The 121,896-nt window shown below is 36.0% G+C and overlaps 2 protein-coding genes across 5 annotated transcripts; both read right to left on the bottom strand.

The window, feature by feature from the left end:
* Positions 1-2,910: 2,910 nt before the first annotated feature.
* On the bottom strand, positions 2,911-68,913 carry EXOC1 (exocyst complex component 1). Of its 4 annotated transcripts, XM_081303352.1 has the most exons (20): positions 68,772-68,913; positions 65,839-65,972; positions 61,668-61,798; positions 58,683-58,842; positions 55,610-55,630; positions 53,865-54,052; positions 51,912-52,139; positions 51,578-51,710; positions 50,878-50,987; positions 49,945-49,998; positions 44,464-44,613; positions 25,476-25,581; positions 19,773-19,936; positions 18,856-18,963; positions 16,495-16,571; positions 15,691-15,919; positions 11,882-12,065; positions 9,291-9,490; positions 6,150-6,344; positions 2,911-3,586 (listed from the first exon to the last, which is right to left on the bottom strand). In XM_081303352.1, exons 2-20 carry the CDS (start codon positions 65,960-65,962, stop codon positions 3,434-3,436), a joined length of 2,715 nt encoding a protein of 904 aa, XP_081159478.1. In that variant the 5' UTR covers positions 65,963-65,972; positions 68,772-68,913; the 3' UTR covers positions 2,911-3,433. The 4 variants fall into 4 exon arrangements, with proteins under 4 accessions (XP_081159478.1, XP_081159480.1, XP_081159479.1 ...); XM_081303354.1 differs by lacking the exon at positions 49,945-49,998; XM_081303353.1 differs by lacking the exon at positions 55,610-55,630.
* Positions 68,914-84,793: 15,880 nt separating this feature from the next.
* On the bottom strand, positions 84,794-102,495 carry EXOC1L (exocyst complex component 1 like; the record flags this gene model as incomplete). Its single annotated transcript, XM_081304678.1, has 3 exons — positions 84,794-85,060; positions 90,324-90,454; positions 102,375-102,495. The coding sequence occupies 3 exons, from the start codon at positions 102,493-102,495 to the stop codon at positions 84,794-84,796; spliced, it is 519 nt and encodes a 172-aa protein (XP_081160804.1).
* Between the last annotated feature and the right edge of the window lie 19,401 nt (positions 102,496-121,896).

The following is a 121,896-nucleotide window of genomic DNA, read 5'->3' as shown; positions in this document are numbered from 1 at the left end:
AAGATACTAATGAAGTAAAACAGACAAATCGATTATGGTAAGTGCCATGAAGGGAAATAATAGTCTCTTATGAGAGAATTACAGGGCAATGTGTAATTTAAAGGCAGCCAGGAAAAGCTAACTGTTTAAAATTAAATGGAGGCAGGTATAAAATTCAGATTAGGGGCTAGGGTTGTAGCTCAGAAGTTGAGCACTTGTCTCATATGTGAGAGGTACTGGGTTCAATCCTCAGCACCATATTAAAAAATAAATAAAAGATATTATGGTGTCAAAAAAAATTCAGATTAGAACATTGCCCTTCAGTTTCCTGATTTCTTTTTCACTACTCTGTGCTCTAGACAATTAGGGAAAATGTTTAACTTCCAGAAAGACCCATCTTTTTAAAAAATATATATATATATATATATATATTTAGTTATCTATGGACCTTTATTCATTTATTTATATGTGGTGCTGAGAATCTAACCCAGTGCCTCATGAATGCTAGGCAAGTGCTCTACCACTAAGCCACGACTCCAATCCAAGGAAGACCCATCTTGCATAAGATTCAGATGGACAAGTGAAATCCACTGAGATGCTGGTCTCTGAGAATCTGCTTTCTCAAGATGGTAGAGAAGCAATATGCTTATGGATTGTTGTTACTTTATATCTAGCTTGTTACTCTCTTGGTTGCTTCTTAGTACCTCCTTTCTCTTTTCATATATTCCTCTCATGTTCGATCTGCCCAGTTGCCTTTTGACCCCTCCTTCCACCCTCTCTTGAAATTAGGAATTACTACTAAATGTACTCAGAAGTATATTCACTCAGGAATTTGGATAAGTGAGCATTACATCACAGTAACGCCAAAAATAACATCCTGAAACACTGTTCAAACTGCAAGCATAAATGTCAGCCATCTCCCAAGACAGAAACAACAGATAATCCCGACTTGTTTAGAGTTGTGAACAAGGTACCTTTACATCTTCAAGCTTTGGGACTCAAACTGTGGGCCACAGACTAACAGCATTGAAATTATTTGGGAGTTTGTTAGAAATGCAGAATCTTGGGCCTCAAAGAACCTACTGAACTAGAATCTGTATTTCATCCAGGTCCCCAGTTGTCTCACAAGTACATTAAAGTTCGAGAAGCACTGGCTTCTCAAAGGAGGATCCCCAAGGAGAGAGTGAACAGAAGTGATCAACTTCTTCAATAGCACTGATATTCAATATATATTACATATCTTAATTTCCTGTGTATTTTATTTTCTCAGTACTTTTTTGTTTACTAATATTCTCTCATGATTTTTATTAGTTTGTTTAAAAGTTACATGTCTTTTCTAGAAAATAATGATATAGATCTTTAAGGTCTAGAAAACTGTTGCTGAGGGGAGCAAGGCACTCCTTTTTCTTTAAAGAAAAGCTAAGTCACCTGGGTTAAAAGTTAGCTTTGTCTGCTACTAGCATTTGGTCCTTCGATGTGATATATGCTTATATATGTATTATTCCTGCTGTTAGGAGAGAAAGGCAAAAGTCCAGCACTCTGAGAACGAGTTTGGTGTGTAGACTATTAGTTTTGTTCATTGACCTTGATCAAATTACCAGATCTTCCTTGGTTTCAGACTGTCATCCATAAATATCCAAGTTTAATATTATATTCCAGTAAAAATGTATGCACATACACACATATGTGATTTTAAAAAATTAAATGTTGAACTGGTATAAGACAGTATATATGTAAGGTATAAAGTATCAGGATACAATGAAATCTATATAGGTAGTAGAAGAACCTATATAGAAGAACCTTACCATGCTCCTTTTTAATCCTCTATGTTCCTGTTAGATACCATTCACTTTCTTGTTCCTCCAATCACTTCACAATTTGCAATCACTTCATTTTCTTTAGTTTTACATTTGCAATTCTAAATCATGTATTGCTTACTTTTGCAGGTCTTTGAGCTTTTGTATTAAGAGTCATACTGAATGTGACTTGCTTTTCTCTTCTGACATTATTTTCCTACTATTTATCTACTTCTTTATCTCTGAACCAATACAATGCTGCTTTAGCTATGATTCTTGATAAGGAAACTCCTGCCTGTCAAGCAGTGTCTTGGCTATTAGCCTTTTTTTGTTCCTCCACATGTATTTTAAAATCAGCTTGTCAAGTCTTACCAAAACAAAACCAAATAAACAGTTGTGATTTTGACTAGAATTGCACTAAATAATTAAATTTGGGAATAACTGTCATTTCTACCTTATTCTTATCTGGAAACATGGCAATTTTATAATTTTCTCCATAAAGGTCTTATGCCTCTTGAATTATTCACCTCAGGCTTCGATAGTTCATACTGTTGAATGTGTACCTTAAAGAATTTAGTCTCTTAGTTTTGGAGGCTGGAATTCTGGCAGCACAACTGGGTCCTGGTGAGATCCCTCTTCCTGGCTTGTAAGAGATGCCTTCTCCCTGTGTCCCCTCATGGAAGGGAGAAATCTGGAGTTTTTCCTTTAAGGGTACCAGTTTTATAGTCAGGTCTCCACCCTTATGACCTCATTTAATCTTGCCTCCTTAAAAACTGTATCTCCAATGTAGTCTCATGGGGGATCAGGGATTCAGCATAATGAATTTTGGGGGGACACAATTCACTCCATAATACATCTTTTGTTAGATTTAGTCTTAAATTCTAATTATCCTTGGTGCTATTTTATGAGGTGGTATTTTTTATTATTGTCTTGTTAATCTTCTTATTACACTTTTGAAGTGTTTTGTGGTGTATGTATGTGTGTGTGTGTGTGTGTGTGTGTGTGTGTATATATATATATACACACACACACGCAAGTAATTTTTATATACTGATTTTGCAAAAATTTGCTTTTACATAAAAGACAGCATATACAACCCCTAAGAATAATGTCACCAATTATTAACTCTGTTGAAAATCTCTTTATTTCAGATTTATTACTACACAAGAGTTACATAATCCTTAAAACTTCAGTGTGCAACAGACCATCTGTTATTTACTCCATTATGTCCATTTACACATTAGTTAGTGGGAAAAAAGTCTGTTCGATATTTTAATAATTACATGATTTGTAACCAAAAGAAAAAGTAGCAAGTGCCAAAGAACTCCCAATGTATGACATGTAGGATAATCACTCTGAAACACAAGAAACTAGGCAATAAAGGAAAATTTCCTGCTCAGATGTTATAAAATGCTAATGGCATTTTATGATGAGATAAAGGCTTTAAGTTAGTATACAACTTACTGGGCAGATAAAATTGCCATATTATTTATACTTTTGCATTTAAATTTTTGTAGTATAGTACTATCCATTTCTTTGATATTTAATTTTACACCAATTTTTAAGTCTGGGTTCTCAAATCAGTGGCTTGATTTTTTAAATAGTTTCTGATATACCACAAGTGCTTTACTCATTTATCTTTTCTTCTTTCAAAAGGTTTAGTGGGACTGTGCAATGCTGGAGCAATAATCCAGAATGTCCTGAATAGTGAATTCCATTGTAACACCAGATCCAGGATAACATCGCGCTATCAAACCTTCAAAGTGCTTGTACTGGCGTATAAATTCATCTTGCATGGAGTGCCACACCACCTATTATTAAAAAGAAAACAAGGGTTGGGGTTGTAGCTCAGTGGTAGGATGTTTGCCTAGCATGTGTGACGCACTGGGTTTGATTCTCAGCATTACATATAAATAAACAAAATAGACATCCATTGACAATGAAAAAAATTTAAAAAACCCCAAAAGTCATTAAATTATGAATGGAAATAATTCATAATCAAGTCTGTAGAAATAATTTCGAGACACTGTCTAAGAATTTGGCATAGTATAGTGGTTAAGAACATGCATTCTGGAGCAAGAATCCTAAGACCTTCTGTCTACAAGATCTGTGGCCTCAAGTATGTGATTATCACTGCTCTATGCCTCAAGTTCATCTGTAAACCAGGGTATTAATAATAATACCTTCTCATCCTAAGATTCCTGTGAGAGTTAAATGAATAAACACGTGTATAGCACTTACAAGAGCATCAGACACAAACACACTCATCATGTTTTAGCTATTATACCAACACAGATATGGCTATGCACAATTATGTAGAGAACTGACTATAGATTAAATGCGATGCAACAATTAATGTTTAAATTCCATTTCAGATCAAGTTTAAATTTTTCTTTATCTAAAAGTGATGATGCAAAACACAGCTTGATGCTGGGGAAGACACCAGGGTGAGAGAGATCACTATCTACAATCGAATAACTATAACCCAGCAGTGGAGACTAATATGTGGACCACTATTAAACAGAATTTGCCACACACTGACATAGTGGCTTACATTTATTGAAGCTCACTCTGCATCAGCACAGTGCAAAGTGCTTTGTATATGTATTATCCTATTTAAGTCTCAAGAGGACCTGGTGAGGGTGGGTACTGTGACCATCATCTCCATTTCACAGATAAGGAAATATATTCTTCCAGGATTTTTTTTCCTTGTGAACCTCATAAATCCCAATTTTCTATCAATTTAAGACTAAGCACTATTCCCTAACTGTTATTACCCTTTTCATCTTTAAGATCATGTTATTTCTTCCAGCTAGAATGCCATCCTCCCTACTTGTTAAAATTCCTCCTCTCTTATACTTTCAGATGTCAACAAAAATGTAATATCCCTAAATAGGCCTTCTATGATGTTAAAATCAGAATTACTCTCACTCATCTCTGGGCCTTTCAGCATAGTTTATAAGGAACAATGGCTTAAGTTAAGGTTTAAATCTCTTTATCATCTATTAGCTATGAGGTCTTTGTCATGTTATTCCATATCTCTAAGCTTTGATTTTTCTTATTTGTAAAATGGCAATGACAATAACAGTAGTGTCCACGTGAACGAGGCATCATTTATACTTTTCAAATAAGGAAGAGATTAAGCAACTTGCCCCAAATCATACAGCTTCATCTGGATCCAGATTATGAACCCATTTCTGATCCTAATCTCTACAAGCCCACTGTACTATATTCCACACTAAGATCTAAACAAACAAAAACAAATCGAATCAAATAAAAGAGAAGCAACTTAATGCCTTATCACAATAAAACATGGATATAAAATAAGCAGAAATGACTATAATTACAGAAATATTATTGCTTTCTTCTTCACAATTTATTAAACTGATTTGCATATTATGAAACTTTCTTCTTGTACTAAAAGTGGAAAACAGGAAGAATTTATAGAGGAATATTTTAGAGAAAAGCAATATATATTCAAGCCAGGATGGTCAAAAGAATGAAGTAGCTGAGCACAGTGGCACATGCCTGTAGTCCCAGTGACTTGGGAAACTGAGGCAGGTCAGCCAGGACATCTTGGCGGGACCATCAGAAACTTAGCAAGACTCCATCTCCAATTCCCCAGAAAACTTGGAATGGAACTATTATTTGACCCACCTCCTCCACTCCTCAGCATATACCCGAAGGACTTAAAATCAGTGTACTACAGTGATGTGGTCACATCAGTGTTTATAAGCAGATCAACTTCACAATAGTTAACCTATGAAACCAATCTAGGTGCTCTTCAACAGATGACTGGTTAAAGAAAATATGGCATATATAATACACAATGGAATATTACTCAGACTTAAAGAAGAATGAAAATTATGATATTTACAAGTAAATGGATGGAGCTGGAGAATATGATGTTTAAGTAAAATATGCCAATCCCAAGAAACCAAAGACCAAATGTTCTCTCTGATATGTGGATGCTAACACAAAGCAAGGGGCGGGGAAGGGAATTATAGAAGTTCACTGGATTAAACAAAAGGAAAGAAGGGAAGAGAGGAGGGATGGGATTAGGAAAGACAGAGACTGAATCAGACATAACTTTCCTATGTTCATATATGAATATGTGACCAGTGTAACTCCACATCACACAAGAATAGGAAGTCATACTCCATGTATGTATAATATGTAAAAACATACTCTACTGTCACATATATCTAAAAAGAATAAAAAATTAAACAACAACAACAAAAAGACTATCTCCAAATAAAAAAATAAGGATTGAGGATGTAGCTCAGTAGAAAGATCCTCTGGGTTCAATCCCCAAACCAAAAACCAAACAAGTAAGCAAACAATAAACCCCAAACCAAAAACCCTGAAGCATACCTGAAGTAAGTTTTCCTCTTCACATAAATGTTTATCAACTTTCTTATAGAGGTTATCTAGGCCTTTTTTCACTTCCTTTCCAGGATATTCTTTAATAACTTTACGAAGTTCTTGTTTGTTAAATGCAAGTTGGTAGCTCACTTCCTCCTCTCTTATACCTTGTGCTACTCGAGCCTCAACACCTTCAAAGAAATGCTTTAAGGAGATGAAAATAAATAATAGTTAAGAATGACTATTGTTATCATTACAATTAAACAAAAATCAGACAATAGCTGGGTGTGGTGATGCATGCCTGTAATTCCAGCTACTCAGGAGGCTGATGAAGGAGGATGGCAAGTGTAAGGCCAGCCTCTGCAACTTAGCAAGGCCCTGTCTCAAAAATAAAAGTAGGGCTGGGTAATAGCTCAGTAATAGCACTAGCCTAGCATGTAGAAGACCCTGGGTTTAATCCCCAGCACTGAAACAAAACTAAACAACAACAAAAAAAAAACCCCAAAATGGTATTATGATACAATACATATCCATTGTATAAAAACCAGACAACATGTGTGAAAGTATAAATAACAATCACCTATTATAACCCTTAGAGACAATCATTATTAACATTTTAGATTTCTTTCTAATCTTTTGATGTAAGTACACAATTGAAATTACAACTCCATACCTTCCTTGCATTTTCCACTGAATATTGTGAGTTTTTTTGGTGCTGGGGACTGAACCTAGAGCCTCACACATGCTACACACATACTTTACCACTGAACTACACACCTTGATTTCTCTTAAGTACAAATTGTAATGGTTACATAATAATCCATCTAATAACTGAATCACTATTCAGTTAATGGATATTTTCCTTTTTTGGGAGTTGACAAAATCTAGTCATATCTTTAAAAATATCTCTTATAAATATAATTGTCATAAATATCTTTTGTATATAGTACTTACCCACAATACTAATTATTTTCTAGTAAAAATTTCAATAACTGAAATTACCCAGTGGAGTAGTATGACCATTTTGAAGAGCTTTGTTGTGTACGAATTGCTTTCTAGGAAAGTTCAACCAATTTACATTTCTGTCAACAGTATATAAGACAGCTATCTTGAATTATTATAAAACCATGGTTGCCAGACTACAAAAAGATTGTCATTTTATTCCATAATTTTTTGGCTAAATGAAATTAATTGCTCTCAAACATTTAGTAGTGATTCAGGAGCTGTTCCTAGTTACATACTGGAGTCTTGGTACTTTACTGATTTTAAAAAGATCTTTATTTAAATATATTGATTACAGTATGATTACAAATATTCTTCTCAGGTTGTCTTTAAGTATGTTTAGATTTTTAAAACATTTTCTTTAGTTGTTGATTAACCTTTATTTACTTACGTATACGTGGTGCTTAGAATTGAACCCAGTGCCTCACACATGCTAGGCAAGCACTCTACCAACTGAGCCACAACTTCAGCCCTATATTTGAATTTTTAATATGAAATTTTGCTGTCGGATATGCCTGTATTTAAGCACTTTACAATATGATTTAATACTGATAAAGACAATACCCTGTCATTACTATTTTTTCCCCCTTTGGGTACTAGGGATTGAACCCAAAGGTGCTTTATCACTGAGCCACATCTCCAGCCCTTTTTATTTTTTTATTTTGAGAATGGGCCTCGCTAAGTTGCTTATGGCCTCACTTAATTGCTGAGATTACTGGTGTGTACCACCATTTCTGGCAATAAATGGATTTCAATATATTTATTTTTTGAATCTTGCCCCTTAATCAGAGACTAGTATTTTCAACATATCATACATATACTGGCAACGATAATCCCTACACTCCATTCTTTAACTCTTATGTAGGTTTCTGGTCTTACTGGACTAGATAGAACTATGTTAAATAGTAAAGGCTTTTGGTGATGTTTCCACTTTAGATTTAATTTAAAAGAAAATGCCTATAATGCATTAAGCATCATGTAGTTTTTAGGTGCGAGATGGATGTGTGTGTGTGTGTGTGTGTGTGTGTGTGTGTGTGTGATCATGGTTGAACCCAGAGGGTGCTTAATCACTGAACCACATCCCCAGCCCTTTTAAAAAAATTTGTATTTTGAGACTGGGTCTCACCAGGTTGCTTACAGTTGCACTAAACTACTGAGGCTATCTTCTAACCTATGATTTTCTTGCCTCAGCTTCCAGAGCCTCTGGGATTATAGGCATATGCCACAGTGCCTGGCTGAGATGGATCTTTTGTCTGATTAATGGAGTACCTGCTGGGCATGGTGGCACATGCCTGTAATCCCAGCAGTTTGGGAGGCTGAGGCAGGAGGATTACAAGTTCAAACTCAGCCTCAGTAACTTAGTGAAGCCCTCAGCAACTCAGTGAGACTCTCTAAATAAAAATGGGCAATGGGCTGGGGATGTGGCTCAGTGATTAAGCGCCCTTGGGTTCAATCCCTGGTTACAAAAAGAAAACAAAAAGGAGCTGTCTGATTCAGTTTTATAAGGAATTGGCTTTCTATATTTGATTAAATGTCTTTTAAATATTTCTTTGAATTATTTGCAACAGATATGTATTTGGTTTTAGTTTCAAATGAAAAAATTATAAAAGATGATTGATCACAATGTGGGCAAAGTTAGTTAGAAGGGTTCATTTAAGCTTCTGCTATGTTAAAAAAGTACCCTAAAATCATCATCTCCTTTTATTATTAGATCTGCTCTGTTAGGAAAGAAAGAAAAGCAAAGGTAATGTAAAAAACAAATCTTGGTTTCCTTTTATCTTGGCACAGACTGGTCATTATGAGGCAAGAATGGAAAGAGCCTGGTATAACAGAAAGCCCAGCCTGGGTTCACTCCCACCCCAGCTTTGCTTTTACATACTATTTTGATGGCAGGCAAGTTTATTTACTTTCAGTTTCTTCTTCTATAAAATGAGGGAATACTACCTTAGTTCAATCAATTTTCATAAAAAGAAATAATGTGCATAGAATATCTAGCAATGTCTCCAGACTGTCATCTTTGATAACTGAGTCTTCCTCCTATGTCAGTAGACCAGCAACTTTAAGATAAATAAATGCATGTTATTCACATGTAAACAGATGCACACAGGTACAAAACCAAGAAAAAATTCCGAATAAAAATATATTTACATTTAGTTTTTCAAGAGGCTGTCCTAAAGAGTAGATAACATAAGACTGAAGGTGATCTGTGTATTTCTGTTTGGCTTCTTTTTTTTCAGCTTCTAGACAGGAGATTTTCAAACGAGAAAGAGTTGCAAAAATATGGTGAAAGTTTTCCATCATAACCACATCCCTGGGGGTCTTCTGACTTTCATTTGCTACTTTCTCCACTAAAATCAAAGCAGAAAAAAATATAAATAAAATCTCTGATATGACTATAACCATATTTAGTTATCAGCATAGTGGTGATTCTTTTTTTTTTTTTTCTCTTGTATGTTTAAGAATCAAGCACATTTCTGGACTAAATAATTTTTTTTTTGTCTTGGAGAGTCTTTACAGACACCTGAACACAGTAAGTCATCCTAAAATAGAACCATGTATAAATGGAAATTTAGTATGAGTTTTTTTTTTTCCCACCCCTCTGCAATAAAGGGTACTGAACCCAGGGATGCTCTACCATTGAACTTCATCCCCGGCCGTCTTTACGTTTATTTTGAGACAGGGTCTTGCTAAATTGCAGCATCTGGCTTTAAACATGCAATCCTCCTGCCTCAGCCTCCTGGGCGGCTGGGATTACAGGCATGTGCTACCATGCCCAACATAAAGGTGACTTTTTAAATCAGTGGGGAAATAAACTATTCAAAATGTTTCAGGACAAGGTTTTTTTTTTTTTTTTTTTTTTGTTTTGTTTTGTTTTGTTTTGTTTTTGTACTGTGGATTGAACCCAGAAGTGCTTGACTACTAAGCCACACCCTGAAACCTTTTTTTTATTTTGAGATAGGGTCTTGCTAAGTTGCTGAGGCTGGTTTTGAACTTGTGATCCTTCTGCCTTAGTCTCCCGAGTTGCTGGGATTACAGGCATGTACCACCATGCCTGGCTAAACTGGTCCTTTTGAGTACACTAAATTAAATCCCTATTTCACATCTTTCACTAAACTCCAAGTTGATTAATTACTTAAAATGTAAAATAAATGAAAGGCAATTGAATTAGTGAAATAGTTTATAGCTTATTCAGCTGGCAAAAAAAGTTGATAATACACAGTAATATCTAGCACTGATACAGCATATATAGTAATGGAAACTTTCACCAACTGCTCATAGCCCTAAACAGGTACGAGTTCACCATATCATGGTAATTTGGCAAAAGTCTTGAGATATATACAACCTCTTTGGCCCAGAAATTCTATTTATTTACAATTTACCCTAAGGAAATTTTTCAACAAGTATACAAAGATAAATAAACTAGAGAAAAAGTAAAACATATTAATAGAAGATTTTTAAAATAAATAATGAAATATGGAAGACTATCTAGTCATTAAAATGATTATAGTCATACATATTAATTGACAAGCATGCACAATAGGATTATAGGGTTCAGCAGCTTCCAAAATAGTATGTGTAAGGCATGATAAAAAATTTTGCATTAAAGCACACATGCAGGAACACCCCCACCCCCCACACAATATATATGTGCATATATACTGAGAAGAAGAGTGACACTGAACATTTTGGAAGAATAAAAATTAAGTGTCATTGCGGCTGGGGTTGTAGCTCAGTGGTAGAACACCCACCTAGCCTGTGTGAGGAACTAGGCTCGATTCTCAGCACCACATATAAATAAATAAAATAAAGGTCCATTGACAAATAAAAAGTATTAAAAAAATTAAATGTTATCTCTGAACAATGAGACTACAAATGATTCTTGCTTCCTTCTTGATTTTAAAAAATCTGTTTTCCAATTTTTTGAGGGGATATTTAATAAGTACATTTTATTTTAGAATAAACAGTACAAAGCTAATTTGAATTTTAAAAGAAAAAAAAATCAACCAATCATTAAATCTATCTTTTCTCAAATGTTTCTATTCAAAATGTTATAAGCAACTGATGAAATGATTCCACTTCTTGTGAATTTCTTAGATTTTAAAATTCTTTTTTTAAATTTATTTTTTAGTTATTGGCGGAAACAACATCTTTGTTTGTATGTGGTGCTGAGGATCAAACACGGGCCGCACGCATGCCAGACAAGCGCACTACCGCTTGAGCCACATCCCCAGCCCCTTAAAATTCTTGAGTATAAGTAATCAGTACATTATTTCAAATTAAATGACATGTCTATTCTGTTTCTAATTTGACTGTGGGATTTGACTAGGAAGACAGTGAGTTATATATAGTATTATGGCACTAATCTCCCTGTGCAACAAAAATTGAGGCCTAAGGAACTGAATTGATTTGTTCACATTACATAGACATCACTGCTCATCATCTTTAGAGACTCTTGTTAAAATGCAAATATAATCTTGGAGATCATTTTTTGTGTTTAAAAATGATTTTCAATTTTGTATAGTGATAAGTCCCTATAAACTCTAAAATGTAAGTGGTTTCTGAATATAAATAGGTTTTATGTACTGCTTCCTTTTCGGATTTAAGAAACCTTTAACTTCAGAAAACTTAAAATAAGACTATGGAATATGGAAAAGGAAGGTCATTTGTGTCTCCAATGTTTGAATTACCAGAAATAATGAAAACAATAGTCACAAAAATTCTTTAGAACAAAAGCTTACCATTAACAAACACTCCTCTGATGAGTTTGGTATAAGCTTTATCCAGATCTCCACGACGTTCTGCATTTTTAAAGATTGATTCTGCGAGTCCAGCAAATTCTTCAAATTCAGCAACAAATGGAAGAATTCCTACCTTACTCTTCTTTGAGATCTTTACTTCTTCCATTTGCCTTATTTGATTACTCTAAAGTTAGGCAGAAAGGAGGGGAGAGAAATAGCCAAGGAACTTAGAAACTAAATATAATTATAATCAAATGCATATAAGATGAAGGCAGGGACATTAGTACCCTAGAATATTTGGAATGCTTATTTATAGCTTGAACTGTTAAAGATGAATCACAACAAGGGTAACCAAGAAATACTAATTGTATGGATTTTAAAAAACACTTTTCTAATATGTCTTATTTAAGAAAATAAGATTGAATAAGGAAAAATCAAACAAGACACATTGGAGAATTGTGAACTTCAGGACTGTTAAATAAAAACAATAAATATGCAATTCTATCATTTATGAATTTATGGGCGATTGCCCATTCTGTGTTAGAGCAGATCAGATACCAGAGGACACGTAAGATCTCTCTGGGTTAGTAGAACTGATGGCCATGTGGCCAAGTTTGAGAACAATAGCCATTTCTAATTTTCATCAATCTAAAATTTCTGTTTGGATAGAAAATTTTCTCTTTGGGAGTATAGTAATGCAGAGGGAGGACAGGTATTTCTATTATAGGTTTGTATTATAAAGTTGCCCATCTATTAATGACTTAATTCTAAGTTTAGCAAAGTGCTTGTGCTTGACAGTGATCAAGTGTAAAATGGGGATGTTTTATATAGACAGAATCCAGACACCAGCGTTGAAAAAGACCTGTTGCTTCAATTGTGGAATTATGTAATTCTTAGGGGATCTAGATCTACTCACAGTCAAATTATTTCAATTTCTTCCTATTGTTTAATGTGTCACAAATTTGGAAGTATAATTTGAACATATGAAATGGACACATAATTATTTCAGGTATTAATATAAGAAGGCCCTGTGAGTACTGTCAACTATTTCATATTATCTTTACTAATGTTACCCTTCAGTAACGCTGATATCCATGAGGTGTAAATTTGGATGCAGCGGAGAAGGCAGTGGTAAGACTGCAGGTGCTTGAACCACAATGTCTGGGTTCGAATAGCAGCTCTGTGACTTTTTAACTGTTGACTTCAGGTAAGTCACTTCACCTGCCTAACCACCTGCCTGATGGGAGAGTGGTGGTGGTATGAGATGGTGTGTGCAAAATGCTTAGATCTGAGCCTGGTACATAGTAAACACTAATTATGAATGCTAGTCTATTGTTCTTACTAAGCTTCATATAGGTATTTCTCTGTGTAGCATTTAAAATATATAGGACATATAGTTTGAAGACACTTGAACATTAATAGGAAAAGTGTTTGTGTGTGTAAACTCAGGCCACTGTATATACTAAACATGACCTCACACATGCTAGGCGAGTGCTCTACCTCCGAGCCACAACTCCAGCCTGCAGGGAATGTTTTAAATCCTCTCTGGATTTGTGTCAAGCACAGAGTAGAAAAAGTGCATTCATTTAAGAAAAGGGTTATCAATGAGGAAATTCTAACAAAAGTCACCCAAATTTCTCTCAAGGTGGTTACCCAATCATACTGCCATCATCAGAACGACATGCAGGTTATTCACTGTTTAAGACTACAACTTTAATGATAGCCATGGTATATTATTTGTTCAACTTTTGTCCATGGTAATTTAACTAAGTCAAATAATTCTTAAAGGTTTAAGAGAACAAGTCTGCATCACCATAGTGTGAAGAATCCTGAAAAGCAAGTGAAAGACGGTTAAGACAAGTTCTGGATCACAGAATTCAGCTTGGTAGAACTTGATGTATAAGTGACTCTAAATTTCGCTCTAGTACAGGCAAGGATAGCTTTCTTGTCCTGTTCTTTGAAGAATACTTGATACTTTTTGCTTGGGCACCTGATGGAACTGTAGAACTCAGGTGCTGTTCCACATTCTGTAGTCATTTGACATTTATGCTTTTTCCTCAACACACACAGATCCTGTTTATTACCTTTTCAAATTCTGCATGCCCTAGGTTTTTCTCTTGTTTTAAATGCCAAAATATACAATACATATAACCTTGTTGGGAACATACAGTCTGCCAGACACTATAAGATGTGATTTAAAATAGACAAAGAGATGAATGATAGGCAGCAGGTAGGTCCTTTAGACATATGAAATTTAGGAGATAATGTGAATCTATACTTTTCTCTAGGTTACACCATTTTTCTAGTACCTGTCTTGAGAGTAACAGGACCATTCTTTAATAAGCCATTCTTAATTACACAAGCTATGCGGGATTAGGCTCTTATTTTATGCCAGGTGTGTTAAGCACTTCATTTGAACCACTGTGTTCATCTATCTATTGCCACATCCTAAGTTCTACTGGGTCAAGCAAGAGGTACTCCATGAACTTACGTTTTACTGATAAAAACAACTAAGCCTTTACATTCTGTAAACATGCAGTGTCCTTATGATTTAGCATTACAACTGCATCTGCATCACATGGAACTCATTATCTTAGCCTTTGGTAGCTCTTCCTTTTCCTTTTAGCTGTCAGCCTATAGTCAGACTTAGGCTGACAGCTAAATGGTCAACTTTCATAGTATTTCCAATACCAAGTGAAATCATGTTGGTAGGATTAACAAGTTTATTAAAGAGATAGTCAAGTTTCTATAATATATTGCTTTTATAGTTTCAGAAACTCTGTAAATATTATTTTACAGAGTATATAATAAAATATGTATAAAAATGTATATACTTTTTTATACTTTTACATAAAGTATAAAAAATGAGCCAGGTATGGTGGCATACACCTGTAATCTCATCTACTTGAGAGGCTAAAGCAGGAGGATCACAAGTTTGAGGTCAGCCTGGGCAACTTAGCAGACTCTAGTCTCAAAATAAAATGTTAAAAAAGACTAGAGATGTGGCTCAGTAATGGAGTGCTTGTCTACCATGTAGGAGGCCCTGAGTTCAATTCCTAGTAACCTCCCAAAATAAAAAATACATAAACAACATGGGTTTTTAATTGTCCTTAATATTTTTTTTTAACCTCTCATTATCGCATGGATATTCAAGAGTTAGCTATAACTGAGAGGTTACAGAGTAGAAATACTCAAATGATACATATCCACTTTTAAAAAGTAAATGCATTAATAAGATTAAACCCTTTTTAAAGGATATAATCCAGCTCAATTCAGACCTACAAACTTATGAAAACCTAACAGACAATAAAAAAAGTTGCTAATGATTTTTTTACCCTACTAGAATAAGAAAAATAATGATTACTGGATATTATTATAATAATTCATTCTTAAAATAAAGCAATACAATTATTAAAATTATTAAACTACTAAAATAAAGAAAACTATCAATTAAAATAATCAAAAATTAGCTTTCTCATAAGAATATAAAAAAAAATTGTAACAATAAGCCCACATGACAGTTTGACTTGTTCCATGAAGTCAATGGTCACTGAGATGTCAGTAATCAGTGGCTCTTTTACACAGCTGCTACCACTGTGCCACCTACTCTGGAACTTGCCAAGATTCACAGCACAGCACAGATGGCATAGTGCCATCCCACTAACTGTTCATATAGGTTGACACCAATACCCATTTTTAAGGCTTTGGGGGATGCAAACATTAGAACTCCAAGAGAAAGCTGGAGACCCCTTGATCTAAGTACCTAGTTTTAAGAAATGATTAAAATTATTGTTATAAAAAAAACTTACAATGCATTTGTCAAAGTTTCTTTTGACAGTCACTAAAACATTTCCCAATGTAGTACTTAGAAAAGAAGCAGGATCCACATTTTGTGCAGTCCATACATGGTGACTCATTTTGACTAGCATGTAAAGGGAGTTAAAACTATCAATTTTGTCTCCTAATGCAATTAGGTTGTTTAGTTCTGGCTCAATGCAGCGAAATATTTTAATCATCATTTGTCGAATCATATCTTTCCTGTTTAGAAAATATAAAGAATATAAAAGTTATTATAAGCTTCAGGTGAATTAATTCACAATATAAAAATAACTAAAATTTAGTATTTCAATGAAAAATGTCCAAATTGATGAACTTACTACTGTACAATTTCTAATATAAAAATATTTTAATGAAGGTAAGTTCTTATCGTTCCAATAAGCTTTATGTCATCTGTAAAGATGGATTCTGAAATGTGTTTCATGAATACTAAGAAATTCATTACAATTCAAAGGCTGCCTCCTATAAGCAAATGTCAGAATTGGATGAATCTTCTGTGATTACTAGGAAGAAGAGTTGAAGGGCCACACAACACCAATTTTAATCCAGTAAAATGGACATTCTTATCAGTGCTGTCAGGTTACTGAAAAACACCTGCACTCCTCAATGAACAGCACTTCTCTATATTTCAATTTGAAGTTTGTTTTTTTTGGTGCTGAGGATTAAACCCAGGGCCCTGCATATGCTAGGAAAACAACTAACTGAGCTATATCCCCAGCCCACTAAAAGTTAATTTTTTTTTCCAAAATAAATAAGAGACATTAACAAATACATACTCAGATGACACAGCCAACTGTGTGCTAGAATTATGTTGTCGTGATAACATTCCTCCATCCAGATCCTCTGCTTCAGTCTGTAAAAATTATTTAGGTACTTTACATAATAAAAGACCAACAATTTGACTAGTTTATATAGCAAAAGCCTGCTCAGTCTTAAAATGTCTAGGAGAGAATACACTATGAAAAGTAATGATTTTTTATTGGTAGTATAATGATTTTTTAATGATAGTATTCCTAATGAAGTTATATAATTTAGTGTGCTATTTAAGGATATTCATGAAATGCATTGTTATTAGAATTTTACCTGAGAATTACTTTGGGGTGAGAAGGTGCATTTATCTGTGTGCACATGGTGGGGGGAGGGAGAGTGCTAGAGGCTAGGAATATTAGGAATGGCAAGGCAGCTCAACAAAAAAATGGAAAATGTCCAAAAGCAATTTTTAAAAGAAAATTGAAACAATTAAGGAAACCTCACCAATCACTGTAACAAAACTTGAACATTTAAAAATATATCAGGGGACTGGGGTTGTGGTTCAGTGGTAGAGTGCTCACCAAGCATGCATGAGGCATTGGGTTTGATTCTCAACACGATATAAAAATAAAATAAATATATTGTGTCCACCTTAAAAAAAAAAACTGGAAAAATACTGGCTGGGGTTTTGTGGCTCAGTGGTAGAGCACTTGCCTAGCATGTGTGAGGCACTGGATTTGATTCTCAGCACCGCATATAAATAAATGAATAAAAAAAATTTGTTCCCAGGATGTAGACTCTCTATTTACCTCTTTTATTGTTTCCCTTGCTGAGAAAAAACTTTTTAGTTTAAGTAAGTCCCATTTGTTTATTCTTGTTATTAACTCTTGGGCTATGGGAGTCCTATTAAGGAATTTGGAGCCCGACCCCACTATATGTAGATCGGAGCCAACTTTTTCTTCTATCAGACGCAGCGTCTCTGATTTGATATCTAGCTCCCTGATCCATTTTGAGTTAACTTTTGTGGATGGAGAGAGAAAGGGATTCAATTTCATTTGTTGCATATGGATTTCCAATTTTCAATAGATGAATGGATAAAAAAAATGTGGCATCTATACACAATGGAGTATTATGCAGCACTAAGAAATGACAAAATCATAGAATTTGCAGGGAAATGGATGGCATTAGAGCAGATAATGCTAAGTGAAGCTAGCCAAGCCCTAAAAAACAAATGCCAAATGTCTTCTTTGATATAAAGAGAGCAACTAAGAACAGAACAGGAAGGAAGAGCATGAGGAAAAGACTAACAGTAAACAAAGATGAATGGGGGGAGAGAAAGGGAGAGAGAAGGGAAAGCATATGGAAATGGTAGGAGACCTTCAATGATACACAAAATTATAAGAGGTTATGAGGGGCAAGGGGGAGGGGGGGAAAAAGGGGAGAGAATTGAACAACAGCAGAGGAGGCAGAGAGGGAAGATGGGAGGGGAGGGGAGAGGAAGGGAAATAGTAGGGGATAGGAAAGGTAGCAGAATACAACAGTCACTAATATGCCATTATGTAATAATGTGAGTATGTAACAGTTGTGATTCTGCAATCTGTATTTGGGGTAAAAATGGGAGTTCAAAACCCAATTGAGTCTAATGTATGAAAGATGATATATCATGAGCTCTGTAATGTTTTGAACAATCAATAAAAAATAAATAAATAAATAAATGAAGAAAATAAAGGTCCATCAGTGTCTAAAACAAAACAAAACAAAAAGATATCAAAAATTCTTATAAACCAACAAATAAGCAAACTTATCACCAGTACCATCATTACCAACAATGAAATCCCAACCATTTCTAGCAACAAATGAAAATCAGTCATAAAATGAATTTTTTGTCTAAGGAAAACATTTTTAAGATGACCTTAATTTAAAAAATCACTCTATTTGTACTGTGTTTTTAAGTTCTTCAAATTTTCTATGCTAGAAAATTACTTATGCCACCCCAACGCATGCTGAACAGGCATCACTATATCCACTTTATAGTAAAACTAGGGATTAAATGATTGGCTTAAGGTGTGTAGTTAGTAAATATTATATACATACACATACACATTTTTTTCTTGGTAATTATTTGAAATGTTAAAATTATTTTTTAATAATATTCTTTAGAAAGTAAACACAAACATTAGAGAATGTTTAGATGTAAGACATTCTGGACTATCAGGTGCCCAAACTATCACTGCTTTGATTATTTTATGACATGACAAAATGTTTAAAGATCACTATATCACACATTCTTTCCTTTTCTGTTTGGATAATGAAACTCTGACCACATGTTATTTAGTTTAATTATGTTACAGACTATAAATACCAGTCAAAATAGATGTACATCATACCATAGTTCCAGGCATACTTGGATGTTGCTGCAGTTTGAAAAATTTACTTATGAAGTCCTGTTCTGCCAGACACAGGGGTTCTAGTTCACTTAGTACCTGTTCAAAGATCTAAAGAAAACCAAAATGATCCTATAGTGAAAAAGCTGTATGAAGTACTTAAAATAACATCCCCAATTAATTCCCTCTGTTATAAGGACCTGGATTATACTGCATTGCCTTTGGGCTTCTGTTGGGTTTACAGAACCCCATAGACACCCCCTTCCAAAAATGGTAGGACAAACACAATATAACCCAGGTAACACAGGCCCACAGAACATACTTAAAAAAACTCAAAAGGGTTTTTCTCTTCAAATCTAGGAAGTGGAACACAGAAATAAACTTTTAAAACTTATTTGATTAATGCAGAACCCAGTTAAGCAGTTATTTTCCCTTTGTGGTTATTTGAATAACTTAGAGATGAGAGCACTTTATGACTGAATTATTTTTTTTGGTACTGGAGATTGAACCCCGGGATGCTTTACCATGGAGTTATACTCCTAGTCCTTTTTATTCTTTATCTTGAGATAAGGTCTTGCTAAATTGCTGAGGCTGGCCTTGAACTTGTGACTCTATGTCTCAGCCTTTTGAGTTGCTGGAATTATAGTCATGTACTATAGTGCCCGGCACTTTATGATTTATGAAAATGAATTTTAAAGAAACTTTTATGTTATTCAATTGATAATGCACATTTTAGCTGCCATTTGACTAGTATTTTTTTTTTTCCCAGATTCAATTTGGAATTGGAAAGAAAGACATGGCTAATGTCTTAAAGAAACCCCAAAGAACCTAAATCTTTGAAAACACTTAAAGCAACCGTAAACTGCTGTTAGAAAAGAAAAAGTAATGCTAATGGTTAAGAAGTACTTGTTTTATTTTACCTTATCAAATTTGGTTCTGTCAGCAACATCAAGATCAGATGCAGACATATTTCCCATATCCAACAGGGAAGATGACTGGGATCTGCGATTCCCTGAACTCTGAACACTGAGTTTATTTAGACTAGAAGTAGATCCAGTTAATTTCCCAGAACTTCCATGAAGACCTAAGAAATAATAAAACTTTGAAAGTTGTGATCTTTACAAATAAAAGATCTGGAGTATAAATTAGGGCTACCTCCTACTGTCTTGGTCTTTTAGGACTCACATTACTTAGTGCACAAGGGGCAGGATGTACAGTGTCCTTGTTGTTTAGTAACATTTGTGTCCCATTCCAGTGCATATTGCAAAGAGAAGCAAAACTACACAGATCCATAGAATAGGACTGAAAGGACCAGTATGCTAACTTGATTTTGTTTTATTTCTGCAGAAAACTGCCTGAATCATTCATGTCCACCTTAAATCTGTATATTAGGTCGATCTATATGTAACTGCCAATACTTAATCATTTTGCCCTATAAAAAAAGAGTCAATTACATATAATTCAACTTAATATATTCCAGGACCTAGAAACTCTGCTTTTTCCAGTAAATGAACTACTTAACTCCAGTTCTTTAAAAACTAGAAAAAATAAAGAAAAGCAAAACATACCGAGAATTTACTATACTTAAAACATAAATTAAACGTAATGCATGTATCACTAATCATACTTATTATGAGATATCTGTGTTTATGTTGAATTTAGGTATCTATCATAGCCATGAAGAGAAGTAAGAACATACGGCTGGACAATCTCACAACACCAAGGAATTAAAGGATTCAAAATTTATAAGAAAATGTGATATTTTGACTCAGAATTAAATACAAACAATACATATAATATTTAAAAACATTTTTCTTCAATACCTCTCAGTTAATTTGTACTACTTGCTAATGGTCAGAAGGGACAAATGGAGATCTAATAAACGCAGTTAAGACAAACTTTGGCTTCATTATGCAAATCTGACCATATCTGTAAATTTTTTAAAAATAGAGTTTCTAAATACAGCCTGAAAATAGAAGTTTGATGGTTAAGCCTTTTCATAAATTTCTGACACTAAGTTTTACTACTTGCCATATAATTTCCTATATTACATATTTCTTAGATATAGCCATACCACTACCATCATGTTGGTTTTCTTTCTCCAATACCTGGCAGTTCAAAGCAATTGATATTTCTGGTATTAACTTTTTTAAGACAAATAACTAGTTACTAGACATTAAACAAACATGCATTGAGAATACCTTCTAATACACTAAGCATACTCACTCTCTGTTTCCTGTTTGACAGCACTTTCTTTTCGAGGCAGTGTAGCTGTGATGGATTAGGTTGCAAGCATCAAAGACAAAGACAAGTTAATAAACTGCAATTTGCACAAACCATGCACAAGAGGAAGTTAAAGCTCTAGTTTAAAAGACACATGCAAAGAACCATGAGCATCAAGTAACAAGAAGTGGAAACACATGTTTAGTTGGTCAGCTACTGTTTGAGAAATTATGAGAGAATAAACTTTACTAGTTTTTAATGTACTGTTTTTTATATTCAGAAAAAAAATCTATATTTCTCAACACCCCCACATACTTTTAAATGATTTTTGTTTTAATGCTAGGAAGCTGGTATACTTAAATTTAAAAGGTAATTTGCAAGTTCTGGTTTCTTGAGAAAATGAAGTTCAAGTAATAATTTAATACAGTGGAGATTTATTAGAACGAAGTTGTATATTTAGATATTAACAATCTTTGTTCCTTGAAAGTTCCTGAAAGAAATCTCTACTGTGCTAAATAATTTTGTACTATATCTTATGAAAATTATGTAAGGGATTTAAGACCATTTTAAAATTAAAAACAAATATCGAGCTTAATTACTAATTGTCTTGTGAAAAAGCACATATTTAATACTAACAATCAGGAGATGCGGAAGGGGAAGTTTGAAGGAACAGATTTAATATAAGATTTTGAACTCTTTTAGGGTCATCTGGCATTTCTTTTATTCTAAAACTTTGCTTTATATAATATTTATATATCACTTTTAGAGCTCATCTTGTGAACGATGCTAAACTCAAATTAGAAGTTAATGTGGGGCTGGGGTTGTGGTTCAGTGGAAGAGTGGTCGTCTAGCATGTGTGAGGCACTGGGTTCGATCCTCAGTACCATATGGATATAAAATGAAGATATTGTATCCACCTAAAAAACTAAAAAATAAATACTTAAAAAAAAGTTAATGTGAAAGACAAAAAAAAGAACCATAGAATGAAACAGGAAGCTAAAGAATATAAACATAATTTAAAATTACCTTAAGAACAGAGAACAATGTGCCAGTTGACACCATCCCTGAACACTTCAAGGCAAAAGACCAAGTATAAGCTTTTAGCTTACTAAACCTGTGATACAGATATCTTCCCAGCCATGGCTACCTGAAGCTCAAAGGAATATGAAACAAAAATCCTGCACATTAAAGTGGCAAAGAGGAATTGCAGTAGAGATAATAGCTAGCCAATCTGAACAGTACTTTCTACTGGTCTTTGGTTACCATTATGCTATGTTCACTAGTTTCAGGACAGAGCCTAATATTTACATAATTTTCTTTTTTTAGTAGCCAATAGTGAATACAGAGTTACTAGTAGTGCCCATTAATTATAATTTGGGGTTCATAAAATTAATCAATGTTATTTATCAGCAATAAGGAGTACTACTCAAGTAAAAATTTTAATGTCTTTAAATAATCCCTAGGAGAATATAAACTTAATAAAGATAGGGTCTTTGCTTGTTGCATTCTCAGTACCTATTGTATAATAAGTAATAGGTATTATTATATGTGATTAATGACTAATTATTGAATTACAATTCTAGCCAGCTGTGATTGAGCGTTGTATTCAAGAAGGGTTTTAGCATTAACAAGATTTCTTAGTGGAAAAACAATGATATAATGATTTTGGCACATAATTTTTAAGAATTTATAATATTAAATAGGAGGGAGAATAATAACAAATGAATATATTAAGTAGCTGTCATGTAGAAAAAAATGATGGTGATTTAAAAAATAATTACTAAATTTCCTTTGCCTGCTATTTTATTGAAGTACATTTGTAGGCTATAAAGAAAAAAAAAGTACCAAAATATTCATCCTAGGGTAAAAATTCTTTGCCTCTGAGGATATCAAAGTAAACTTACTAATCAAGCTTATTAATGATCTATATAAAGACCTTATCACATACTTTCCTGGCATCTTTAATATATTTTGAATTATTTGAATTAAGTAGATATTAAAGACTTAAGAGTTGCTTAAAAAGAGAAGGATGTTCCCTTGGCTCTCTATAACTATACTGACTATGCAACTTCCTTTTGTTACATTCTATCTCACTATTCATATCAGAGTTACTAGTAGTGCCCATTTCCTTTTGTTACATTCTTATCAGCAAGTAAAAAGCAATAGAAATTTAAATTTCATTTATAATTACTTAACTTTAATTCACTGAAAAGTTATCTTTCCAAATTTTCAGGTTTCTATTTTAGTTTATAATTACTATTTAAAGTTCATTTAAACATCATTTGGATCATTGAAAAAAAATCTTTAAAAAAACTACATTTTGTCTTATTTGGCATTTAGGTCATTTGTATTTAATTTGAAATTTACTTTTTTTTTAAAATGAATGTTTCCAACTAATAAATTAGATCTTCAGAGATGAACCAAACTGTTTTTATCTTCTGAATTATTTAGTTTTCCTTCTTGCTCTTTTTTAAGTTTTCCTTCTTTTATAGCTAAGATCAAAATAACTGCTACTGTAGTTTTCTAGGCATCACAAAATTACTCTCCTATTCATTACTTTTTAATAGATACATAGGAAAAATATGATTCTGACACTTCTAAAAACTATGGAACTGCCTTCTAAATGTGCATTATGTGAATTTATTTATTTATCTATTTATCTATCTATCCATCTATTTATTTATTCTGTGATGCTGGAGATTGAACCCAGGGCCTTGTGCATGCAAGGCAAGCACTCTACCAACTGAGCTATATCCCTAGCCCTAAAAATGTTTTTAATGAGATAATATAAGAACTTCTCAAGGAGTAAGAAAGAAAAAGTTTAGGTTTCAGGTTAATACATTGATAACACTAAGATACTATTATACTTGATTTAAGTTTATTTTTATTATTTCATTTATTTTAATGTGGCTCTGACTTGTTTTCATATACAGAAGTTATCTCGACATAAAATGGTTCACTAACAAGTGATGACAAATATACTTAATGAAACATTAAACATGTAACTGCATTAATAATATGCTCTTTACTAAAAAAATAGCATAACATATCCACAGTGAAACATTAACAAGAATACACCACTGTTCAAGAACAATTAACCTTTAGGATGAGTTAGCATTTCTGTTTCCAAAAGCCTAATGTCCCAAGATTCTTATCAGTATCTTTACTAAAGTTTATTATATTTACTGACAAACAATTTCTAATGTCTGGTCAGTATAACTAATATATTCATGTATTATTATTATTATTAATTTTTTTTGGTAGCAGGTATTGAACCCAGTGGCTCTTAACCACTGAGCCATATACCCAGCCCTTTTTATATTTTATTTAGAGACAGGGTCTCCCTAAGTTGCTTAGGGCCTTGCTAAGTTGCTGGGATTGACTTTGAACTCACATTCCTCCTCCCTTCGACTTACAAGCCACTGAGATTACAGGAGTGGGCCACCATGCCCGGTTGGCGTTGTATTTTTTAAATAACAGTGAATACAAAAGAATTACCACTAAAGACAGTCTTCTCTGTCCCTAAAGAATAGAAACATGTGCTATCAATTTTCGATCAAGTTTACTAGTTACTGAGTTGCTTAGGGCATAGGCTACTTTCAACAAGCAAATGCTAAACTCATTATTCTAAAGGAGAGCTATGCAGACACAGTGAGGAGGAATACACAATGTAGCCCTTTAAGGCCAGGTTTGGACTTGAATAGGCACAGAATTTCATCCAAATGGAACTCCAGAGATGGATACATGCAAGAGCACAACTTGGCCTCAGCACGTCAGGGTCCTTAACTTGATACTTTCACTGGCTATTCACAAATTACGGCTTTTGTCCATTTAAAATATTTAGAAGCAACAAAAAAATAAATATCGCTTTAGGAAAATAAGGCATAATCAGAGGGAAATTTGGGGCATTTTTATAGTCCCTTGACCAGGGAAAAAAAATTCTTAAACTTTCTCTTTAACTCAAAATAGCCAATGAGAAGTAAGAAGCCAGGAATCACTTTCATTTCTCTGAAAAGAGCAATGACTTAAGAGATCAATGACCTGCACCGTTAGAAAGATCTTCTAGGCAATCAGAAACTGAACTTTCAACATCAGTCTCATAGTCTAATACTTTCTCTACCACACTGTGCTTCATCTTCTCATCAACTGCTTTCCCTATGAATATATATTTTTATATATAGCATAAACACAATTGCTGTCACAAAACCCACAAATTATAGTTTTAATTAGTAAAAAAGTATATATGCTTTTATGAAACATTTATAAATCAAATGTATTAGATCTCCTCTTTCATTAATTCTATTGTATCTTCTTCCATCTTGTTGAAAACATCTTAGAATTACGTCATAAATAAAACCATTTATAATAGGAAGATAACGAACCAACATGCCTAAGCTTACCAAACTTCTTGCTTTCTTTAGTTGTGCCAGTCATCTTGATCTTTGCAACTTCAAAGAAATCTTTGATTTCTCTTTCATACAGTCGGGATAAATAATCCATGTAATTCTTAAAACAAATGTAACATGTACTTCTTATTAATAAAACATATATAACAATTTCTACTTTTCAATCTCCACCCAATCCCTCAAGTTTCTTATAAATTTTTTTTTGTCAAAAACCTTGATGCATTTAATAGTATGTTAAAAAGTAGGCTACTTTCTTTTACACCTTTTTTTTTTTTTTTTTTTTTTTTAACTAGAGACTGAACCCAGGGGTGTTGTACCATTGAGCTATATTCCCAGTACTTTTTATTTTGAGATAGGGTCTCATTACATGGCTGAGGGCCTTACTAAAGTTGCTGAGGTTGGCCTTGAACTTGTGATCCTAAACTGAGGCTCCCAAGTCACTAGGATTACAGGTTTACACCATTGTACCTGGCACCGTTGCACACTTGAAATATTGTTACAATCATACCTGGCAGAATATTTGAATCAGGGAAATCATGTTTCTGCTGTCTTATGTTGTGATGATAGCACAGTACTTTACTTTGTTAGTCTAATACAGGACACTGAAGTGGTTTTGATGTTTTGCTATGACTGTGTTACAATCCATCTCTAATGAATTGTTTCCTTGGGGCAATTTCCTAAGGTCCCTAGGGTCCAAAGAATATGATTTTTCCTCCACATTGCCATGTTGTTTGACTGATAACACAGTGCCCCTGGCAATGGGGAACATTTAGTTTCACTGAGCCCTTGTTGAGCTTGGGTGTTATGGCATATATAAATTATTTTCAGTAAGAATTTAGAACAACTCATTTTCATAATTAATGTGTTTTCTTGAAATGGATTTGGTTAACTGTTCCTTACATGAAAACATCCATTATTTAGCATGCAAACTAATTTCTTTATCATCTCTGCTTATTGTCACATAAAAATACTTATGCCCTCAGGAAGGACTCTTCAACAGTAGGAGGCCAGACATTTTTCCAAATCCCAAGTTTAATGCCATTATATCATAGAGTTTGACTAAATTTAAACAAATAAAGAGAAAAATTGTTCCTAGCAATTTTTAAAAATTTATCAAGGAATCTAAGCTTCAACTTCCTTTATTTTCTCAAATTAATATATCATTCTTTAGAACAGGTTTATGTTCCTGCTTTAAAGATCAGGTATAACTTTCCAGAATTTACAAACTATGTAAACATTTGGATATTTTACTCAGAATTCACTTTATTTATTTATCTATTTATTTAGTTATTAAAGTTGTAGATGGACAGAATGCCTTTATTTTGTTATTTTCATGTGGTGCTGAGGATCGAACCCAGTGCCTCACACATGCTAGGCAAGTACTCCGCCACTAAGCCATAACAGCAGCCCCATGGCTATGATTCTTTATACATGAAGAATCTGGACTTGACTTTTCCTATCCTTCCAAAAAGGGGGAGTTGTGTACACCAAACAAGTGGAAATAGCTATCAGGATTTAATTAGGTATCATTTCTTAGAAAAGAAACACTTATTTGTCTGTTTCCTTCTTTCTTTTCTTCTTTTCTTCCTTCTTCCTTTTAAACAAAATTTCTGTTTTTGATAATATTTCAGCAACCCAACTGGATTATGAAGAAAAAAACCCATAATCTTCCCAAAGCTCAAACCACAGGGTTAAGTAAGATTCCTGGGAAAGAAGTCAATTTCACTTAAAAAGCTCATTAATATTGTCACTCAAAAATATCCTCAGATCAGAGAATAATTCCATAAATCATCACTAGGTAGGCTCTAGTCCTGTTTGTTTACTTTAAATTACATTCATGAATACTGCATTATATATAAAGATAGGACAATAATACTCACTGAGAACACAATTAGGCAAAAAGCTTATTGATTATTTTACTTATTTGAACATTCACTAGGGGACAAAGCACTTGTTGGCACAAAACTCTTAAGGAGATATAATTTGTGTTTAATTATTCAAAATATTAATCCTCCTAAAACTTCAAAAGGCAAAGAATTCCAGTACTGTAAATATTTTCCTTAAGATATGTCCAAATCAGAATTCTGTTGAATGAAAACAGAACAAAACAAAATATAACACAACAGTAAAGTTGTATAATACTTAACAGGCTATTTTTTTTGCTCTTTTTAAATTTGTTCTAATTATACACAACAGCAGAATGTATTTCAACTCACTGTACACAAATGGAGCACTACTTTTCATTTCTCTGGTTGTACATGATGCAGTCACACCATTTGTACAATCATACATATACCCAGGGTAATAATGTTAGTCTCATTCCACCATCTTTCCCACCCTGATCTCACTTAAAATCGTTAGCTAGATAAGATATAAATAAAAACCTTAGGAGATGAAAGTTCTTTTTGTAAAGCATTTTTAAAAATATTTATTTTTTAAATTTAGGTGGATACAATATCTTTATTTTATTTTTATGTGGTGCTAAGGATTGACCCCAGTGCCTCATGCATACTAGGCAAGCATTCTACCACTAAGCTACAACCCCAGCCCCTGAAAAGCATTTTTAAAATTATAATATAAAAGATTATTTTAGCAAGATTATACTTTAAATGGGCAAAGGTATTTTAAAGGATGACAGATATGTGTGTATGTATGTATATGTCTGTGTGTATATATACATATACATACAAAACACTCTTTCTAAAAAAATGTTCTATCAAATACGTTGACATCAATGCATTGATATGAAAATATAGTCTTGCCTCTTTCTTTATATCCTACTTCTCATAAATCTCTATCTAACCCTCTGCCTTCTCCTGAAGTATGAATCTAAGATATTAGATAGGAATTATTTTTATATCACAATTTCAATATTCTCAATACACAAAGACAAAACATAGCACTATTCAAATCCAGGACATCTTTTAGGGTCATATTGTTCACACAATTATTAACACAGCTTATGAGCTTAGATTTTATATTTTAAAATTCTAGTTCACAAAAACTTAAAAAAATTTTACATATTTCTAAGATTTTTTTAAATTAAACTGTTCTTTCAACCAGAACTATCCAGAATACCATTCACTATTCATTTATCTGAATTATATAGGTGGCAATTCTTTAACTCTATTTTTTAAGAAAAGGGGCAAGATATCCAATTCTAAACTAAAGATTATAGCATAAATGCCAGGAAGTATAGTCCCTATGGCTTTCTGCTACAATGGCCATTACTAATCTAAGTCAGACGATATTGTTCAGCAGATCAAAACCCACTGCCCCCCACCCTGTCCAATGTCACACCTAGTGAAAGCCAAACCCTTTCAGTGATCTAGTCCCCTTTCAGATTTGCCCAGCTCCCACCTAGGGATCCATCCCCTTACCCACCATGTTCCTTCTCAACACAGCAGGCCTACTATGCCCCAGGGTAATGCAGCATGTCTAGAAAGCTTCCGGCCAGAGTCCCCATTGCTCACCCCATCCCTGCTTATTTTGTAATTTGTGCTCAAATATCATTTCTTCATGATGCCTTCACTGACTACCCTATTTGACACTGGATCCTTCCCCAAGTCATGACATTCGATTTTAATTTCTCCTCAGCATTTAAGCAGTACCTTCTAACATACAGTATAATTAACTTCTCTAGAATGTACACTGACTGGGAGAAGGTGAACATGTGCCTGTGTCCATCAACCTGACATCTATGTAAGCACATACTAGGTAACTCCATCAATTTACTGAGTGAATATATGAATGGATGACTCTGTTCTTCCCCAAATGCTAATTTTAGTCACTGATATATCTGTCCTAACCTCTAATCCTGTGAAGATTGGCATCATCCTGCTGCTTGTGCCTTTGGAATCTGCCTTTAATATTCTCTTTTTATTCCTACAATCATCTTCCTGGTTCAAGACCTCATTTCATCTGAATATTACATTAGGTTCTTAATTATTTTTCTCCATGCTTGAGGAATGCCATTAGATACTATAAGTCCCATCTTTTCAACATAAGTTCTCACAGCAGAGTATGAAATTTCTGCTTCAGTCATGATAAACCTCCTCACTGTCCTACACAGGCACATTTCCCCCATCTTTGCACATTTTGCTCTCACATCTCCTAGATGCCCTTCCTCTTATGTCTTGTTTATTTAATTCCACTAATTATTTAAAACTGAATTGAAGTCTATTATTTTCTATGAAGTTTTCCTACAGCTCTGGTACACAGATTTCCTTCTTTAAATTACTATATATTTAAACTCAATTCAGTCTAACACTTAATTTTTTGCTGACTGTTTTAGGTATGTTTTTTTCCAGTCACATTTAAAGCTTCTTAGAGGTGGCTTGCTTGTTAGGCCCCAGGTGCCTGGCAGAGTGGAATGCTTGCTTAATAAAGAGGCACCTTGTACTTCTTACCAGAATATTTTTACGAGGCAAGTAACTCACCCATCTTCGCACATTTATAAATAAATTTCAGAAAGGAATTTATTTCTGGGGACCCAACATGGCGGCCAGCGAGGAGGCAGCACTTTCAATGCCTCCGCGGTAACGGGATCAGAGAGACCCATTAATACACCTACATGCAAACTGCTGAGAAACTTCTAGCAAAATTCCGCTGAAAGGAGACCTGCCGGGAATTAGGAAGTTTATTGGAGGTGTCAGTTTGTCCCAGAGGAGTGAATCTCGGCAACGCAGAGCAGGGGCACAGTCCCGCCAGCTGCTGCCAAATGGCCGCTGCCCACACGTTGTTGCGAATATAGAAACAGGCACTGCCTGCCTGGGCCCCTGCCAGCCCGGCTCTGTAAACTGCCGCCGGCCGCCGCCAAATGGCCGCTGCCCACACGTTGCAGCGAACGTAGGAACGGGCGCTGCCTGCCTGGGCCCCCGCTGGCCAGGCGCTGTGAACCGCCTCTGGCGGTTCGGAGCTGTAAACGACCACCCCCCCTGCCGGTCAGGCGCTGGAAATGACCCCCCCCTTTGTGTGAACAGCTCCCAACCGGCTCTGCGAAAGGCCCCGCCCACAGGGCGAACAGCCCCGGCCGCCTGGCTCTGTGAACAGCCCCTCCCGCGGGGCGAGCGGACCCCGCCCGCCTGGCTCTGCAAAGAGCCCTGCCCGCTTGGGGGAATCAGGAGTAGCGCGGGACCCGCAGCGCGGAATTCCTGGCTACGCTCCCACCAGTGCTGACAACTGAGGTCTCTTGCACCAGGTTTCGGGGGCGTGGCTACCAAAGGGCAAGCAAATTCGCTGGGGGTTCTCAGCCCCAAGCTCTACAAACTTAGGGTCCGAGGGAATGGCAAACAGGGAAAGTGTGCTCAGTCGTTCATGAAAAAGGGCTCACAGGAGCAGCAGACCTGGTGTGTAGCCAGTTGTGTGGTGAGCGTCCTCTTTTGTTTTGCTTCATTTTGTTTTAAGTTGCCTATCCCTGGAGATGAGTGAGATGGAAGAAAAACCGCTCACATCTGAGGAAAAACTATTTGCGTCTGAGGAACAGATAGGGAGAAAGGACCGATGCACATGTCAGGAGGATAGAAAGGCTATAATGAATTTTTATTGTTCCCTTTTTATTTCATTCTGTCTCGGTTTTGTTTGGTGTTATCTTGTTGGGTTATATTATAGTAGAAATACGGGAACAGAAATTAGTAAAAAACAAACCGAAAGACTGTTAATTGTTAGAGGAAGGAGGCATCCCAGTAAAATCAAGAGCAGTCAGGGCATACGTTGATACAATACAAAAATGTAGCCCATGGCTTTTTAAGGAGGAGTTGTTAAATATATCACAGTGGGACCATCATGGTGAAGATTTAAAAAGAATAGAAAAGAACAGCCCAGGGACTCTGCCAGTTGGCACATTGCCATTGTGGGCGTTGGTATCTGGTTTGCTTAGTCCGAAGCCTTCAGTTCAGACAATGGTAGAGGAAGGAGAAGACATATTGATTCAAGTAAAAGAGAAGGTCTTTCAAACTAGTCAGACAGAGGAAGAAAGTGTAAAGCAGAAAAAGCCATCAGGGGAAAAGTTACAACAGGAGACTGCTAATAACACCTTTCTATCAGAGAGTGTAAGTGTCCAATCAACAGCACCACCTCCATATGCTAGGAAGCTCCCAACCCCCGAAGTTGATATTTGGGATCCTGAGACAGGATCTCAAGTATTAACATGCCCTGTATTTGAGGTAGGAGGGCAGCGAATTTACCAGGGTTTAAATTTCAAAACAGTGAAGGAGCTAAAAGAGGCTGTAACAACCTATGGTCCTCAAGCACCCTTCACTGTAAGCTTGGTCGAATCCATTAACAACTTGAACATGACGCCAGCAGATTGGGCTAATATGTGTAAAGCTGTGCTAAATGGAGGTCAATACCTGTTATGGAAGGTTGCCAATGAGGAATTTTGCAAGGAGATGGCTAAGCAAAATGCAGCAGCTGGTTATCCTCAGAGAAATCTAGATATGTTGTTAGGAAAGGGACCTTATGAGGATCAGCAGCAAACAAATTGCATATGATCCTGGCGTATACTCACAAATTGCTGCAGAGGCGATTAGGGCATGGAAGACTTTACAAGGACATGGAGGTTTACAAGGTCAATTATCTAAGGTAATACAAGGAGCTAATGAACCTTATGCTGAATTTGTAGATAGGCTTATTCAAACAGCTACCAGAATTTTTGGGAATACAGAACAAGCAATGCCATTAATAAAACAACTGGCTTATGACCAAGCGAATCGTTGGTGCAGAGATATCATTAGACCATGGAAACAGGAAGATTTAAACACATATATTAAATTATGTAGAGACATTAATGAACAAGAGCAAGTCATGGCAGCTGCAGTAAAACAAGCTTTATATGCCAGGCCAAGAACATGCTACAATTGTCAACAAACAGGACATTTTAAAAGGAATTGCCCCATAGGAGGAGGGTTTAACAAAACTAGGTATCAAAGGAGTAGAATACCGGGTATTTGCCCACGATGCCGTAAAGGGAGACATTGGGCTAATGAATGCCGTTCTCAAACCACGATAGAGGGTACTCCATTACATTGGGCTAATGAATGCCGTTCTCAAACCACCATAGAGGGTACTCCATTATCAAAAAACGAACAAGGACAAGGTGTTTATCCACAATATCGTGGACAAAGGCATCAGGCTCCGTTGCCAAAAAATGGACAGGGGGCCCCAATGCTCCGGGGCCCCAAACCACAAATATACAGAGCACTGGAGGAACCCAGCAACCCCATCAGGGTAGTGCCCAGGACACACTGTCCATCAGATCCCTCATCAGACAAACCAGAGAGAGCGCAGGGTTGGACATCTGCGCCTCCGCCAGATCAGTACTAACTCCAGAGATGGGAGTTCAAATCATTCCCACAGGGGTAAAAGGACCTCTTCCCAAAGGAACAGTAGGCTTATTATTGGGACACAGCTCTTCTACTCTAAAAAGACTTTTGATAAGTCCTGGGGTAATTGATCCCGATTATGAAGGTGAAATAAAAATTATAGCCAGTTCTCCAAAGGGTATATCAGTAATTTCACCAGGAGACAGAATAGCACAGTTACTAATAATACCAAGCCTACATGATAAATTTTCCAGTCATGCTGTAGAAAGAGCTTCCAAGGGATTAGGCTCCACAGGTGTAGATTGGGCTATGCTTTCTTTAAATTTAGATTCTCACCCCATGCTAAAACTAAATATTCAAGGACATGAATTTAATGGGCTACTGGATACAGGTGCAGACCTTAGCATCATCTCTCGTCAAGAATGGCCAAAACATTGGCCATTACAACAAGCCACTCAAACGCTTCGAGGCCTAGGAGTGGCGATTAATCCCCATAGAAGTGCAATGGTATTAGATTGGAAGGATCCTGAAGGATGTGAAGGAACTATACAGCCATATGTATTGGATCATCTTCCCGTAAATTTATGGGGACGAGATGTCTTAGATCAATTAGGTTTGACATTAACAAATAATATCAATCAAAATGCACCCACTATTATGGCTAGACAAGGTTTTAGGAAAGGAAAAAGATTAGAAAAACAAGAACAAGGTATAGCAGCACCAATACAAATAGATCAAGGAACAGACAGACATGGGTTGGATTTTCACAAAGGGCCACTGACACAATAAAAATTACATGGAAATCAGAAAGACCAGTATGGGTTCCTCAGTGGCCCTTGACTAAAGAAAAGACACAAGTAGCCCATGATCTGGTCAAACAACAATTAGCGGAAGGACATATACAACCTTCTGTATCTCCCCATAATACTCCCATTTTTTGTCATCAAAAAGAAATCTGGTAAATGGAGATTATTGCAAGATTTAAGAGCCATTAATAATGAAATGGTCATTATGGGACCTGCTCAATCGGGGATTCCTCAATTGTCTGCTTTGCCAAAAACTTGGTATGTTTTAGTTATAGATATTAAAGATTGTTTTTTTTCAATTCCAATTCATCCTGAGGATAGTCCACGTTTTGCATTTACTATCCCTGCACTGAATCATGAAGGTCCTGATCAGAGATATGAATGGAAAGTACTCCCTCAAGGGATGGCTAACAGCCCAACTATGTGTCAAATTTATGTTAACAAAGTAATTCAGCCACTTAGAAATCAAAATCCTGAACTACTTCACTATATGGATGATGTATTATTAGCACACAAAGCTAAAAACACATTGCTAGAATGTTATGCCACACTTACAAACTTATTAAAAAATTATAATCTAGAGATAGCAATAGATAAAGTACAATTAAATTTTCCAATTAATTATTTAGGAGTTCTATTATACTCAACCATGGTCCGTCCACCAAAAATTGAAATACGAGTAGATCAACTCAAATCACTTAATGACTTTCAAAAGTTATTAGGAGACATAAATTGGATAAGGCCTTATCTAGGTAGTCCAACAGGAGAATTGGGACCTTTATTTGATATCCTAAAAGGTCCATCAGATCCAAATTCACCCCGAATGTTAACGCCTGAAGCAAGAAAGGCATTAAAAAGCATTGAAACATATATGGAAAATATGCATTTGGATAGAATTGATATAAGGTTGCCTTTATTATACTACCAACAAAAAATATTCCTACAGGAGTATTTTGGCAAGAAGGTCCATTATTATGGATACATTTATCTTATTCTCCTAACACTATTCTTACTAGGTATCCTGAGGCTGTAGGACAATTAATACTCAAAGGAATAAAAACAGCAAAGGGAGTATTTGGAATTTCTCCCAATAAAATTATTACTCCATATACTATGAATCAAATTGATGAATTAGCTAATGAATTAAATACTTGGGCAATAATCATGTGCAAATCTAATGTTTCATTTGATAACCACTTACCATCTAATCCTTTATTGTCTTTTTGGTCATTGCATCCTGTAATTTTTCCAAAAATGACAAGAAAAACACCTATCATGAATGCTTCAAATATATTCACTGATGGGTCAAATAATGGTACAGCAGCAATAGTTACACCTGATCAAACTTTTACATTTTTAGTACCCAAACAATCAGCTCAAAAGGTAGAGCTTAATGCAGTATTACAAGCTTTTGTGATGTTTAAAGATTCTGTATTTAATTTATTTTCTGATAGTCAATATATAGTTAATGCTATAGTATCCCTTGAAGATGCTGGTAGGATTTCCCCTTCTAATACTGTTTTCTCTTTGTTTTCCACTATACAAAGTTTAATCTGGGACAGAAAAGATCTATTCTTTATAGGACATATCAGGGCACATACAGGATTGCCTGGAGCCCTTAGTTTGGGCAATGATTTAGCAGATAAAACTAAACATGACATACATATTTTCTCTACACTAGAAGAAGCTATAAATTTTCATAAAAGGTTCCATGTCAATGCTAATACTTTACAAAAGCGTTTAAAAATAACTAAGGAACAAGCTAGACAAATAATAAAACAATGTCAAAATTGTGTGACCTTTTTACCACAAGTTAATCTTGGAGTCAATCCTAGAGGATTGATACCTAACCATATTTGGCAGATGGACGTCACACATTTGCCAGAATTTGGAAAATTAAAATATCTGCATGTTACAGTTGATACTTCTTCTGGATTTTTGATGGGCTCCCTTCATGCCGGAGAAAAAAACTAAAGATTTTATAGCTCATTGCTTACAAAATTTTGCCACTGTGGGCATTCCAAAACAGTTAAAAACAGATAATGCCCCTGGTTATACTTCTACCTCTTTTAAACAATTCTGCTCATCATTTGGCATTACTCATATAACAGGAATCCCATACAATCCACAGGGACAAGGCATAGTTGAAAGAGGTCATCAAACTATTAAAATGTACTTATTAAAGCTAAAAGACGGAATTGGGAAGGGGTATATATTCCCCAAAGATAAACTTAAAATAACCCTTTTTACTCTAAACTTTTTAAATTTGGATTCATCAGGACTTAGTGCTACAGAAAGGCATATGTGTCCAAAAAATGTACATAAGCCCAAGGTACTTTGGAAAGATATTCTAACAGGACAATGGAAAGGTCCTGACCCAGTAATTGTCTGGAGTCGGGGGTCTGTTTGTGTTTCCACAGGAAGAACAGCAGCCGATTTGGATTCCAGAGAGATTAACCAAGGTCCTGACCCAGTGATTGTCTGGAGTCGGCGGCCTGTTTGTATGTTTCCACAGGAAGAACAGCAGCCGATTTGGATTCCGGAGAGATTAACTAAAGTCCTGACCCAGTGATTGTCTGGAGTCGGGGGCCTGTTTGTGTGTTTCCACAGGGAGAACAGCAGCTGATTTGGATTCCAGAGAGATTAACTAAAGCTATTTCTACAGACCAAAAAGAAGATGATTTGGCTCAAATCCATAACAGCTGATATCCAAAACTCCAATCTGGCTATCCTTACATCTGCGACAGAACCAGGATGCTTTTTTCAATATCTATTTTATTATTGCCCTTTCCCATATCATGAAGTTCTATTTTGTTTTTTGAGCTCATACAGACCTAGGTTAAGTTTTGCTGATCAGTTCTATTTTTTTTTTTTTTTTGACTATAGAGTTTTTAAACATTGCAATGGAGGTTTCAGCTGTAAAAAGTTATAAGGCCTTTACTATTATGTTATGCGTTGTATGTATTATATTATGTGTGCACACTTGTATGTATGTCCATATATCATATATGATGAGCGCTCATGAAAAAATGGATCCAAATATTTTTTTTTTATTCACGTGATTTAAATGGTTTAATTTAAATTAGGTAAATAACTCTTAAGGACTGTTTTAATATGTAAACAAAAAAGGAGGTTAACAGATCTGTTTGTTTACTTTCACCTTTCCTTTTCATTATATTTAATAATTCTCTTCAAGATAATGTAAATTGTTAAGAAAATTGTTCTCTTTTAGTGCCTTCTGGAATGTTACACAATTTTTTCTTTAGCCATTATTGCCAGAATTCCTATCTTCATCCCAGTGCCGGTGAAGACAAAGATAAAACTAATCTACAGTTTCTGCAATAGCCATCACTGAACTGCTTGCAGAACTTGCCTAAACTATGTGTCACTTGTATGCATTGTGAACTCACTTGTATGCATTGTGAATTATCTGTTGGTGCAGCGACTTGTGGTAATGTTGGGGTATTTTTGCTGATGATGTTATCGGTGGTATTTTTCCAACAAGAGCCGTCAATTGGCTTGGTGTATCTTCCTCCCTTCTGCTTGTCATGACAAAGACCTCTCCACATGGGCTGGGGATGTGGCTCAAGCAGTAGCGCGCTCGCCTGGCATGCGTGCGGCCCGGGTTCGATCCTCAGCACCATATACCAACAAAGATGTTGTGTCCGCCAAGAACTAAAAAATAAATATTAAAAATTCTCTCTCTCTCTCTCCTCTCTCTCTCTTTTAAAAAAAAAAAAAAAAAAAAAAAAAGACCTCTCCACAGGTGTGGCTGTATACTGGACCGGTAGTCAATGACAGGTAAGATCCAATTACAATGGTACCAACCTAAGACAGGAGGCTGATGCCCTGAGGTCAGTCATCCGAAGACGTTTAAGGACCATATGTAGTATTGGACAACCTAAGGCAGGCACGGTCCCTAAGCCACATGCTTGTTGTTTAAACAGAGAGGGGGAGATGTTGAGAGCCACAGCCAAAGGGGCCCCAACAAACTTCCAGCTGCCAGAAAACTTCCAGCTGCCGGCTGATGATTGGTTCACAGCGACCCCAGCAACATCTAGCTGATTGGCTCCTCTGCAGTGATGTTCATTGGGCTGTTTCCCCGCGCTTCAGACTGCAAAGCTGATGATTGGCTCATAGCGGCCCCAGCAACACCTAGCTGATTGGCTCCTCTGCGGTGATGTTCATTGGGCTGTTTCCCTGCCCTTTCAGACCACGGAGCTACTCATTGGGGGACTGCTTTGGATCCGCCCACGCGACCCATCCAATCGGCCTCAAGAGCAGGAGGATTGTGGGAGGAGGTGGAGGCTTGTGTGGGTGAGAGGCTTGTGGGAAGCGGGTGGTGGCAGTTGGGCTCTGAGGGTTTTTTCCTGAGGAGCTGTTTTGTTTGGTGTTTGTAGTTCTAAAAATAAAGTTCGTTTCTTTTGACAAGTGGCTCCTGAATTGTGCCCAGCCAGACTGCGGCAGAGCGGGGCCTGGCTTGAGGAAAAGTGGGGAAGTGACTAGACACAAAAGAAGACCCTAGGCACTCAGGAGCGGAGACCCGCCCAGTCCGGGAGGAAGAGCTGCTGCACCGTGATTGGTTCCCGCCTACTGAGAGGAGAAACTTGGCCCGGTGGGCATAGCTCCACCTACTGGAAGAGAAGTTAATCGAACTCTAAGACTGCATTTATAATTTTTTTTTTGTTGTTGCTGTTTTTTTAAATTTTTTTTAATCCATTTTATTTTATTTTTCTTAATTTCAATTTTCATTTTTATTATTATTATTTTTTTAAAATTCTTTTTAATTTTCTATTTTTTTCCTTCTTTTCTTCTGTCTTGACATTTCTTTTCAATTTTCTTATTCCCCCTTCCTTGAATTCTACCTGCTTACTCTCATTCTCTTTAGTGACTTCTTCCCTCCCTTCTAATACCTTTCCTCCCAAGCATCAAATAAATTTATAGGAGTAAACAGTAACTCATCAGTCAAACAGAACAAGAAGCAACATGAGCAGCATGAAAAAGCAAGGAAGAAAAGGAGTGCAAACAATGCAGAACAGCCTAAATGTTCAGGAGGATATAGAGTCACCAGAAAAATGGTCATATAAAGAACTCAAGGAACACATTAGACAGATGGAATGGAACCTTAAAGAGGATACGAGACAGCAAATTTAAGTAGCGAAAGAACACATTGAGAATGAATTACATAAACAGATAAAAGAAGAAGTTAAGCATGTTTATCAGGAGATAGAGATTATAAAAAATAATCAAACAATAATCTTAGAAATGAAGGAAATTATAAACCAAATTAAAAACGCAAATGAGAGTATCACTAATAGAGTGGAGTAAGTAGAAGCCAGAACGTCAGATAATGAAGACAAAATATATCATCTTGAAAAGAGTCTAGCCAACTCAGATAGGCTGGTTAAAAATCACGAGAGAAACATCCAAGAGATATGTGATAACATAAAAAAACCAAATTTAAGAGTCATTGGGATACAGGAAGGGACAGAGATTCAAACAAAGGGAATGAGTAACCTGCTAAATGAAATAATTACAGAAAACTTTCCAGAAAGAAAAAAGGAAACAGATATACAAATTGTAGATGCATACAGGACACCAAGCATACAAAATCACAATAGACCAACGCCAAGACACATTGTTATGAAGATATCCAATATACAGCACAAAGAGAAAATATTAAAATCTACAAGAGAAAGGAGGCAGATTACATTCAGGGGTAAACCAATAAGGTTAACAACGGAGTTTTCATCATAGACGCTGAAAGCGAGAAGATCCTGGAACAATGTATTTCAAACACTGAAAGACAATTGATTCCAACCAAGAATACTGTAACTAGCAAAATTAAGCTTCAGGTACAACAACGAAATAAAAATCTTTCATGATAAAAAAAAGCTAAAAGAATTTGTAGCCAGAAAACCAGCATTGCAAAGCATCTTGAGCAAAACACTACACGAGGAAGAAATGAAAAACAATAACCAAAGCCAACAGTGGGAAGTACCTCAGTAAAGATAGATGGTGGGGGGAAAGCTAAGCATGGAGAAACAAACTAAATTTAAAAAAAAAAAGAGATAAATAATCAAACATGGCTGGAAGTACAAAACATACATCAATAGTAACTCTAAACGTTAATGGTTTAAACTCTCCAATAAAGCGACATAGGCTGTTAACATGGATTAAAAAAACAAATCCAACAATATGCTGCCTCCAGGAGACACATCTGACTGGAAAAGACGTACACAGGCTGAAGGTGAAAGGTTGGGATAAAATATACCATGTACTCGGTCCTCGCAAGCAAGCAGGGGTGGCCATCCTTATATCGAATAAAATTGACTTCAAGACTAAGTTAATCCAAAGGGATAAGGAAGGACATTATATACTGTTAAAAGGAACCATTCTCCAACAAGATATAACAATTATCAATATTTATGCACCAAATAATGGTGCTGCGACATTCATAAAACAAATTCTCCTCAAGTTCAAGAATCAAATAGACCACAACACAATAATTATGGGTGACTTCAACACACCTCTCTCACCATTGGACAGATCCTCCAAACAAAAGTTGAATAAAGAAACTATAGAACTCATTATCACAATTAATAAATAACCTAGACTTAACTGACATATATAGAATATATCAACCATCTTCAAGTGGATACACCTTTTTCTCAGCAGCACATGGATCCTTCTCAAAAACAGACCATATATTATGCCATAGGGCAACCCTCAGTAAATATAAAGGGGTGGAGATAATACCATGCATTTTATCTGATCATAGTGGAATGAAACTGGAAATCAATGATAAAAGAAGGAAGGGAAAATCCTATATCACATGGAAAATGAACAATGTTACTGAATGATCAAGGGGTTAAGAAGACATAAAGGAGGAAATCAAAAAATTCTTAGAGATAAATGAAAATACAGACACAACATATTGGAATCTATGGGACACAATGAAAGCAGTTTTAAGAGGGAAATTCATCACCTGGAAATTCATCATCAAAAAAAGGAAAAACCAACAAATAAATGAGCTCACACTTCATCTCAAAGCCCTAGAAAAGGAAGAACAAAACAACAGCAAATGCAGCAGAAGGCAAGAAATAATTAAAATCAGAGCAGAAATCAACGAAATTGAAACAAAAGAAACTATTGAAAAAATTAACAAAACTAAAAGTTGGTTCTTCGAAAAAATAAGATTGACAGACCCTTAGCCATGCTAACGAAGAGAAGAAGAGAGAGAACTCAAATTACTAACATACGGGATGAAAAAGGCAATATCACAACAGATGCTACAGAAATACAGAAGACAATTAGAAATTATTTTGAAAACGTATATTCCAATAAAATAGAAGATAGTGAAGACATCGATAAATTTCTTAAGTCATATGATTTGCCCAGACTGAGTCAGGAGGATACACACAATTTGAACAGACCAATATCAATGGAAGAAATAGAAGAAGCAATCAAAAGACTACCAACCAAGAAAAGCCCAGGACCGGATGGGTATACAGCGGAGTTTTACAAAACCTTTAAAGAAGAATTAATACCAATACTTTTCAAGTTATTTCAGGAAACAGAAAAAGAGGGAGACCTTCCAAATTCATTCTAGGAGGCCAACATAACCCTGATTCCGAAACCAGACAAAGACACCTCAAAGAAAGAAAACTACAGACCAATATCTCTGATGAACCTAGATGCAAAAATCCTCAATAAAATTCTGGTGAATCGGATACAAAGGCACATCAAAAAAATTGTGCACCATGATCAAGTAGGATTCATCCCTGGGATGCAAGGATGGTTCAATATACGGAAATCAATAAATGTTATTCACCATATCAATAGACTTAAATATAAGACCCATATGATCATCTCAATAGACGCAGAAAAAGCATTCGACAAAGTACAGTATCCCTTTATGTTCAAAACATTAGAAAAACTAGGGATAACAGGAACTTACCTCAACATTGTAAAAGCTATCTATGCTAAGCCTCAGGCTAGCATCATTCTAAATGGAGAAAAATTGAAGGCATTCCCTCTAAAATCCGGAACAAGACAGGGATGCCCTCTATCACCACTTCTATTCAATATAGTTCTCGAAACACTGGCCAGAGCAATTAGACAGACAAAAGAAATTAAAGGCATAAAAATTGGAAAAGAAGAACTTAAATTATCACTATTTGCGGATGACATGATTCTATACCTAGAAGACCCAAAGGGTCTACAAAAAAACTACTAGAACTAATAAATGAATTCAGCAAAGTGGCAGGATATAAAATCAACACGCATAAATCAAAGGCATTTCTGTATATCAGCAACAAAACTTCTGAAACGGAAATGAGGAAAAACACTCCATTCACAATATCCTCAAAAAAAATAAAATACTTGGGAATCAACCTAAGAAAAGAGGTGAAAGATTTATACAATGAAAACTACAGAACCCTAAAGAGAGAAGTAGAAGATCTTAGAAGATGGAAAAATATACCCTGTTCATGGATAGGCAGAACCAACATCATCAAAATGGCGATATTACCAAAAGTTCTCTATAGGTTTAATTCAATGCCAATCAAAATCCCAATGGCATTTCTTGTAGAAATAGATAAAGCAATCGTGAAATTCATATGGAAAAATAAAAGACCCAGAATAGCAAAAGCAATACTAAGCAGGAAGTGTGAATCAGGCGGTATAGCGATACCAGATTTCAAAGTATATTACAGAGCAATAGTAACAAAAACAGCATGGTACTGGTACCAAAACAGGCGGGTGGACCAATGGTACAGAACAGAGGACACAGAGACTAATCCACAAAGTTACAACTATCTTATATTTGATAAAGGGGCTAAAAGCATGCAATGGAGGAAGGATAGCATCTTCAACAAATGGTGTTGGGAAAACTGGAAATCCATATGCAACAAATTGAAACTGAATCCTCTCCTCTCACCATGCACAAAAGTTAACTCAAAATGGATCAAGGACCTTGATATCAAATCAGAGACTCTGCATCTGATAGAAGAAAAAGTTGGCTCCGATCTACAGATTGTAGGGTCGGGCTCCAAATTCCTTAATAGGACACCCATAGCACAAGAGTTAATAACAAGAATCAACAAATGGGACTTACTTAAACTAAAAAGTTTTTTCACAGCAAGAGAAACAATAAGAGAGGTAAATAGGGAGCCTACATCATGGGAACAAACTTTTACTCCTCACACTTCAGATAGAGCCCTAATATCCAGAGTATACAAAGAACTCAAAAAATTAGACAACAAGATAACAAATAACCCAATCAACAAATGGGCCAAGGACCTAAACAGACACTTCTCAGAGGAGGACATACAATCAATCAACAAGTACATGAAAAAATGCTCACCATCTCTAGCAGTCAGAGAAATGCAAATCAAAACCACCCTAAGATACCATCTTACTCCAGTAAGATTGGCAGCCATTATGAAGTCAAACAACAACAAGTGCTGGAGAGGATGTGGGGAAAAGGGTACTCTTGTACATTGCTGGTGGGACTGCAAATTGGTTCGGCCACTTTGGAAAGCAGTATGGAGATTCCTGGGAAAGCTGGGAATGGAACCACCATTTGACCCAGCTATTGCCCTTCTCGGACTATTCCCTGAAGACCTTAAAAGAGCGTACTACAGGGATACTGCCACATCAATGTTCATAGCAGCACAATTCACAATAGCAAGACTGTGGAACCAACCCAGATGCCCTTCAATGGATGAATGGATTAAAAAATGTGGCATCTATACACCATGGAGTATTACGCAGCACTAAAAAATGACAAAATCATGGAATTCGCAGGGAAATGTATGGCACTAGAGCAGATTATGCTTAGTGAAGCTAGCCAATCCCTAAAAAACAAATACCAAATGTCTTCTTTGATATAATGAGAGCAACTAAGAACAGAGCAGGGAGGAAGAGCAGGAAGAAAAGATTAACATTAAGCAGAGACATGAAGTGGGAGGGAAAGGGAGAGAAAAGGGGAATTGCATGGAAATGGAGGGAGACCCTCATTGTTATACAAAATTACATATAAGAGGTTGTGAGGGGAATAGGAAAATAAACAAGGAGAGAAATGAATTACAGTAGATGGGGTAGAGAGAGAAGATAGGAGGGGAGGGGAGGGGGGATAGTAGAGGATAGGAAAGGTAGCAGAATACAAAAGTTACTAGTATGGCATTATGTAAAAATGTGGATGTGTAACTGATATGATTCTGCAACCTGTGCTTGGGGTAAAATTGGGAGTTCATAACTCAGTTGATGCCTATGTATGAAATATGATATGTCAAGAGCTTTGTAATGTTTTGAACAACCAATAAAAAAAAAAAACAGAAAGGAGTTTATTTCTTTCATGAAGAAATTAAATTACAGCATTTAACTAAACTGAATGATGCTTTAGGCTACCGTGTGCCTTACTACTATTTTATAATAAAGTTTGAAAAGGAGCTCTTCTTTATCCAAGTAAATAAAATTACTGCTATCCCTGGTTAATGAGCACTCAACAATTCAATTATTTTCTGCTTTTTTTTTTTTTTTTGGTATCAGGTATTGAACCCAGGGATTGAGCCACATCTCAGCACTTCTTAAATATTTTATTTACAGACAGGGTCTTACTGAGTTGCTAAGTGCCTTGCTAAGTTGCTACGCCTGGCTTTGAACTCATAATCCTCCTGTCTCAGTCTCCCAAGCTGCTGAGATTACAGGTGTGTGACTATGTGCCTGGCTATTTTCTTCTTTGCTAAGAACATACTTTAGTATTTCAAACTTGGGGAAGTAAACATATAACATTTTGATTCTAAAAAATTACATTGTATACTCAGTGAGTAACTGACATAAAATTCGTACCTTTGTTAGTCCCTCATATTTTCCATAATCTGTACTCTTTAGCCACTCCATCAGCTTGGCATATCGAAGCAAGTCTCTATGAAATGGATGATGATTGGGTAAAGTCAGTTCAATAGAGTGCTGAGCAAGAGTTGAACTCTGATCATGACCCTGGCATGAACAAATAAAAATAAACATCAGTGACAGTTCAAAGAAACATTTTTAAAATTGAAAATTCTGAATAATGACCAAATGTGGCCAAGTAAAACAAATAGATCACAGAAAAACAGAAACCAAGTACTTACTAGTGTACTTTTATCATCCTGTGTTCTACAACTGAACATCACCAACATAAAATAATGATAAACATGCAAAAATGTTACTGACAAACAAACCATTCATTCCATTTTTTAAAGAAGTTGAGAATGAATTAATTTTAATCAAGCTGTCTCTCTCACACTGTATGTTTACTAAGCAAATTAACTTCTTCATATAGACTGCATTAAGTAAATCACCAAGTAGGGAAGTTGGACAAAAAAGTAAAAAAACAAACAAGCAAACAAACAAAAAACCCTGAACTGTCCACACTTATATCATTCCCATTAGAGTCCATAATATTTAAAACAATAGATAAAAACAAATAAGATGCAGAATTATATAATTCTTAATAACATGGCAGAAAAGCATCACAAAACTGGATGAATCAATTGAAAAGGGCAACAGAAGTTCACAGTTTTCAAAGATGTTATATATAAGGTATATTATATACATCTACAATCCCTTTCTGTAATTCTAAAATCCAAAATTCAGTTTAAGTATGTTGAGAAAAAATATTTTGATGATAAAACTTGACCTGAATTAACATAGGATTAGTTATAGTATTTAAAGTGGCCATTCATATTTTTTGACTACAGAATTATATGCTTGATGGAATGGTTATACAACATAATATACAGTATGTTACCATATCACTTTTTACAAAATCTGAAAAATTCTAAAAACTGATTCCAAAAGGTTTGCATAAGGAAAAATAAACCTGTATGGATATTCTTTTCTGGATGGTTAAAATAATAACATCTTCCAACAGATCACTTATGTCTAAGAGCTATAGGGTTGAAAATGGCATAATTCTCTAAATTTGGAATATTTGAACACCTACATCTTTTCTGTGAAGTAAAAGATAACAATAAACAAAATTAATAAATAATATTCAGGTATTATCATTAAACTATACTTTTATCTCTATAGTTGCCAAACAAGGTCAGTATAAACATTGTTTTACAGAAAAGTTTTTTTTTTAAATATATTTAGTTGTTAATGAACCTTTATTTAAGTAATTTATTTATATGTGGTCCTGAGAATCAAACCCAGTGCCTCACACATGTCAAGCAAGTGCTCTCCACTGATCTACAACTCTAACCCTACAGGAAAGTTTTTTAATAGCTAATTCAAAAGGATGATCAAGATTCTACAGAATTTTTCTTAGTGACTCAAGGATCATTAATGTTCTTCTACAACTGTTTATTCAATCTATTAACATTAAATTATACTAGTTGGAGTCATAATTTTCTTTCCTGTAAATAGAAGAATTAATTAACATCTGAAAAGGATTTTACAGTTTACAAAGCTCTTTCACATATATTATTATTCCAAGTTTTCTCAGTATTTTCACATTATGATCATCTGAAAAATTCACTTCTAATATGAATATAATTGCCTTCAAATCATTACTACTTAAATAGACTAGTGTTCACAAAAAGAGGATAGTTCCAAAATAACTATGGAAAATAAAAAAATAAATCATAACATATAGAAACTACACATGTAAAACTCTGATGTGTAAATAATTTTATTTTTTGTATATTTACAAAGTTAAAGACATTCTTTAAATTTTCTTACTATAACTAATAATAAATTAGTAATAATTTATTGATTGCCCACTACCTTGCTAGGTTATCTATATGAAAATCTTGCAATGTATTTTTCTTCCCATTTATTTTTCTATTTCCATTTGATTTTATGTTTTGCAATTCTGGTGATTAGACCAAGGGCCTTATGTATGGTAGGCAAGAGTTCTACTACTGAGCTACCCCCATTGCCCTATCCTTATTAAAAAATGCTAAAACTCTTTTACATATCATATTTTAAAACTAATCTAAGCCATACATTTTAATAAAAACTCTGTGAATTATAAATTTTCAGTAGTATACATATTACTAAAATTTGTCATTGAACACGATACTATAGCCAAGCACCATTCTAAGTGTTGAACATAATAAACATATGCATCCTTATAATACCTATGAGACAGAAATACTTATAACCATCACTAACATAAGACAATGAAAGCAGCACAAAGAGCTTAACTTGTTCCAGACTCACTTAGCTGTGAGGTAGTGGTGTCATGATTTGGAACCCAGGAAGTCTGGCTCTATTGACTGTACTCTTACGCACTTTGCTGTATTTACTTCCTATTGAATGATAAATTCAAATCAAATTTTGAGTAAATTTTCAAGATTTGGGAACTTTTTTTTGTTTGTTTGACCTGTTTATTTTTATTTTCTTCCTTCCTTCATTTCTGGGGATTGAACCTAGGGGTGCTGTACTACTGAGCTACATCCCCAGTCTTTTTTATTTTTAAAAATTTTGATATAGGGTTTTACTAAGTTGCCCATGCTGACTTGAACTTGTGATGATTCTGCTTCAGCCTTCTGAGCAGTTCAATCATAATTCTTTCTAAGCTTTGAACCTAAGATCATCAGTTGGTTGTTTTGAAAAATGTGCTTAATGAACAGCTGGGTGTGGTGGCACATAGCTGTAATCCCAGCGTATTGGGAAGCTAAGACAGGAAGATCACAAGTTCAAAGCCAGCCTCAGCAATGGCAAGGCACTAAGCAACTCAGTGAGAGACCCTGTCTCAAAACAAATACAAAATAGGGCTGGGGATGTGGCTCAGGGGTCAAGTGCCTCTGAGTTCAATCCCTGGTCTCCCCCCAAAAAAGAAAGGAAAAATATGTGCTTGATAAAACAATTTTTATGAAATCTGATTGAATATTGGTGATCTATAACACATCTATAACACACGAGGCAAGCACTTTATCAACTGAGCTATATCCCCATCCCTATTACACATTTTTCTAAAAAAAAAAAAGTTTCAATAAATAGACATTGAAAGAAAAAATTTTAAACTTAAGTAAATAGCAAAAAATTACAACATCAATTTTTTTATTGGTTGTTCTTTTAGTTCAGTGTATTTTAGTTAACTTTCATTTCCTCTAAGGTATCTGCATAATCAGTCTCATCATGTTGCTAAAGGCAAAGATATAGAATCATAAGGTCTCTGAAAACCAAGCATGTATGTGTGTGAGTGGGAGTAGAACAGTTATGCTTTCAAATCTTTCAAAATCCATCCCAAGGATTTTCAAAAAGACATATTCTCCTGAATTTCATTAGCCTTAATTTCACTGCCGGCTTTTAGAAAAATAATTTCTGTAACTGGTCTAATTCACCTTTCTAAATACTCAGATCTCTAGTATGCATAACAATTATGGGTAAGAGTCTGTAATTTTAATGGAAGCTGAGTTCATAATATTTAAAACATGTTAAAGAAGCTAGATATCCGTTGAAAACATTACTCATAGTAGGAAGTGAATATGACATAAAGATGCCTTTCGAGTTTCATTAGAGTGTAGTTTTGTGAGAGTATTAATAGGAAAGCTGTATCACAAACAGCATGCTCTGGATCAGTGATTCCCAAATGCAAGATGTTTTTATTAGCCTAAAGAAATAAGAAAAAAATAAGATGACATGAATGAGTTGGTAAATGTGTAAAAAAATTTTTTTTTAACACAATACCTTTATTTTACTTATTTATTTTCATATGGTGCTGAGGATCGAGCCCAGGGCCTCAAACATGCTAGGTAAGCATTCTACTGCTGAGCCACAACCCCAGCCCAAATGTGTTAAATTTTAAAGTCTGAAATTAAGTTCTTTCTATTCTTTTGGTGCCAAAATGTCATTTTAAAAATAAGGTGAGTCAAAGTAGGTGGCAGTAATTTATTTTTTTAAAGATCTTTACTAAATAAAATAAAAAACTGGTGACTTGGCTAGTCCCTAAATTTTATTTAATTTTACTGAATTATGAATTTTAAAAAGACCAGGAACTAAAGCCCTGACATTACTGTTGTGATCAATAGATTATTTCCACTGGATTCTTCTGTATATTTATATTTATAAATATTATAATTATACATTTACTATGAATCCATTGCATGGATTCTGTTCAATTCTTACCTTATCTGTGATTCCATACTGAACTCCTTAAATCCTCCATAAACTTCACTTTTGATTAAGCCTCTTTAGCACTTACAACCCACAGTTCTAGCCTTATGTACATCAGTCTTAATTTCTTATAAGTATCTTGAGGGCAGGAGCAATTACTTCTTCTGACACGTGAGTAGCAGCGAGTACATAATAGACTTACAATGAAATTTTGGTGATTGACAAAGAGATATACCATAATATGTTAATCAAGTTTTCACAGCTAGTTTGTCCCCCAATCAGGAATAAAAATTCACATATCATCAAAAACTTGCTAGGTGACCTGGTACGCTGAATTCAATGAATAGAAAAATCTCTTGCACTTGAGACATCCTCTTCCACCTTCCACCTTGCACATCCCAGGTTGTTGCAACATTCTGGTATTTAACATGCAACACTTACATATAACAATACATATTAGATTTTCAGAAATAGAAAGCATTCAATATAAACAAAGCTATTAGTTTACAAGGCAAAGAAGCAAAATCACAAATAAATGCATGTTATAACAAATAGTTAAGGATGTAAAAAGGATTATAGTTTGTTGACTATAGATGTATTTTTGGTATCATCTACAAACATGAATAACATCATTGACAATATTATCATTTTTAAAAACTAAGGAATCATGAAAATAGATGCTACTGGAATAATAAGAAACATGTGAATTAGTATTTCCTATGTGGCCTTTAAGTTTATTTTCTTCCTGACACTTTTCAGGTCAAATGAAATGTTGAGGGAGTCTGCTCTGATTTCCCCTTCTATGCTTGGTTAGGTGATCCTCTGTATGCTCTCAGCACCACCATTACAGAATCTATCCTTCCTGCTTCCTTTCCTGAGACTGTGAGCTACACGAGGATAGTAGGATGAGTCTTTCGTCTATCCCAAGACAGTGTTTGGTATGCATCTCAACCATCTGACAAATAACTACTATGTAAATGAAGGAGGTAGTGAGTGGGTGAAAGAATAACAAGAAGATAGGGAAGCAGAACAGATTAAATGCTTTTTTTTGGCCAAAATAAACTCTGCTATATAACATTTAAAAACTTACAAATATAGTTAATGGGTAGCTTAAATCAGTAAGGTAAGTTATAAGCTACAAAGATGCTAAGTTTAGTAAACTTCATATATTTATAAAAATAAAAAAATCAGAGAAGCTTGAGCCAAATTTGATGTACTCACAAGAACCGAAAGAAAGTAGGACCTGTTATAGAGTTGAAGGAGGGCCTGAGTAAACTAATTGGAAATAAAATATAGTAAAGACAATTGTTTTAGAATATTGCAAAGTGGAAAAAAAGTCAAAATCTAATGATTTCAAACAGTCTTTCTTTTCTGGAGCTGAGTATAGACTCCAGGACCTTATGCATGTTAGGCAAGTACTCTACCACTGAGCTATAACCTTAGCCCCAGATGGCATTTCTCAATGAGTAAGGTTACCTTCTAACTTTTTCCACTTAATAACCCTAACAAAGTAAAAGGAATAAGAGACAAAAAAAAAATCATCTACTTTATTACACCAGATATTAAAATGGCTTTTATTCAAACCCCTTTAAGGTACTTTTAATATTATCAATATATCATTGCCATATCATTAATTATAACATCCCTTTTCATATAACAAGCCTATCATTTATATGAAGATTAAATCAACTGAAATTTACATTTGAGACAGTCTTTTTTTTTTTTTTTTTTAAATATGTGTACTATAGAACCTATGAAGAAACAGTTAAAATACTAAATCAAGTTGTGTTCCTCATCTCAAAACACTTAAAAATAAAACAGGTCCAATAGTCAACACATAACAACTTTAAATTTTTATAAGAAAGAATGCCTAATTGGTATATGCAATTAATAAACATAGTTATTTATCTGATTTCTAGAATCAGAGAGCTCCAGCTGAAAGGAACCAGATAATTTATGTAAAAGGGGCAACTGAAGCCCAAAGTATCTCTGTGAGAAAATATGTACATATTTCAAAAATCAAATAAATGTACAAAGGAATATACTATAACATCAACTGAACACATCAAAAAAATTTTTTTGTGGGAATTTAAGTTTAAGGTAATATAAGTAAACTATAGAAACATGCCAATTTTAATAATAAATTAAAATTACCTGTTGAACAAAAACATTGTTGAGGTGACTGGCCAGTCTTCGGGCAAAATACTCTCGTAAATCACTGAAATGCTGCTGCTGCTGTTTGACTGCCAGAAGCATGTCATGGCCTAAAATCAGAATAGCATTTCTTGACTGATTCAATAAGGTCAAAAGTATTTCCTCAGTTTAATGAAAACATTTCTAACAGTAGTCACATTTAAGTTTTGAAGAATCCAAAGTTTTACTAGCTTATTTATTTGCTCTATAAAAGGTAAGTAGGATTAAAAACAGCATAGCACAGTGGTCCTGCTTCAAATGTGGTTTCTAGGACTTCAGCCCAGATCTACTGAATCTGGGAGTGGGGCCTGTCCATCTGTCTTAACGAGCCCTCTAGGTGACTCTGATGGATATTCAAGTTTTAGAAGAAGAGCCTAGAAAAATTTTATGTTCTCTGGTATAATCAAAGCATCTATGTTGTGTTGTACTAAAGAAAGATCATGATGTTAACTAGCATCAATGGCAGTCAATAAGAAGGAATTGAAATGAAAAAGCTCCTATGGTCAATAGAAATATCTGAGGACATAAGTGAAACTTGTCTGAATAGCTAATATGTAAGCCTGAACTATTTGCCTATGTAATTTCTTGTCAAAATCTTTATATGAAGCTACCATCTTAGACTCAATTCTTAGTCAGATTTTATCATCTCTAGCGAACAAACCTGGTCGAAGAGCTACATTCATACATTGCAGAAGGGCATCAGCAGCATTGGTGCAGGCCTCAATGCCTCTGGAAGAAGCAAGATCCCCTTCCTGAAGAGCCTTTATATGACCTTTGGCCAAGTCCATATGGTTCTGAAATACATGCAAACATACCCCTTACACATAATTTTAGGAAATTTATAGGCAAGATGCTACTCAATCCTATTACTAGGTCTTTGGAATTCTTTTAAATCCTGCTATTATAAGGAAATTAGAAAATGTTTATAGATGGATTTTAGATACTGTCACTAGTCTTTGTTTTTATTTTTATTGGTAATTTATAACAACACCTACCACAAGGAACTCTATCTCTAATAGGAGTTTCACATTATTAGTGTTACTAAGATGAATTAGGTGATTGCTTTCAGAGATCTGATCCATTTGTTCTTTTACACTTTGGAGCATTTCCTCGTAACTGCTCAGTTTCAATTCAATCTGATCCACTTCCTTTAGAGCTTCATCTAGCAACTTCATTAGGATGTTAACTTGTTTCTCAGAGGCCATGATGGACTGGATGTTGGCCTACAAAGTAAAAGACAAAAGTAAAAGTTCATGTTACTCAAATGTATAAAAGATATATAATATTGTTAAATCTTTTTGAAAGTAGAATAACAAAAATTGCTATATATCTACCCTAGTTTAGTTTATCACTTTATGTTTTACTTTTTATACAAACAGTCCATGTAGGTATACCTGACATCATGCCTCTATATTCTGTATTTCCAGAGAGTGAACAGGAAGAGTTTGTGTCATCAGTAAAGGCACATCCTCTTTTCTGTAAATGTAATGCCATTATGATATGTCATCTTTAACATTTCTTTCACCAGCTACAGAAATGTTCTATACTTCTTAAGATCTATGTACAGCCCTAAATAAGACCAAAATCACCTAAATAATATCTTAGATGAGAGGGGCGTAATGTCACACCAGTCTTTGAAGGATATGGGGAACTAACTTATAGCTGCAGGATGACTAGTCCTCACAGGATATGGAAGAGTATATGGAAAAAAGCTAGCTCCTCCTATCATTTTTTTTTCTTTTCTCTTGCAACTATATTCCATCAAGCAAAGCAGTTATAAAACCACTATCCCCTTATCACTGTTTTCTAAATGTTCTGCCTATTGATTCTAAATTCTATAAAGTAAGGAAGCTGCCAAATTTAAAATTAAGCTGCTAATATGACTTAGAACATATATCCAATAAAAATTAGAAAATATAAATCACTAAACCATAGTAAGGCAAGTAACATGGTATGATGAAAAACCTGGACAAGGAAATAAAAGAAAAATCATATAGTCAATGCTATGATTTCATACATTTTATTTTATATACTGTTCACAATAATTCAACTGTAAGTACAGCCCCACAAGTACAACCACAGTCAGTGTGGCTCAGAACACACTGATGTCTTTCAGAGCCATGGTTTGATTCATCCTAGGACCAATTCCACTTTAATATCTTGAAATCTCTTCTAGGTTTTGCTTCCAGTCAGTTTTGCAAACTAGTAAACTTAGACTGTTTGGTTATTTCTCTGGATCTGAGTTAGATCCCACGATTTCTATACCTTTCATGTATAAAGAATTCAAACTTTTTAAGTCTTTAAAATAGTTCTTATTCCCTCAGAAATTTCTTAATGGTGTAATTTTTCTTAAAAATAAAACAAAACAAAGAACCCCCACATGATTTGTTTTATTCTGACATATGTGGTGCTTTGCATTTAGATTACAAACTCAAAAAATGGTGCTTATAAAAGGTTCTATTTTAAAACATTTTAGTGGACAAGCCCATGATCAGATTTCCTAGCTGTCTTGTTTCCTCCACACTTATTCTGTTCCCTTTTGGTAAATGATTCACTTATTTCAGCCGCATTTCTCTTACTTTAATTTGCACTTATTTTTTTCCCCAAACCACAAAAGTGCTGTTCTTCGCTAGTGAACTATTCTGAGGTGTTTCAGAGGCTTGGGGGAAAGAACCTCTAAGATGGTTTCTGGTTGTCTACCTTCTTCTTCCCTTATTTCATATCAAAATTCAGAACCTCAGCTACTGCCTTCATTGGCTTATTAGGAATGGTTCTATCTTTTGAACAAGAACAGTGAAAGACTGATAGCAACTTGTATTGTGCTTATAGAGAAGGACAGCAATAATCACCCTGGAAAAGTTGAAGTGCTAAGGCAGTAAAAATATGAACATCACAGTCTTCTCAATGTATGACACATCACTTATTCATAGATTACAAGAAAGTCTTACCCCATCTAGCACCTGTAGCTCTCGAGACAACTTTTCTGCAAAGGCCTCAGCATTAGAGATTGCATACTCACAGCCTTCCATCATTATTTCAATATCTTGCTCTTCTCTTGCATTTAATTCTTGGTATTCATCTACTGCTTCTTCATCTCCTCCTGTCACACTCTGATTTTCTCCACTTGGAACAGATTCTTAAAGAAGGCAAATATTCAAAATAAAGTAGTAAAAAACTAGGAAGGATTAAATATGGTACTTATAGCTAGCTATGATCAGTTATAAGCACAGGTCACATTTAGTGGCTGAAAAACAGGAAAGAATGATTCAAAATATATGAAAAAAAACCCTAAAACTTTACTTTTACATAGGAATATATATGTTAATGAAATAAAGTCCTAAAAAATAACAAAAAGCATGCAGTCTAATACACTGACTTATAAGTGTTAAAATAGGCTTTAGTTATAAATTCCCCAAACATAAACTAAAATACAAACAAAACACAAAAACATGAAGAAATGCACCTAATCTTTTTTCCTACCTGAGGTGGATGGTGTTCTAACAAAACAATGATTATGAATTCAGTACACATGAAAACAATTTGTTTTCCTTTTTTCACCAAGTGACATTTTCTTTTGTTTTTGTTCATCATTGTTATATGTGTATGTGTGTGCGTATGTGTGTATGTGTGTGTGTGTATTTTTTCTTTCAAACAACTGAGATGAAAGATGCCTCTATAATAATTTATTTTGGATACTGAATATATTAACTAAATTTCTATATTTTTGCTTAAAAATTTCACATGTATTAACAAAATAGCTAAAGATGAGCTATAGAAACTTTCTTGGTGACTCTAATGTAAGAGGTAAGAATAGCACAGTGGTTTGAAATTACAAAAAATGTAAAAGATTTTCATGCTTCATAACAAAAGACCAAGAGGTCAAATCTGAAGTGCTTTTTGAATAAATATTTCAGTCCATTTTTTTTTCAAAGAACACACTTAGCATATGGATATTTTATATAAAACTTGAGGTTAGGAGATAAAATGAAGAAATAATTTTTAACCCTATGAGGTTATTTTACAACTTTAAATAAAATTACTGATTTTCTAGGCTTAATGGAATATGACTTAAATCAAACTCTGTATGTTTTTAGTCTTCATTATTTAACGTGAAAAAAGTGTTTACATTCAGCATGACTTGACATATATTATTGTCCCAAAATAAAACCAGCTAATTTAAAACAAAAAGAATTTACTCTGAAGAATGGTAACAAATTGCCCAGATTTAGTTACAATCTCAGAAAAAAAATAGGACCAAATGTTTTGTACAAGCAATTATAATGACTATAATATTACAGCATATACATATGAGAGGCATCAACAAGTTCCCTATCCTTTCTATGAGGTCATTTTAGTTCACTGTAGAAATGTTAACACTGTCAGGTATGAATGCTTGTTAGCCACTAGAGGGCAGGGATTGCTCAAATCCTTCTGTACAGTTCCTTACACAAGTACATGTTTCAAGTAAATAAATATTTTAAATTATTATGATAAAGGTTTCAGAAGTATTTTTCTCCCCTGAAACTGTTCTTTGGAGGCCAGTAATGAATACCACTATTAATTTTATTACTATGTGGATTTTTTAATAAATTTACCCTATTACACAACTTCATAAAATATGCAACTGACAGTACATAACAATGGCAAGTAATTAAAACATATGAAATAGAATAAGAAGAAAGGTGTTACGCACCTTCTGTAACTTTAGGCAGTTCTGGAGAATAAAAAGGTATGAAAGAAGCAGAAGAAAGTAAGCAAAGAGTATTAGCTGGGTAGAAAGTATACAAGCTTAAAATTGTAAAATACTACCCAAATTTCATTTGAATTTCAAGTTAAATTAAGGTTCAAAAGACAATATTAAAATTAACTACAAAGTGGAAAATTTCCATAAGCAGCTAAATTTCCAGGATTCATCTTTCTTATTCATTTTGGGACAATGATTAAAAATGTATTTATCTTTCTATTTCCTTTTAGTCTTTTAAGAAACAGTACTAACTAGTCCTTAAAGGAGAAAACTGGGAAACAGAACATTTCCTGGGGATTATTTTTAGGTCAGTTGTGACTCACGCATTTAGTGTAGTTATTTTCACTCAAGGCCCAAGTCTTTACCCAGACACTCCCTCAAAAAGGATTAGTCACAAAACACTGTTAGGAGAGACAAGACTGAGGCAAGTGCAAAAACATGAGATATCAGTTCAAGCTGACATTTAAGGATTTGAGTCAAAGATTATTTCAAAATCTGGCTGCAAGGAAAAGACTGAAAAAAGAAAACGCCAAACAAACTTCACTCTACTTCAACCACTAAGAAATTCCCCTTTTTAAAAGAACCTTACTTTGACTTAAACATTTAACTGTTACTGATAAAAACTACCAAGTTACCACCACTAGTATTAACAATTAGAATAGTCTTACTTATTTAGTTTGTCAAAGGAGGTAGTAATAATTTTTTATCTGTCTTCTAACCTTTCCCAAACCTTAAAGACACTTTTATAAAATGGGAACTGGGCTGGGGATATAGTCCTTGCCTATCATGAGTGAGACCCTTGGTTTGACCCTCAAAAATCACCAAAAAAAAAAAAAAAGAATAAAATTTTAAAATAATAAATTAAAATGAGAATTAATAGCTAAGATTTCAAAGTCCATTAAGTCAGGTTTTTAGTCATTAATAAAGCTATTCTCTGAACACTAAAGCAAAGCAACCATTATTAATCATAGTGAGATCCTAAAGGATCTTCTCAGTATCTTAAAAACTGACCTCAATTAGAGTTAATGTTTGTAAACACAAAAATGTCTACACTTTTGTTTTATGCCCGAAAGTTTAAATACTTTTTTTTTTCTCTGTAAGTTAGAAACTTGATTCTCAAAAACAGTAATACTCTTCTCATTGCTTTTGGTAGTACTTCTTAATGAGTTAAATCAGCACAATATGTGTTTTTCCACCTGGTTGTCTTAATGAAATATATGGGTTTAAAATATATAGTAGGCAACAAATTTGAAAATAGAAATCAAGCTTGTCAATGAATAATTGACAATAATTGTCAATGAATAACTCAGAACAATGTTTAATCCTGAAATGGGAAAAAAAAATAAAAGCCTTCTGAAGTAAATTAATGTCCAATTTAAGGTATAAAAAATTATCATAAATTTCTGGAAGGTCATTTCCTTAATGTAACTGCCAAGACACTGGGGTCTAATACTGGTGAGATGGTAACCTCGGGGAATCCTACTGAAGGCCAGCTCCTCTGGGAAGAGCAGCTATAGGGTCTGACAGATGATACTTGCCTCTGCCAGTTCTAAGCATCTGCCTAAACCAGCAGCAGTTCACCAATTAAATGCTGGGAAAGAATACTATAGTCAAGAAGGGAAAGGTCTATCATCAAACAGAATTAAAAAAAAAAAAGAAGTAAAACAAAACCAAAGCGACAGAGGCAAATGACTAAATACAGGAAAAGTTTTTTTTACACTACATATTAAAATTGTTCAATATTGGTAATTTCAGATGTTTCAACCTTTCTGAAAGAAAAGAAACTTCTACTGTTAAATATTAACTTGCAATTTGGGACAAATCTCATTTTTTCTTCTAATACATAACTTAGGACAAATCTTTTTTTCCCTCAATAAAGAGGAGCAACAACTCTATTTTCTTGCATAGTAGCTATTATTTCAACTGTTTTCTTTGAGATAAAGAATACAATATTTGGGCTGGGGATGTGGTTCAAGCGGTATCGCGCTTGCCTGGCATGCGTGCGACCCGGGTTTGATCCTCAGCACCACATACAAACAAAGATGTTGTGTCTGCCGAAAACTAAAAAAAAAAAAATATTAAAATTTTCTCCCTTAAAAAAAAATACAATATGAATTGCATCCACAAGGCCTTTAGAATAATTTTCTTATGTTTATGCCTTTATGAAAGAAAATTTCAAAGTATAAAATCTCACTGTACATTTTCAATTTTAACAGTAGTTTTTGTCCACCCTTCCTGAAGACAGACTGATCAAAAATAACCCAAATTAACTTCATATCTAAGGATTTTATGCTGATAATAGATTAATAGCTAATATTTGTTAAGCATTTACTATATACTTGGCACTGTTCTCCTCATGTTTATGATTTAAGAAATTTTATCCTAGCAGTGAGTATCTCTATTTCTATTATAAGAGACACTGAAACAAGAGATTAAGTAACTATAAAGTCATATAGTAGGTAGTAAAGCCAGAATTTGAACCCAGGCAGTATGACTCCACAGTTGAATTCTTAACTACTACACCTATACTCTGTACAAAAATAATGCCACAAGAATATTTATCCTGGAACTGCTTAAAAAAGTAAAAAAAAATGGGAAACTAAAAATAAATGATTAGTTAAAAATATTATGGTATATTCATAGAACACTATTAAAAATGATGGGGTAAATATTTAATAATGTAAAAAATGTTCATGATACATTATTATATGAAAAAATTAGAAAACAATGTAAATTTATTTTTAAAAAATTATTTATATATGCATACATAAAAGACCAGAATAATATCTACCAAAATGTTAACAGTAATTATCTCTGAGGAGTAAGTTTACAAGTGATTTTTATTATTTTAATTTAATGTATCAATATCCTACAATGAATAAGCACCATTTCTTCAATAAGAAGTTATTCTAAAATTCCTTTAAAAGGTAATTCAGTATTCTAATTGCTTTGAGTAATATAAAATTATATAGTCACTTAAAGATACACTTGAATTTATATATACATTCTTATTTAACTTTACCTTCCAAAAGCTGTGAGCTAACATTGACAAAATCGATTTTCTTCCGGAGATATCGCTGATTCAATTTCCAAATGCATGAGATAAATGCACTCTTTTCAGCAGTGCTGCTGGCAACCCATTTATATACTTTTTCAAAATGTAAATCAAATTCAGGATTTTCCTGAAATGAAAATATACAAAAAAGTAGTTTTTGATCAGATTCCTTTTCATTATTAATGTAAAATCTTTATATTAAAAAAGAACTAAAGTTGTTCTTGGGGTGGGGAGACAACTCAGTGGCAGAACACTTGCTTAGTATGGGCAGAGCTCTGGATTCAATGCCTGGTACTTTAAAAACAAAACAGAACAACAACAAATTAGCTAAGTAATTTGAAGATAAGGCTTCCAAGAATTCAATTTATAGTAAAAACTTTATCACCCCAAAATGGCTAGATAAAAAACAAAACACACTGTTGGGGTCATTTTCTTTCTATGCCCTGCAGGTCTGTGAGTGGAAGTACAGGTTGTACACTTCAAGGCTTCGTGTTTCAGCTTCCTTGTCAATAAGATAACAATGGTCTCTAGTTTTGATGTGGATCTAATTTTTTTTTAAGAATTGCCATGAAATTTTAGAGTTACATCTTTGATAATGTATTATTATTCATAAGTGTAATTTAACACTAACTCCCTATTAAGGAATACATTTTCTAATTATAACACATGAGGAAGAAATACAATCTACACCCTGGTGTGCTTTTCAAGAACAAATGAGACAAACACAGAATGATTACTGGTGTCTCAAAACCCAAAAATACTGGCAAGATTTAAGGTTCTTTCAAGTGACAAAAAACCTCAACTGATCTGAGAAAACTGCATCATGCTTTCTACATGTCTATTAAGCCACATTTGAGCAATAATTTCATGTCAGGCTAATACTTCTTCCTTAATTGTAGAAGTACTTAAACCATTAGATAATAACCAAAAATGTATGAGTGTACACTTTTCTTCACTTCCAAGGAATTAAATAAGTTCAAATGCTCTATAAGGTACATTGCATTTATTTAAAGCATAATGTAAGGGGAAGTAAATGTGAATACAACACCTAAAAAGCAAGGAAATTTATATGAGAATTACTTTGAAGAGTTGGGTTATTTTAGGGATCAGGACATGACCATTGGTACAACAATTTTAACAGTAATGTAGAACTTCTAATTAGCTCAACTTACAGCTTAAAAGAATTGAAGCATCAAAAAAATTAAAACCTTCCTTTATAGCTAATTACGTTATTACTTAAAAAAAAATCTAAGAGTATTGGCAGCTAACATGAACTTGATGGGAAATGATCTCTTCCCTGGGAATACTTCCCATAATGCCATAAAAGAAGCTGAGTGCTCCAGTGGCAACATTCACACAAATCAATGTGTGATACTAAATGGCTAATGTTAGGCTATGTATAAAAATTTTATGTTTTCTATCCATATATAGTGTACATACACCAAGGTGTCTACATAAAATGAAAAAACATCCATTAAGCAGTCAGAAAAGAGGCATCAGCTTTAAGAAAGCATTCAAATAGGCACTCAGCAATGTTAGTGATTTATGCAAGTCAACAGGGTCATGAAGCGAAAAACTAGTGAAGAGAAAAAAGCTTTTTAATCAAGATGCATTTCTAATAAGCCCTTAAAATATTCTCTCTTAAACAGAAACCTACTCAAAAATCTCTTGATTCCTCCACATATTAACAAATTATTTACTGAAGTTGGTTAAAAATTTCATTTCTTGTTTTCTTTCTAAACATACAAAATTCTCTTTCTGTTAGAGCTTGTAAAACTGTTTCCACATTTCACATTTTTCGAAAAACTGGGTACTCTTCAGGGATAAATAAGATTACTTAAAATACTTAAAAGGCATTCATTATCTGTATTGGAAGCAGTCTGAATCTCACGGATAGGCAGGGCTCTCCTAAAATTGTTTTGCTTCTTTTTTTTTTTTTTTCATCTAACTCAACTACCTGTTGTTTCGTTTGGCTCTTTGATCTTCAGAGATTTATGTCAAGGTAAGAGTAAAACCAGAATTTTATTTTACCAGAGTGCTTTTCAAAGGTCATTTTTAACTTCTTTTTGCCTTTTAAATAAATGTATGAGATATACAGAGTTAAATCAAAGAGTGCCTGTAGTTGCATTAGTATAAGCCTTGCTATTAATGCCATCAAGAGCACAAGTGGATGTGATCCAAAGTATTCTCTAGTGCTTTGGAGGTGTTTCTGATCTGCAGAAGAAGAGAAAGAGGAGGAGAAGGTGGAAGAGGAACAGGAGGAGGCCACACCTAATTGAATCAGAGGAGCTCTATAGTTTCTACTGTTTGTACAAGGCTGTGAAAAGCCTTGAATTTCCAGGGACTACAAGAGGTCGTTTAATGTGACTATCACATTAAGTCATCAGATTTATATTCTTTTAAATCTCAATATTTAAGTTCCTTACGATACTCATAATCACTTCTTTTATTTGAATAAGAAACATCAAAGTCATGACCTCCAAAGACCAACTTGGCTACTTGGCTGGTGATTCTACATGAACTCATGAGGACACACTTTGGTTATATCAGACTTGATTTGGAACTAGGTTTTTAAAAACAATGAACATTAAAAAAAAAAAAAAGAACTCATATGACATACTGCTTTAAAACCCACACTAATTTACAGATTTTATACTTTACTTACCTAAAATAGAAATATATGGAGTCAAGGTTATTTTGCTCTAGTTTATGTATCTTATGCACAAACATAATTTTCATTCCAAAAAAGCAACAATAATAAAACAAACATACATGTTTCATTCCAAGTAGCCTCAGAGTGGGGGGTAAGGAGGCAAAAGGTTGAACAATACATCTTAGACTATTTCTTAGGTGGTCACAAATCAGCAAGTTTAGATCATCTTTATATACATAATATTATAATATAAAATTAAAGACACTTCTGAACACAGGTCAAAGAACAGAAAAACATACTTTGATAGCATCTTTGGCATCTACCACAGCAAGGTCTCGAAGAGCCCAAGCAATCTGCCTTTTGTAGAAATCTCCCTTATCAGATTTCTTGACTTTGACCACTTTTACCTGCACAGGGCGTTCAGTTGTCACTGTTGAGCAAAATACATAACTTTTGTTAGAAATATCCTTCACTTGCTCAATCTTCATCATTCATTCACTCTTGTAAACATAGTTTTCAGGTGCTTGGTACATAATATTAAAACACGTGCAATGTTTTAAAAGTAGAAACTGAGGAATGTAGAATCCTAAAGAAAGCATTTAAATCAGACCAGAGGGTCAGATGCCTTGAGAAAGAAAGTTTTATGCCTTTTTTTTTTTTTGGCAGTGCTGGGGATTGAACCCAGGGCCTTGTGCATGCGCAAGCCAAGCACTCTACCATTTGAGCTATATCCACAGCCCAGATCAGTTTTAAAATCTAAAGAATGACTGATATATGTAAATCCCAAAAGGCTTGGAAGAGAATAATTGCTTCAAAGTGGCACAATAAATTGTTCAATATAGGTAGTATGTGTAATAAGGTGGAGAGAAATGATGTTACTACAAAAGATGGGAGTTCAGATCATAAAAGGTCTTTATATGAAGTTGTGGGGTGCTGTTTAAGAACTGTGGCTAAGGAAATAACATTACACTGTCAGCAGAATGGGGAGTGATTGGAATGAATGTCAATACATATAAAAAAGTAAGTGGTTTCCTCCAAAACTCCCCCAATTTCCCTTAAAAATGGAACATATCAAAACTTACTCAAGAATAGAAAATATGGAAAATGTGTAATCATTAAAGCAATTGCTTTGCTAAGTATAAATCTTCCCTCATCCTCTGCCCCCGCCAAAACTAGTACAACAACTTTACTGGTGTCTTTTGCCACATTTTTAAGGAATGAACAATTCCAAACACACACAACTAATAAGTGTGAGAAAACAAGGAAATGCTTCCCAATTTATTTTATAACTTTAGTTACAAAGTCAGACAAAGACAGTGAAGAAAATTATGACCATGTAACAAATCAACATGAATGCAAAATCTTAAATACTGTATTAAAAAAGTATATTTACAAAATATATTTCATTTCATCAAATCTAAGATGTACCCTTGTCACATTTAAAATGTGTAAAATCAGGGCAAATATTAACAGTAAATGCAATATCATTCTTTTTTCCCCTTCCTCTCTCTCTCCCTCCCTCCCTCCCTTCCTTCAGCTCTGATCAAACCTAAGCCTGGCAAACATTCTACCAGTGAGTTATACCCCTAGCCCCTATTTACTAGTATATAAAATAATAATATATGCAAATGGTACATTATGACTGAGTTTGGTTATTCTGAGAAACCAATTTGTCATTTGAAAATCCAAATTTAATTATTCACCACATTAATAAATTTAGGGAGAAAATTATCTGATAACTTCAACAATGTGAAAATGCAACTGATAAAATTTAATCCCCATTTATGATTTATAAAAAGATAAAGAAGTAGGAAAAAAGTGTAAGAAGCCAGGAATATATGAGAATGTTCTTAATATCATAAGGGATACCTATAAAAACTTATCGCAACATCATACTGAATATGAAATCATTCCCTTGAGATCAAGACTGTACTGACAGTCCTAACTAGCAGACTAAAGAAACAAAAATAATGAAAGATATAGGGACTATGAAGGAAGGAAAACATGCTATTTTCAGAGTCTATAAATTATTACAATTAATAATAATAATGTTCAGCAAGATTGATAGATATCGTATTTTAAAAAACAACTCATATGTGTTTTTTAAAAATGTACTAATTCTGGACTAGGGATGTGGCTCAAGCGGTAATGCATTTGCCTGGCATGCGCAGGGCGCTGGGTTCGATCCTCAGCACCACATAAAATAAAGATGTTGTGTCCACCGAAAACTGAAAAATAAATATTAAAAAATTCTCTCTCTCTCTCTCTAAAAAATAAATAAATAAATAAAAATAATAATGTACTAATTCTAATAAGGACTATTACTCATAGTAATATCAAAAAAATCTAATCCTACATAACTACATAATGCAAAGCCTTTAGAGAGAACTATGAAATTTAGGAAAAGGCATTATAAAAGACCTAGATAAGAGCAGATTATGCTTAGTGAAGCTAGCCAATCCCTAAAAAACAAATACCAAATGTCTTCTTTGATATAATGAGAGCAACTATGAACAGAGCAGGGAGGAAGAGCAGGAAGAAAAGATTAACATTAAACAGAGACATGAGATGGGAGGGAAAGGGAGAGAAAAGGGAAATTGCATGGAAATGAAGGGAGACCCTCATTGCTATACAAAATTACATATAAGAGGTTGTGAGGGGAATGGGAAAATAAACAAGGAGAGAAATGAATTACAGTAGATGGGGTAGAGAGAGAAGATGTGAGGGAAGGGGAGGGGGGATAGTAGGGGATAGGAAAGGTAGCAGAATACAACAATTACTAATAGGGCATTATGTAAAATTGTGGATGTGTAACCGACATGATTCTGCAATCTGCATTTGGGGTAAAATTGGGAGTTCGTAACCCACTTCAATCTAATGTATGAAATATGATATGTCAAGAGCTTTGTAATGTTGTGAACAACCAATAAAAAAAAAAAAGAAAAGACCTAGATAAGTGAAGAACTGCTCCAAGTCTAGGGATGTGAATACTTAGTATCATAAGGAATGTAGGTTCTCTTCAAATTGAACCAAAACAATTCCAATCAAAATCCCAATGAAATCTGGAACTTCTAAAGGTAGGTAAAAGAGTGAGAAGAAAAAAATCAATATAAAACAAAATCAAAACATAATAAAGAACTCAGAAACAGACACAAACACACATAGACCAGAATGCAGACACAGGTAAACCAAAGACAAAAATGTGAAAGGCAAAATTATACAACTTTTATAATAAAGAAAATTTTTATATGAGTACATAAAAGATATCTGGGAAGAATATTTTAAATAAGATACCAAAAAGGAAAGCCATAAAGGATCAGATTGATTTACTTTAATTACTTAGAATTATAAATTGCATTAAAAGCCATCATAAAAAGTGAAAGCCATATACTGGGTTGAATATAACTGACAAAGGATTAGTATTCAGACAATATAAAGAATTTGTACATATCACTAAAAGGACAATCAACACAACAGAAAAATAAATTAAGGCTTATATAGGTAAATTTCATAGACAAGGAAACTAAATGATTAACAAATTAATAAAAAGATGCTCAATCTGATATTCATTAGGGGAACTCCATTTAAAAATCCTAATGAGACACTATTTTACTCCCATTGGACTGACAATAATTATCAGTCTGATAGAATCAACTGTTCATTAGGATGTCGAAAACACATAACCATTGCTGATGGGTGTGAAAATTAAAACTACTTTTGAAAATACTTTGGTATTAGAGCAGAATTGGTTACTCATATACCTATGATTCAGCAATGCCTCATGTTAAGAATCTACCTTAAATTTTTCATTTTTGCTTGTATATACTAGGAGATAAAAACAAACACATTCATCCAAGTGCTGTCTGAGTTGCAAAACCTAGAAACAAACTCAACCTTCATCACTGTTAGAATGGATAGGTGAACTGTGGGACACTTACATAGTACAATAATCCAGAGCAATAAACATGAAGTAATATGACTATATGAAAGAACAAAAGAAAAACTCATGAAAAATGGACTCAAGTTGAGTGGGGAAAAAAACCACAAAGTATATATGCACTATAATTCGATTTATATAAAGTTCAAAGAGATGAAAAACTATAATGTCTGAAATTTAAAATATATATGGTAACATGACAAAGAAAAAGTAAACAAAATTCAAGATACCAGTTACCTCTTAATAGAGAGGGGAGGGAATGGGGTCAAGGAGGGGCATGCATGATGCTTCAAAAGTAATGTTATAGGTTTTTATAGGACCCAAGTATTCTATGAATAAGCTGTCTTTATGCCTTATGTATATATTATAAAAATTTTAAAAATATTTGCTCAATATTTAACAAAAAACTAATTTATTGGTCCTCCAATTTTTTCCAATTATAAAGACAATGAGAATATTTTTTAAAAGAAAGAAAACATCCCCTAAGAAATAAAAGAATACCAAACAAATACTTTTTCTTATGAAATACCCACCTGTGGCACACAGAAAACAGTTCTTTTTCTTTTTTCCTGCTTTGCAGACATTCACAATACTCAGCAGGCGTTCATCATTTGGTGTAAAAATATCTCTTTGTAATGCGTGTTTGATTGCTGTCATCTTTTCTCAGCTGAAAATTCAGAGTGTAGATATTTAGCTCATTCTCAAAATCATTCCACCTTATTATTCCATTTATGATTTAAAAATGATCTAATTTTGGTTAATAAGTATAGAAAAATGATATATTAATGCATCAGCATCATAAAAACATAAAGCTGTAAGTGTGAAAATGAAATTAGAGAATCAGTGTTACCAAATTCTAACATCTTTAGAAATGCTCACCAAGTATTGTTATCTCTCCTTTCACCCCTCTCATAGAGATTTATTAAAAAAAAATCATGCTCAATATTTACATACAGTCTCCTATATAAAGAACACTTAAAACTCAACAATAAAGAGACAAATAACTAATTAAAAACTTAATAAACATGTCTTCAAATTAGGTACACAAATAGCCAATAAGTACCTGAAAAGATGTTCAACATCATTCACCACTAGGGAAACACAATTCAAAACCACAATGAAAAACCTAGCACTCTACATCCACTAGTCTAGCTAAAATCAAAACAACAGACAATAAAGATCTGGAGAAAATAAAATTCTCAGGCATTGCTGGTGGGATTGTTAAATGGTGTGTCTCCTTTGGAAAATGGTTTGGCAGTTCCTCAACAAGTTAAACATGGTTTACAATGTGATTCAAAATTCCACTCCCAAGAGAAATGAAAAAAAAAAAAACAAAACATTTCCAGGGCTGGGGTTGTGGCTCAGTGGCAGAGCACTTGCTTTGCATGTGAGACACTGGGTTCAATCCTCAGCACCACATAAAAAAATAAACAAAATAAAGATATTGTGTCCAGGTATAACTAAAAAAAAATTTTAAATATTTCCATACAAAACTTGTATATTAGTGTTCACAGCAGCATGATAGTCTTCCTCCAGTATCTGTGGGACATTGATTCCAGGACCCCTTGAAGATACTCAGATATACAGTTCCTCAAGTCCTTTGCATTAAATAGCATAGTATCTGCATAAACTACAAAATTTAAATAATCGCTAGACTACTTGTAATACCTAATACAATGTAAATGCTATGCACTTGTTATACTATATTGTTTTGGAAATAATGTCAAGTATGTAAATGTTTAACAAATTAACTAACATGATAGCACTAAGTAACAACAACTGAGGCTCCCTCAAGACTCCCATATTCCAACTTCCACATCTGTAAGCAAATACCCAGGTTCAAAATCTGTCATATTTTATTTCCTTCTCCATTGTCAACATGGCATTTGCAGTGAGATCACATTTTGTGATTTCCTACATTTACATATAATTTATTTCTTTTTGTTTCCACTTCCAATATTACCAAGGTTCATATGAACTTTATAGAGTGCACCTGGTTATCTCTTTGCAAACTGTTATAATCCTAAAAAACAAATAATCTTAAAACATACTTTTCATCAAATCATACCCTCGATCAACATTCTTTTAATGCTCCAAAATACAAAACTTCCACTTAAAGTACTCTGTTCATTTTGCTTAGGCACATTTCCATGCAGGAAATATCTCCTCCCTATCCAAACTCTAATTACATTTCATGATTTATATGAAGTTAATTCAATAAAGACTTTAATCCAAATTGACCTCATCTCTAAATTTCTATAGCACTTATTGCATTTACTGAATAATCAAGCACTTGCTGTCTACTTGGCTCATGTGAGCATAAGCTCCTGGATCTTGGGAGCCCTATTAACAGAGTAAAAGAGGGTAGAGAAGGACAGGAGGGAGGGCAGGGAGGCTGTATCATTTTTGTGTTCTTGATAAGTACTTAACAGATATTTCTTGAGGAAATCTGAGCTGAACAGTAAAAAATGGTCAAATCAGTGACTAATCAATGACTAATAATGGCCAGTGTTTACCACACAGTCTCTCCTTAGTCTAAAGCAATGATTGGGTGCATGGTAACTGGTAAAAAGAGAAGACTGGGCATACCTCATAAAAGAGGCAGTCATAGTGAAAAGCTGTATGTGACCATTCGTTCATTCAGCAAATACTGATGTCTACTAAGTACCAGGTGCTAGTCTATTACAGTGGTGAACATGACAAACATGTTCTCGAAGACACCAAGACCTCTACTTACATGGAATTTACATCCTATAGGTCCAGTAATGATCTCTCTAGTTTTTACGGTACCTTTCTGTATGTCAGTAAACAAATCACTAGCGATCATATAAATCTATTTTACAGGTCTAAAACCCCAAGTTTGACCATGTGTCAGAGACAGCAAGCCACTGTTGGTTCTGTATTGGTTCTTGCTTCCTTAAACTCAGCTGGGCCATTACACTGCATGACAAATAGTTGGTCAGAGTGAGGCCATGTGGGTTGAGCCTCGAATGCTGTTGAGATAATTATGGGCAGGGAGCACCATCATCTAGAAGACAAAACTGCATAGAGACAGGGAAACACGCTTAGGAGATTTCGAAGAACATGTTCCTTAGGACAAAGGAGAAGGCACTGTCACGCCCTTCTCTCCTAGTCCATGCCAAAGAGCGTAAGTACGGTAAGGACTGTTTGTCAAATATGAAATATGGATCCGATGGGCGGAACCGCAGAGGAACTTAAGAGGACTGTCCTCCCAGCTCCGCATTCGCCCAGCAAGGGGTGGAGGATGCTCCCACTGGGCTTTGCTCCTTATACATCAGGCGGGGTTGGGAAGAGGCCTGGCCAGCGAGAGTTCAGTGCCCGATGCTCGGCGCGGAGCCAGTAGCGGCAGTGACAAACCGGCTCAAACCCTGGAGACCGCCCGTCCACTCCTCGGTCCGCCGCCGCCGCGGCTAGGACCTCGGAGCAGCCGCGGCCGAAAGCTTACCGCAAGGCCGGACCGAGCCCGGCTATACCGAGGCGGGTCCTCCAACACAGAGACCGGATGGGGCTGTGGCGGCCACCACCACTAGGACGTGCCCCTCAATTAAACCGCCAACGGGAAGCTGCAGTTTCCCCACAACTTCCCATATCCGGACACGTGACAAATTCCGCGCCGGAAGTTGATTCCGTAGAAAAGGAAGGAGAGGCGGTGCGAAAAAGGGAGAGCCAATAGATGTGGAGGGGGCGGAGCGCCAGCCGACGGGCGCGGCTAGGCGGGAGATGACTCTCGCTGGAGGGGCGTGTCTTGTAAAGGCTGGGGCGGGACGTCAAAAGCGCGAGGCCTAAGTGAGACTGGGGATTTGATATTATGGGATATTTCCCTTCTTTATAAATGTTTATTCTGATATTTGCGGCAACTTAAGAGAGCTGATTAAATCTTTTTTTGTTGTTGTTTTGTTTTGTTGTTAGCATATGTAAAGCACTTTTAATTCTAACTCTTACTGCAGTGTGCTCGGCCGTCCAGGTGCTTGAGCATCATCTGAGGGCTCTTTAGAAAATGCAGCCTCGGGCTCACTTCACATCTACCGAATCAGAACCATCTATATCTTAACAAGATGATGCTTTTGTATATTTAAGTTTGAGAGGAAAATATAATGACAGTGCTACTGGTTATGAGGCAGGTGGTTCATTTATTCTACATTCCTGTCACTTTATTTATGACACTTATGCCAGGTACTTTTACTTCCGGTTAGAGAGGTGATTCGCGCCTGAATCTCACTCTGAAGGAGTTCACAGTGTATTAGTGCTTAACAAGGGGAATGCAAAAGAGGGAGTAACTCACTCTATCAGTGATGGATTCACTGAGAAAGTGACAGATGAGCTGTGCAAAATATCTTTCACTGATAATATCAAGATAGAATTTGGTGGGAAAATTAGCAGACATAGTAGGGAACTGTTTGTTACTGAGATTAATATGCTGTAGTCAAGGCTGCTTAAAATGCCTTTCATTTTCGTCGAATGACTTCCCTTTTAAGAGCAGGGTCTAGACCTATCTTTACAAATACCTGTGTCTTTCCTACTCAGTCCCGGAATGCATACTTTATATGACAATTGTATGCTACTTTCTTCCTTAAAATTGGGAAATGAATTGTATTTCAGAAATCTAAACTTCCCTGAACTCCAGATTTGTCTACCCACACCCCTATCCTGGCTTTTCCATTCAGATGACTCAGAGGCATCTCAACTCAATAACTTAATTCTCATTTCTCCCCTCCCCTCCTTGATTCTCCCTGAAGTGAGGCTTCTGAGCATTTGACTCCAAAGAGCAAAAGTGAGGGAAGGGAGAGGGAAATGAAACATAGAAGATGGAGAGACAGTCCGAGGCAGAGTTATTGAGTTGATGATCATCATTATGTGTGACTGTTTTCCCAGTCCCTTAGGACCTTCTAAGAAGCTTGATGAAATGAGTCCCAGAACTGTCCACTGAAGGAAACAACGGAGGAAACATTTATCTGTCAACTCCCGTCCCTCTTCCATCAAAGGTTAATACTCCTGAGCATTAACTCTCCTATACTTCAAAATTATGCAATTATGAATGCCACTCTCATATCAAGGATGTGCTGAGGCAGAACGTGAGAGGAGAGGTGCTGTCATGTTGCACTTGCTCAAAGCTCATCAAACTCTGTTCAGAACAGGTTGCTGCAATGGTGGTTGAAATAAGAGTCTGAAGGGATTTGAGAAAGTGCACATAAAGATTCCTTTACACCACTTTGGTTAAATCCAGTCCTTCACACGGGTCTCTCCAAGGTGATGGCCAGCCATAATCTCTGCAAGGAATTAATGTAAAAGAGTTATGGAATAAGCTTTGTTCTTAGTGATGCACTAATATTAAGACCATACTTGTATTCATTAACTTCCTTCTCTACCATTCATTCTAATTTTCCCCTCCCTTGGGTGACATATCAACTGATCTAGATTGTTTGGAGTGATAACCATTTTATTTATTTTCCTTCTTTAATTGGGCCATGATTGCAATAATTGCCTGTTCAACCTATCCTTGGGTGCAGAACCACCAAGATAAGCTCCAGTGAATTCCTTTAACTACAGATATATTCATCCCTACTGCTACTGTGTAGCAACAATCCCAGATACTTTGCTAATCTCAGTTGACTGCTCCCACCAGTATTGTAACTGCTTTCTATGGAGGCTGGTCCACTGTTACGGCAAAGCCAAAGAGACAAAATGATAGTGAGAGCTTCAAGTTCAGAGAATTCCATACTGTGTATCCTGTTGGAAGCATTCTTCACTCAACCCCGGAGAAACAATTATTGCAGTTATTATAGCAAGGTCTAAATTTGAGAGGTACAAGATACAAATTCTGCAAGTAGGTCACTGGGATTGATATGATGGATCAGTCCTGCTCCTATTCCTGGTTTTCTGGAGCTAAGTCTTGAGCTGCTGGGAATGCTCCATTGGTTCCTTCAGTGCATTTACTAAAACTGTAGGACAACATTCGTTTCAAGAGGGCGCATTAATGAAGACTATTACAAACCATTCCACCATTTTACAAGGCTAACTATGTTTAAATGGTGAAGAATATGACAATATCAGTGAACATCAGTGATCATGCACATATTGTCACTTTTTGGGGCGTGTGATTCGTTGAAGTAATGTTGATTCAGAATGCTATAATTCTGGTGATTGTAGATGTAGGCAAGAAAGGCAAATCTAGGAGTCTGTAAATATTTTTACTTTGGGTTATTTCTCCCTTTTTATAAAGTGAATGATAAAGTGTGTTGCTCCAAGCTTTGCCACCTGGAAAGTTTCCTCTCCAGGGTATTGTTCCTTAGAGTGATCCCTGAGTGGGGCTAAAGTACAGTCCTTTCTCAGTGTCCATTAAGTTTGTTATAGCATCTTAATCTCATTTAGTACAGGCTGTCATCATATCCAGTCCTTATGGAGACGAAGGCTGTGTATTAGGACTTGCCAAAGTATTAAACTACAAGTTATCCCCTACGTAAAATTTCCCCTGTCTAGTCTTGTAATGTTGTTCCTCTGGTCTAACACTCTAAATACTTATTCTTACATTCTCCTCATTCCTATTAGTAAATGTTAACCCATTTTGTAATTTCTTTTGAGTTAGTCTACTTCAATGATTTTCAACAGGGGACATTTATGTCTAGACATATTTTTTGTTATAATTACTGTGAGAGTTCTACTAGCACTTAGTAGGTAGATGGCAAGATGCTTTTAAACAATCTATAATACATAGGTGGCCTTCCACAAGAAAGAATTATCCAATCCGAAATGCCACTATTGTCAAAGATGAGAAAGCTTGATCTTGTTCTCTCCAGGATTGCAAATCCTCACATAGGCTGTACTGAGATCCAGCCTTGGGCTTGAGGCAATAAGGGTGGGGCTACAGATAGAGGATGAAGAAAATAAAGTCATATTTTGAGGTATTTTCCTTAGGCATGTTCTTTGTAGCATTTCCAGACAAGTGGAGGCTGCTTTCCATTATCAAGAGGAAAGAGACTATTGGCAAGAGGAAGAAAAAAATTGGGGGGTTTAAGATTATAAAGCCCACACAAATGTTTCCATTTCAAATCTCAAATTTCCAATATTTTCTTAGTAGCATTCTGGTGATATGCCAAGGCTCTGAATTTGAATTCCTTTGTGGCTCTGCCACCTTTATGATTAGATACTGGGGCTGATTTTTAGCACAGTCTGCTCAGTAGCTACACAGGAGAACCTATAGCTTTCATAGGGTGCCCTGGTTTGATAGTTGGATGAACTGAGCCTGTCATTTCCTTTTATAAAGCTTTCCAAACCAGTTAACAAATGCCAGTCTACTGTATAATTGCTACCATAATGCCCAAGTACCATACCCACCATATAATCAATCCATGGCTTTATTTTCTGTTTGTACCCCTTTCCAATATACTACAGTTGAGAGTCTTAGTAATTGTGACACTACTGCATGCTATGAGTTATCATTACTTGCAATTTACCACTCACAGCTAGTCCAAGGACTCTTTGTAGATACATAGTAATTTGCAATAAATTTCTTTTTAAAATATCACTATAATCCTCTGTAAAAATTAGACTTGAGAAACAACATAAAATAGTGTGAAGTACATGGTTACTGGAATCACACAGACTGAGTTCAAATCTCATCTTTACCCTATACTAATTCAGTGATCACAGTACAAATAATTTAATCCTTCTGAGCCTCGGTTTTCTCATCTGTAAATTAACAATAATAGTCCTCACCTTTTAGGACTATAATGCATATTTGCTAAGATATTTGTTGTAATACATGTGGCACATTGCTTGGTATATAGTAAACACTCAATAAATGGTAGCTATTAGTACATGCAGGTTGGTTTAGAAGATTAAATTGAGTAGCTTAATGTTCTTGAAAACGTGTCATAGTCATTCAGTTCTCTGCCCAAGGAATCTCTGAAGTTCTGCTTCCTTTTCACAGAAAGAAGTTTTCCTATATTAAGATACACCATGTTATGAAGTAATCTCTTATATTTGGATAGTGTGAATTTTTCTGTTGTTAACAAGCTCCAAAGGAAGTTGCTTCTAAGTGGTAAAGATAGTGAATATTGATTTACTGAAGTTAATTGTTTCCTTGGAGAAACTGCTCTTGTTACTGTGCACCAAAGGAGCAGAGGTAGGGAGCTTACAGAGACTTAATGTACTTAGAAGGGTATTCAAGCAAATTGCACTCATTTCCACCTTTTGGAGAGGTAAGAAGTTCTTACCTCTTGAAAGCCTGATCAAAAAAGGATGGAGTGTCTTACTTCCTCCAGGGCTCTGCCTGATGAAAGTACCCACAGGTGGTAACACAGATGGCTCTGAGGTGGTTGTTTGGTGGGAAACATCACAGATTTCTCAGAAGTTCACATAGCCCACTTTTACTGAGTCTGAACGGTTCCTTAATTTAAGTTCAGTTGATTTTTAAGGTGAGACAAGGGAGTTTTCAAATGTTTCAAGTCATGTGGGTTTATATAATTTCATTTTTCTTATTTTGTCAGTTACTATGATTTTTATATTTTCTATTTCTTGATATATTTTCCTATAATTCAAACATGCATGTTCCTAGCCTAAAAAGAAAGGATAGTTTTTCAGAGCTGTCATATTATTAGTATCAACAAAATACCAAATAAACTTTTTTTCTGGAATAATGAAAGTCACACAGTGGTCCACTTCTCAGATTCTGTATTTTATAATGGCTTTAATAGTCATAGCATGGAAGAAGAGTCTGTGATGTTATGTACATAAAACAATTGGCATTTGTTTTAGGTTTTGTTAGAAATAGATTGTAAATATCCCCACGTAATACTTTGCATTTCTTTGCAGCTCTATAGGAGGAAGTCAGGGAGCCACAAAATGGGGATGGTAATTACTCGCATCAATATTAACTAAATAGATATTGCACATAAATATTAATTACAATAGGGGGCTGGGGCTGCAGCTCAGTGGCAGAGCGCTTGCCTAACATGTGTGAGACACTGGATTCAACCCTCAGGGCCACATAAAAATAAACAAATAAAATAAAGGCATTCTTTCCATCTACAACTACAAAAAAATTAAAAATATTAATTACAATAGATGTAGATTTGAACAACATGGAAAATATAATAAATTAAGGAAAAGCAAAGATTGGATTATGGAATAACATTGTCCCTCATTTTTTTATGCAGCTGCTTTATTCAATATACATACTGTGGGCTGATATTACACTAAAAGGCAGTCATTATAGATGCATAGTGCTGAGCTCCCTATACACATTCTGGGAGATTCTCTCAGAAGGGCAGAGATCATCTCTCACCTAATTCTGAACCTCTTCTGGACATTGACCACCAAGACATCACACCCATATTTTGACTTTAACTAGAGATTAATGACTCAGAGTTTGACTTTGTTAATATGTTCATCTCAAGCTTGGAATGCAGGATTTTCATCTTCTCTGCACTTGGGGGATTTGGCAATCATGCCACTGGCAAGCCTAGACCTGCACTGTAGAAGTGTAAGCAAACCAAGATAAATATAACTGATATGTGGACTTTACCATTTAAATTTTCAATGAAAATGAGATTTAATGTATAATCAGATTTATTTGGTGTTTTGTTGATGCTAATAATCTGACAGCTCTATTTTCTTTGAGCTTATCTTCCTCCTTTATCCTAAGTTATTAAATTATTTATGATTTATTTTGATAAAATTCAGCAAGAAGATATATCTTCACATATACTGAATAATGTGTTTAAACAACACTAAGTAACTTTCCGGTAAATGGCACTTAAACTGCACAAAGATAAGGCTATTGCTGTTATTATTAATTAGTGACAGGTAGCATAGGTAATTACAAATCAAGGGCTTCTTAGGAGAGACATGAAATGGTCCCTAAGACTGCAGTAGTGGTATTAGAATTGAATATGAAATCTGGTACTCCTGTAATGAGCTCCTTACCTAATTTCCCACAGAATCTTCAGACTTCCAGGTAAAATATTTAAGTTGTCAGTAGTAAACAAAAAAGGGATAATTAAACCATGAAATAGAAAGGCACAATTGTTAGGGGCAATTCGGTGAAAGTGGTGCACATTCAGTCATCCAGCCTGGAATGGCTACTTAGAACAATATAGAATCTTGCTATTAGAGCAAACCATCAATGAAAAGTTAATTTACCTGGAACAAATTTCTATCAGCATAGTTGAAATAAAAGCTTTGTTTCTGAAAGCTATGGATATCTTCAGAATTTACTTTGTATTTTTTTTTGTTGTTGTTGTTTGACAGTGAAATCAAGGCAAATACAAAATAATGATAACTACAGATTGCTGGACTCACACAGACCTGGGTAAAAATCTTGTCTTTCCTGAACCAGTGATCAGAGGGAAAGTTATTCACCCATTCTGAGACAGTTTTCTCATCTGTAAATTAAAAATAATAGAATCCATCCTGGGCTCATTTTTTTTTTTTTTTTGGTTTAGGGGTGAAAAAAATTGAAAACAGTCTTTTCAGTGATGATTTTGTTTTCAAGGGTTTTTTTTTTGTTTACCATTTTGATCACCTTAAAGTATACAGTTTGGTGATATTAAATATATTGATAATATTGTGTAATCATTACCACTATTTTTCTAGTGAATTATTTATCTTGCAAAACTGAGGCTCTGCATCCATTAAATAAGAACTCCCTACTCCCTTCCTTCCAAACCCTGACATCCACTATTTTACTTACTGATATTTTCTGTGTGTGCACGCACGTGTGTGTGTGTACTGTTTTCTTTTAATAGGATTCTTTTGGGAGGGAGTATAGAATAAGATGATTTTTAAATATTGCATAAGATAACCAAATACTTGTCTTTTTAAGCATTCCTACAATATCTGGGAAATAATTGTATTAATCCATAATTTCCTGGCCCAAACTTGCCCAAGAAAGGAAAAATGTTAGCTCTCACTTCATGAATAAGCTGTTCTCAGAGGTTTTAGAAAGAAGTCACTAAAGAGTCCATCAGTTCTCTTTTATCACAATTTCATATAACCAAAAACTGTTTTCAGGTTTCTCCCACAACCAGACTTTGAGGTACTATATATATTTTGGTGGGGGAGGACCAGGGATTGAACTCAGGGGCACTCAACCACTGAGCCACATCCTCAGCCCTATTTTGTATTTTCTTTAGGGACAGGGTCTCACTGAGCTGCTTAGTGCCTCTCTTTTGCTGAGGCTGGCTTTGAACTCGTGATCCTTCTGCCTCACCCTCCAAGCTGCCAGGATTATAGGCGGGTGCCACTGCACCAGGCGAGGGTACCAAGTTTTTAAACTGGAAAAAAAAAAACTTATTAGATTTGCAGCTTCGTAGACTTATTTGTGCTTTGCTTAAGGATTTCTAAAAAGTACATTTTGTGAGTATGAAGTATGGCAAATATCAATGAAACATCATTAAAATTTTTCTCCTTATAAAAAATCTGAAATAATATAATTAATAATGTAAATATAATAATATAAATATAAAATAATATAATCTCACCTATTTCAAGCAAGGAATATTTATAAAACATCTACTGTGGTAAGTACTGTATTATGTGCCATGAGAAACCCCAAGATGAACCCGTTTTCAGTAGGCCTTCAGAGACCCTGGGGTGAAAATTGATGACCACGGGACACTTCCTTGCTCATGCAATGATTTGGTCTGAATTTAAATGAAGAACTCCTTCTAACCTTCTAACAGACCTACCACTTCCTTGCTCATGCAATGATTTGGTCTGAATTTAAATGAAGAACTCCTTTTAACTTTTTAATAGCAAAAAATAAAATAAAAAGTCTAAGCAATATTTATTGTATAACTTGAATAACTCCACTTAGGGAGATTTCCAGAGTCCAGATAGGCAGGATGAATCCTGTATGACTACCATCCTCCTAATACCCATCTAGGTGAGGAGACAAAGTCAGGAAGGGCCCAGACATGTGAGAGTAGCAGGTGAGCAAGAGAAGCAACGTTGAATTATTGGTCTTTATTTTCTCTATATTTGTTTTATACATTCATATCCTTGATATGATCTTATGGTTGGTAGAGTATATTTCTCCGCCTTTGGACTTGGGGCTTCACCTAGTGACTTGCTTTAAGCAATAGCTTGCTAGTAAACATGATGTAGGCAGAAGTTTGAAATGTGATTGCATAATCAGACTGGTCCTTGTATCTTTGATCACAAGAAGAAAAAATTGGGGGTAGTCATTGCTCCAAGGAGGAAGGGATATGTGGAACAAACCTAAACCCAACTAAAGGTTAGAAGCCAGTTCAGCTTAGATCTGCCATACTGAAGTCAGTGAAGAGATACTTGAGCAAGAGCTAAATGCTTATTTTTAAGCTACGTAAATTTATGACATTTGTTACATAGCATTCTTGTGAAAACAGGTAGCTGATTAAAAGAGACACTCACAATGTGGCTAAGAGAGGGTATAGACAATAGCTCAAGTGTTTATTAGTGAGAACATTTGTAGGTACTCTTCATGAGTGCTGATGAGGGTTTATGAAGGAGGGAGCCCTTGCCCACTGTTCCAGAATTCAGCAGGGTGCTGAGATTATAGAGGTCACTTGTACATTGTCATCTAAACAATGTCTGGGATAGGAATGATTCCCTTTTAGATGTGGTGCACTTGTATAGTGTACAACCTGAGAGCCTATATGGGAGACTCCTATCATTCTTGCCTTCTAGTTCCTAGGAGTTCCAATTGCTTGCAGAGGCTTAAGTTAAAATAGAACTAAAAGTAAAAATATATAGCCAGGTGTAGTGGCACACACCTGTAATCCCAGCAACTCAGGATGCTGAGGCAGGAGGATCTCAAGTTCAAGGCCAGCCTCATCAAGTTAGCAATACCCTATGTCACTATAAAAAACAAAAAGGGTTGGAGGTTGGGGATGTAGCTTGGTGATAAAGCATCCCTGGGTCCAATACCCAGTACTAAAAAGAATCTCTCTCTCTCTCTCTCTCTCTCTCTCTCTCTCTCTCTCTCTCTCTCTCTCTCCCCCCCCCTTCTGTGTCTCTTCCTCTGTCTCTCTAAGAGTATGGAGAAGGAAGACATTTACTTGTGGAATTAAACTTTAAAAAAGTGAAGAAAAGAAGAGAGAAGGCAAGGGAGAGAAAAGGCACATAAGAGGAAATAACATTAACATAATCAGATTTTCAACAGTACCTCTAAAGTCAAATTTCCTTTATAAGAATTATGTTTCAAAAATAAATATACATATATTGAGTGTCTCCTGTGTATAATCCCAAAGTGAGTAAGATACTATCTTTATTCTCTCTATAAAGACAGCACTCTAATATAGGAAGTAGTTGCTGTTGTTAACCACAACCTGAATTTTTTTTTCCCAAGAAGCAAACACATGAGCTATTGGATCAGGTTTTATTAGTTGGAGAGGCAACCCAGGACTTGGAATATGATATATAAGATTTTTCTAGCACGTTTTCTAGCATATAGTATTTTACTGCCTACTTTGATAAAAAGGTACTTATACTTCTTGTCCCTCAATTCAATCTATACTAAGGTTATAGACTTGGGCCAGCATCACAGAGGTGATGTGCCTTCCTCCTACATTACATCATTTGCACGCAACACTGATAAGTCCCATTACTCATGTGGTTAGCTTTGACCACCTGGCCAAGGTGATGTCTTCCAGGTGTCTGCCACTATAAACTGTTTTTTCCCTTTCTAGTCAATAAACATTTTAGGGGAGAGACTTTGAGGTTATGAAAACACACAGTTTCTCCTTATACTTTCATTAATTTAAGAATTCATTTGTTGATCTTATCTGCAGCAACTATAACTATGGTGTTTGGTGGTTTCCTATTTTCTAATTTGGTCTACAATTATTAGTTTTCCTCATTTCTTCCACTTTTGTCATTTGGAATTTTTCTGTAAGCAAGTATTGTCCATCCACTCATCCATTCATACATTTCTATGAGAATAGACTAAGTGACATTTATTTTACTCTTTGAGTTATGTTCTAATACTATCATTGTTTTCTTGCCTTAAGTTTTATAGCACTGGCCATTGGGAGCTACTTTATCTTATAGAACTTCCTTATCCTCTAGTACTACAAGAAATTCTAGACACATCTATTATTTCCCCCCTGCTCCAGCCATACCCAAGACACTCTGGCTCCTTTTTTTTAAAAAAGTGATATTTTAAAATGACCTTCAACTTTTCTTTTGTTTCAGAATGATAGATGCATTCTAAGTATTTTATTATGAAAAATTTCAAATATAGAGAAACTTGTATAATAAACTCCTAAGGATTCATGATCCAGTTTCAACAATGATTAATATTTTTCCAATCCTATTTTGAATTCCCTTCCCTCATTTTCCCCCAGTGCATATCACATAACTAGTAAATATCTTAGTATCTGTATTTCCTAATTTAGAAAGATTTTAAAAAGCACACCTAACATGTCATTATCACATTGATTAAATCAACGATTATTCCTTAATTTATAGTGTCCGCCAAATTCTAATTTCCTTGGTTGTTTTAAAACTGGCTTTTCATGCTTGTTATGTTCATATCAGGGTTCAAATAAAGCCTATATAGTATATTTGCTCGCTATATTTCCTAAGTCTCTTTTATATTAAACAGTGCTCCTTCTTCTTTTCCCCCATGTTATTGGTTTTTACAGAAACTGAGCCATAGTCCTGTAGAATTTTACACATTCTATATTTGACTTATTCCTTCAAATTCAGTGGCTAGATCGAGGGGAATAGTTAGATTCAGGTTCATTTTTAGGTAAGAATTCTTTATTGTTAGTGCTGTATACTTCTTACTATATCACTATATCATATTATAAATACTTAAGGATTGCTGATTCACTTTTATTAGCATTAAGATTGCTCATTATGGGGTGGGGGTGTGACTCAGGGGTAGACTCCTTATGTATGTATCCTGCCTTCTCTATCTACTCTATCCCTGGGTTCAATTCCCAGCACTGAAAACAAACAAACAAACAAAAAGATTGCTCTTTGGGTTTAAGTATCTGATTCTTCCATAACCTTTCATTGGTAATTGTTGCCTAAATCCATTATTTCATTAGAGATCGCAAATGGTAATTTTCTAGTTCTATCACTCTTATTGCACTTATTATTTGGAATTATTCTTTAAAAATTTCCCTTATCTTCTGTCATCTGGAATAGAGCTCCTATAGGAAATGCATAATGCATTTTTTATCACTTTCAAATGTTACAGTGGTGAAAATTGAGACTTATTTCTTAGTTATTTGAGTGTCATGGACTTACATATATCTGAATATTTCATTCTATTACAATCATTTTCTTATGCTCAAATTGCCCCATCATAGTCTGGTAGAAGCTACTTTATCTACTATGCTCTTATTTTAGTGTTAAAATAATACTCCAATATAACTACTAACAATTATACTTATAAATAGTGTTTTCATTTTGTTGATTTTGACAAGCATCATATGTGTAACGATTCTCACTGTGGAAATGTACAAGGCAGCATTCCTCTGGTGAGCAAACTCCAGGAGGATAACAGGCGTCCAGTTATCCACACTTGGAATATTCTACAGTTTCTCCCTGGAAATAGTAAGATGACTAATGCATGCTCTATGTCTAGCTGCTATGGTAATGACCTTCATTGGGAGGCAGTGTGCTAGAGTCTTGTCAGCCTCAACCTTAATCTCAGACACTCAGCTTCTGGGAATAAAGGAACTCTCTTAGACAACACCAATGTGTCACTGGTCCTAAACTTGCCCACATAACTGTAACTTTATACAATAAGTGATCAATGACCCAGTGTAACCTATGGTTATAAACAAAGCTGGCAGTTTGGACAAGCAGCCCCTTTCACTTTGCCCCCACACCTTGCTTGCTTCTGTCTCTTTGTTTTTCTTTACACATATGTACTCATGTAACCATCACCAGGATAATCAAAATATTTCTGAATATATAAACAAACAAGGGCTAGAATAAATGTAAAAGTAGAACTCCAACCCACATCTTGCAGCATGCAGCCCAGGAAACCAATCTACTACATGCAGTAACCAGTCCATGAAATAGTTCAGGCAACCAAAAATGACCAGGACTTGATTAATAATTGGCAGCTTCCCTAATTTTTGGTCTCCTTCTTCTCCTGTGATGGGGATCAAACCCAGGACCTGCACATGGTAGGCAAGCACTCTTCCTGAGCTATCTCTCTCACCTTAAATATTTTGCTTTTGTTAACAAAGTCACATGCCTTTGCATGTGTCATTTTATAGTTTTGCCAAAGTATCTTTGGGATAGAGTTCTAGAAATAGCCTTGCACGTCTGGGTCAAAGAGTAAATGTATATGTAATTTTGCAAAATATTGTCAAATTCCTCTCCTAGGGATTTTGTATAATTTTCCATTCCTGATAGTAATGAATGAGGACTATTTCTATATCCAATGGAATATTGTCAAAAAAATTAAAAAATTTTCCAATCTGTTAGATGAGAAATGAGATTGCTCCATAGATTTCATCTGAATTTTTTTCATCGTGGGCAAGGTTGAGCATCTCTTCATATGTTTAAGTGTCATTTGCAAATCTTTTTCTGTGAACAGTCTGTTCACATGTTTTGCCAATTGGAATGTTGGTCTTTTTTTACCCCTCAAATTTAGAAACTCACTACATATGAGGGATATTAGCATATTTTTGTATAAGTTGCGATTTTTTTCTAGTTTTCAATTTGTTATTTGGCTCGAGCTATAGTTTTTTCCATACATATTTTATGTAAGTTTCTTAACTTTTTAGTTAAGTTAATCATATTTTTCCTTCATTTCTGGATTTTGAGTGATCACTAAGAAAGTTTTCCCTATTTTCAGTTTATAAAAAATTCATGCAAACTTTATTCCTATAAACTTAAGGTAGTCTTTCTTCCTTTTTAACAGCTTTATTGAGATATAAGTCACATTCCATACAATTTACCCATTTAAAGCTCCAAGGTTTTTGGCTTATTACATTACTTTTTAAAAGTTGTAAATTTTAAATTTGCATTTTTAACCATTTTAAATTGTACAATTTGGTGGCATTAATACATTCCTTCACCATGTTGTTTAGCATCACTATTTCTAAAACTTTTTCATCAACCCAAACAGAAACTCTATAACCATTAAGGAACTCCTCCTTCCTTTCTCCTCCAAGTCTCTAGTAACTTCTGACCTATTCTGTCTCTGAATTGGCCTATTCCAGAAATTTCCTGTAAATGGAATTATACAATTTTTGTTTTTTTATTTAACTTAGCATATATAATGTTTTCAGAATTTATCCATGTTTTAGCATGCATCAAAACTTCATTCCTTTTTGAAGTTTAATGATATTCCATTGTATAGTTATTCTACATTTTGTTTATTCACTCATCTACTAATGGACACATGCTATTTTAATCTTTTGCTATTGTGAATAATGCTGCAAATAGTTCAGAAAGCCAGCCTACTATGAATATTACTGTACAAATATCTATTATATATTTCTGCTTTGATTTCCTGTGGGTCTTTTGAATTTCTTTGAATACCTCAGAATGAATTGCTTTTGGACATTTGGTAACTCTGTTTAGTTTATTTTTGTGGTGTCAGGGATTGAACCAAGGACCTTAGGCATAAGGCAAGCAATCTACCAGCTGAGCTATATCCCCAGCCCTCTGTTTAGTTTTTTTATGGAACCATTTGCATGGATTCAGCTTGACCCCACCGCAGCCATCTTGAGTCATAACCGCCATGACAACTCATGAGTAACCCTGGTAGGTTTTCCCTGTATAGTATAAGTAAATGAGACCATTAGAGTGGTATGTACAATGCTACGATTGGACCCTGACTGGATCCTGGCTCTGTCAACATCAGGAATGTAGCTAAAATCTTTGATAAGATTTATCTTAAGATAAACCATGTACATTCCAGCTTGGATGAGTCCACTTTGTTCTGACCATTATTTACACCCCTCCTTCTGACCCAAACTGTGGGAATCCAACTGGTTTCTCTGCCACCTAGGACTGTCAGTGTGTCCTTAGTAAATTGCAATCTGTGAAATCCTGGATCTTTCTGCCTCTTTTATTTGGTCTCATGACACCAAGGGGCCAGTTTCATATACCGTGCTGGGCTGTTCTAGAACACTGCCAAATTCTTTTTTTTAGTGGCTGCATCATTTTACATTTTCAGCAGCAATAGAAGAGGGTTTCAATTCATCCATGTCCTTGCTAATGCTTGTTATTTTCCATTTTTGTTTTTTTTAATTAAAAACAGCCATCCTCATAGGTATGAAGTGATATTTCTCTTGACATTTATGGCTTTGATTTGCACTTCCCTATTGACTAATGAGCACCTTTTTGTGCATATTGGCCATTTATATATCTTCTTTGCAGAAAGCTCTGTTTAAGTCCTTTGCCCATTTTAAAATTGGGTTGATTTTTTTTTTTTTGGTTACTGAGTTATAGGAGTTCTTTATGTATTTCTTTATATCTATATGTAGTTCTTTATATCTTTCCTGAAAGATGATATGAAAACATAATCTCTCATTCTGTAGGTTGTTTTTTGCTTTTTGGATAAAGTCATTCAGTGTAAAAGGATTTTATTTTTGATGAAGACCAATGTATCTATTTTTCTTTTGTTTCTCATTCTTTTAATATTATAAGAATTCACTGCCAAACCAAAGTCCTTAAGATTTACCCCTGTGTTTTCTTCTAAGAATTTTATATTTTCAGTTTTTATGTTTAGGTCATTTGTCCATTTTGAGTTATCTTTTGTATATGGTATAAGGTAGATGTCCTACTTCATTCTTTTGTCTGTGTATATTCAGTTTTCCCAGCATAATCTGTTAAAGAGATTATTCTTTTCCCTTTAAATGGACTTGGCACCCATGTAAAAAATTAGTTGACCATATACATATGGATTTCTTTTTGAATTGGTTTTATTCTAGTGGACTCTGTGTCTATCATTATGCAAGCACCACACTATTTTGATTACAATAGCTTTGTATTGAGTTTTGAAATCAAAAGTGTGAGTCCTCCAACTTTGTCCTTCTTTTTCAAGATTCTTTTGCTATTTGGAATCCCTTGCAATTCCATGTGAATTTTGAAGATTGACCTTCCATTTCTGTAATAAAGGGTGTTGGAATTTTGTTAGGAATAGCATTAAGTCTGCAAATTGCTTTGGATAGTATTGCATCTTGAAAATCTTGTCTTCTTATCCATAGACATAAATGTCTTTCCTCAGATCCAGGTCTTTTAAAAGTACTTCTCAATTTTCTTTAGCAGAATACTAATTTAATCAAAGCCATGCAACTTCCTTCCAAAGTTACCACGAAATACATTGCCCCAAACTCCCAAATGTTGAGAGATGGCATTAAAGCACATTTCACTGAAATCCACAAAGCATCCCTTTATTTTCATATAAATAATAGCCACTGATGGAGGGAAAAATAAAATTTTGACGATCAGCATTTACTTGAGGAACCATTTTTGTAAGACACTGATGAAGGAATATGGAATACATCTTCAAAGTGGCAGGGGGCACAGAGATAAGCACACCAAATTAAAAGCATAAAAGCATATTCTCATGAGAACCAAGCAATCCTTGTTGTTGGAGGACCAAATGGAATCATCATTAATGTAAGTAGAATCAAAGTTCACAATCTGTAAGTCCTTCTTGAGGTATGCATGATTCAGCTTATTTACAGTTCGAGCAAAGGAATATTTAGAAGCACAACTATATGCTTCCAAACTGTACACTTTCTTGAAGTGCAGATCAAAAAATGGATTGTCCTAGAAGAGAAAGACAGTAATGACTTAGTTCGTAGCCATGAAAGTAGTTTCCTGGATTCTCTCATATTCTCCTGGATATGTCTATTGAAAGTGACAGTATCAAATATATTTCTAAAATCTACAAATAAGCGTTCCAAAACTACCTGCTTCAAATGTAATTCCTTCTAAAAAATAAACAAGAAAGATTATTTTTGAAACATCTATGTCTTGTCAATTATACACATGAAAAGAATGTCATAGAATGTGTAATTATCACATCTTCTCTGTGTAGTAAATTTGAGAAGATGGGATGGATAGAATAAACCCCCTTACAGACTTTTGGGGATGGAGGTAGAGAAAAGCATTTTTCTCTGGTGTCTTTACTAGGAGTTTGGTCCTCTGTGATATTTAAAAGGTAAGTGGGGGAAATGCAGGATGGCTAATTAGCATTTGACATAGTACAGATGGCCAATTTGATGACTTTGCAGTTGACAGCAAGGAGTAATCTTTGACAATAATAGCAGGGACCATTAAGTCATTTGACAAACTGCTAGAATGCCTCTTAGTGGATGGCTCTAGGTTCTTGCAATATGTCTAGTAGAAATGCTTCAAAAAAGAGTAGACATTAAACCTAATCTGGGTCTTACGTATTGAAATAATGATAATTGAGCCTGGAGTAGTGGTGCACACCTAGAATCCCAGGCAACTTGGGAGACTAAGGCAGGAGGAACTCAAGTTCAAAGACAGCCTCAGCAATTTAGCAAGACTCTGTCTCAAAAAGAGATTGGGAGGAGGGGGGAGAGAATAATAATAATTGCTATTGTTATTAGTAGTAGTGACAACAGTGCCTTGCTGGTGACACAGCTCAGTGGTCAAGTACTTCTGCAGCATATGTGGAGCCCTAGATTCAAGTCCTAGCACTACACACACAAAACTATATCATGCATTTATAAAGTGTACAAAGTGTATTTCTGTTTAGAAAATATTTTCACAATTCTCCCTCATTCCCAACTCTCCTTGAGGGCAAAGGTTTTGCGTTCTTTGTGTTCCTCGTGCTCATCCATGGCAATTATTGTTGTCTCAACAAATGTGTGTTGAACCGATCTGAAGTGCTTCTATGTAAGAGGAAAAATGAAAGTAAACATTGCTTAAATGACAAAGAGGCAGAGAGGGACCAAACCACACAAGAGTGTAAATTCACTAGCAAGTAGCTTTTAAGCATTATATACAAATAACAACGTATTTTCAAACAGGAAAACTCTTGCAGAAGGCCAGAAAAAGAACATGGGTTTTGAAACTAGAGGACCATTTTGACTCTCTGATGTAACCATGGGCAAACTACTATCTGATCTCTTACTTTTCCATTTTAGTTAGGGTTGCCCTACAGTTTGAGATTAATCATATAAAATGCCTAGTATGGAGCTTAATAAATGATCATTCCCCAATCATCTGTCCCCAAAGATTGTGATACTGGTGTTAATACTGCTTTGCTTTGTACCATTATTTTTTTAAAACAGCACTTTAAAAGGAAGAAATAAGGGTGTTGTGATTTCAAAGGTAGTGCTCCCTTAGCCATACCTTGAATTTTTTTTCTAGCTGTCATACATTGAAAGACAATTCTGCAGAGACTGTCAAAAGGAAATCCCCATCCCACCACCAGATAGTAATCATGTTCCTTAGATAGTTTTCTCTTCCATTTGCTTCTTGTCATGTAGAAAATAGCCTTCATGTTTTTGAGATGAGGATTAATCTTTGCTTTAGCTTAATAATTGAAAGGACAAGCGTGCATGCACATAGAATACAAGTCCCTTCCTTTCTTCATCTCCCCCCTTTCTTTCTTTGATAGAATTCTAGAGCTAAGAGGGGATCTCATAGATTATTTAGTAATCCCTTATTTATAGATGAGATGATAGTTTCCAGAGAGGTGAAGCACAGGCCACACCTAGAGTTAAGTGGCAGAGTCAGGACAAGAACCAACACCCCAGCTGCCCAGGCCCAGCTTTGACTTCATTATTTTGTCTCCTGTTGGATCAGTCAGTTTCTAAATCTAAATCATTTGATTTATGCTTTATAAACTGTCTTCAATTTCAATTCCATTCCATTTTACACCTGATAATTTTCTGGCTTAAAATTACTCTATTGACAATTGTATCATTGCCATTGAGAAAAATGTAGTAAACACTCCTTGAGAGAGAGAGAGAGAGAGAGAGAGAGAGAGAGAGAGAGAGAGAGAGAGATGATTTTCCTATATTCCCAGAACATTCAGGATATATATATATATTTACATCATTGTAGAAAATAAATGTTTTTTTAAAAAAACTCTTCTTAGGATATTATAGTTTTCTTTTGACAGGACTGATAAAAATATCCCAGGCACTGGCCAAATTTGGAGACATTATGACACCACTAACATTTGAGAACATGAGAAACAAAGAAAAGAAAAAAAGAAAAATGGGCCAATAATTGGGTGAGGGTGGTTAATTTCTGAACTATGGATTGGTGAAACTGACCTAGATTTCTGTTAAAATTTGGTACAGTATAGAAATCTGGCAAGTACAGAAAAGTATAAAAAAGAAAATAAAAATTGTAAAATTTTTAACCTTGTTATACGGGGCTGTTTCATATATACATGCACATATACACATATACACATATACACATGTAACTACATGTATTTTCTAGCATTAAAATTTAAGATTTAAGCCAGGCATTATGGTGCACACCTGTAATCCGAGTGGCTCAGGTCAAAGTCAGCCTCAGTAAAAGCAAGGCGCTAAGCAACTCACCGAGACTGTAAATAAAATACAAAAAAAAAAAAAAAAAAAGGCTGGAGATGTGGTTCAGTAGTTGAGTGCCCCTGAGTTCAAACACCAGTACTAAAAAAAAAAAAAAGAAAAAGAAAAAGAAAAAAAGAAAAAATTAAGATTTAGATTTCTATAATATGATAAAATAAATATGCAGAATTGACACTATTTTAGGAAAGCTTTGTTTTCAGTTGATTTTTTAAAAAACTTATTAAATAGTGAATAATTATGTTCTGAGGTATTCTTCTAGAAACCTGTTTTGTGATGGCTACATGCTATTCCATCTATGGATATGCAGCAATAGGTTTAATTGCCTAACATCTAGGTAAAATATATTGTCAGAAAAATATTATTTGACTGGATACAGTAGTACACGTCTGTAATCCCAGTGACTTGGGAGGGCTAAAGTAGGAGAATTGCAAGTTCGAGGCCAGTCTCAGCAACTTATTGAGGCCTTAAGAAATTTAGTGAGCCCCTGTCTCAAAATAAAAAATTAAAAGTGCTGAGGGTATGCCTCAGTGGTAAAGCACCTCTGGGTTCAACCCTCAGTACCAAAATATATATATATATATATATATATATATATATATATATATATATATATATATGTAATTAGGAAACAAAGCAATGAAATCCAGCGCTTTCACCAAGGAGTCCTGCCAAACACAGCAAGCTTGAAAAATAGGATTTCTAGGTGTTAGTCAAGGTAATAGCAGAAGGCATAGATAGACATCGAGATTAGATCATTAAGCAGAGTTTATGGCTGTTACTGTATCCTCTGAGCTTAGCAGGACCTTCTGTGCTATAAATTCTGATAGAGGACTGAACAAAGAAATTAATAAATATATGAATTTGTGGAGGTTGAACAACCAATCTAAAGAAGGCAAATTAACAGATTTCTGAGTAAAGTCTAGCTCTACCACTTAATAGCTATGTTACCTTGAGGAAATCTATTAGTTGTTTTTTTTTTTTTTTTTTTTTTTTTTGGTGAGGGGTACCAGGGATTGAACTCAGGGGCACTCAACCACTGAACCACATCCTCAACCATTTTTTGTATTTTATTTAGAGACAGGGTCTCACTGCATTGCTTAGGGCCTCACTTTTGCTGAAGCTGGCTGATATTTAAAAATCAAGATATTAAAAGGTTTGGTAGGTTGGAACAACAGGCCAAACTAAGAATATGATATTTATTAGGATTAACAATAAATGAGCAGGGCACAGGGGCCTATGCCTATAATCCCAGTGGTTTGGGAGGCTGAGGCAGGAGGATCTTGAGTTCAAAGCCAGCCTTAGCAACAGTAAAGCATTAAGCAACTCAGTGAGACACTGATTCTAGATATATATACATTTAGAAATAATATAAATGATATAAATACACACACCCCCATATATATATATATATATATATATATATATATATATATATATATATATATATATATAAAAATAGGGCTGGGGATGTGGCTCAGAGGTTGAGTGCCCCTGAGTTCAATTCCTGGTACCTGCTCCCCAAAGGAAAAAACCAACAATAAATGAATTTTGCACACATGGTGGTGCACACCTGTATTTCTAGCAACTCAAGAGGCTGAGGCAGAAGGGTTGCAACTTACAATGTGCAAGGCCCTGGGTTCAAACTTCATACCAAAAAAAAAAAAAAAAAAGAAAGAAAGAAAGAGAAAAAATGAGTTTTATTGAGTACCTGATATCTATCAGGTAGAAGGCTATGACCTGGTCTCAAACTTTAGAAGGGGCTTTCCATTCAAAGGGGAGTTAGAGTAATACAATAACTGCAGTTTGTAGGGTTATGGCCTCAACATATTTACATCCACAATGAATGGGTGCACCGGGTGGGGAGTCATGAGTAGGACTTCACCTAATGGGAAATCTGGAAATGGGGTAAGAGCTGGGGGGGATTGGGCATTGTAAACTTCAGGAGTCAGTACTTAGTTAGGCATTGTGGGCATATAAAGTTCAGGAACAGGATGAATTCTCCCTCTCCAGAAGACTCTAGAAACAGACTGGGAAAATGACTAGTTAAGTGGACAAGAGGGGAGAATCTTTCTTGTCTTTCAACTCTAAGATTCTAGGATTTCCAAGCACTATGATCCTTCTGCAGGATGAAGGCGGCTTGCTGACAGAGGGAAGGAGTCCTTAAAACCTGCAGAAGAAATTGGAGAAAGTGATGGTGGAAACGTAATATGTTTGGGAAAATGGCATTCAGAGTTTTAGGCCTGACTGACTGGTTTACTCTGTTAAGAGGACCTTGGGAAAGATGCTTTTAAATTTAATAGACAAAACTCAAATTTAAACTCATAAAAGCAAAACAAAAAAGTAGATCACAGGAAATTAATCCATACCACTTAAGAACAATATGTCATTTTAACACTTAGTACATGACAAGAATATATGATGTAGGATATTGAGCATAAAGATCACCAGCATATTAATCTCACATCTCCCTTATGAAACATAATACTTACAGTGTCTGCTTCTTTTCCATCAATCATCTGCAGATCATTCAAAGACCACTTTTTTGTTACTTCATATTTTTCATCTAAACCTATTCTGTAGTGTTTCACCATGATTATTTTCACTTCTTCATTTTTGGTCACTGTAGGACAGAAAAATTCTTAGTTTTAGAAGACTATAAATTATTCAAGTCACACTTTTCAGGATTATATATACACTTTTTATATAATGATCTTGAACCCACATTATAGTTTTGGCCCAAATTTGAGACCTGATGTAGTTGAACCTTCATGAATATGCCCCCCCCCTCAATTTGCTCCACATGTTAAATTTATTTTTGCAGCAATTGTGGTTCTATACTGCCACAATAGTGTTTGTCAGATAGAACCCTGAGCTATGTGCTTTGAGCTCTTTGTGGTAGAGAATGGGATTCAACGTGGGGCAGGAAATAAGAGGCCTAGCATTACAATACAGTCAGTGCCAAAGTGTTTACCAGAACACATTATAATTTAAATTCATGACAGTATAAGCAAGTGAGGTAAGAAGAGCAAACAGTTCTGCTCACATAGCAACACAGGACAGTACTTCGGGAACTGGGACAATTTCTTCTAAATTTGCTGTGTGAAATCACGACCACCACTGTCCTGTTTGATGTTGTTGGAGATTTTTAATCCTCTCAAGTATGCCTCTTAAATTCTAGTGTTCTAAATGATGCCTCCAGCACAGAAGATTCTAGTACTATGCTTTGAAAATTCAAGGAAATCTTTGCTTATTTTATGTGAACAAAATGAGGGAAATAATTTTCTCATCTTAAAATCGTTTCTTTGGTTTCACATAAACACACCAGAATAATCAACATTTGATTATAGAGTTTCTGCTTTGAAAATTACCAGTGAGATAATCAAGGAGGATTTCCTTACGAGTACTTGCTATTTGCTTAATAGATTATAGATGCTAAAGGGGAGACAAGTAAGAGCCTGCCCTCTAGTAACTTATGGTCTTGTTCAGGAAACAGGGCTAACATACATATATTATAAAGAGGTGACATATAGGGATCAACTGTCTAAAACTTTCTTTCAAGGTAGCTAATGTCACCTAGAGAGCTGCACAAGCTGGTTCTGTCTTCTAAGAATGAGAATTTGTTTGGGGGAAGACTCTCTTTTGATTCTGCTATGGTTTAAATGGGTCCCCAAAGTTCTTGTGTTGGAAACTTAATCTCAGTGCAACACTAGTCTGGCCTGAGACGCAGGAGGCTGGTCTGGACCTCAAAGGCTCCAGAAATGGGGTTGGGGAAGGGAGTAATTCTCCTCTGAAAGTACAGGTGATACTGAAATCAAGATGACCATTGGATCTCAGAGTTAACAACAGGACTGGAGAAGAGATTCTGAGCAATTTGACAAATCTAAATGAGGGCAAGGTGACAGGCGGCCAGTGCAAGCTCATACTGCAATACCAAGCCAGTAGGTCTCCTTCTTCTATGAGCTAGAGACTCATAAAATGATACCCTGTTAAAAGAGTATTTTTATGGTGGCCGTGATGCACAGGATGCATTAAAGAAGAAAAGAAAGAGGAACCAGAGAGCCCTGGAAGAGGCAATGTGGCTCAGTGGGTTATGGCACCAGATGTTCTGGAGTCAAACTGGTAACACCAATACGGTGTGGCTCAGTCACTTAATCTCTGGAGAGGATAAGCCTCATTTTCTTCTGCCATAAGGCAGACGTGAGAGTGATATAAACTTTATCTACTCAAGATTAAAGTGGATAAAGTATGTAAAGGACTTAGGATAGTGTCTGACTCATGGTGATTGCTGAAGTGTTTTGCTTGTTTTGCAGGGTGTGGTGATAGCCTACGCAGGGGATGAAGGTAGGGGAAACAAGCGGCAAATCTGAGTAATGTTTAAAATGAGGCACTTCAGCACTTGGTGGAAAGCAGACACTGGATGCAAGCCCAAATAGCAAAGCATGGAGGGTGAGCTGGCTGGGTGGAATAATGAGTTGTTTTTTTTGTGTGTGTGTGTGTGTTTGTGTGTGTGTGTGTGTTTGTGTGTGTGTGTGTGTGTTTGTGTGTATGCCAGGGATTGAACTGAGCCATATCCCTAGTCCTTTTTTTTTTTTTTTTTTGTGGGGGGATGTACCAGGGATTGAACTCAGGGGCACTTGACCACTGAGCCACATCTCCTGCCCTATTTTATTTAGAGACAGGGTCTCACTGAGTTGCTTAGCACCTCACTTTTACCGAGGCTGGCTTTGAACTTGTGATCCTTCTTCTCAGCCTCCCAAGCTGCTAGGATTACAGGCGTGTGCCATCGTGCCCAGCTCCCCAGTCCTTTTTATTTTTTGTTTTGAGACAGGCTCTCCCTGAGTTGTTTAGCACTAAATTGCTGAGGTTGGTTTCAAATATGCCATCCTCCTGTCTCAGCCTTCTGAGCTGCTGGGATTATAGGCATGCACCACCACACCCAGCTTAATGAGTTTTGTTTTTGTCATACACATAAGGTATTCACAAATTAATTCAGGAGAGAATGAGATGGGAGTTTTGTAGTTTAGGAATGGAAATAGAGACTGGAGGGTTTTGAGTGTGGAGAGGTTTCCAAGACCAGGTGTATAAGAAAAGAGCAGAGGAAAGGGATAAGAGAAAGTGGAGAAGAAAGAGATGTCAGCAAAGGGTCTGAGAAGAGGCCTCAGAAAAGACAGATCAGAGAGTGCAATGCCATGGAAATCAGAGGATGATCTTTTTCAGAGGTTTGGAGACAATCCTGCAAAATCACTTTGTTAGGTAAGGTGGAGTTCAGCCCTGGCACTGAATCTGACTTGGGAAGGTCATTGATTAGCACCATGAAGGCAGTTTCTCTATAATGGCAAGAGCAGAAGATGGTTTGCAGAGGATTCCTTTGTGTGCTACTGTATACAGATTGAGTACACATTCTGAGCCAGTTCCTGGGTTAGGTAAGATTACACAAGGTAATAAACATGGAGGCTAAAGGCTATGACTTAGACATATTCCAAGAGTTCAGAAGAAGACATATGGTGCATTTCAGGGTCAAGGGAGAAATTGAGGGGCATGTCTAGAGAGGACTTCAAGATTTTAATCCAGGATCAATGAATGACTCAAGAGTCTGAAGTCCCCCTGTAGCTGTGAGGTGCTAAGCAACTCAGTGAGAGCCTGTCTTTAAATAAAATTGTGTAGAAGTTGGTGACCTTCTGCCATCTATACCACTCTAGCCCTAAAAATGTCTATCTGTACAGTTCTAGATATCAGCTTTGCAAAGAGGAAAGGAGGGGAAGAACTGCCATCAGGCTGGTGCGTTGTAATGGAGGCAACCTCGGTGAGGACAAGATCTTAGTAGCTTGTCACAATTGCTAAGCACAGGATCTTGGAGGAGGTTCCTTCAATCAGAAGACAGTTGTGTCTTCCCGACAGAAGCTGTACCTCAGAATCAGAGGATTATATTCTTGTTCAGCTAGATGTCTCACTAAGCTACTTTAGAGGGTGAGAGAGAATGGGGGTGGAGATATAAGGAGAAATACTTGGACACTATATGAAAATGTAACTTTCAGGGAGCAAATTCCACTGCCTCATCTTCAAGTTATGATAACCAAATGATCAAAGATAAAGGCATTCATTCAATTCATTAAGTTGATATTTATTTGAGTGCCCTTTTTTGTACTAAGCATGGTGTTAGAAATTGGGATTTGTATATAAATAGGGATTTATGTATATAGATGACTCTATGACCAGTGTGATTCTGCAATATGTACAATCAGAAAAATGAGAAATTATACCCCAATGATTCAAATGTATGAATTGCCAAGATCATTGTAATGTCATGTGTAGCTAATAAAAAAAATTAATTCCCCAAATTAATTCTCACTGAGACTGCAGGGGATGGGGGCTTCAGAAAGAAAACCGATGCTGACGGTGCTATGAATGAGTCAGGACACAGAGGGACATCATCGTCTGACTGGTCATCAGGAGGAGCGTCCTGAGGGAGGTCATCTGAGCTGCAAAGGTAGGAGTTAGTAGAATGAGGAAAAGAGTAAAGGGGCTCTGAGAAGCACAGGCACAAAGGCATGAAGCGCTTGACATTTTTGAGTCATTATAAGTATTTGCTGCTGTTGGCAGCAGCTGTGAGCGTGGCCAAGTGGAAGGAGGCAAGTTAAGCATGAGTTAGTCCTGGAAGGATCTGGAATGCCAAGCCATGGGATTTAGATGTTATTCTGAAAGCTGTGGTAGGTGGCGAGGAAGTGTTATTGAGGGATTTTAAGTGAATGGACAGGCAGGGATTTAAATTTTAGAAAATTCTTTTGGAAGGGCTGGGAATGTGGCTCTGTGGTTAGGCCCCTCTGGGCACACACAAAAAAAAAAAAAAAGAAAGAAAGAAGTTAAGAAAGAAAGAAAGAAAGAAAGAAAGAAAGAAAGAAAGAAAGAAAGAAAGAAAGAAAGGAGAGAGGGAGGGAGGGAGGGAGGGAGGAAGGAAAGAAAGAAAGAAAGAAAGAAAGAAAGAAAGAAAGAAAGAAAGAAAGAAAGAAAGAAAGAAAGAAAGAAAGAAAGGAAGAAAGAAAGAAAGAAAGAAAGAAAATTCTTTTGGAACATTCCACAAAGGATGGGTTAGAGGTTGAGAACAGAGAAAGGAGATGCTAAGCAGTTAGAATCTACCAGTTATTGAGTTTGCTTACATTAATGGTCACTGCCCTACCAACACAAAGCTAAGAAAATAAAAGAACATGCTTTAAAGATTAAACTTTTGATAAAAAGAAGCAGCACAGAGAGACTACCGCCTCCTTAATTTGACAAAATGACTTCCTTTAGAACTAAGGAGGCTCCAAGAATTCTCTGTAGCCATAAGCCAAAGAAGTCTGCTCAGGCTGGAGTTGACCCAATCCCTAAATTCCGTACTTGAGCTCTGCTGCCAGCTCAAATTAAATGGCCATCACCACATTAAGGCACTGGCAAAGTGGAAACTTAGCACATCGTCTTAAAACAGAAATGTGTTTACACAGTAAAAACGATAGAGTGTCGGTTTCACTAACATCAGAGCCTCTGTTGGAGAATTATGGCTTAGGGAATGATATCTGCAGATGCAGGGAACTTCAGAATTAGACTGCTCCACTTCTAATATTTTAGTCTGCATTTCCAGAATTATGATCTTAACTCCATAACAATCTTTTTTTACCTTAAATTTAAAAATGAACTTTGTCATTGATAAATACCTCTATTATCATGACAAAATGATGGATATATTCATGAGTCAGTATTGGCAAATCGATCCAACATGATTTGGCAGAATAGAGGAAAAATAGTAGCAAATAAGTAATTTGCATAGGAATGCTTTAAATAAGTAAGATCCTTTTATTTTCTAATCCTAGGTTTATATAATTGTTTTCATTATTTAAATTAAGTAATAGGAAAAAATTACCACCAGATATTGAAAAAGAGAAGCCTTTAGTGACATGTCACAAGGCACTGATGATGCCTTGGGGTTGTTGAGTAGGCAGTCATTAATGCCACCTAAAAAGTAATTTTCAAATAACATTTTTCTAGAAATATTTTTATAAAATCAATTTTGGGGCTATACTGGGTATCTTTAAAATATTAAAATGACTGACAGTAAGCAAGTTAGGACATGAGTTATTGATGTACTCTCAGAAATAGGAGAGAGAATGGAAGAGAAAGAAAGTGCTTTTTGTGGGAGCAGAAGAAAAGAAATAAAGAGGGCCGTCTGCTAAGGCTCAGGCAAGATTTGTTTAATGAGCTCCAAGCTAGAACAGTCTCAGAGCACCTTCTAAAAGCAACAGAAGAGAGTGGTTGAGCACAAGTGACCTGAATTTAAAGTTCTCATTTGTCACTTGCTAGTTGATGATTTTGGGCAAATTATTTAGTAACTGTAAGCCTCAACTTTATTGTCCACAAGAAGTGGCAGATAAGCCACATCGATGTTCAGAGCAGCACAATTCACAATAGCTAGACTCTGGAACCAACCCAGATGCCCTTCAATAGATGAATGAACCAAAAAAATGTGGCATTTATACACCATGGAATATTACGCAACACTAAAAAATGACAAAATCATGGAATTTGCAGGGAAATGTATGGCACTAGAGCAGATTATGCTTAGTGAAGCTAGCCAATCCCTAAAAAACAAATACCAAATGTCTTCTTTGATATAATGAGAGCAACTATGTACAGAGCAGGGAGGAAGAGCAGGAAGAAAAGATTAACATTAAACAGAGACATGAGATGGGAGGGAAAGGGAGAGAAAAGGGAAATTGCATGGAAATGAAGGGAGACCCTCATTGCTATACAAAATTACATATAAGAGGTTGTGAGGGGAATGGGAAAATAAACAAGGAGAGAAATGAATTACAGTAGATGGGGTAGAGAGAGAAGATGTGAGGGAAGGGGAGGGGGGATAGTAGGGGATAGGAAAGGTAGCAGAATACAACAGTTACTAATAGGGCATTATGTAAAATTGTGGATGTGTAACTGACGTGATTCTGCAATCTGCATTTGGGGTAAAAATTGGGAGTTCGTAACCCACTTCAATCTAATGTATGAAATATGATATGTCAAGAGCTTTGTAATGTTGTGAACAACCAATAAAAAAAATAAAAAAATAAAAAAAAGAAGTGGCAGATAAGATAATGCATGGGGAGTACTTAGCATAGTCTGGCGTGTGTGTTAAGAAACACAGTCATCTTTCTGGTTAGAAGCAGTGTCACAAAGTGGAAAGAACTTGGGTTTTAAAATTAATTCCTGTGACCGTGGGCTAGTTACTTTACTTCTTATGATGATGGTTTCTCATCTGCAAAACAGAAATTTAACCGCATACAGTTGTCATGAATATGAAAACCAATAATGTATAGAAATGGAATTAGACAGACTTGTGCCTAACAGTCTGGCTGAGGTTTTTTTTTTTTTTTTTTTTTTTTTTTTTTTTTTTATACTGGGGATTGAACCCAGGGCACTCAACCACTGAGCCACATCCTAAGTCCTCCTGACTTAGCTTCCTGAGCTGCTGGGATTACAGGAATGCGCCACCACGTTTGGCTATGCCTGACACTCTGTAGGTATAATTTACAACTATTTATTTTATCCCCTAATAAATAAGGCCATGCTAATAATGAAAAAGTTTTAATATTTTTTCCCTTAAAAGCTCTGCTATAAAGTTTCTGTTCACCCTACAATTGATGTGACTTGGACTTTAGAATAGGTAGAGCATATTGATTTCCACATTTAAATTCCCAAAGTAGAAAATTACCAAAGGGAAAATCTGTCTCAAGAGTGACTAACTGATGATGTTATTGTAAGTCTTTGATTTTATAGATAATAATAGTATTCCACTTCTAGTATCCAAGTCACCAACCCTTTCAGGTGTAAAAGCTAAGTCATAATAAATACAAGGTAACAAGAGATCCCAAAGGCAACATTTCTGTGTTGTACTCTCCACTTATAATTACTCTGATTTGGAGAGTCAGAATACAGAATATTTTATTTACATTTCTCCATAGAGATATTTCGTGATGGTCAATGAATGTGCGATGTACTTTGCTTGTGTGAGGGAGTGTCTTGGGGGGGGGGGAACTTCAGCAAAAATAATGAAGCATTTTTCTACCTTTAGATACAGAGCAAGATATACCTTTTATTTTAAGGTATAAAATTGACTTTGATATTCAAGATTTGTTCCTCATCTCATAATCTTGATGAAAACTAAGTTTTGTGGTTTTATGATATTTGTATTTTATTTTTAGTAAAGTGTACTTTTCATCAATCAATCCCATATTTCTTCTTTTCCTAATTTGTTAGAATAGAGTATAAGTGCAATCAAATTAGAATTTCTCCAAGTGCTCGCTCTCTTTTCGAGAACAGAGCGCAATATATATGTTGTAAAACCAAGTGAATTCATATTTGAAAGGAAATATAGGTTGTGAATGGGAAGATATATCAAAACAGCCTTAAGTAAATCTGCAACTTGAAAAATAAAAAAAATGCACTCTCCTCTGCTCTGTTGTCAGAATATGTGCATAGCTGTTTGGATATAATTTGACCCACACAGTTGTTATTCTACCACTATTATAGCATCTTTTGTTTGTTTCTATGATGTCCGAGGGATTGGACCCAAGACCTTGCACAGGCAAGCACTCTACCACTGAGCCACACCCCCAGCAAAATAACATCTTTAAGTGTCTGAAAACTTTTCAAAATGTCATCCTATATTTTCATTCTTAAAAACACTACAATAATTTGTTCTCAATTTAGTGCTGGAAAGATTAAACTACTATCTCCCCAGATAACACTATCATCATGAAATGAAAAATTTAAAAAGTAATTTAATTTTGTGATTTGTTTATAAGATTTTGGGAATTCACAAATTTAGCAACAGTGGTTCCAAATGAAGCCTCAAAAATCACTTTTAGCAACCCCCTTTGTTTGTCTTCATATTCTTAATTCTCTTTTGTAAATGATTTGACAAATTGTTAGGTTCTTTGATTCACAGAGGAAAAAAGTTCTGCTTTGATATCAAAAATTAATATATGTAGAAAAATTACATATAATATTTTCATAATTCTAGCAAATGTCCTTAATTTCAAATTAATATCTATATATGGAAATTGTTTTCTAAAGACATGAGAATACCTTAAAATAGTCTATGTCTTAATAGGCATATAATTTAAAACATAGTATACAGTATACTCCATTAATTTTATATCAAATGAACATATTTATATACCTTTACTATATATTTTATTCTAACTACAAATGCATATTTATAATATAGACCTACATACACATATTTTAGCATGTATTTTTACAGTAAATATATATATAAACATTTTAATTTATTGTTGATGAATTTTAAAATTTTATTTATTTATTGGTATGTGGTGCTGAGAAGCGAACCCAGTGCCTCATACATACTAGACAAGCACTCTACCATTGAGTCACAACCCCAGCCCACACAGTAAATATATTTTTTCTGTACATTTTAAAAAGTGTAATGCTATCTTTTTTAAAAACCCACCTTTCCCATTCCCCTCACAACCTCTTATATGTAATTTTGTATAGCAATGAGGGAATGGGAAAATAAACAAGGAGAGAAATGAACTACAGTAGATGGGGCAGAGAGAGAAGTTGGGAGGGGAGGGGAGGGGGATAGTAGGGGATAGGAAAGGTAGCAGAATACAACAGTTACTAATAGGGCATTATGTAAAATTGTGGATGTGTAACCGACGTGATTCTGCAATCTGCATTTGGGGTAAAATTGGGGGTTCATAACCCACTTCAATCTAATGTATGAAATATGATATGTCAAGAGCTTTGTAATGTTGTGAACAACCAATAAAAAATTTAAAAAAAAACCCACCTTTCATTTATTGGAATATAGTTTGTCGTTATTTTTTTCCTAGTAAGGACTTTATAGGGGAGCACTTCATGCAAACATAGGCATTTTAATTTCCATTTCAGAGGTGTTAACACTGATACCAGAGATGTTAACATTGATGCTATCTTGTCCCAAGTTCATAGCTGATAGGCAGACAAAGCAGGGCCAGATTTTACAACTAGATTGACCTGATTCCAAGCATTCCAAGGGATGTGTTAACCATGCCCTGCTACCTCCCAGTTTTGGCTAAGGTTTCAATATGCCATTTCAAGTCTGTTGGAGTGTCCTGAACCCATTTGTACTCTCCTCATTGCTCTCAGGACTTGTCCCTTCCTAGTGCCTGCACCTAACAGACCTCCTACCCCTTTCATGAGATGCTGGTTTTGCCCGCCAATGATGATGGTGTTGGAGGACTGGGAAGATAATCCCAGGGAGAAAAGGACATGTAAACTCTGAGGTGGAGGGAACTGAGGACCCAAGACATCCTCAATGTGTATTCCAGCACATTGGGGGAAATTGGATTAATGACATCTGCATTTTATATTGGTCAGGTAATCATCAAGATTTAACAGTAAATGACAATACTCTGGTTGTGAGACTCCCGCAGAAGGACAGACTCCAGTCAGATAAGTAGAAAGTTTTGCCAAGTTTCAATTTTTTTTTTTCTCTTTGGCACTGGGGACTGAAGCCAGAGTCTTGGGCATGCTCTACCACTAGGCTTCACCTCCTGCCAAATATATTTCTTTAATTTGAAAAATGCATTATATGATTTGATTACTCTGGACCTGTGAGCCTTGCAAATTTAGAACTGTTAGATTATAGGGTGTGCAAGGAAATCAGAACTATGTGACTTCTCCTTGAAGGGGAAGAGCCCTCCAAGGATAGTAACCTGTCTCAACAATTTTGATTCAGCTTGTTTGATTCCCATCGATGGAAATTTTCTGAGTAAAACATAGCCAATGATAAGATGGTCGAGCATTATTTAAATTACTATCCTGCCAAAATGGGTTTGTAATGGTCATAAAAATGTGCTATATTGGGGGGAAATGCTCACAAATTGATGGATGTGATATAGAGGAGAAAAGTTAGTAAAAAGTTAGTGAACTTTTATCTGAAGTATCATAAAATTGTCTTCTTTCTCATCCCCTCCTTTTGCACCAGGAATTGAACCCAGGGGCTGTTAACCACTGAGCCACATCCCCACCCAGGTTTTTTTTTTCTTTTTTAATAGGGACTCGATAAGTTGCTTAGGGTCTCCATAAATTGCCGAGGCTGGCTTTGAACTTGTGATCCTCCTGCCTCAGCTTCCTGAGCCGTTGATATTATAGGCATTCACCACTGTGCCTGGATTTCCTCTTCATTTTTGAGAGGACCTTGTTTTTTCTCTTATATATGACAGAATCGTTGAATCAATTCCAAACATTTAATTCAAGGAGATGTTTCATGAGACAGTGATTTGGTGGTTAGGATACAACATGGATTCTTACTTAAATTGTTTGATTGACCTTCCCCCATAATTTACATTCTTTGTTTTTCCCGAGCTGATTACGTTTTTTCTATTTGTTGATATGCCCAGTTCCCACACTTTATATGTATAGCAAAAGAGGCTAAGGTGTTCAATAAATATTACTCTTCTTAATACTGGGCAAATATGACTGTATTTATTAGAAATTATTATATTTTTAAAATTCAAGCACTTAACTTAGAGATATTGTACTTCCCTTACAGTACTCCCTCTTGTTACCTTTGGAAAGGCCTTCTAAGCCAATTATCAGGAAAAGAATGATAACAAGTTCTCTGAAAATAGGGGTGCACTTTAAAAAGGAAAGTCCACAATGAACACCAAGTTTCTTTTCTCCTAAGCTTCTGAAAAGTATTCAAAGGCACAGACTAGGATATTAAATTCAATAGTGGCACAGACATTTCTATCTAAATTCAACACAAAAAAGTCACAGGTTTCAGCAAACTATAATTAAGTGAAAAAGCCTATTCATGACAATTTTCATAAATTTTAAAATGCTTGTTTTACTTAAATCCTTCAGAGAACATTCCCTTATCCTTAAAGTTCCATCTTCATGAGCTAGTTTCTACCATTAAAGGATTGTTTTTCATATAAGAGGAATATTTTTTAAAGGCTCATTTCTGTCTTCAAAACAGAAAATCTAAATCCCAGAAAATCTAAACAAATGAATGGAACAAAAAAATAAATAAAATAATAATAATAATAAAAAACTAAGGTTTTGTTTCTTTCCTAGGATGAAAAGAAAATTCCAGTCATCTAAAATGGTTGAAAATAGAGATGTATAACTCAATTCTTCAATGTATTTAAAAGTATACAGAGAACTCCCTGTTGAAGTTTTAAAAATGAACTCTTACACAATAATGAGCTCTTACATGCCATGAGAGTGAACTAAAAGATTAGAGACAAGATAATCAAATCAGAAGTACATATTCAGTTTCATTTCTGAACAAATAATCAAAAGATTATGATATCATTTTTCTTTCTTTCATTTTAGCACTTTAAGCAAAATTCAATGGAATCCCAATTCTCAAACTAGGCATAGTTAAACTCTATCACAAGAGGCACACATGTGCTGTATAAGAAACACAGACAAACCCCCCTACCACCCAAACATCTTTAGATGACCTGCTTTTTGAAATGAGAACGATAAGAGTAGATTACCTGACACACAGAGGTAGTACCTGTCCTGCACCGAGAACTCAATTTCAATAAACTCATATAGATTCTGTGAGAGTGGCTTAAACAGTTTCTTCTCCAAGTCCTCCTTCACCAATGATGACATTTCCTCCAGCTCCCCTTGGCCTGATATTTTGGTTCACACTCAGGCTTGCTCTCCTTTTGCTCCTTGCTGTCTCGTCAGTCTTTGCAATCCTCCCAGTTTACCCGCCTTTAACTTCTCATTTGCAGCCAGAACCCAGGCTCCAGAGAGTACCGTGGGGTCAGTCCCTCACTGCGGTATCTGCCCAGTGGCAGCAGCGGCTGCAGCAGCTAAAATACAGCAGTGGCACTAGCCCCACCGCCAGCCTTGAGCATCCAGCCTCAAGCAGGCTGCTCTCGGGAGCTCTCCTGTGGCTCGCTGATGGGGAATGTATTTATGAACGCCGAGCCATATCCACAGATCTACTTGTGAGGTCCCCTGGTTATTCCAATCTAAGTACCCTTTCCCCTTTCACAGCAGCACTCGGCAGAGAAAAGACCACCACTGCAGCTGGATGCCATCATATAAATCAGCTGTCTGGCTCTATTGATTGGGATCATCTTCCATTAAGAACTTTGTTCTCATCCGCCAAGGAAAAGGCATCCCTTCTCCTTCTCGGCATTTTCAACAAGTTTCTTTCCCCACCTGCAATGTGTTCAGACCTTTGCTTCCAATGCTCTAAAGATTATGGATCTAAATTGTCATTTTTTTTTATTTTTCAAAATTATTTTTTAAATGGACATTTAAATGGGATCATTTTAATACTATTTATTCCTTCACTCACAGATGAAAATATATTAGGTACTTTTTTTATTTTTTTTTAATTTTTTTTTTAATTTTTTTTTATTGATTATTTATCGCATTACATAGTTCATGATATATCATCTTTCATACATTAGACTCAAATTGTGCTTTGAACTCCCATTTTCACCCCAAATACAGATTGCAGAATCACATCTGTTACATATTCGCATTTTTACATAATGCCATATTAGTGACTGTTGTATTCTGCTACCTTTCCTATCCCCTACTATCCCCCCTCCCCTCCCCTCCCCTCCCATCTTCCCTCTCTACCTCCCCTGCTGTTGTTCAATTCTCTCCCTTTTTTTTTTCCCTCCCCCTTGCCCCTCATAACCTCTTATAATTTTATGTATCCTTGAAGGTCTCCTACCATATTAGGTACTTACTAAGGGAAAGCATTCTGTTTGTTTCTTGGGAAGTTTCTATCCTCAAAGAGCTTAGGGTCTAATAGAGATAAGTACACCATATAATTAACCCAGATGTGTAAAAGAGATACATGGCACCAAACAGAAGGGAAAACAGACTAGGAAATGTACCTTTTCCTGGAAAGAACAGAAGAAGTACTATGGGAAAGTCTGGAGCTGGGAGAGTGAGAGAAGAGCATAGAGGTGGAGAAGGAGGGGCATATTGAAATGGAAGGAGCATTGTGAGCTGCATCAGTAAGCATAGGGTGGCTGAAGGTGTCCTCTCCAAAATTCCATTGCTGCCAATGTGGTAGTATTAAGAGGCAGGGCCTTTAAGAGGTGAGCCGGTCATGAGGACTTCTCCCTTAGGAATGGGATAAAGGCTGACAGGCTTCCCACAGCCTTCCTCTGGCTTGCCCTTCTGCCTTCTGCCATGTGGTGACACAGCATTCCTACCTTCTGAAGGATGCAGCCCTCACTGGACAATCCAGCCTCAAGCCATCTCTATCTTGGACTCCTAGCTTTTTGGCATCCTTTGAATTATGCAGTCTGTGGTATTTTGTTAAAGTAGCACAAATGGACTGAGGCAGGGTGTTGAGGGAAGACAGAAAATTGTCCTATTTTCCTGAGTTGTAGGGTGTGTGTATTTAAAAGATTAAAGAAAGATTGGGACCAGATCATGGAAATGCTTCTACAACAAGTTAATCCTTTAGACTGTATTCTACAGAAGCAGAGATCCAATGAAGATTTAGGGGCATTTGTCTAGCCATTCTTTTAACAAACATTTATCAAGAGTTGATTATGTGCTAGGCTCTGTTCTAAGAACTGGGGATATGACAATGAAAAAAATGGGCCAATTTCCTGCTCTGAGAAGTTCCTTGGGATAGGTGGAAAATAAGGACTAACCCAAGCAGCAGTACATTCAGAGTGTACAAGGCTACAAGTCACAGAATACATGACATAAAGATATAAATAATCTCATGTAATAAAGTCTGCACGTAGACTCCCAAGGTGAGCGTAAGGCTGCTAGAAGACAGTCCCAAGTGCTTTCCATTCTACTCTCCTCAGATGCTGGCTTTCCCTTCCCATACCACCTCAGGCAGCTGTGGTTCAGCTCCAAAGATAGGAAAAAAAGGGGGGGGGAAGTAGCTATTTTGATTTTTCTTTTGTTCCAGAGGCAAAATACTTCTCAGAAACCTGCCAGCAGACCTCCCTTTGCATCTCAGTGGCTGTAACTGGGTCACATGATGACCACTAGTAAGGTAAGTATTTGTCATCTTTGGTTGCTTTCAGGGGAAGTGGGATTTTCTAACAAGCAAGAAGGGGTTGGGTGTGACTGTGAGCAGGCAACTGATAACTTCTTCCATGGTTGCTCTAAAGAAAGATTAATGACATGCTCCTAGCTAGGTTGAACTGCAGGGTCCTGGGGGAGATATTTGCTTTCATAGGCCTGTTTCCTCATCTATAGAATAATGTAAAGTAACCTCTTTGCTTACTTTAATATCCTTCTATTCTCTCTGTGATTCTGAGAGTATATAAAAACAATTTGGGGGCTGGGGGTGTGGCTCAGGGGAAGAGTATGTGCCTAGCATGAGAGAGGCCTTGGGTTTGATCATTAGCATTGCAAATAAACAAATAAACACTGACCGTCTGTCCCCCCTACAATTTGGGTAAGAGGAGCAGAAGAAATAGTGAGGGACAGTTTTGTTTGTTTGTTTTGATACCAGGGATTGAACTCAGGAGTACTCCACCACTGAGCCACATCCCCAGCCCTATTTTGTATTTTATTTAGAGATAAGGTCTCACTGAGTTGCTTAGTGCCTTGCCATTGCTGAGGTTGACTTTGAACTCGTGATTCTCCTGTCTCAGCCTCTGGAGCTGCTGGGATTACAGGTTTGTGCCACTGCACCTGGGCAGTTTTTTAATCTCACAATATAGCCAAGATATGTGGTCTGCAGTACCTGGCATATATTGGATACTCTTGTATTCATTCAGTCATTAATTTATTTGTACATATTAACCAATGAACAAATAAATAAATAAATAAATCATGTAATGTTTTTTTTTTTAATTCTTTGCTTTGATGGTTTTACAGTGATATATCCTCATAGAGGAAGTGTACAGTGAGGGTATATGTCTTACCCGATATTTATCCTGTGTCAATAGCCATTTTTTTTCCTGGTACCAGGGGTTGAATGAAGAGGTGCTTTACCACTGAAATACATCCCATTTTTTTTTTAAATTTCATTTTGAGACAGGGTCTTGGTAAGTTGCCCATGTTGACCTGGAACCTGACATCCTTCTGCCTTAGCTTCTTGAGTTGCTGGGATTCAGACATGTGTCATGGCTCTTGGCCAATATCCATTTTTTCTTCTTACCATGAAGACCTAGTCTTCAGTTGTGAGAGTTTCAAGTGGATTTCTGGAGAAATTACCACAACTCTCCCTCCATGTCCTTAAAAAAATTGCAAATTTGTATTTCATACAGTCTTAAGTAATGTTGAAATTAGAAGCTTGGAAATTGTCCTTGTGACTTTATAATTCCAAAATGAAATGTTTACTGTTAACTAAAGTGTTTTTAGAAACTATCTGCCATTGTGTTGAATATTCTTATGGCATTGATTTGTGTTGACAGTCATAAAGAAAAAGTCAAAAAGTCATGTTAAAATGCGAATGTGTAAGGTTATAAGTAATTGTATAAGAACAATCTACCAAAACATTATCTAAGTTAAAGAATTCAAAGAATTGGCCTTAAAAAACTGCAATTGACAATTCATTAAAAATAGAAATAAGGAAAAAATTTAGAGATCTTAATTTCACTGTGTAGTAATTCAGGCAAATAAAATACTAAGACCTTGGAAACTGACATCACAAAAGAGGTTGTAGAAAAATAAAAAATAGACCCCCCAAAGCATACATTGATGCTAACAATATTTAATAGAGCTACTAAAACAATTATTTCCTCTTAACCAAAGATTATCCAATTAGTAAATTTGTTTTCTGAAATGATATAGAATTATCAATTAGGGATAAGGAGGACACTTTTGAAAAATGGCATTTTTTGGGGAAAGACCTATTTTTAAAAATCTATAAATTTAACCCAATCAATAAGTGGGCTAAGGAAGTGAACAGACATTTCACAGAAGAAGAAATACAATCCATCCACAAATTTATGAAAACCTGTTCAACATCTCTAGCAATTAGAGAAATGCAAATTAAAACTATGCTGAGATTCCATCTCACTCCAGTCAGAATGGCAATTATCAAGAATACAAGCAACAATAAATGTTGGCGAGGATGTGGAGAAAAAGGTACATTCATACCTGGTGGGACTACAAATTAGTGCCACCACTCTAGAAAGCAGTATGGAAATTTCTCAGAAAACTTGGAATAAAAACTTCTACCATTTGACTCAGTTATTCTACTCCTAGGTTAATAGCCAAAGACTTAAAATCAGCATACAACAGTGATACAGCCACATCAATATTTATAACAGCTCAATTCACAATAGCTAAACTATGGAAGCAAACTAGGTGCCCTTCAACAGATGAATGGATAAAGAAATTGTGTATGTATATATATATATATATATATATATATATATATATATATATATACATACATACACACACACACACACACACACACACAATAGAATAATACTCTTCCTTAAAGAAGAATGAAATTATGGCATTTGCCTGTAAATGGATGGAACTGAAGAATATCATGTTAAGCAAAATAAGCCAATTTTAGAGAACCAAAGGCTGAATGTTTTCTCTGATATATAGATGCTAATTCACAATAAGGGGGGCACTAGGGAAGAATAGAGGTACTTTGGATTAGACAGAGAGGAGTGAGGGAAGGGGAGAGGGTATGATGGTAGGAATGAAAGTAGATGAATTGAACTATTACCCTATGTACATATATGATTATGTGACCTGTATAACTCTACATCATGTACAACCAGAAGAATGAGAAGTTATACTCCATTTATGTATGATGTGTCAAAATGCACTCTACTGTCATGTGTAACTAATTAGAACAACAACAACCAAAATCTCCAAATTTTCTAATTTATTTCCTAGGGGGAAGGAATTTTTGATACCTCTTGTTGTACTAAGGATGCCTGGCTGGCCCACCATTGTGGTAAAGCCTACAGGAAGCTTTGCCTGTACATACAGCCTACCTGGTGGTGAGGGAAGTGAGTTACTGGAAGAAAATGTCTTGCATATGTGACCTGTCGGAGCTGAGGGACTGAGGTCTGTGTTGAGAAAGAGCGAAACTAGAGGGCTTGACTATAATTTCAAAGCCTAAATAGAGTCCAGATCTATTTTATCCTCATTTTATTTTCAGAGGCCAAGGGAAAATTTTTCTTTTTAGTGTTGGTGTTGGAATCTTGCTTTAACTCACTTTCAACTTAAAGTTTTTGCATTCTTTTTCAACCACAAAATTATTTGTTTGCTGAAGAAATCTGTGAGTAACTTCCTTAGTTGTACATATGTAATAGGATAATTATGTGAGCAAACGATCATGAGTCCCTTTTATACAGTCACAAATTATGGGAATGATATGTCTGCACAGAGTTTAAACTAAGGCAGTTAATGCTCCTCTGGAATTAGAGTTGGCCTCCTTAGGGTTTGGGGGGCTAAAGTTCTCAGGATTTTCTGTAGGTCCATAGGGAGATAGAGATAGGTGCTGTGCAAATACAGACTGGGCCCCAACTTCCATTTTCTTTCAGACCTACACTTCAAACACAGTCCTTTCTCTTAAAGGAAAGGCTGTGATTGTATTTGGCTCCGCATCATCTATCCTTGAGTGATCCACAGGACAGAAGGAAATGCCAAATTCTGCTCAATGACTTGTTTTAGAGTGGGGGATTGAACCTAGGCCCTCAAGCTTGCTGGACAGGCATTCTACCCCATCCCTGCTCACTGATTTTTGAGCCATGCACTGTTTCATTTACTCTTTCAACAAAGCTAAGGGGGAGCTGTCTTGCCCTCACTTCACATGTGAGAAGACAGTATTCTACCGACACCTCATTAAGGCTCCAAAAGAAGTATTCTCTCTCCAGAATTCTCTCCACGTGTATTGGTTCCACCTTTGTAGTAATGTCTGCAGTAATGTCACTGTAACAATATTTTCATTAACAGAGTGCTAAACTTTATACTTTTGTATGTATGACTGGAAAATGACACTTCTTTGTTATATTTCTTAAATTTTATTTATGGGAATCAGGATAATGTTGTTATCAAGACATTTAATCTTGTACTATACAAAAAAATTCTACTGTACCAGATCATAATTTTTAATTAGTCCAGTATATCTTTGGTAATTCTATTTAGGAATACTTTGTGAGTGTGTGTATATATCCACTTGATTGTGTGTATGTGTGGTAGTGCGTGTGAGGGCAAATGATGACCTAAGCTAAGTTCATCCCTCCATATCCTTGTAGGATTTGTTTCAGGGCTTCTCCCCTTCCCCCATGCCAAAATCCATAGATTCTTAAGTCTCTTATATAAAGTAACTGTAGGGGCTGGGATTGTAAATAAAGTGACTGTACTATTTGCACATAACCTATGTAATCCTTCTGTATAGTTTATTGCTAGATTACTTATGATATCTAATTGTTTTAGTCAGCTTTTTCACTGTTGTGACTAAAAGACCAGAGGAGAGCAATTTTAAAGAGGAAAAGTTTATTTGAGGGCTCACGGTTTCAGAGGTCTCAATCCATAGACAGCAGCCTGTGTTCTTTGGGGCTTGAGGTAAGGCAGAACATCATGGCGAAAGAGTGTGGCTGAGGGAAGCAACTCACATGATGATCAGCAAGCAGAGAGAGATACCAATTTCCAGATACCAAATATATGCCCCAAAGGCACACCAATGACCCACTTCCTCCAACCACATCCTACCTGCCATCAGTTACTCTTCAGTTAATCCCCCTGAGGGGATTAATTTACTGATTGGGTTAAGAATTACAACCCAATCATTTCTCCTCTAAACCTTCTTGCTTGTCTCACACATGAGCTTTTGGGGGACATCTCACATCCAAACCCTAACCCTAATGCAAGGTAACTCTATGTAAATAGTTGTCATATTGTTTCACTTAGAGAATAATGACAAGAAAAAAGTCTGTATATGTTCAGCCTGATATAGATGTAATTTGAGGGGAGGGGATTTTCCATCTATGGCTGGCTGAATCCAGGAATATGAGATGTTCTCTCTTGGTTCTGTTTGTTCTCATTTGGATATGAATACTTCATATAGTCCCATAGCTCTGACTATCATAGGTGTTTTTAGAGGATACATCCTATGTCACAAAGGAAAAGAACTGCAGTCCCTTCTTTTGTGACCTCTCATCCCCCATGTCATGACATTACTGAAGTGAACTGCTGAGCTGCCTGAAGTCTCAGGCTTCAGTTTATCAGGAGAGGAATGTTGCAGGAAGTGTCACTGGAGGAAGGGCTGGGTCCATAGTCAGGGCCACTCTGATCCACCGCCAGGGCCAGAGTCCACGTTAGGAAGGGCTTCTTTGACCCTTACGCAGAAATTTGAGTACATACATCTTCTTGGAATATCCTGGTGTGATTTTAAAATATATACAGGCGAGTGCCTTTTAAAAGAAAAAGGAATCCTAGGAATACTCTATGAAAAAAAACATTCTTTTGACAAAACATATACACAAAACTATTTTCAGGGAAGATCTTGTCTTTTCATACAATTTTATAAATGGTCCAAGAAAAGTTATAAAGGAAAGATTTGTATTTTCTTCTGTATGTTATAGGATAACACCTATTTTACTATCTTATTAGAAATCAAGTGTAGTTTTTCCTATTAGCAAGAAATCTATTAAGCCAATTTAGCAAGAATTCTGCTACCCTTTATATTTCCTCTTATAATTTCCCATCCCCTGACCTCTCACTGAATGTCTCCCTTTGTCCTTGTGGTTTGTGGAGTCAGGTTTAGCTTTGCCCCCTGGTTGCAATACATTTGATGCTTATTTCATTAACCCTAAATGTAGTCTTCCTCACAAGTGTCAGAAATTCTTTTCTTTAGTGGTTATGGTGCCAACATTTTTACTGGGCCTCTAACATCTCATCCAGGATCCCAAGTGTTCACCTTTGAAGACTTGTCTTTACTCTGACTGGTGGATCATGGATCCCTTGGTGAGTCCTGACTCACCAAGTACCTGACTCCTACACCAGTGCTCTGCATGACAATTCACTTGCTGAGAAGCTGCCTGTCTTTCTTGGTTTCACACCATGGAGCAGCCAGAAAAGAAACCTTCTCTATTCCTCCATTTTGAAACTCCCTCCACGAATAGCATTTTAAAACACAAGAATGAGCACATGAAGCTGACCTGGACTCAACTAACCAGAATCCTCCTTCTCCTGGCGACGGTGATTGGTTCAGGACAGTACATATGACCTGTGCAGGATTGTGCCTTATTTATTGTCTCTTAGCTCCAAATCCATCCTTCTTGCCTTGCTTTGAATCTTGGAGCTAATCCCTATAAATTGGGCTGCTGCTTTGCCTACTGGTAGAATGTGAACCTTTATTATAGAAGGCAATGGAATGACCCCTCGAGGCAATAGTGTCAGGAAGATGCTCACATTCCAGGTTCTGGTCCTGGGCTATTATTGCTATTAGAGTGGAAGCACAGGCACTGCACAGGGGAGCTCCAGCTGTATCCTCTGACCACAGTCTCAGGTCAGGTACATTAAGTAAGCTCACATCTGAGAAGCTCTTAGAACAGTTCGGGACAAAGAGCGTTATGTGACTATCACTATGCATTGGTTATCATAAGTTGAAAATAAAATAATGTGACTTTGACTGCCCAGCAGTCGTTTCCAGGCAGTTCTGCTCAGTCACACCCTGTGGCATCTGAGGGCTGCTTCTGCAGTCTGTCTGCACCCTCACATCACAGCAAGTTGCATCTACTGAATGGCTCTGAGCTGTACCCTGCTAAAGAGAGAAAAGATGAAGATGTGAACAGAGAAAGATGTGAGACAAATGAGGATGGAGAGAATTCTGATGACATTGTCCAACTCCTCAGATTCAGCTAAGCCTGAAGGTAACCTTCCAGTCACAGGACAGCTCTAGTCACTGTCTTTTTTGTTTTTCCTCTTAAGCAATTTCAAGTTGAATTTCTGTCTCTTGAAAATTTTAAGAATACGAATCATGATATAAAGCAGCTTGCCATAAAAGAAGCGATCACTCATTTAATTTTTTTAAATTTTAATAATACCTTTACTTTGAAAAAGACAGGACTTTTATTTATAATCTCCTGAAGCCAATCTCTAAAGGCGTCTGCTGTCAGCCCTCTATCATTAACAGAGGCTGCGGGCATTGCATTATACTGTCCACTAGAGTGGTACCTAACAGTCTGAGGAGTCAGAAAGGTCCTCCTTCAGGAAGTGACTGCCCAATTGATCACTGGAGGATGGGTTACAGTTGCCCAATTCTAACAACTAAAGACTTAGAGATATTAATCCGACTATCCAACAAATGCTCCTGCTTCCTTTACTGATTGTGTACAGTGTGTTGTGATGGATATTAAACTCCCTAACTTTTAAGGAAATTGTATTAACTGTTTCTTTTATTTTCTGTAATCCAATGATTTGACATGTAGGGCCTTGCTGAGCCTGGAGGGACAACCCTCCAAAAGCTAGAGAATTCCTAGGGACAGTAAAGTGAGCATATATGTGTGTGGGGGGGGGGGCGGGGGGCTGGGGAGTGTTTGAGGGCCAAACCCAAGGACTCTATACCATTGAGCTTCACCCCCAGCCCATTTTATTTCTGTTATTTTGACACAGGGTCTTGCTAAATTGCCCAGGTTGTCCCTGAGCCTGTAATCTTAGGATTCCGGAGTTACCAGGGGTTACAGGAGAAAGTAAAGGACTCAGCTGTGAGTCCACCTTTCAGATGCAAACCAACTGATCCAAGGTCAGGTACTAGACAACCAGGGCCAGTCCTATGCTCCAGAGCTGATTCCAAGTCACCAATCCTAAACCTCCTTACCCTGCCTTGTCAGTTGCTACCTACAGAAACAGAGTTAAAGCTCTGGCTTTTACTTCTCCCCTTCCTGACCAAACTCAGGGTCTCCCTGGGTGCCCACACCTCCACTGCATGGCACAATGTGCTTCCTCCTCTTGAGATCTCTGAATATGACAATCCATCTTTCCTAGGCAATTATCTCCAGTTCTGTTGAATTTACCAAACCTTAAATTCTCCACCAACACTGCACATTTTACACCAGAGGCTATAATAGGGGAACTGATTCTTTCCCCCAGTCCCAACCACGCTTTCCTTAGTCATCCCACTGTCCTCATTAATAACTCGCCTTTACTACCCCAATCACCCCACATGGATCTCCAAGCACTGTGCATCTCCTGTCACTTGTTTGCATTCCTTTCACATTTCTACTGACTCCACTCTACTTCAGGGTCTTCTGCTAGCCAGCCAGGTTCATGTTTTTGGTCCTTTGTTCATCTTTCCTTTTTAAGTTTTTGTTCTGTATAAGTTCAAATGGTTAGGGCTTCTATTTCCTTAACTGCCGTACTAATATGTTTTATCCCCTTATTGCATACTCTGTCTCTTGCTCTAGTTATCTGTGCCCTTATCTCTTCAATAGAAAAAACCATACTTTAGTCATGTCTGTATTCTCAGCTCCTAGCACAGCGCCTGGTAGATGATGCTCTATTGACTGTTTGTTGGATGCAGAGGAAAGTCCTAGATTATAAACTCTCTTAAAGCAGAAACTGTTTTACTTTTCTTTGTATATTCTGGGACACATAATGCAAGACCCTACCTAGAAGTAAGATCAGTAAGTATTTGGTGAATTGAATAAGGCTGTAAATTAAGAAGAAGAAGAAGTAGTAGTAATGACTATATTTGACAGATAAAGAAACCGAGGTTCAGAGAAGTTAATGCTTTTCTGAAGATCACCAAGTTAGTATTGAGTAGTATAGCTGAGATTCCCCAGGCACTATGCCATCTTCTCCAGAGTATTTCATACTACCCATCATTGCTAGGTAATTTTGGAAGAATCACTCAGCTTGACAGAAAGATTCTTGTATAGAAGGAAGATAAAGATGTCACTGGGAAGTCTCTCACCCAGCAGGATCGTGCTCTCCATTATGAGCATATTTTTGAAGCCCTCTCCATTTTCATAAGATTAGAAATGTATTGTGACCTTTATTGACAATAGATATTTGGATGGATTCCCAATATTGATTTAATAAAAGGTGAAGACTTAGAATATCATTGACGTATACGATGAGGAATTGGCAGGTGCGAGGAATTGAGCATTATTTTCTTGAGAATGATATATCACAAGTTGATCTGAATCTCTTTGCCCAGCATTTTTACTGTCTGAGTTGATTCTACATGTACCTCCCCCCAACCTTGGCAATATCTCATGAGCTATTGATAAATTATTAAACTCTGATGCAAACCCAAATGCCAGAACTGAGTATAAGATGAAGTTTTAATCAGTCTGGTCAAGAGGCAGAGAGCATGAGTTATTTGGACAGAGAAGATTTGATGTAAAGACTTGTTGACTAGGTACCAAGAACCTTTGACTGAAAGGCAGAAGAAGAACTCATGGAGTAGCAAATGCAGTAGCAACCATGTCCCTTGACCTGGGGGAACAAAGGAAGGAGGCTAAAATGATTAAAATTTGGAGACTTAGAGGAGGGGCCCTCTGGCATGACACACAGGTCTCTGAGGAGGGGCACTGTGGGGCTGGGCTGGTGTTTCTGAGTCCCCAGGAGGGGGCCAGGGCTGGGACCTGACCTCTGAGGAGGGATCTTCAGACAGCTGGTGCTGTGGTCTCTGGTGAGGAAGTGGTGAAGTGGTTCTGGAAGAGCCATGGAAATTACAGACTGGATTCAGCAGCAGCTACAGGAACTGCCTCCCCACCAGGCTGGAGAAGTGTTGTGGGGCCATTGCTTGGGAGCAGGAAGCCAGAGAGTAACAAGAAGCCCACAGCATGTGGACAGGCCCCTTCTTCCTTTTCCTGCATCCCTCCTGTTGGCAAGGGGTAATCATGAGCCCACTGGCAAAGCAAAAACGTGATTTTCACAGGTCCCAGCCCTAGGCAGGCATAGAGGCATGCGTTTGGAACTGAGAGACAGTAGTGTAATGATGAACGCAGATGAAGATGAAGATTTTGCCATGTCCCTTCCATGTAATGGGGTTTTTGAGTGTCACAGTATCATAAAGCTTAAGAAAGTAGGTCCTAGAGTCAGTCAGATTGAATTTGTGTTCTGGCTTTGCCCCTTTCAACCTGGGTGGTCTTAGGCAAGTTACTGAACCTCTCTGTGTCTCCTTATCTCATTCTCTTTCCTTATCTATAAAATATAGATAATATTATCTACCTTATAGGTTGTGGTAAGGATGAAATAAGTTAACCCTTAGCACTGAAAGCAGTGCTAAGCAGATAGAAAGGGCTCAGTAAATATCAACAGTTATATCTTACCAGAAGTGCCCAAACCGGATGCCCCAGCAGCTGAGTGCTCTCTAGGTACCCTCCATAGCTGTACCCCCAGAGCCATATACTGCAGCTGGTTTAGTTTCCAGGGCTGCCAGGTGCTTTCCTGATCCTTTTCCCCCATGAGTTGAACCTCTCCCCTCCTCCCAGTGCCAGGGTGAATGGCTAATACTTAGCTTTCAAAGGGGAGGGAGGTCTTCGCCCTTGGCATTGAGTTTAACAGCAATCCAACGATTCCACATCTAGTCTAGATGTCCTAGAAAAATACACACATCTACTATCTCACCTGACTGGAGGACCTTCTCTCCAAGTCCATCAAATACCCTCTTAAAATCTACGTGTTAAATTGCTTTTGAAACTGGAGGAAAAGATGGAGATTACGGCCACTGTCTACTTCTCTGCTGCTTCCTGTATGACCCTCCTCTCCCCTGCCAGGACTTAAGAGGTCTCCAAAAAGGATCCTCACCCACCCACAATAGCCATCTGAGCATGTGGAAGGATGCTTTTCCTTTGGGAGTTTTTTTCCTCCAGAACACATCTGCTTCCCAAGCTGTCTTCATGCTGCCAGGAGGAAGCAGAACCTGAGGCCAGAGTTCATGCTAATGTTTTCTTGGGGAGTCGCACCCCAAGGTGGCAAGAGTGAGAGGACACACAGAGGGAGGGTGGAGCACTCCTGCACTGGACACAGCTGCAAAAGAAAACACTGGTATCAGAAATAGGTTCCAGATAGGCTGCATAGAATCCCTGTGCCTCTAAGCACACTATCACGGGAAAGAAATGAAATGAGCTTGTTGCTTCCTTCTGCGGCCTGTCTCTCAATGACCAACCTTTGCTTCTCTTTTGCTGTGTCACTTGACCCTTTGGACAGGTGAGCTGTGCAGCACAGAGCCTCTGCTGTCTGTAAGGCTAAATTTGGGGTTGAAGCTGCTACGACTGCTACCATGTGGGGCTCAGGGAAGGCCACGTACCTCTGCTCTGTCTTCTTCCTTGGAAGGAAGAGAACTTCAGCAGTTCTTGGAGGAGAAATCACCAAGGTGGTGGCCAGAGCTTTCAACTGAGCGAGGGGCAGGTGGCACTGATCTAATCTGGGAATATGAATAAATTGGATTTGATATGTACAATAATGAGAAAACCAAGGGTGAGGTTCTGGCTCAGTGGTGGAGTGCTTGCCTAGCATGTGTGAGGCACTGGGTTCGATTCTCAGTACCACATATGAATAAATAAATAAAATAAAGGTCCCTCAACAACTAAAAATATATTTAAAAATGAGAAAACCAGAGATTGAAAGTATGTGAAATACCAATGCAAATAATTTGGAAATGGGAAATTCCAAAAGGATGTGTATAGAGTATGGATTTATACAGCATGGGATATAGTGGCTTCTGTTAATGCATGGAAACAGGAGTCAGGAGACCTGGTCCCAGTTCCATGTCTTTTTTTAGCTGTGGGATGGTGTCAGATCAGTTTCTTCCTGTCTCTGAGCTTGTTTCCTTATTTAAGAAATGGGAGACAATTGAAGCTATAGCTTTTGTCAGTTCTAAAATATATATTTCAAAGAGACAATTTTTCAGGAGTACTTGACATGCAAAGTCTTATCAAATTCTGCTATACAAAAATGAGAAATTATAGTCAAGAGCATCCCCAGAAGGAAACTTATTTTTAACTTAAAATATGCACCAGTGGGTCCCACATGAGCTATTGCTCTAGGAAATCAGTCACTCTAAATTCTGGGTCTGACTGTTTTTCAGCAGCCAGTCATACGAATGCCCATGTGGGTCAGTTGACACCGTCTCCGGGCTGCAGCAAAGCTCCAGCTCTGGACTCTGATCATCTTGGTGCAGTCCAAGTCCAAGTACTGGTGATCTGTGTAACTTTGGGCATGTTACTTGATCTCTCTGACCTTCTTTTTTCTTATCTTTAATGTGGGGTAATAAAGTAGTACCTATTCAGAGGGGCTGCTATGACCAAATTCATATGAAATGTTTCACATGAGCACATTTTCAACGTTTTTTTTTTTAAATATATCTTTAGTTGTAGATGGACACAATAACTTTATTTTATTTTATTTATTTTTACGTGGTGCTGAGGCTTGAACCCAGGGCCTCACACTTGCCAGGCAAGTGCTCTACCACTGAGCTACAACCCCAGTCCCACATTCAATGTTTATTAGTATTTCTTTTATTGTAAAAAACGAAGCAGTTAGATCCATGGATCCCTAAGACCCATTTTAGTGTTAATATTTCATAATTCCACCTTGGTTCATGGGTTCTTTACGAATACTAACAGAGCACTTCTTATGAATGTAATCCTGTACTACAGGAAGCACACAACCTGGTCAAGACAGTCAGATGAGATGAGAAATGACACACAATAATCTCCACTATGTGATAAAGAGTGGTAATATAACTGCACAGTAAATTTTTTTTTTCAGAGTTCAAAGACTAATGACTTATCAAGCACTCTTCTGGGAAAAAGCTCTCTGTCAGTGTTGGCGGATGTGCTGATGATATGTCCTTATAGTTCTTTAAAAAATTATTTTATAGATGCCCATTAGCATACGTTCAACTGATAACTAATGGGGTATTGTTGGAAGCACTGTGCACATAAGGGTTTCACTCAAAGCCTGAAGCACAGTAAATTATATATTATTGCTTAGTCTAACTGCTCTTTATAATGATATCATATTTCTAATGGAAAATATTAACATTAAAATTAATATTAGACTGGTGACTTGAGTTGAATTGAAATGGAAATGCTTTCTGTTGCCAAAAGGTGGCCATGGGTAGGTTTTTGGACTCAGCTAGTGCAAAATACTCTACAGGAGAAATAAAGGAATAGTGTCTTATTCATCCACAGCAAAATCTCCCTAACAATTCAGAGAGTAACACTAAATGTGAGTCCCAAAAATCCCATTCAATTTGAATTATGAAAATAGAGAAGAAAATCAGGAAAAGCACATTATTTCAAAAGTATGCTTGGGTTAGGGAAAAAAACTGTCATTAACAAGTGATGCTAGGCAAAATGGAAAAATCTGCAGTATTATTATGCATTTAATAAAACATGAAGAAAAGTAATTTAAGAAGGCTTAAGGCAGGACTCCCAGAAAAGTTTATTTTAGGAGATGCAAGAAGATGCTATTATAGGTTCCAGTGTGTTTGAGGTGGGAAGGAGGCTGAACTCTGATTTCAAACATGGTTCAAGACCTCAGTTTGCCACTTACTGTTTAGAATTACCTTAGTCTCTCTGTGAGTTGGTTATCTATAAAACTGAAGGACTGAAAATTATCTTGAATTTGTTATTAGTGTTGTTTGTTTATAGTACTATCAAAATTTTATGTGCTCATAATTTTGAGAGCTAGTTCTACAAAGCTTCTTTGAAAAACAGCATCTTCTCCCCTGACAGTTCTCATCCTTAGAGGAAACTACTTCTAATTCCAAATTATTACTTTTTAATATTAGCCTCTGTATCTTTTAAGTTACATGCTTAGTTGCTAAGTTTTTCTTATTGTGGCAAAAAGTACATGAGGTTTATCATTTTAAGTACATAATTCGGTGGAGGTAAAGACATTCACATGACTGTGCATTCACCATAGTCTTTGCTCTTCTCATCCCAAACTGAAACTCGGTACCCATTAAACAATAATTCCCCAAGATCCCCTGCACCAATCCCTAGTAACCACTGTCCTCCAATCTGTCTCCATAGAGTATTTTACATTAGTGAAATTATGCAATTTCACTTTTTTGTGACTAGCTTATTCCATTCAGAACAATGTTTTACCAGTTTGTTCATATTGTAGCTTATGTCAGAATTTCCTTCCCTTTTAAGGTTGAATAATATTCTATCGTATGCAAACACCATGTTTTGTTAATACATTTGTCTGTCAGGGGGCATTTGGGTTACTTCTACCTTTCAACTATTGTGAATAGAACTACTGTGAATAATATGGGTGTACAGTTCTTTTGAGAACCCAGAATTGGAATTGTCAAATCATACGGCAACTGTGTTTAATTTTTTGAGAAACTGTCATACTGTTTTCTATAGTGGCTGCATTAAAATTTACATTCCTATCAACAGTGCAAGAGAGTTCCCCATATTCCCATTGACACTTTTTATTTTTTTAAATGGAACACTTCCTGGTTTTGTGTATGGGAACTATTGTGAGTTTATACTCAGAAGTGGAATTGTTGGATCAGAAGTGAAATTGTTGGAACAAAATGTCCAGGGAAGTGTCTTCTAATTTTCTGCTTGAAAGATCCAGTCCTCTTGCCCTTCACTCTGGAATTCATCAAGAAAAGGTATTGAAAAGGGCCTGGGGAGAGATAGGAGATCTCAACGTTTGCAGTGTGTGTTCTGTTTGTATTTCTGGGTTCACAATACTCCCATGTCTGTGCTGAATTTCCCCAAGTCCAGAAACTCTTTCTATTTCCAGAAAATAGGACTCCAGTATTTGGATGGGTAGAGAAAGGCATTTGGTTTGCTGCACAGAGTGGGAGAGAGTGATGTTAAGATCTAAATCCTTCTTAAACAAATGTTACCCAATCTGCTGAAAGACCTGGCTTGTAATCGAGTAGTCTGTAATCCCAGTGACTAGGGATACTGAGGCAGGAAGATGTGAGTTGGAGGCCAGCCTGGGCAACTTAGTGAGACCCTGTCCAAAATTAGAAGAAAGTGAATGAATGAATGAATAAATAAAACATTACCCTTTTCTTCAATAGCCCTAGTTTTGTCCCTACTTTCAAGAATACCTGAAGTTGTCATCTCCTAATCTTGGGGATTTAGAAGTGGTACTGGGCTGCTTCTGAGCTTTCCCTGTATTGGTTTAGGATTGAGGTTTAAATCAGTTATCTGGTCAAAGACTACAAAATCTCAGTTTTTATGACCTAGTCACAGCGTGGCGACAGGAGATAATTTTAATGATATTTCCAAATAGCTAAGATATATGATTTTAAACATTCTTACCCAAGGAAATGATAAATATTTGAGGTGATGAATATGTTAATTAACCTGATCTGATTATTCCACAACATATTCATGCATAAAAATATCATACCCCATATATAAAGTTATTTGTTAATTAAAAATAAGAAACAAAATTCATCTAAGTCAATTTCTTCTCATTTACCATTTTCCAACTTACGTAATTTCGTTGCAAAGCAAAATGTACTCTTTCATTCTTTTTATCTTGTGTGTTTTACAACAATCTTTTTTACTTTTATTTTTGTAAAATTTGAAGGTAATGAAAGTAAATATGTGCTCAGTCTTCTCCTTTTACCCAGAATACTATGTTTTCTGGTTTTGAGTCTCAGTCTAAAATGTGGATGTAGAATTGTGAGGATAAAAACAAAAACCAAAAACACGCCTAGTCTCAATCATGCCTGGCTGTGTTGTACAAGATAACAAGATAGGGCTGGGGCTGGGGCTCAGCGGTGGTGCACTTGCCTGGCATGTGTGAGGCACTGGGTTCGATTCTCAGCACCACATAACTATCAACAACTAGAAAAAAAATATAACAAGATATAGATTTTCCTGACTTTTACTAGGGCCTGTTTTATACTAGCTATTCATTTGCTTAGTTACATAGCTGTCATATTGAACAGGGCCAGAAAGTAGGGTGAAATTCCTAACAACTTCTTCTATAGCTTATCTTTTCTGGTAAAAGGGATGCCGAAAAGAAAATGTTAAGAGTCTTGGCTAAAAATGAGGGTTTGCTGTTTTAAATTATTTATTATCTCTTAGTCTCCAGTTAGTTTCAAATTTTTAATGTTTTAAAATCACATTTCTTTCAGCAAACAATAAGCGAAAGAATATATCTTTTCAAGATGGTATTTTCATTCAAAATACTTTCATGTTTATCCTTGGATTATACTAATTACATGAAGCAGGTTCAAATATTTTAAAAAAATGAGGTATCAAAGAGACCTAATAACCTTTCTAAGAATATGCAGTTATTAAGGATCATTCTGGGGTTGGGACAATCTTGGTTTTCTTCAACTATCTCTACTTAGTGTCATAAGAACTGTCTACTCTCCTGAGAAGAGACCAATCAGGACGGAGATTTGAGGCAGAATTGTTACCATTTATAAGAAGCTCCTCAGCATCTATCAAGTACCTGACTGTAAGCAAAATACTTTAAATTTTGTTATGATCTTCTTTCTTTACAGAATCCAACTAGATGCAGAGCGGTTAAGAAACTCGCTGAAGTGTGCACAGTTAGTAAGTGCGGGTCACCAGGTTTGGAACCCAAATTTTTTTTACTTGAAAGCTCAGGTTCTTTTCTTATTCAGCATCCTTTTGGGCCCAGGTCAGCTAAAATAAAGGGAAATAGGTAATTACTGTACTGTGTGCTAGGGGGTACCAGCATTACAGTGCCTCATTATCAAAGTGTGGGGAGTCTAAGATGCACAGCAGGTTGAGTGATCAAAGAGACATTCCTGAGCCTTGGGGAAATTGGAGTAATTTCCCAAAGAGTGCCATTGGGAAGGAGGGATGGTGGGTGGTAGAGAGATAAGGAGGGTAAGAAGAGATAAGACTAGAGAAGCAAGTGGAGGGGGTAGGGGGTGAAGCATAAAAGAATCTACCTTCCTCTTTTTTTAGTTTACTTTTAATTTTTTTTTTTTTTTTTTTTTTTTTTGTGGTTCTGAGGATTGAACCCAGAGCCTGGTACAGGCCAGGCAAGGGCTCTACCACTGAGCCACACCCCCTGTCCAAAAGCCTTTACAATTCAATGAAGAAATTAGGATTATCCTCAAGCTAATGGGGAACGTTTTAAAGGTTTCTTGCAAGGGAGTGG

Source organism: Spermophilus citellus (genome assembly GCF_964194105.1).
Source record: "Spermophilus citellus genome assembly, chromosome: 8".
In the NCBI taxonomy this organism is placed as follows: domain Eukaryota; kingdom Metazoa; phylum Chordata; class Mammalia; order Rodentia; family Sciuridae; genus Spermophilus; species Spermophilus citellus.
This window is presented reverse-complemented; position numbering and strand designations above follow the sequence as displayed.

Coding starts and splice junctions, on each gene's coding strand:
- EXOC1 (XM_081303352.1), bottom strand. CDS start 65,962: ATGACAGCAATCAAACACGCATTACAAAGAGATATTTTTACACCAAAT. Junction 19,937..25,475: donor TAAAGAAAGCAAGAAGTTTG/GTAAGCTTAGGC, acceptor ATTATTTCTTAG/GTCTTCATGGAAGTTCTGGG. Junction 6,345..9,290: donor AGCCTCTTGAAAAACTAAAT/GTAAATATATTT, acceptor ATCTCCTTAAAG/CATTTCTTTGAAGGTGTTGA.